This window comes from Gobio gobio (genome assembly GCF_949357685.1).
Source record: "Gobio gobio genome assembly, chromosome: 12".
Classification (NCBI taxonomy): domain Eukaryota; kingdom Metazoa; phylum Chordata; class Actinopteri; order Cypriniformes; family Gobionidae; genus Gobio; species Gobio gobio.
In genome coordinates, this window is record NC_137105.1 from 30,133,353 (window position 1) to 30,277,531 (window position 144,179).

The window sequence follows — 144,179 nt, forward strand, 5'->3', positions numbered from 1 at the left end:
ACAAATTAAACTTTCAGCATATTAACATGAACAAAACTGGTCATTATAACAAAAATAATTATGAATTTATTATTATTATTATTATTATTTAATCATTTAAACAGCAATTCTATTCCTAATAAATACAATTTAAAAATCAGCCCGTTTAAGTGTTTCTTTGCAGAGTGGTTGGGAATGTAGGCTCTGTCTCTTTAAGAGGGCAGATCCTGCTTTTTGCCTCTCATCTCTGAACCTGCTCAGATCCGCTCGGATCATTTCACACCAGTTCATACGAAGAGCAGAACCCGAGACCCTCAACAACGACACACGTGAGGAGCTAAATGGCAAACCCCTTCTGATCTGATCTTTGAAGCTTCCGATTAATTTTAACGTGGTTTTTTAAATTTTTCTTATGAAGGCTGTGTTTATGAGTTTTATATTTTTTAAAGATTGCTCTTGAAACCTCTTAGATCATTCGTTTCTAAAGGAATATTTCATGAGGAAAACCGTTTTTCATTTACAACGATGCTCGTGGATTTATATATCGTGCACATTTCAGGATTTTTAAAAACATGCATGATTGCAAAGTTAGAAGTGAGGCGTTAATAAAGGTGATAGTTTAAAAAATAAAATTGTCCGGAATACAAATCAGTTTATGCACAGTTTTGGGGTAGCCTATACCTGTGAATATTCAAATAATTTAATACATTAATATTTTGTTTTTTAATTCGTTTTAATACTGCGCTTTTCTGGTGGGATTGAAACACAGCATGTTAGACCTATGTTGAATATTTTACCCGGAGATTCCTCTGTAAGAGTCATGATGGCAAAACATTGTCCTAATGATGACCTGAGTAAGATACCTGATGATGAACTGATTAGATGGAGTAAAGAGGACTTGATTAAGAGACTGAGAAGGGTTGACGGTGAGAAGATGAACCTGATGCTGGAACATGGGAACATGATGAAGGACATCAACCGCAGACTGCAGGTGCACCTCCACGAGATCCGTAATCTAAAAGATATCAACCAGAAACTGCAAGACGATAACCAGGAGCTCAGGGAACTCTGTTGCTTTCTCGATGACGATCGGCAGAAAGGTAAGAAGCTGTCTCGGGAATGGCAGAGGTTTGGCAGGTATACAGCGAGCTCCGTGTGGAAGGAGGTGAGCACCTATCAGCAGAAACTCAAGGAGCTGGAGGTTAACCAGGAAAACATTCTTCAGGAGAATGCAGAACTAAAGGAAATCATTCTCATGTTGGATGAAGATCGGAATGGAGCTGGATCAAGGAGTTCTATTGACAGCCAGTCCAGTCTGAGCAACCTAAATGGAGGCTCGGGCACTGTCAGAGATGTTGGGGACGGGAGCAGTACCTCCAGCGGTGGAAGTGCTGGCAGCCCAGACCATCATCATAATCATATACACAAGACTGTAGAAACCAAGATTGGCACCATAAGACGATCGATGGATGATCTCTCCGCTCCACATCATCACAGGAGCATCCCCAATGGACTCAATGGTGAGTAAACATCTTTGCCAACGAAGAGTTTTGTGGCTTTTAGTGCATGTCTTTTAGACTTGAGACCATTCTCTTATTAGTAGGCCTACTCTCTTTAAAAAGTACACATTTAAGTCGTTATCTTCCAAAAAAAAAACGAACCAAAAATACTGATGACTCATCTTGCACTAGTGGGTGTTTCCAATTTTTTCTTCAATAAAATTCTGTCTAGAACAAGAAAGTCCCACTTATTTAATAAAGAGCTGGAACGCTCACAATGTCACTGCACCACCATATTGGATTCCCACATATCCTACTATCTTAATAAGCAATCATCTGTGGCATAAAGGAAAGTTTATTAGCTATTAAAAACAGTACTTAATGTTTCAATTGGAAATAAGTAAACCCAGGAGAGAAAACTTGTCACCTGTCAAGCCATTTCATGGGGGTTTAAACAGTTTTGCTCACAAATCTTTGGTTGGAGGTTTAAGAAGTTTTAAGATGCTCAGAAAAGTGGAATGGAAGGCTTGATTTCAAAGAGCGATATAACTAATTATTGGCATCCATCACTTCCTGATGCTTTAGTTTTAAGTTCTGTAAGTAAAATGAAACTAGGAGCAAACTTGCAAAATAGCTTGGGTGAACTAATGTAAATGATTATATTAAACGTATGTACTTAACAGTAAACAAGCGTTTAGATCTCACAATATTACTGAAGATGTAGCTAATTACCCCTGTGGTAATTACTTAAATCACCTCTGATCAATAAAACAACAGTATCGCATGTGACTGTGGCCTTGAGTGAAGGTCTTGTGTTAATTACTTTTACAGTAGATCGGATGTATGGATTTTGGATTTGCTGATGGTCTTCGTTTTCTCATGCTGTAGAAGGGCTTACAAAAAGAAATCAATGCAATCGCCCTATTCAAGCCCTAAACACCCACATGAGCTGACTGTTTGATAGCTGTAATTAAATGATGCCATGATTTCAGATGAAAGTATTGTGCTTTTGAAGTGACATCTGAAAATGCTTCCTGTTTTGTTGGCTAGCTTTTGACTTTGAGTCATTTAACATAAATGCCAATTTACAATGGTAAATGGACTGCATTTATATAGCGCTTTTAACAGACCTACGGCCATCTAAAGCGCTTTACATTTGCCTCACATTCACCCATTCACACACTCATTCACACACTCATTCACACACCGACGGCGGTGTCAGCCATGCAAGGCGCCATCCAGCTCGTCGGGAGCAGCAGGGGTTAGGTGTCTTGCTCATGGACACCTCGGCACTTGGTCAGGTGGAACCGGGGATCGAACCACCAACCTTCCATTTTGTAGACAACCTACATGAACCACTGAGCCACTGCCGCCCCTAAATGATCCTCCTAAAAATTTAAACATTTTTTTTTAAAGGAACGTTTAAAAAAGCTACTTAAAGGTCCTAATTTAAAGGTGCACTGTTTAAATTTTAGCAGCATCTAGCAGTGATGTTGTGAATTGCAACCGCCCACCACTCACCCTTCCCTTTCAAAGCATATTGAGAAGCTATGGTGGCTGACACAGGACAAAGATGTTGTCTGAGACATCAGAGAGTAGCTAGTGCTCTGTAGAGCAGTTTGTCCGTTGTTAGATTTAATGCCAACTTCACTGTAAGGGGACCCGCGGTGTATGTTGAGAGAAATGGCTCATTCTAAGGTAATAAAAACATAATGGTTCATTATGTAAGGTCACCACTGAAAACATAGTTATGTATATTATATTGCATTTCTGTCAATAGATCCTCATAAATACTATACACTGCACCTTTATCTAAGACCTAAACCTGGCTTAATCTAAGGCCGGTTTCACACTGCACGCGTTAGCAGAGCGTAAGCAGCGCATATTTTTTTTGGCGCCCACGTTAACAGATTGGAGCATTCACAGATGCTCTAACCTGCTATGGTGCGGCAGCGCGTAGCAGGAGCAGAGCAGAAGCAGCAGTGCCGCAATGGTTTCAGCGCAGAGTCTATTTTTGCCGCGCTGCTCACACTGAATTAAAGCCACAGTGGATTGTTCTTGATCAAAACTGACCTGATTAACATGGAAAATAACTAATTTCACCATGAAATCATGTAATGAAGTGTCCCGTGTGTTTCACGATCACCATATGACATCCAGTGCTGTGAAAAAATTAAATAAAATACACGAAAACACAACACTGCCAGAAGTTTTTGCCCTAACTTCAAAAGCCTCTTTAAATGATTAAAACTAGAAGCATATCTTCACTTTAATGTTACATTTATCATGTGAACTACTTATATACAACATGTTATATGCATGTATGTATGAGACCGAGGGGAACACGGTCGCATTTGCAGCAGATATATGCTGCCCATCATAAATCAAAGCACGAGACAGACAGGGGTCGGAGGAGAAGACTGGAAAATGTGACATAATGGACAATATTCGTCTGTATTTGCAATACACGAGCCGCGGTTCAGCTGCGCAAGACAAACGCTGCCAGTGTGAATGCACAACGGGCGCGCGCGCACATGGCTCCCGCTCTCCATACGCACTGCTCCTGCCCTGCCAATGCACTGCTTGTGTGTGCGGTGTGAAGCCGGCGTAAGACCTGTCTGTGAAACTGGGCCTAAGCCTATTTTTAGGACCATTGAGATTTTTGTATTGTGACAATTAAGCACATTTCCCCCAATTTTCAGAATGTGTAGCTAATAATAATCTTATTAGCTACACCAGTGGCCATTAAGTGAACTGCAGCCAGCAACTTATTGCTTATTGTTTGGTATTATCCTGAACATTGTATAAGCAGTTGTTGCATGTGTCATTGAACGGAAGAGAGGCTCTCTGGAGCACGTGTAAACGTCACATCCTTTTGATTTTCACAGGAAAAACGAGTCCTTGACTTAAAAATCGGTCTACAGGCTTTCATAAGCTCTATTCGGACGGGGTTATTTTTACAAGGGTAGATGGAGTAAAGTAAGCAGAAGTGGGAGGGCTAACTCGATTTATGCTCTGCCATCACCTCCCTTTCATCACCTTTTAAACAGGAAATTACGGAATATTTACGTACATATTTACAGTGGTCTATTTGGACGGGATTAGTATTATCTGAGGTAATTTTACCGGGCCTTTTTACAGAAGGTAAAAGTCGCCGTAATCTTTGTTGACATTGTCCGTAATGTTTACAGAGATGGCACATTCGGACAGGACTAAAATCACTGAGGAGCTCTGGTAATAATTACTTTACCCCACCTCTCCATGTAAAACTAATCCCGTCTGAATAGGGCTATAGACAACATAGGAAGTTGGGGAAGGTATTGTTTTTATAGTTTTGTTCACACATTGCTCACACATTTTGTCTTTAAAATGTCACAGTGCAAAAATCTTTTGTCATTTGAGGTCAAGAATTTTTTTGACCGGTTTCATCAGATTCACCCATTTCCACCCTGATAAACGCCATGACTTGAGCACAAAATGGTGGTCTACTTTGATCGTAAAGAGTCCTGTCACTATGCCATCTTGTCCGATCAATGAATAAATTTGATCATGGTTAAGCCCCTGGGGTCAGTGTGTGTGGCCTGGATTCAATGTGTGGTGCAGTGTCATTTAATATGATGGTCCAGTAGAGTGCATATATGTTTGGAGTGTGTATCTTGGTAAATGAGTCTTGATAAATGAGTGAAATGGGACCTGTGGAGGTATTTGCCAGAGATATTGGCTAGTGTAAGGCAAATAGAGAGTGGATGGTTTGGAGAGTGTGCGTATGAGGTCCCCTGCTCTCTTTCCTCCTTAAGGGGTCTCATCAATCAGTTGAGCCGTTGGCTGTCCCAATGCACAGATGGTGCTGCGGTAATCTTCAGAGACAGGTTCATATTTCATCGCAGTGTTCGATCCCAAGCTGTGTTGCACAACTGCTCACAACTCTATGGTTTCAAAAGTTGACGCCTTCACACACAGGAAGTAGTGCTACATTTCTAGCATATTCTAACACTGTGGGCAACATTTTTGAAATGATTTTGATTGCAAATCAGATTTCGAAAGTAAATCATGGTCCTGTGAATCACTGACCAACAAGTGCCCCTGCATGATTGTCATGCATGTAAAGCATGTTAATGGATTTAGTCATCATCAAATTCTCACTCAGATCTCATACAACAATGTGACACCTGTGTCAGTCAACTTGGAGACCTGGATTTTTTTTAATTAATAGAGTGCTCAGGTTTTAAAGGTTTTTTCATTGTTCACCCAAAATGGAAAATTCTGTCAATAATTACTCACCCTCATATCATTCCAAACCCGTAAGAAATTTGTTCATCTTCGGAACACAAATGAAAATATTTTGGATTGAAACCGAGAACCCTCAGAATAATTACTTTATTCAACAATTTCTTTCTGGCCTGTGCCAGTCTCCTACGCTGTTTACGTTGTAAATACAGTGCAGCTCCCGCGCATGCGTCGTGGTGCTCACGCTCAAATTAAATATCTTAATTTGTGTTACGAAGATGAACAAAGGTCTTACGGGTTTGGAATGACATGAGGTTGAGTAATATATGACAGAATTTAAATTTTTGGGTGAACTATACCTTTAATTCTAAAATCCAATGTAAGATTTCAAGTCATGGGTTCCCATTGGAATTTCAACCCATTTTTTTTTTCAATGGCAGTTTTTCAATTATTAATAAACCAAGCGTTCTCCAGCTGTAAAACAGTGCCCGGTTGGTCTCTCAACATCGTCCCTACTCACCATATCCACCCACCACACCCGAGATCCAGTTTCCATTGGTTCAACTTTCAAATGACGTTGGTAAACACTGTGTTATGATCGTGATGTGATCGGATCCTTGAAGTCCTACAGATTTAGCCAAGCAGCATGTCACGTCACTCCATGACCTACACATTGTCTTATTTTTTTTATTTTTTTTGGCTCGTTGTTCAAGACAACCTGCAACAAATAAAGATATACAATGTACTATTGTTTAACAATATTTCGCGAAGTTACAAAAGTGGAGCAAAAGCATCATGTGTACTGTTTACACATGCGTCGGCTGCACTTTTTCATTTTTACACATATACATATCCCTACATTCATTGAATAGCCAAGCTTCTAAGCTTTAAAATCACACATTTTTTGTTGGTTAAGCAAGTGGTTGTTAAGGGGTCATGAAACCCCCTGTTTCAGCAGCAGTCAGTTCTCACCACAGTTTAGAAAAATGCTACAGAAAGTGAGAGTGGTTAAGCTGGTGAGCGGGGAGACACAGCAACGGTTTCTGATTCAGACAGTTTTATGTCGTTCTCATTAAAAGCATCAAATCATCCCACAATTGCACAAAGCAAATTACTATTACACGCAACACAATATACACATGGTTTCGTAAGCTCACCGTAAATTACATAAATACATACATCCTTTGACAGCTATAAACACAAATTAATGCACAGCCATTTGCATTTGTTCTCTGCATCAAAAATATATGAACAAGCTCTTGCAACTTTGATAATTTTTGAGTCTTATTTTGCGTCATTTTTATAGGCTGTTTAATTGTTTAAAGTTCCATAAAGACCGGTTACACTCACAGTGTGGATGAATCACGTTTTGGTCGAAGACTCACGATCTATTGAAGTTAACTTGCGCAACGCAGAAACTCTTACAAAGCAAAAACAAACTCTCATTTTTATATCCATAAATGCATCTCTCACTTACTCTATGCAATCTCACTGTTTGAAGCGCCTGCCATAGGAAATCAACGCGTGCTGAATAATTATGCAAGGTGTCTTCTCATAGGATACGGTCACGCAGTCTCATGAAAACGTCACATCCTGTGACGCTGACACAAAGATGGTGTCTAGTTAAAAAGGTTTAACATTAACTCGTTTTCTCCTACATTCAAAACTAACGGATGGTAGCATTGACTTCTATGATGTTCAAAACGCATAACTCTCTTATAATCTTTCTAATCAAAAAATTTCAGCCAAACACAATTGAAAAATTTTAACAATTTAAAAAATATCCTGGCTCTTCCAAGCTTTATAATGGGAGTGAATGGTATCATTTTTTTTTTAAGCACAAAAAAGCGCATCCATCCATCATAAAATTAATCCATCCAGCTCCAGGGGGTTAATAAAGGCCTTCTAAATCGAAGCGATGCGTTTTTGTAAGAAAAATATCCATATTTATAACTTTATAAACTATATCCATATTTTTTACTTTATAATCGCTGGCTTCCAGTAAAGGCCGTACGTGAGTCTAGTTCAGGTGGAAGAGTGATCTCTGACCTCAGGCATTTATTAACTCGCTGGGGCCATATGGATTACTTTTATGATGGATAGATGTGCTCTTTTGAGCATTAAAAAAATGGTACCGTTCACTCCCATTATAAAACTTGGAAGATAATATAAATCAGATTAGATTTGGCTGAAAGAAGAAAGTCATACACCTAGGATGGCTTGTGGGTGTGTAAATGATGGGAGAAATTTCATTTTGGGGGATGAACTAACCCTTTAAGTTTGCCATTTTTTAACATGTTTGATATGGCATATGCCATTAATGGCTGAGCTTGTTAAGCCTGTACAATCTTTTTCACTTATGTTGCCTATGTTATATTGTTGCCTTGCAATAGCTCATGAGGGATGTTTCGCCTTGTGTCAGTGGGCAGTAAAATCACTGAACCCAGTTTAAGAATGAGGGCAGTGACCCAATGAGGGTTAAAGTGAATCTATGGAACTAGCTCAGCCAGTTCTTCACAACTCAATCATTTGCTAAGCTCGCAGATTGCATCTTAGTGTGGTGACGCCATATAACATTCATGGAATTTCAGTCTGTAAACTTTAGAGGGGTCATGAATTGAGAAATCAACTTTTCATTCAGCCTTTGATATATACAAGTTAAGAGCTGAAACTTCCTTGTTAGTCAAAGAAAAGCTTTCATTCACACCAGCCCCAACAAACGCTCGATCTCAGAATATGCCAAGCCTTGAGGTCAGCGTGTGGTGAAACGCCGCCTCAACAGAAGAATAAGTACGCCGGATTCTGTAGCCCCGCCCACCAACTCGTTTGAGCTTAACGGATCGCGCTATCCGAGCAATAAACACGCCGAAGATAGCAAGATAGGCTGTGCCTTGTTGTGGAAGAACACGGTCCTGCATAAGCTTCCTTCGGATTCTAATATTAGGAATTTTTGTTTTGCTGATGTGTGTGTGTGTGTGTGTGTGTGTGATGCGCGGTTCACGGATATATCCACTGATCGGGCAGGCCAAGTAATAAAAAATAACATTCATATTAATTGCGGGTGGATGAGAGATAAATCATTGTGTTTGTTTGATAAAGACATTTTGCGAGTCCTGTGGGCAGATTCCGGTTGCCGTTTTTCCACATTTGAAAGTTTTCAAAACAATTCCCCACATGTACTTACGGGGGAGCTGAAACATCCAATCATAGCAGTGGGCATTTGCTTCCAAGTCTTCAGTGTGGCACGCCCATAAAAACCGAGTGTTCCAGGAGAGAGGCTCAAAACCAGGGTAGAAAATAGCCTATTACTTATTCATTATGATGTTTTTGAAAAAAAAACACGCAATCGTAAATCCTGTTTATGGCGTGCCACATTCTTGCAGAATGTAGCTTTAGAGGGATATTTCACCCCAAAATTTAAATTATCCCATGATTTACTCACCCTGAAGTCATCCTAGGTGTATATGACATTCTTCTTTCAAACGAATACAATCAGAGTTATATTAAAACATGTCCTGGCTCTTCCAAGCATTATAATGACAGTGAATGGCTGTTTCTGTTTTGAAATCCATAAAAGTGCATCTATCCATCCACACGGCTCCAGGGGGTTAATAAAGTCCTATCCATATAATCCATCCAAATGTCCATATTTAAAACTTTACAAACTGTAATTTCTAATTTCCACTAACTGTCGTACGCACGTTCATGCTGTTCAAGAGTATGACATAGGACGCTCCGGTGAGAATATGCTAGTTTGCGAGAACCAAGTTTTGTTTTGCTCTATCCTCTGCGCTTCCGCATTCGTCACCAGAACTTACACCCAACCCTTACTTACTTTTATGATGGATAGGTGCACTTTTATGGACTTCAAAACAGAAACAGCCATTCACGCCATTATAAAGCTTGGAAGAGTCAGGACATCCGATTGATTTGTCTGAAAGAAGAATGTCATATACACCTAGGATGACTTGAGGGTGAGTAAATCATAGTTCACCCAAAAATTAAAATTAGCCTATCTCTTTAATCCTAATTAACATTTGAACCAGCTAATCAAAGTCTTCTGGATCACTAGAAACTTCCAGACAGGTGTGTTCAAGCTAAACCCTGCTGGAAGGTGGACCTGCAGGAGCAGGGTTGGACACTCAAAAGTATTAAAAATTCAAATATTACGTTTGCCCTATAACTTGGCAGAGTGTTTTAGCCAGGCTTGTTTCTTTTCTTAAATATACAAGTTTAAAGGGTGTGCCAGTGAGCTGACCAGCGTCAGAAGTGTTGCGCTTTTAAAACTTGCTTTTCCAGTATGCACAAGACTGATGAATCACAACATGGTATTCTTAAACACAACTTTCTATCTGTGCTGTCAGAGCATGTAGGACATTAATTAATCCATGGGAGAATTAAAGGGAAAACCAATGAAGCAAAAGATTATTTTTGACTTTGTTTGTGGCTCTGCAATAGTGGAAGGTTTTTCTTTGTCGTTTGGCCCAGGAGTACAGGCATGAGATGGCGCAAGCAGGCTCTTTCAGCTGGCTTTAGTCAGACGGAAAGGCCGCCTGTCATGAATTCCCACATTCCTTATTAAACAATAGTGAGTCCTTTCTTAACAACCTAAATAAAGCGACGTAGTGACACTCATACAGTGTACCCCACATAAGACGACAAGAATTGAGATGGAGAATTTCCACTTCTACAGTGTATAGTTTAAATAACCTTTGGTCTGCTCTCTTAGTAAATGGTTAAGTAAAATGTCTGTATATATTCTGTGTGAAACTCTTGAGCTGGACAGCTGTCTTTGAGTGGGCAACTCTCAAGTGGGTTTTATTTGTGGGTTTACATAGTGGTAGCACTGACAGTATGCTCTGCTTTAGTTGGTAGACATTAGTAAAGGTGTCTCTGAAAAGTGTCTTTAAATTAATCCCACAGCTATTGTACAGCCGTAAACATACATATCGAAATGTTGCATCACAACTTGTGCTGTATTTGGAGCATTTTGTGCCATTAACATTGTGTTTTTTTAAGGGATACTCCTTGATTTATCAACTGGGGTCATATGGATTCCTGTCATATTTACTTTGCGTGGTTTTAGGTCTTATATGGACTCATAGAGATGGATTGTTTTTCTAAAAATCTTTCTTTGTGTGAAGAAAGAAAACATATAAATCTGGGACAGCATAAGGTGAATAAATTATTAAATAATTTGTATGTTTGTGTGGAGTATCCCAACCCAATCTCATGCAATTCGTACTATTTCGTATGATTTTTGGTAAATCGTACATATTTTACTAGTTCTTATGAATTCGTACAAATTACCTACCCCTAACCCCGTCACTGGGGTTTAGACAAATCGTACAAATTTTTATGAGTGAGGTCGTACGAATTCATACAAATTCGCCACCTCGTAAAATAGGAATTGGTCGAGAGATAGCGTTGAGTATCTTGAAGATGTCAAGCAACTTTTTCAAAACTCATCTTGAGACCCTTGTGTTTTGTTCCATTCTGTTCCCTACTTGTTTTTGAACACAAGAACATGTCCTAAGCAACTGTCCCTAAATAAATGTGTCCGATCGTGGGCCACTTGAACCCAAAATCAGCCTTCTTCTTCTTCTTCAGGGCTTCCTGAAGACCAGTTAATCGACTGCCGTTTGAGCTACTTGTCGATTAAAAGTTTTGCACATCTCTATTTTTTGTATCACCTCGACAGGCAGTGTTTATAACTAGTGCTTGTTGAGCAATTTCATGGACTTGTAGCATTAATCTAGGCTTTGTCCAGGTGGGAATGCATCGATTGTCTGTTTATTTATTGCTGCCTGTTGAAATGCAGTGTAATGAGGTTGTTAATGAAGCGACCAGGTGGCACATTGGCAGGGCACTAGCTGCTCCAAAGCACACATTCAGCAATCCGATTCTGTTGACGCAAACGGTGACCTTAATTTTGTGTCAAGCAAAAGTTAACCAAAGTGTCCCCAATGTCATCAGAGGCCAATTTGGATAGAGCTCTTCCTGTGAGCGTCAGCCGTTTCTGCAATCTGCCAGGAGAATAGGGTATTCTCTAAACAAATTCACAGAGCATGTCTGTCTTTCACCTTTGACATTTTGTCCCAGTGTCCCAGATGTTATTCTGATGACTTTGTCCAATTTGTGGCATGCAATTGCTGGACCTTCTTTATTAACATCTGTATTAGTTTGTTGATAGATTTTTGTCTTCATTCATCCTCATTAAGTGTTCTTTTTGGGATTCATGAAATCGGTCATACAAGTGTCCTGCTTTCAACTTCATTCATTCCTCCCATGCTATGCATCACCTAAATATGAAGCACCTAAAGCAGGGGTGTCCAAAAGTCGGTGCTGGAGGGCCACTGTCCTGCAGTGTTTAGCGCCAACTTGCCTCAACACCTGTCTGGAAGTTTCTAGTATGCCTAATAAGACCTTGATTAGCTGGTACAGGTGTGTTAATTTGGGGTTGGAGCTAAACTTTGCAGGACAGTGGCCCTCCAGGAGCAGGATTGGACACCCCTGACCTAAAGGGACACAGGGAAAAAATTTGATGGGGTTGGGGGTTCTCTCAATTCTTTTGTAATAAGAGAGGCACCGATGTATCGGCCAATGATCAGTATCAGCTGATAAAAGCAATTATTTTCACTATCGGCCATCAGCTGATGATCAGAGCCGTTTATAGTAGGGATGTTAACCGATGACCGTTTGACCGATGGTTGACCGTATCAACGTTAACCGATCAAAGTTGTCGGTTGTCGGTTAAAAAAAAAAAAGTGATCTCTAAATTAGGCTATTATAGACAGTGGACTAAACGCTACTACAGTTAGCCATCTCATTCCAAAATCTTTTTGTGTGAAGTGAACAAATCCCTCACACTCAATTTTTCATAACTCGCCTGTTTGTACTTAATAAACCAATAAAAACATTTGGCGCGAGGTCACAGCGTTTGGGTTTGCACGCTCACAAGGTTTGCGGTTAGAGCCAGGGCAGACGACAGTATGATGCGTGCAAAGAAAAGTAGTGTGTGGGACCATTTCACCAAAAAGAACGACACAGATGTAAGTTGCAACTTGTGTGATACAGTGCTTAATTAGAAGGCACACAGTGAGTTAGACCTGCCTTGGCCGGTGCGTCTTTTACGCATTCTGAAGGTGCCTGTTTTATCCATTGGTTTTATCGTGTTGCAGTCTATTAGACAACATTCCGCATAAGATGGGCTTACATTTGGAAATATATTACATCTACATTTCAGTGGTAACACATAAGGTGTCGATCATCATCTTTCTTTATTATTGTTAGCACTACCTCGAACTAAAGCGGCGTCTCTTCGGAGCTGTCATTTTCTTAAATGAGCCGCAGCAATGTTTCAAATGAGCTTCTAACGCTAGACAAATGCCTTTATTTTCAACGCGATCACCTTGTACCCAAACCATTTCGAAACTAAGGAGCCATTTGTCCTCCGATTACAAACAAGGTCCTCGGCGCCGCGTTTGCGGGACTCATGTTTTGCGCTGTAGGGGATTTTAAAAAAGTGACGTGAGTGGAAGGCAGGCGGCGACGCTGGTACAGTGTGGGTGTGAGAGCGGGAGGCAGAGCGGCAGAGAGATGCGACAGAGTTGCGAAATTGCAGGCGCTGTTCGCGGCTGTTATTTCAAATAGCGCAGCATATTTTAAACTAATTGGTTAACCGGTTTCAACCGGCTAATAAGGCTCGGTGGTCGGTCAAGAAAATGTTTAGTTTTCGCCTGTCAATCAAAAGAGGGCAAAAAAATGTCTGACAAAAACTTGTCAACTCCTACTGTGTGTGAAGAAAAAGTCTTATTGTTAACGAGACAATAGCACATTAACAGTTTAAAAAAATTGTGCCGTTAAAGCAAGCTCTATTTGATCCTATGAATCATCTCTAGTTCCATCCAGGGTTGCCAGGTTTGTGGTTTTCCCTACACCAAACATGATATGTAGCGCTCCTCCCATTCAATAATCACGAGCTTTGTGCATTGTTACTTGTAATAAGATACAAAGTCTCAGCTTTCAAATATCTATCTATTTTATCACAAAGTTCAAACATTAAATGGTGTTTGATACAAGTTACAGCACAAAAAAAACATACATGGACATCAGAAGGTATGTTAAAAGATACAGTACAACTTACTGAATTGCATCATGTCATGTCATGTCGCTCAATCTGTGTTTCAACTGCAGGAACACGTCAATAAAACAACTTGTGATTATGAAAACTACCTTGTGTGCAACCGAGTTGCATACAAACATTTCAGTTTTTATTTGAGTGTAATTATTAAATCTGAAAAATAATAGTTTGGTCTGTGTTGTTAATTTAACCTAATATTACAGTAATGTATCAAATGAGATGTTTCCCTGTATAAATTACAGCATTAGTTGGGAGTGATTTTTGTTCTTTAAGAAAATAAAACTATCGGTATCAGTATCGGCTGATCTCATTATCATATTATTATTGGTATTGGCAGAGGAACTTAGTATCGATGCATCTCTAGAAATAATGAGGTAAGTGCTTTTACGAGTGAACGCAAGGCTTCTCAGGGGAATGCAATAATTTTGCGAGAGACTGCAAATGTTTTGTGAGACAAAGCAAAGTTTGGGAAAAAGGGAAACGCAACACTTTTGCAAAAGAACACAAAAGCATTGAATTTTATAATTTTTTATCATTTCAAATTTCTCATTATCATGTCCCCTTATAGGTGCTCCGTACCAATAATCCCAAAACGTGATCTTTATATTTCTTCTTGAATACAGGGTCTGCCTCTCCATGTTCTGAGCTTATGTTTTCTACCTAGAAAGAAGTGGGCCATCTGTCCATTGCTTTTGTCTAAAAAAAAAAAGACAAAGCTGAGGCCTTCAAAAACTGTTGAATGGTCCTCTGTAAGCATGAATGCACTAGACATGTCTGCAGGCAAAATGGAAACTTGCTGAGCTGGGGAGAAATGCACGTCCTGTTAACCTTTAGTTCTGGGAGGGGTGTTATACCTTTTCTATCACACCATTTGAGCAAGACTGTCTACCACCTGTTGGCATCTCAGTTCTCATGTTAGGACAGGATTGGAGGGTTGTGTGACCTCACCGGTACAACTGTGGTTTTATTTGACTAAATCATGGTAGGATGGACTTTTGAATACAAATGGAAATTTGCAGAGCTTTCTGCAGAATTGTTCAACCACTGAATTATTGGAAATTAATGCCAACCTTGTGGTGGCAAACTGGCTATGATGCAAACCATTTTTTAGGTTTTCATCCCTAAAATGTTCTTACATCATTGTTAAGCTTAGAAACAGTCCAAGCCACTATTAGTAGTTTTGGAAATCTCTGAATAGCTTGTCATAATTTTCTTGACCACTGTCTTGTCTTTTTCTGGTTCTTTTGCTCTGCTGTTCGCTGTATTCAGTCTAAAGAACTAAGCTAAAAGCCAGGTGATTTTACAAAGTGCAGGATTCATGAAAGGACAGCATCTCTGAATGATTATGCCCTTAAACTAGCTTGCACTGTTTGCTTCCGCTCTTAGGTGAGCTATTTTCTCTAGAGACTGAAGTGATCTGTATGCATTAAAGCTATGAGACTGAGCGGTGAGACAGACATACCTTTATAAACCAGTCAATAAAGAGCTAGTGAATGAATCCATCCTCTTTCATCTTGCAGGGAATATCCATATCAGATTAGGTGAGGCTGTTTATTGTCAACTATTAACTCAAGAATTTGATTCTGTCCAGTTTGCAAAAAGGTTCTATCCACAAGTCGTCTGCAGTTCACATGAAGTGAAGTGAACCGACCAGACTCATCCCTAGTTTTGTTTTTTTTTAATTCCGTTTTGATGATAGAGGTCAAACTGAGACAACATTTACATTTTTTAACCCTCTATTGTTTAATGTTGCCTCCCATTTTGTTTCACTTTGCGAGCACATGATGCAAATGCAACTGTTTTTTTCTTTTTTTTTCTTGTGATAACCCTTTTACTTAATTGATTCACTTAACTGAGGCACAAAATAGAATATTTGTTCTAAAATGTGTATGCATTACTGCTAGGTAGGTTACCACGATAAATTAGCGTCTCCTGTTCACCTATACTGCATGTTTTTGGATTGTGGGGTAAACCTATACAGTCACAGGGAGAACATGCAAACTCCACACAGCTCGAACTAGGGACCTTCTTGCTGTGAGGCAAGTGCTGCCCATCAGTGGATATACACTTTATTTAAACATATATTTATATATACATTTTTACCTAAAATATTGGTGTTAATAAAAAAAAGTATTGTGCCAGATATATATTTAAATAACATTTTAAGTAAAATGTAAATAAAAAATTAACTAAGCAAATAATGTTATTTATTTCTGTCAACAAACAATCCTCCCAATTGGAAATTATTTTATTATTAGGTAACAATTTATTTCTGTTGTCCACTTTAAAGCAGCACTAGGTAACTTTTGCTCTCGGGCTCCCCCTACAGTTGTGAAACAGTATTGTCCTCTACTACTGTCGTAAACTGTCATTCTACATCAGCGGATGCATCGCACGTGCATTTGTTGACATGACAACCATGATAGCCCTGAACACTGCAGGAGTTCACATGCAGGTGTTCTGCTTGCGTCGCGTGTGAAATGTCTTCATCTCAGGTACAGCGGCATATGTTTCAGCATGTCGTATGAATATAATTTCATGGGTTTTATTTTTTTCAAACGCCAAATGATCGCGATGCTCACGTTTACAAGCCAGCGTCATTATAGTAGCCTAGTCTATTGGTTCCCGTTTTACAGAATCTATATGATACTTCAATTCAGTGTTTGAGTGGTAGGTAATGACCATATATCGTCAATATTATAATATCAAGCTACCCTAGATGAATCTGCAAATTTAAAAAATCGATTTGCATTATAGCTTGAGGAAAGACAAATAAACCAATATCACAGACATGTTAGGTATCCTAAAATATGATTTTGTATGTATTACGTATTTTCTTGCAAGAATGTAGCCCCTCCTCCTCCAGCTCACGCCAACGAGCAAACGCTGGCCCAATGTTGAGCCTCTTCCTGCCTTTAATCCGATCACTTTCTCGTTTCCTCTTTTTGCTTTCCTCCGACAAAACCTTTGCTTTCTTATTTTTCTGTGCTGCTTCGGCCATGACTATAACATTTGGCAAACAAATGATAGTTTGGCTCACACGTACGAATTTAAGGAAGTGGGGGTGGTGGTGGAAGTGACGTATATGCTGTAAAGCAGTCGAATTTTGTAGTTCTTTTTTTTCTCGGGTTACTACCCGAAACCCGAAGTTTAAAAGTACGATTAAAAACGATACAGACCCCGTCAGGCTATGGCAGACGTGTCATTCAACCTATTGTAAGTCGATGTATCATCACAAGAGTTTTGAAAATATATTATGAAGGTTGAAAAGTTACCTAGTGCTGCTTTAAACATTCTACCAACTATAAGTGACTCTGCAACTACATTTCAACTAATTCAAATTAGAGTATTAGACTGTTAGGTTAAGGTTCTGGTTAGTAGAATAAATTGTCATACAGTCGTGGTAAATATTACCCTTAGTAAATATGATCAATGGCTGTGAAAATTTGATCTTTCATTTCAAAAATCTAACCTTTCATTGAAGTAAAACGAATTATTTCACATTATGAAATAAATGTTTTTCTCTAATACACTTTGACTATAATTATTGGCTCCCCTAGACATTCTATTTACATTCTCATATTTACAATTTTTTGCACACCGGGGTGACTAGGAACATGACATTATCCAGCCATGACTTCCTGTTTCATAGGAGTATAAATATGAGGAAACGCAAAGGCCAAATTCCCTTAATCATCCATTAAACCAAAAAATATAATTATAAAAATATAATATAATTCTGATGTGCAGCAAAAGATTGTTGAGCTTCACAAAATAGAAAGTGTCTGTAAGAAAAAAAGCATTCTCAATTCCACCATCAGGGCAATAATTAAGAAGTTCCAATCAACAGGAAACATTACAAATGTGCCTGGAAGAGGACGTGTGTCTATAATAACATTTGTCAAAAGTATTAACAATGCAGGTTTATTTTTTACAGGCTTCTTTGTTCATATTTACCAAGGGTGCCAATAATTCTGACCAGGATTTACTTATAGCAGTGGTTCTCAATCTCGGTCCTGACACCCTTTGTTCCCTTGTTCCCAATGTTGTAAGCAGTGCCCTTTGGACTTGGAAAATTTGCAATAAAGCTCTATATGCATTTGTGGAATGAAGTGAAACACTCCTGCATCAGTTAAGGACATACCCCTCATTCAGCTCATAATTTTATATCAGCAATCTAACCTCTCCTCCATCACAAACGGTTTTCTACTCAAAATTTAAGTAAGAGTGAAGGGAATGTTTTCTTATGAGTAGAGGGATTCACAAGGGGGTAAAAGATGAAAGTTGCTCTTCAAGGGGGTTGGGGTGCTTTTTGTGGCGAGCTCAAGATTAAGTCTCAGAATCCGTCAATTTTGCAGTGCAAGCAAGACTGTTAAGTCTCTTGTTGCTAGGATACAATTTTTTGTGTTTTTGGAGTGTGCACTATCCTCTCCCACGGTATTGTCACTTTGCTATTTTTTTAACTTCAAAGGAGGTCAAGGCTTGTTTCAGACCCTCGTTTATGAACATCTCGAGCAATGAATAGAACAACAGTTGCCTCTTAAATGAAAGTAGATTTCTTGCTAGAAACAAGCCTGAAATGGATATAAAACTACACACTCAACAGATTTGTCTGTTCACAGAAAATGTCCTTATGCCAGGGACACTGTCCCTGCTGTTCTAAATTCTAGGAATGAAGGTGTTACATAACCCACACTAATTGGGAAACTCGTGAATTCGGTGGAAGATATCACCACTGGTTGAGCTCAGTTTTTCTTCACCACAGATGTGTCAGTCAGGGCTTTGCAAAAACCGCACTGAAGCCGTTTCCATCAGATGAAGTCAGAGCTTGCCTGAGGTCTCCGCATTGCGGTTTCATCTCTGGCTCCACCAGTGCGTCTCATAGCTGTCCAATGGGACCAGTGAACGCTTGGTGGTCAGAGATTAAAAAGGACAACGGCTCAGGGGTAGGTACTAAGACAATTAAGTACTAAGATACTTAATATGACCTTTTTGTGTTAACTACCAGAACCTGGCATCCTGGATCTGGTGTAGGGATAAGCCATCTTTTAGAATTCACACCTTCAATATCTCACAAGGCCCCAGAGAAATGGAGACCGCAGAAACAGAAGTCATGCTACTGCATGCACATGCACTTTTATGTTCTGATAGATCTTCGGCCTTCATGGAAAGACATGGCTTGGAGAGGGATGCTGACATGGCTGTGGTTCATTAGCATGTTGAAGTAATGTTTTTCCAGGGTCAGTTGCATAATATGTGGGAAGGAAACCTGACCATAAAGCATAAACATAGGCTCCGTTAAAAGTGCCCAAGCTAAGGCCATAGATTTATGATTGTTTTGAACTATAGACTTAAATCCAGCAATAGTTTATGACTTCTAGCTCTTTGAGAATATTGTGATTTGTGTCAAATTCAGACAAATCCTCTAAATTAAACTGAATTGACATAGGTAAGCAAAAGAATCGACACTTGCAGAATTCTAAACGGATCTGCAGTTTACTTTGAGTGGAAGGTAGTCTACACATGATTAAAACATAAATGTAATGGCTAATTTCTTGAATGTAGAGTTTTCATAATTTCAAAAAGTGTGTTCACACTTTGTGTTATGTTATGCTTACATTTTTTGGATCATTCTAGGATTATCAGCATTGGCCAGTAACCAATGCTAAACATTTGAAAGGTAGTGTGTACATTTTAATCATTAAATTATTGTAACACTGGTTTTCCAACCTCAGAGGAACATGTCCATATTTAAAGGGTAACTAAACCCCTGCTCAGAGCTTAACTCCACCCACTGGCAATTTTCAAAAAATGCTGGAAAAGTATGGGGCGCCGTTTGTAAAGCGACTCACGCTGAAAATAACAGCAACATTTTGACACATTTAGCTTCAAACAATGTTTAAAAAACTGGTATGAATTTTTGGGGGTCACTTTTTTAGCACATTTACAACAATATTTATCAACTTAGGGAAATTTTAAATAGTTAAATCTAAATGTTATATCTAAATCTAAATGTTAAATCTAAATCTAAATGTTAAATGTAAATGTTAAATCTAAATCTAAATGCTAAATCTAAATCTAAATGTTAAATCTAAATCTAAATGTTAAATCTAAATCTAAATGTTAAATCTAAATGTTAAATCTAAATCTAAATGCTAAATCTAAATCTAAATGTTAAATCTAAATCTAAATGTTAAATCTAAATATAAATGTTGAATCTAAATCTAAATGCTAAATCTAAATGTTAAATCTAAACGTTAAATCTAAATGTTACATCTAAATCTAAATGTAAAATCTAAATGTTAAATCTAAATACAAAATCTAAATCTAAATATTAAATCTAAATGTTAAATCTAAATATAAATGTTGAATCTAAATGTTTCGGGTGAAACTAAATATTTAACTAATATGCAAATTCAGAATGCAGATAACCGGTTTTAAAATTTAGATTTAACATTTAGATTTTACATTTAGATTTAGATGTAACATTTAGATTTAACGTTTAGATTTAACATTTAGATTTAGCATTTAGATTTAGATTTAACATTTAGATTTAGATTTAACATTTAGATTTAGATTTAACATTTAGATTTAGATTTAGCATTTAGATTTAGATTTAACATTTAGATTTAGATTTAGATTTAGATTTAGATTTAACATTTAGATTTAGATTTAACATTTAGATATAACATTTAGATTTAGATTTAACATTTAGATTTAACAATTAACATTTAGATTTAACATTTAACATTTAGATTTAACTATTTAAAATATCTCTAAGTTGACAAATATTGTTGTAAATGTGCTAAAAAAGTGACCGCCAAAAATTCATACCAGTTTTTTAAACATTGTTTGAAGCTAAATTTGTCAAAATGTTGCTGTTATTTTCAGCGTGAGCCGCTTTACAAACGGCGCCCCATAGAAAAGTGGGCAGAGCCCGGCGGACACAGAGGGGACGAACCGAGGGCGGGGCTGAGCGGAGGGCGTGCACCTGAGACCCGCAGTGACGGGTTGATTGACAGCTGTCAGACTCGCGAGTCGCAAAGATGGAGAATGACTGGAGTGACGCCAGCTTTGCAACAGAGCGGTCATTTCTCCTACCTTCACCTGAAGTGGAGGAGGGTGGATTGTCTGTAGACATAAACCCGGAGCCTTATCAATGCGAGCCGCTGCTCAAACTGCGTTAACTCCCGATGCCGACGATGCTAGTGAAGCAGCCGCGCAAGAGAACTGACCTAATCTATCTGCGTCCGTGGCAACCACTTGCGTGTCAGGGTTTGAAAGCGCGTCTCATGTATGAAAATTATCTGTACACATGACGGGCGGCAATAAAATCGCAAGAAAAGCCTGACGTGTACTGACAACTTCTTTATTTAACCGTATTTTCTTCAATACAATGTTAAAGCAAGTGTCAAGTGAGTTTCATTCATAATGTTTCCACTTCATGTAATATGACAGTTCATACTGGAGTAAAGCCGTTCTCATCATGTGATTGGGGGAAACATTTCTGAGGGCGTGGTGAGCTCGTGCTAGGGGCGCGGATAGTGAGCCGTTGGAGGTACCATCCTACGTCACAATGTACCACAACGTCCAATAGGAAAATTCAACTGCAGTAGCCACCGTTCAACCTTAAGAGGGCAGCACTTTGGCGGTTTTACACCATATTTTATAGAATTAAAACACTTTATACTCAAATGTCAAAACATTTACTCGAATCAATGAACAGCATTAATAAAGCCCCAGTATTACAGATCATTAACTAAAAAAAGTTGGTTTAGTGTTTAGTTACCCTTTAATGGGATGAACAACACTTGTGGTTAGAACACCTGTGTGAACTTGAGGGGAACTGAATTTATACATCCACTAAAAATCATTTTGATACCAATGGGTTGAAAGTCTTTGCAGAAATCGCTCAGAAGTGAAGATTGTTTCAGATTGTTCTGAAAAAAGGACTGACATCATTTGTTTGACACTTGCTGTGATAATTAGTTATCTAGAAGTGTGAGTAGTACAAAATTATTCATTGGACACCTTCCCGCGCCGCTTTATGATCTTCTAATGAGCTGCTAGTCTTCTAAAAAAAAACTTCAGATTGTATCAATTAAACACAATCAGAAAAATTGAGTTCTACTCTCAGTAGTAAGGTTGGTCTAGAGAATGTAAATTATTCTCATCAACTTCTGTCTACTTTTACTATTAAGGGATATGTGGAAGGTTTTTTTTCAAGTGGTGTGAGAACAGCAGTAGAACTTGAATAATTTCCAGTTGCCTTGTTAATTGTTTTTTGTGGAACAGGCCACTGCAAGTACCGAGATTGTTGTAGAAAAATAGGCACTTATAACTGTTATATAAACCTACAGTAGACACCAAAATGTCCTGAAATGTATTTAAAAACAAGAATTTAAAGGACATATTTGGACAAGCTGACACATGTTATTCTTACACCTTCAGGTCAAATCCCTGGGAGCCGTTGAGAAGTCAATTAAGTCTTTTTTTGCAAATTTTTTGTCTCATGTTCCTTGTTATTGGCATCTGTTTAGGCTAAGCAAGGGACTCGAAAGGAATAAAGAAACCTTGTCTAAAACTGGATGATGTCAATCAATTCCCATAAAATGAATTCTTTTGGATTTTCATGTATAGAAAAGGAATGCATCTTTATATAATGAAGACTACAGAGAACTTAAAATTTGCCATGTTGGATTTGGAAAGAAAATGTAATTAGTGCGTTTATTCACACTTGAGTTAGGTGGACATGATCTCAATGATTCACACGTTTTAACGGTCATCAATATCGTAAATCCTGCAACGTTTTTTGTATTTTCATTTAAAAAATATTTATATGTACATTTATAACACTAAAACTTTGTATTTTATTACTTTTGCATCAAATTACAATAAAAAAGTTACCGCTGCTGTGAGGGTGTTTAGTAATAGCGTCTATGGGAGTGATGGTAAAAATGTACATATTTCTCTCTTTTCACTGCCGTTATCAATCTCACTCTATTTTTTCCCTCTTTTTGAAAGTTGTGAAATCACTACTGTGATGTTTTTCTTTTGCTATGTGAGCAAATGGGCACACACAAAAAAATATTTAATGTATTCTCTCATTCACAGCTATAATATTTAACCCAACTATGACGACTTCCGCTCTGAGAAACCCGGAAATGTGAAAAGGGTCTATTGTCCTGCAGCACTTCACAGACGATGAGTGGAATAAGAGTTTTAGAAAGTCTTTTTTTAGTCCAATTGCAAATGGATTATCGGGTCCATGTAAACCAAGTGGCAACCTCCCCCAGTTTCTCTCGAAGCCAATAGGGAAGTGACGTAAACTGCAATTCATTGACTGGCTGCTAGAGAATCTCATTGAGCTCCATGTTAAAATGCCCAACTTTACAGCAGAAAAAAAAACATGTTTACAGCCTGTTAAAAATTGTGGTTTTGTTCTATATGGCTAATTTTGCTCTTCATGACAACTGTGAGGGGGGTGAATTTTTTTATAACTCATTCGTTTACATTATATAAAGCCTTAAATTTCTGCATAGTTAAGGGCATGGCCACTTTGAGTGACAGGTGGCTTGCCATTTGTCTGCTGTCTGGTAGTCATCACGTCACCCGGTTGTGCCCATTTTCAGTTATCCAGGAGGGGGTGACGCGCTGCCAAGATGGCCACGGTCGAGTTTACGCTTCAAAACTGCTCTTCAGAAACGTATGGGTGCCGTCACGGACACTACGTCCATATTTTTTTACAGTTTATGATTTTACGCAGCTATTGACTCAAACTGTGCTAATCTACCAAATACAATCGCACAACTTCCAGTAAATATCTCATGACCGCTGTCACCCTGAACTCGGAGATCATGGTTCACAGCTCGTATGGAGTCTGTGGGTCTTTTTGACTTGCTAGATCGCATCCACATTGTAAAATACTTTATTTTTATACTTTTTTTCCAGCAACCTCTGCAATGTTAGTGGTCCATGGTGAAGGAGGAGAAATTTGTACTTTCCCAGAAACAACACAGATAATTAAAGTTCATGTCTTCCTAGATAAACACATTGGCGTCTTGGGTTACATAACGGTTCCACTTGCCAGTGTTGAGATCACACCCTTTACCCGGTTTGGAGGATGCATTGAAATTCTGAGGCTTGTGGTGTCAGCGTTAGTTAAAACTGTGTGGAATTCGCTAGAATTGTACCGCAGCCACCCACCAGCAAACAAACAGCTTAAATACTCCAGTCTGCCCTGTGTCTGTTTGTCTGCACTTAAGAGAATTAAAAGTGGAAGGCAAGTCTTCACCTGATTTACATGTGAACGTAGTGGATAAGCAGGTTTTTTTTTTTTTTTAATGTACAGGTTTCTTAATTACCATGTTCAACGAAAGACAATGTCTGGTTGCTCACACCTCATGTGGTGCGTTAGAACTAGTGATGGACCGACATGTCATCCAGGTTGAATCATCAACAGGTTTTTTTTTTTATTATCAATCACATCACATTCTGAAATTCATGTGAATTCTTCAATTAAATATCAGAATAAACTCAACGTATTATGATGATGATCAATTTGTAATAAAAATGTTGTGTTAAATGGGAGAACTGCACTATACACACATTTTTACTCGAAACCAAAATGCCAAAATGATCATGGTTACTACAGATATGTTACTACTTAAATAAAATAGTCACCACTGTCTTTAAAAAAGGAATTAAACCAAATGACTGATTGACTATGTGATATGGATTGTATGCAGTGTTTCCCATTAATTACCTAGACTGTGGAAGCCCGCCATAGCCCGCCCGCCCGCCAATCTGTGCTGCCACAGTTTCATAATGAACTGAAAATATTTAAAAAAAATAATTGCATAAAAGGTCTCTAACGTTGTTTTACGCCATTGCTTTGGCAAAATATCTGTCAAATAAACCAAAATCGAAAGTACGATATGGCTTTGTGCCCTTGCCAAATGTTCGGCTGTACGATGTCATAGTCATACACTTGTTTCATGTAAACTGAATGGAGAGGAATCTCTTTGCCATTGTTGATCGTGGCATCTGGTAGTAAATAAAATATTTATTGGACATTTGTAGTAGCTGTGATGTGCTCAGCTGTGCCTCTGAAGGCCATCTGATGCTGTGATGTGTCTTCTGTCCCCCAAGGAAATGTTGTTGATCCTACTGTGGTCTCATGCGGCCAGCACTTACATGGTCATGGAGCTAGTAGGCCTGAGGGATTATGGGATACTTTTTCTAACCACTATGTTGTTGGAAGACAATTTGATTGTGGAAGTTCAGGAAACAATGGAAGTATGTGGAATTTTATCAAACATATCTGATATAGCTTGTCGGCTCCAGTGGCCTGCATTGGATATGTTTGATGTGGAGACATCCTAAATCCAAACTGTTTGGTGTCCATCAGAAACAGTGTTAAAGGAACACGCCACTATTTTGTCATTTTTTGAGCGAGATGCTAGCGGTCTAATCCGATTCAATGATCTATGCTAAACTATACTAAAAGTGCTACCGCAAGACCCGGAGATCGGGTGTATGGATTCTAAAACAGTAAAACTCAACTGTTTAAAATGAGTTGGAGTTGGAAAATGTGCCTATTTTCAAAAATAGTGGCGTGTTCCTTTAAGAAGCACTGTTGCTTTTCAATCCCAATTCGTGTCCAGCTGCAGTTTGGTGGGCTGGCCTGATCTTGGTAGTTTCTTCTTGGTTGCACCATGTTTTTCACAGTTGACTTCACATTGTTTCAAGGACAGATCAAAGCTTTACCAATCTTTGTATAACCTTCTCCAGCTTTGGTCCTCCGAACAACAGGTAGTTCCTTCAACACATGAAAAATCTGTATAATTTCAAAGGTCTGTGAGCTCAAGCTTATATTAGTGTAAGAGTTAGAAGACTTGACCTCACCCATCTTAAAGGTGAAGTGGTAAGGGTATTATTTCTGCATCATTAGTGGCATTCAATGGAATGACTAAAATAACGACTTTTCAAACTCCACCCATCTGTCACTGGCCTCACAAACAGACGCTGGTCTGGACAATTAACAGTTAAAAAAAAAAGACAATAAACATTCTTAAATATTCTTCTGTAGAGCTGCTTTACAGCAGAAATTAAAGTCATTTCTTAATTGATGAATTTTGCAACAGTTCCTGTTTATTTCCGTAAAGCTGAAAACAATTGAAACAATCTGTATTGTATGAAGTGCTATACAAATAAATATGACGAAAAATCAAATATGATTTGAAAATCAACCTACAAATGACATATTTCTTACTTAGTTGCCTCTGAATATTAGACTTGAAAAAGAAAAAGTATTTCAACTTCCAAAATATTACAAACACCTTTAAACACAAGACATAAGTAATGCCCTGCCTAGTTTTTAACAGTGTAAATAAACAGCACTTTTGTCTCCCTGAGGAGGCGACTCAGCTCTGAGCAAATGGCTCCATTTGTAGTTGTGTGCTCAAGTAAGGATCAAGGTCACTGTTGCAGTCAATGATTAAACTAAAGACAACGCTCCTAACTGAGGTAATGATTGAAGGTGTACTGTAACATTGTAACTTGTTATTCAGTCACTTTACTTTGATTCAAATGGATAGTTCACCCAAAAATCTAAATCCTGTCATCATTTACACTCATGTCATTCTTAATCTGCATGACTGACTTACTTTTATGTGGAACACAAAATACGTAAACAGTTTTTGTCCGTACAATGAGTTAGTGGGGTCCAGTGTTTTTTGGACCCCAAAGACTTTCACTGTATCACTATGATGGCAGTCAAGTTTTCTACGTTTACGTGACCAGTTCTCTTCCTTACGACTCTCTACACCGGTGAGACTTTGTCGTCTCTCATTTGTCGCTACATTTGCTGCATCCCAATTTGCATACTATCCGTCCTAAATAGTATTTGAAATTAGAATTAGTTAGTCCCAAATTGTATTATGTTGAAATAAGTATTCCAAAGATACCGGATGGTCTACTTTTTCCGATTAGAATCTGAAGTACAGATCCGTGCACACTCTAACGGCTAATATTCTCCACAACCCATTGCGCGTTGGATGAGGATTCAATTAGAACTAAAAACTACAAACTTGCCGGATGTCTAAAATGTTAAGTATTGAGGTAAAGGGGTTTGAGTGATTTAATAATCAGTATCTTACCTGACGAAAATATATTTATTCGATGTTATCCTTATTCTTCTGCGACAGCATTGCAAACTTTTGTAATGTTACGTTTGGTTATTAACTTTTAAATGCATTATTATGCAAATTGAACATATGAGGAGAGTTCTCTGCATGAAAGTGCAGACCACTGGCAGATTAACGTGCTACTGCATTTCTCTCCTAAACGGTAGGATTAAATTGATTGTGGAGGATTTTAACTGTGACAAGATGATTGACAGGGCAGTTTTAACGGTGACAGGATGCATGCACTTAACTAAGCAACAGAGCTTTCCGTTAAAGGCGCAATTATGACGAAGTAGTATGTCCCAAAGCTTCCCTACTCTTCTGCTGCACACTTTTTTTTCACAAAAAGAGTACATACTTTTAGGGCATAGTGTAAGTAGGCGAATTGGGACATAGCAATTTTTTGCGTTGCACTGTCAACCTGGATAAATTGAATTTACTTACAAAATTTGAGGAAACTGGTTGCCCTAAAAAATTAAAGGTAGGGTAGGTAAGAATGATCTAAAACACTTTTGTCCAAATTTGTTTAAACTTTCTTTATATGTCAAATACATAATTCAAATTTAAGTTCTCTGAAAAAGAGAGTATAAAAATCGAGTGACTCTAGACTTTTTAATCTGCAATAAACACCGCTCATTATTTTCGTTCGGGACGAAACAAGTGATTGGCTTGGGCGACTGTCACTCTCTCTCGCTACCATGGCTACCACCCCTTTTGCTACAGGATCTGCCCACATGCGCGCACCCCAGTGTTGCCAAGTCGGGCTACTTCAAACACTGTTGCCGCGGGCTGTTTTTCATGTCCGCGGGTTAAAGCGACCCCAATTATGTGATATTTTGCCCCGGGATTTGCGAATTTTAGCAGGCAGCCCTACCAAAAAGACACATATTTTACCCCCCAAATGCGGAGAAAATTTTTTACCGGAGAAACACGATTGGGCTTGTTTTGGGCTAGTTTTGAGTAGCAATTGGGCGGATTTTGTTGTGAAAACCTGGCAACCCTGGCGCACCCGTTTGATTTGAGGAGTTCAAGAGGCTGTATTTCTGCTGGACAGGTAATCTTTCATTTTGATTATACATTTTTGTGGTTTATGTTTTCATGAAGCATGTATCACTAGCACACGTAGCTGCCTAATATAGCTAACATAACATTACTTAGCATAAAGTTACAATGTTATACAATTAGCGAACCATTAGTAGAGATGATAAATACTCAACATGCTTAGCTCAAGTTGATCGCTGTCGTGTTGAATTTCGCAAAATGTAACTTTAGATAACAAAATGCATGTGTAAAAGCTAGTACACCGCATCCAGGAACTTTTTTTAGAACTAAGTTAGCTTTAGCTACTACCCTCTGTCTAAACTCTTTTACCATGTTCACCGGGAACTTTACCTGCACGTTTATTTCCGCCTTTGGTTTGTTTTTATATTCTCTACCAATTTTTACTGATGTTTACATCTTGTATCTGTGTGTGTCGTAGACACTGTGTTGTGTGTGTATTTTAAACTTTACCAGTATCGTTATTCTAGCTTGATAGTGAGTACTAAAAGACATCTTATTTGTTTATATTCATAATGATAAAGTTATAGCTGTCTTGGTTTTTAACAAATTTGGAAAAAACGTTTTTTAACCAAATCTTACCTACCCTACCTTTAAGTAATGTGAACTTAAAAATTTGACTTTATTTAACTTAAAATGTTTTGTTATATCAATTAATTTTGTAGTTATTACACATAGTATATTTAAGTTCAATGTACTAAAAGGAAAAAAGCAAATAAAAGGTAAATTCATACAATTTTCTGTTTTATTTCAATTAAACTCTAAAACATATACAACAAAACATGAATTTTTCATGTCCTGAAAACATTATCCTTATATATGAAAAAAACTAGTTTTATCAAATCAGCTTATTGTTAATCACATGGATAGTCTATCAGAATCACAACAAATTGCATCAAAACTATATGGTTTGTTTACACTGTCAACATTATGTTGTTTCAATTGTGCTTTATAAATAATTAAACAAACAAATACACTCCTGAGTTCACAATATTGGCAGTATTCAATTTTAGGTGTCAGCTCACCTTTTTCTAGGTTGAGCATTATCTGCTGAATAAAATATGAAGTATTTTTCATATAAATATTCCAGTTAGTCCAGGTGCAGGGCGTAAATCAATCCAGAAAATCCTTCAAAGACGATCCTCACTCTAGATGGGTTTAGCAATGGCTTTCTTGATCAAAAAAAGAGGATTCTCACTGGAGTTTGCCTGTATGAGTCCTTGTCAGCTGCAACCTAACAGGAAGAAAAAGATTGACAAAGACATTGTCATATAATAGCGTCAGATAGTGCTGTTGTCAAATACTCGAATTCAGATGCTGTGTTCACACCATGTCGTGATTAACGTAATTCCAAGATGACGACATTTGACATTCTACTCCAAGCTGTTCATGTCCTTGGACTGGGAATAACGCATTAGGGAAACACTATCAATGACTAAATGAATTCCCTGAAGTCAGGCGGTACAGTTATCCAAGTAGGAGCTCCCAGAAAATTCCCAGTTTACAGGTCATTTATGGAAGACCGTAAACGTTTTTTACAAGCTGGAATCTCATAATTATGGTAATTGCAACATGGCGTCAATGCACCAATACATACCTGGTTTACTATAGAAAGCGCTGTCCATTTAAGTACCTCCTGGCTGATGTCAGGCTTGTCGTTGACAACTGTTCTGTAATTAGAAAACATTAAAGTTATAGTTATAGTCAAAAACTCGCTGTAAATAGATGCATGTGACACTTTCCAGAGCTCGGACACAAATTTGCAAATCTGCCAAATCTGTTTCGCCAAGATTATTACAGTATCAACTGAGGGTGCTTTTGCTTGCGTTTGAGGGTATTTAGCACCCCCGTAGAACCGGGCCTGAATTAACTTTAACTTGCTCTTTCAATTAATAGACGTGTCAAAATAAAACGTTAAATTATTGCACTCACCATATATTCGTGCCGCCATCCTCACTCCTCAGCTGGAAGTGCGGCCGCTGTGTTCGGTGCTGACCAGAGGTACAAACAAAGTTAACACTCCCAACAACAGCTCCTTGAGTGAAAAAGAAACAATAGAAGGGAAAAGACGAAAAAAACGTCCGTCAAACTCGCCGGTCAGGGCTTCAAGCGGGGTTATGTCCGCCGTATGCGAGTGAGAAAACTAGCTTGCTCACCAGAGAAAAATGTCCCGTCATTTAACATTTTCACTGCTCACAGTCTCTCTGGGGGCAAAGAAACAACAAAAAGTAAAATGTTGGGGAACATGTCCGTAGAACTTGTTCTACAAATGTTCCAACTTCTCATCAACAGCTCCTTGAATTCACACACACCACGATAAAATGGCGTCATTACCTGACTCGCAGGAGGCGTGGTCAGGAGTAAAACTTCATAATTTGAGTCCATTTAAATTAAATTTGTTCACACATTCAAATTATGTCCACAAATGAGTAGAATCTACTAATATTTTATACGTAATGCAATCACACTTAAATATTTTAAGTAGGCTATATTGTAATGAAATGTTTTATTAGATATCAAATCCGGGTTAACAGTGTATGTTGTGTAGCCCTAGCTCCTCTGGTTTCTCTTTTTTTAATTGGCGACTACAGAGTACTGCCGCCTGCTGGTATGGAGAGTTATTTCCTCTCAAGCAGGCAGAGGACGTACATGCCAGTTGGCCATTGGCTCTAGTGTGGTGGTGAGTGATTTTATCAGGTGAAAATTATGAAATGTGAATAGGAATACCACACCTCTCCTCAACAAGTCAATGCAATTTGAAGTATTATACATGTTCCAGTTTTTTTTTTTTCAAATCCCCAACAGAGCAATACTAACAGTAAAGCATGCCTTAGCAAACACCACTAATAAGCCCAATGGATCCTAGTCTAGAACCTGAACATGAACTCACTATCCAAACATGACTTCTCTCTCTATCCATTTCTGTCTTTCTCTAACATTCTTTGTTTTCCCTTACCTCTGTTCGTATTTCCCATATCTTGCTGTGAGACAAGAAAGCTTGTGCAGGCTATTTGAACAAGATTTGTTCTCACTTTCTTTTTAGCCAAGTTTGAATTCTAAACCCAGACAAACAGACAGTCTATAGCTTTTTTCTCCTCTCTTTAATTCAAGTTTCATTGTCTGCCGTGCTGTAGTTTTCTAACAGAATGAGGTCAGACAGTATGGAATGAATTATTTTAGGGACTGTTGTTTCTGCTTGGACTGCCACATCTTGCAGCAATTGATCCAGCAACTTCTTGCACACACCCATTTAAAGATTTCGCTTGGAGTTTTTTCCTCCTAGTTTTTCCCTTTCTGTTTCTCTGTTTCAAGACTCAGAGTCAATCACAAACACACACACACAGTTTTTGATTTGTATTTAAAACACATGTTCGCATGCAGTAGGCACAGTGTGTTGCAACAGATGTTCAAAGGAAACTGATCGACAGCGTTACTGTAGTCTCATCAGCGTGCTTCCAAGAAGTCGGAATTCATTTGATTCATCAGTTCTCTCGGAACAAACCTTGAAACATTTGTGGGATTCTGCTGATGGAATGGGCTGCTTCTGATGTCATGAAGACAGCTTAACATTTGCTGCCCATGCGGCCTATCCTGAAGATTCCCCCATGAGCCTTGTGCCGCAGTGGCGTCAATGGAAGTGGGTCATGGCATTGCTGATGCGATTGGAAGCGACAAAGCGAGAGGGACAGAGTAGCTACCCCACCCCCACACACTCATCCACGTCGTGCCGCCACACATAAACACATCCATGTCAGTTCACTGAGCTAACATGGACAAATAGCTGATCAGCATGTTAGATTTATTTGATTATAATGTGCAGTGTTGTCTCAATACATTTGGAGCTGAATATCTGGAGTCTGTGATGTAGTAAACTACAAGGTATGGCCTTCATCATGTGCAATTTTTTTAAACTGCAACAATAAACACAAAACAGACATACACACCCAACAATACAAACACAAAAATAAAACAACTATTTTGGAGATTTGGAAGCAGCAGAATAGTTTAAATAGTTTAAATCTTCAGAAATTCAAAATAGTCAAATCATATTAATGAAATATAAATATGAAAATACTCGCATAACTTTGGATTTGTAACGTTTACAGACAGGTATCCACCTTAATTTGCAACACAGAAGTAAGGTATTTAATGTGAATGTGCGAGACTTTTAATTTGCCTCTAGGTAAATAACTAGAAGAATAGCCTATCAAAGTTCAGTTAATGGTAAAACATTTTGCGCTACAAACCAGTGTGTGATTCTGATTATGATGATTAAATAATATGATAACAAATTATATGTGCAATATCAAGCAGCATAACGGACTGTTTTTGTACCTAACTGGAAGCCTTGCATATTCAAGCTACATATGGCTGTGCTTCTCTTACGTTAAAACAGGTGGCTATACAGTAAGTAAAATTTAAGTTACTCACTGACATATGACCTATTCTACACTGCAATAAATCCTAAAATTCATTGTTTATTTAAAATTAGCTTTCAATAAAAGAAAATCTAAAAATAATGATCAAGTTCTGAGATGAAACTGGCAGACTGACCTGGACTTTAACTCTGATCTCTCTCACAAATGTGATGTTTGATAGATTATAGCAATTAGTTGTTGCAGCCCTATTATACATTGCATTATATAATATAATAAACAATACTGCACTGTGAGTAATTTATAATAGTTTTAAATAAGGAATACTGAATAATACAAGCACTGGATGTTGTATTGAGTCAGGCCCAGTGGGATTTGGGAAGACATAATAAGAGTTGTTTCAATGTTCGTTGTCTTTTGAGCTGAATCTTATAGCAAAAGTTCAGTTATGTTGTCCTCACACCAACAGCTCTGATGACAATATTTAAGGCTGAGAGTGTTTAGCTCCCCTTATTGATGAAAACTGAATGTTTATTAACTGCTTTAGGCTTGTTGAGTCATATTTAGTTAATTCTTTAGTTCAGGTTCAATTCTGACTATTAAGTACTTGCTTATTAGCATGCATTTACCAGGTTGTTGGCTGTTTATTAGTACTTATAATCCATATATTAAAGCCTTATTCACGACCATATTCTACATCCCTTAATCCTACCCTATACCTAAACTAAACACCTACCTTACTAACTATTAATAAGCAGGAATTGGGAGTTTATTAAGGCATAAATCGTAGTTAATAGTTATTAATGGTGAGAGTTGGACCCTAATCTAAAGTGTGACCCATATTTCTAATAGCTGGTTCTGGTTGGAATGGTTTTTGGTAGTGGGTGGATCTTTTCACTCGGACGCTGGTCCAAGGGTTTTGTGGATCGGAGTTGATTCTTAATCGGCTTGGCCCGTGCTCATAGTTCAGTCAGCCAGATGAAGTTAGATTAGAGTGTCACTAGGGATTTGCAGCCGCCCAGCCCTGCCTCACTGTCCACTGCTGAGGGTTTTACTCAGACACAGCAGTGGATTTAACTTTTAGGCTAATAACTTTTAAGGCACACACCCTGGCATATAAAATGACACTTTGATTAGAGGAAATATGACCAACATTATTTTCACAAAAACTGAACATAAATGAATTAATTAAATGATTAAAATCAGCAAAAAAAAAATATTTTCTTCCTCAATAAGGAACTTTTGGCTGTGACAGTTTCCCAGCTAACTGTCAACACATTTTTTTTACTTCGTGGATAGCCAAATGAAACAAACTGCATGCCTTGAAAAGTTTTTAAAACGTTAGTGAAAGTATGTGCTTTATTCCTGATCACAATAGTAATTGGTAAGAAAGGTCTATGCTCAGTTGGTCAATAAGACCAAATGTTAAATTGCAGCGTAATATATTTTACAAACATGAAATACTGTATGTTATTGGAGTGTAGAGTCACATTCAGTTAGTGGGCCAGCTGTTTCCATTAATTAGTTCAAATGGGTGAATTTCAATTAATCTATTCAAAACTATAATTCTGTCAGGACCACTATCGTCAAAGATGATTTATTGACTATTAGCATACAGTTTGGATTGGCGGTATGGCTCTATTCTGGGCAAGAACAGAGCAGCAATAACCCCCCTTAGGGTAAACAGAACAGAACCAACATAATGGATTGCAGATATCATTAATGTCGATATTAAATGTACAAAATAATTCGGGAATTTAGTCTGATTCAAGGGGAATCCGAATACCAAATCCTTACTGGATGACAGGAGGAGCTGGGGATGGAGTAGGGTAAATGAGCTCTGGAGAATGCAATAGCTGCTGATAGTACTGAAGGAGCTTATACATGTATGCTGTGATAGACGTCATATTCCTATAGGTAGACGTGATCAGCTGACAGTCAGCTGATGCGAGCTTGACTAACGTGACCTGCCAGAACTGACGCTACACTTGATTTTATTGATTTGTTTGTTTCATGACTCAAAAATGTTTCCCAAAGTTTCTGTTTTCCACTTAAATGTTTTTGTTAAAATATTTAAATATCAATGTGTATTACTGTTTTTTTATATGTATATATATATATATATATATATATATATATATATATATATATATATATATATATATATATATATATATATATATATATATATATATAATATGAGGGCATATAAATACAAATATTAAGATTTTAAAATGTTATCTTTATTATTTTATTGTGATTTAGTTTTTGCTTTAACATTTTGAATGTTCTTGGGTACATTACCTTTTTCTTTTTTTATTTGTTATGTTTGCCAGTCCTAATTAGGTTTACTGCATCCCAAAAGGGGCCCTGTTTATACATGGTATTCAGATGCATTTTGGTCGATCGGATCACAAGTAGATGAGGGAGACACATTCCTGTTTACATCTGGTATTTAATCTGTCTCTTTGTCCACTTTCAACTACATCCCTGATTTCTTCAAGGGGAGGGTCTATTAGTGGGTATATTAGCTTTTTTAGATCTTTCGATCTAATGGATGAAATAAGCTTATTTACATATGAACACATCCGGAGACGATGGAAAAACATACAGGGAGCATCAGCTTTTGTTTCTGCTCACCACGCTGAATGGTGAGAGAACATTGTGCTTGGTATGTTTTTCATCTTCAAACCAAACTTGGGTCTCCAGCCTACAAAGTTTAAATCCCACCTGGCTAGCGCACTTCCCATAATGTTTATGCATTAGGCCAGAAGGCAGAGAGTAGGCTGTCTTTTGTGGCTGTCCGAACACATTCGACCACATGAGTGTTTACACTATGAAATCAATCCAGTCAAATGCGTTTTCGACTACCTATGGTAGTGGTCAAAAGTGGACAAGCTCAAAACTTTTTAGAACCCTTTTACACCTGTATTTAAAGGTAACATAGCTGTTAAGAGTAGCTAAACATGACAACTCTTGGAGTGTTTGGCATGGTAATGAATATGACTGTTGACAGGCCCGGTTCTACGGGGGTGCTAGAGCACCCTCAAACGCAAGCAAAAGCACCCTCAGTTGATACTGTAATAATATTGGCGAAAAAGATTTGGCAGATTTGCACATTTGTGTCCGAGTTCTGGAGAGCATCAATTGCATCTATTTACAGCGTGTTTTTGCAGCGGTGAGTAATGCAGCCAATCACAGTCGTTGATCTCTCGAACGCGATCAGAGTGCTGAGTTAATGCAGGCTCGCGAAACCTCTCTAACAAACAAAGTCAAGATACGATGTAAGTAAGATATTTATTGTTGACGAGACGACTTCATTTCTATAAAGGAACTTTGTGAGATCACGATGAACCTGCAACAACAGCATTTTAGTGATTGTATCGATCTTGGCTCACTTTCGAGGCTACAGTAATTTACTTAATAAACTATTATTGCTAAGAGGACCGACGGCCAATTGCATGCTACAAAGTTTCGGAAGTGACATAAATGCCACTCTGCTCGAGAAATATCCTCCTGAGACCCAGAATAGAGGTTTTGCCTCTGTAGAGGACATTATTTAACAAATTTCTCTGACAACATACACAGTTTTAAGTCTGGATATTCTTATGAAATACAAGACATTCTTATGAAAATATTATTACATGTCTTTTTACATTACAACACATTAATATGCAAATTAGATATAGATGCATTGCCTATAGAATGGGAATGGCATTTATGGCCATGTTAACACACATATTGCATAAAGAAAAATGGTATATGAAATGATTCTGTATCTTTCATAACATTGAGAATCATCTTTATACAAAGTTTGGATAAAAAAAAAAAACTTGAAGCATAACAATTGTTTGGTGATTGACAAAAAAATCCCATTGTTTGTCTATTCATGTCTTTTAATTTTCTCAGTAAAGGGGTCTGGTGTCCTCTACAGAGCAGAGGATATAGCATAGCCTATAACATAGGAATAAAAAATCAAAAAAGTTTTTCTTTTATGCTCCAAACAATAAAAAAAAAATTCTAAATTCACAAAACCTTTTTTTCTGGTTCTCAGGAAGATGACATGTTAAAATACTAGCAACGCATTAAAGCAATGTAAAGGCAGACTAATAGATTAATAGACAATGTGTAGCTAAATATTTTTGAAATTCCAATTATTGGTAAATGACTTGTAAATAAATAATCATAAATTTCTCACTGTACACTGCTATGGTGGAGCCGTTGCTTGGCTTATCTGCATTTTACTAGAGCACCCTCAGCAATTTCAGAAGCACCCTCAGTGATTTGATTCTGGAACCGGGCCTGACTGTTGATATGTTTGGTCTTGGCGGAATAGATCTGCTATGCTGCTGGTGCTGTTATTTCTGTTGGTGCAGAGTAAGTAAGGGACTTGCTACTGCCAATACACACATGAGACACTGCTGTGAGCAAGTAAGACATGGTGCTGTTGTACAAAATAGCATACATGAATTACCCGTATCAGATCTATACAGGTGGAGCTGTGTAAAGTGGAGGGTTTCTGAAAGCATGCTGCACAGCTACAGCAAATGCTGACCAGGGCTCTAGACTGCGACCAAATGGTTGCATTTTGCTAAAATTTTTCCTGCCTGTGCAACTAGATTTGGTTAGAGGTCGCACTCATGCCACGAGCATGTTGCCCAACTGATAAGAGCTGCCTTTTATGTTGCATATGAGAAACATCAAACAAAACAAAAGTGAAACGAAACCGCGCTACTCCTTAGAGTTTATCAGTTCGGAGAAAAAGACAACGCAGTGCGAGCTCAGAACAGGTACTCGTGGGCCGATCTCGAGCACGCTGCACCGTTAACGCTGGAAGATCCAGTGAGGAAGCAGTTGAATTTGCATCAGAATTGACGCAAGATCAAATGAGAAGCATTTATTCAGTGCAGAATCAGATCAAACAGCGCTTCAGCAATTCAAACTCTAAATATAATGTGATGATTTGTAAAAAAAAAAAAAAAAAGTTTAAAGATGTAGAAACTAAAACTTTGAGGCAAACACGTTATTTAAAAAAAAAAAACATTAAATTACCACCATAACCAATAGATGGCGGCAGATGAGCACTTACTGGCTTATTGGCCATTCCCACTCCCTAATAAATGGGAAAAAGTAGGAAGTCACAAAGTCTCATGAAAAACAAAAACTTTTCTTCAAATTGTGACTGAATAACTACTTTTATAATCACTGAAGCTGTCGGTCAGTTCAGTATGATACTATAAGAGAACAATTTAATAAAAGTAGAATATTTACATTTTTCCTATAAAAATTTGCTTTTTGCACATTACTGTTAAAAGTTAATTTCATCTACAACTCAATTCAAGCTCAGTCCTTTACTGTCAAATTTCCAATAAACAAACATAACTAACTAACTGCACTTATTAATTGAAAACAACAGCCATTTTATGGTTAAATAACTTTATGATTAAAAGTACTCCCAGTGCTTCCAAATCACATGCTGGCGCCACCATCTGTGCAGCCAAACGCCGCGAGTTACGCGTTCGTTTTCATTTATACTTCTGCGTTGTTGTCCGCGATAATGTACAATTAGATATGCAAGGCCACGGGCATGTTGATGGTGTTACCCACAGTATCAAGAAAAGCAGAAGAAGAAGCGGCTTGTGTACATTGACGGAGTAGGAGCAGCAGCGACCATTCTTGCAGCTTGAGTCATTGTATCTAATACAAATCAAGTATCTCTAGTTGATTAGTAGAGTTAAATAAGAGGCGATATGGCGCTGGAATGCGTTTTTGAAATCATGCAGAGTGCTTGTGGCCCCTGTTTTCAGTATCAGTGGCTCGTGCACAACAGACAAGCGCTTCAATCGACACACACTCACTCCCATCGCAGATTTTTTTTAAATGTATTGACCTGAGAGAGCTGTTCTGGCAGACCAATCACAGCGCTTGCAGTCCGCGTAGAATTGACACGTTGTTACATTTTTGGAGAGCTGCGCGTCAGGGTACGTCGTTGGCTACGCGTGCAACACACAGCCTACGATGTAGCTACGGCGTACACTCAACACAGAAGTATAAATTGGCCTTTAGTCTGGAGCCTTGCGAACCAAGTATTTGAAGGTTGAGCAGCGAGCTCATTGGCTACTGATACAGCAGGAACCAATCAGCTGTGTCCCATAGAGAATGCTGTGATTTGCAAGCACATTGAGTTAAGGACCTTTTAGCCTGCACCATCTAGAGTTTCATGACATAAATTTATATTTATTATTTACTTAATCTAAACCCTGTAACCTGAGATCTTATAATTCAGTATCGCATTGCATTATTCCTTTTTGTTTGTTGGTTTTTTGTAACTTTTTATACAGCCTTGAATGTTAGGTCTGTGATGAGGTGTATAATTTTCCATGCGGCTTTGCCAGAACCATGATGCCAGTGCAGAAATTAAAAGAGTAGTATAACTCATTTATTGCAATGTTACTGGCTCTGTACAGACCACATCAAACCATAAATAATACTTTTGGTCATTTGAATTCTTTGACACTGGGCACAGAGAAAACAGAAATAATCTCAACTGTGTTACCAGAAGGGAGGCTAATTTTAGGCTTAAAGCAATGTGGGATTAAATAAAAAACACATATGTATGAGAAATTAAGTAGGCTGAATCAAATTAAAAACAACCCCAAAATCGATCGCAAGATGTATTCTCAAGTCTTTAATTAAACTGAAATTTTACCTTGTGATAGTTAGTGTTTTAAGCTGTTTGAAAAATATCAAAGGTATGTGTTTTTTGGGCAGGAGTGACTTAAAAAATACTTCACCTGATGTGCTAATTAGTCTTCATGGCTTTGATTGCACAACTCTTTTGAATATACAGTACTCAAAAAGATTTGATCAGATTTGTTAATTGATTCATTTAGCGATGCTTTCTTTCATTGTTGAATTCGATTGACACTTATGCAGAACTGAAATGCCCCCATTTGTTGAGCAATTAGTGGTCAGTAGATTCTCCAACCAATGAAATGTTTCTTTACAGTTAGTTCACAGCAAAAATGGGTTCACATAAATAATTATTTCACAACAGAAAAGCCACTAGCTACACTACTAACACTGTATTTTGTTTGTTTGTTTGTTTTACATTACGATTTTAATTGCTCTCCCCCTTTTTTTGTCTTACAGATGCATCCTCAAGCTACATTCGCCAGCTGGAAACCAAGGTCCGGATTCTAGAGGACAATAACAACAAACTGCTGTCACAAGTAAGGACTGAGTTAACAACATGCTTTCTTTCTATAACACTTGAAAATACGATTAACTAGACCTTTGCCGACGGGTGCCAACCCTTAGTGGTGGCAGTTTGAGGTTACGAAAGAGGCAGCCAATCTTTAATTCATGGTGGGTCGAACTGTTAAATTGGCACACAGCATCCCCTCCGGCAGGAAGAAGGAGCAGCTTACCGTCATGCTGGGATTGTGTGGGCATCTCTGAGCGTCTGTGGCCTCAATTTAACCTCTTTCGTGGAGAATGAGTGGGTTTTACCAACCGAAAGAGCATTTAAAGTTCACCTATTTATCCTGAGGGTACCAAAATCAACCTGCTTATCACCAAATGTCACAAATGTATTCCTCCACTATAGTACAGACATCTACAACAAAACACTTGCCGTGAACCCATCCAGCAGAAGAGCATTACAGCCCACTCGCCTCAGCACTTGAATAGGATTTCGCTAGTTCTTTCACCTCAAGCTTGTGTAGGTAGGAATAAGATGTGCATATTTAGAGAAGTGAGGGGCAATTACATTTTCATAGCTTCACAGAGGTACTGTTGAAAAGTGATAGTTCACCCAAAAATCACAAAATTAACTGTACATTACAGGGCTGCTACCACTGTAACATTTGTTTTGATTATCAACGAATCTGTTGATTTATTTCTTCAATTAATCAATTATTCAGATACAAGGATTGCTGTATTTTATTGTTGTAAATTCTGCCTAATGTACCCCTCTTGAGCAATGAGCAAAATAGATGTATTGATGTATGGTATGTAATATATTATGTCCTCCAAAAAGCTGTCAAATATAAACATTACATTATAAATCAAAAAGCAACAGTTTGTTTACAGATACAAAAAGAAAGAACACCCTATTGAATTCTATGGTTTTATGTATCAGGACATAATACAAAATCATCTGATCCTTGGCAGGTCTTAAAATGAGGTAAATAAAACCTCAGATGAACAACAACACATGACATATTACACTGTCATTTATTTATTTAACAAAAACTAGGCCAAAATGGAAACGCCATGTGTGACAAACTAAGTAGATATATCCTTACTGCTTCCATGGGAATGAAGAGGGTAAGTAGCAGTCAGACGCTGCTAATCAAATGTCTTTGATTAATTGATCATCAGCAAGTGTGATCACCTCAATGAAAGCAGAAATTTTGGCAGTTTGCACCTTAAAGAAGCAATTTCCAAATTGAAGTCCATTATTCTACAGTAGGGAAGATTATTCACAAGTGGAAAACATTCAAGACAGTTGCCGATCTTCCCAAGAGTGGACGTCCCAGCAAATTCACCCCAAGGTCAGACCATGTAAATCTCAGAGAAATCGCAATACACCCAAGAACTACACCGCAGACTCTACAGGCCTCAGTTAACATGTTAAATGTTAAAGTTCATGATAGTACAATTAGAAAAAGACGGGACAAATATGGCATTTTTTGAAGGGTAGCCAGGAAAAAGCTTCTTCTCTCTTAAAAGAACATGGCAGCACAGCTTAGGTTTGCAAAGTTGCATCTATACAAACCTCAAGACTTGGTCCTTTGGACAGATGAGACCAAAGTGGAGATGTTTGGCTATAATGCACAGAAAACTAAACACAGCATATCAACACAAACACCTTATACCAACTGTCCATCACGCTGATGGAGGGTTGATGACTTTTGGCTTGTTTTGCAGCCACAGGACTTGGGCACCTTGTAGTCACTGAGTCGACCATGAACCCTTCTGTATACCAAAGTATTCTAGAGTCAAATTTGGGGCCATATGTCTGACAGCTAAAGCTTGGCCGCTATTGGGTCATGCAACAGGACAATGATCCCAAGCACACCAGCAAATCTACAACAGAATAGCTGAAAAAGAAAAGAATGGCCCAGTCAAAGTCCAGACCTCACCCCGTCTGAAATGTTGTGGCAGGACCTTAAGAGAGCTGTGTATAAACAAATGCTTGGAAACCTCAATGAACTGAAGCAACGTTATAAAGAAGAGTGGGCCAAATTTCCTCCAGAATGGTACGTGAGACTGATATGGTCATACAAAAAACGATTCCTTCAACTTATTGCTTGCTAAAAGTGGCTCTACAAGCAGTTGAATCATAGGGTGTACTTAGTTTGTCACCCATGGCTTTTTAATTTTGGCTTTATTTTTGTTAATTTAATTAATGATGGTGTAATATGTAATTTGTTGTTGTTCATCTGAGCTTGTATTTACCCCATTTTAAGACCTGTTAATGACCAGATGATTACTATTTTACTGTAATTTATTTAATTTATTTTGAATATAAGGATTCTAATTATGATTATAATGCCATTACAGTAGGATTAAATTAAATGATTAACATTTTTTAAACTTTTTCCTTTGTCTAAAGAATGTTATTATATTCTATTTATCTTATGCGCTCCGTCCACATCCACTCAATGCTTATGGCCTATGTTGCTAGATATCAGGTTTGCATCAATGATGTCTCAATGTGGCCTGTTTCACGACTTCAGAAAGCTTGGAATATGTCATACTTTTGAATTTCCGGGTCGGTTCTTTCACTTTAATATGTACAGTAAAAGAGCAGCCAGTCCTTTCTTTAGCATTTCTCCTTTTGTGTTACATGGATGAAAGAAAGTCATATATTCGCATTGGCACTGTGGTGCATAAGTGATGACAGAATTTTAATTTCTGGGTGAATTATTCCTTCAGTCTCCTGTGAGAATAAAAACACTGTGTGGGCACTAGAAATACTGACTACAAAGCAGTTCTTATGAAGGCCTTTGTTGGTAGCATTCATCACAGTATTCATAGAAACAAAGCAGAGAGTGTTGGCATGGCCAAGGGCTTGAAAGAGTCCTTGGATCTGCAATAATTCTCTCTTTTAATCATATATCCTCATTACATTTTCATTGCTAGCCCCCCTCTGTCTCGCAGTGGATGTGGGTGTATCAGACGGTGGTATGCTTAAATTGTTGTGTCTTTTCGAGTCACAGCTATTTGAGTCCCTTTCTCTGAACATGTGGAACATAGTGCTTTGTATGTCTGAAAGCATTTTATCCCCAGGATGGAAAGCACTTTGTAAGACTGTGATTAAAATGCAAGAGAGTTGCTTTCCCCCTCTGGTCAAATGAGAGAAAACGGTTTGCGTCTCATCACTGTAGTCCTCTGAGAATGAGTGAATTCACTTCAAGCATGATTAATTCAGAGGAGAGCTCAATCCTTCAGAGAACGCTGTCCTGAGCGCACATGAACTGAGCTGAACTCTTGATTTCCCAGGATACCTACACTAAGCTTTTCCTAAAAGCTATTTCAGCTGTTGTGATAGATGACACTTTGGTTTGTAACTTACTTGTGACCCTGAGATTGAAAAGTTTGTTGTCATGTAAAGGCACAATAAGCCTTTTGCTGACAAATGTCACATTCACGTCCTGGTCACCAGTGTTGGGGAAAGTTACTTTTAAAAATAATTCATTACAACATTGCATAACTCCCTAAAGAAGTAACTAATTGCGTTACTTGGTTACTTTTTATGGAAAGTAATGTGTTATGTTACTTTTGTGTTACTTTGTGTCACCTGGGCTGGGCTTGCTTGTTTGGTTTCTTATTAAATTAAATAAACAAATAAATATGTTTTTTTTTTTTTTTTATAGCAAATTTAAAGGCCCTTTCACAATAAAAGTGAAATGAATAGGAAATGGCAAATGCAAATTCCCTCCTGTACTGTAGAGGTCACAGCTCAAACAAACCTTTCAGCTGTGCTGCCATTCTGGATTGCAGAAGAATATAACGAGGGAAAAGTTTAAGGGCCTGTCATTTCGGTCTTGTGGACTTACAATGGCAGCTGCGTGCGTGTGTCTGTTAAGTAAACGACACCGCAGTGTGTCCCATTTGTCATTTTAGGTCTCAGAGGCCGATATGCGCCCTCAATGCGCACTTCTGCCGAGCCCGCACTGGTGCGGGTTACGCAGCGGACTTCTTCCCGGCAGTCAAAGCGGCATTACGTCGTGAAAGTGCGGACTTGGAAGAAGACCGTGAGGGTTTAGGGTCCCATTTGGGACAGGGTCTAACACTCTTACTTCTGTAATAAAAACCAAAAAATGAAACACAAATGTGATGTTTATCTAAAGTCATTTTTGCTTATTAGTATGGTTAAATTGGATCATCAAAGGTCAGCAGCAAAGACATTGGTTATTAAAGGGAGATTAAATACATAAAGTATATTTTTGTGATTTTAACATGTTTAATTATTCCAGGTTTGCATTTCAGTGTTTTTATATATTTTTTAGGAATTATGAATCTGTTTTTGTGTGAGATGAGTAAATGCATGCTCACATTTAGTCTAGATTAGAACTACAATGACCATCATGTTTACACAGCACACATAACGACTCGTACTTACTCCCGATTTCTCTCAACATGAGGACAGGAGAGTATTATTGTTTTGTTTTCAAACTTATTTGAAAAAGTAACTCAGATATTGTGTAGTAAATTTAAAAGTAATTAGTTCATTTACTAGTTACTTGATAAAAAGTAATCTGATTGCGTAACTCGCGTTACTTGTAATGCTTACACTGCTGGTCACGCACCTGATCATGTAATTTACGCTTGATTGCAAGTTTTTGGAAATGCTTCAACTATTACAGTGTGAACTGCAGGTGCAGCAGTGTGTTTGAAATGAAATTGTTTTGTAATATTTGTATTCATTCAGCATTTCCTTTGCCTTAATTATCTTTCCAGTTGCTGTCATTTTGATTTGCAGTCTTTGAAATTAACAACATTAAATTGAATGCTAGCTGCAAAACAGAACACAAAAAAACGTGTAATTGTGTGGACAATTTGGTTTTAACTCGGAGCCCAATAATGGGCTAATCTAAAGTTTTGGAATAGAAGCTACATTTTGGTGAAAGACAAAATCAATATTTATATGATATATATGACAATAATGTCTTATGAATTAATATCAAACTGAATGGCATTGAAGAAATAAAACACAAACACTTCAAGCTGAGAAGTTCATTGGACTTCAGATTCTAAAACAATAGATATAGTGTTCAACATATTCATAGTTATTGTGGTGAACAACTGTGGTTACTGTGGACCTTTGTGAACTTGAGGATAACTTAATTCACCCACTAACACTAGTTAGTTAAAATTCTATTTTCTTAATGAAGTGTGAAGTTAGTTCTGAGAAAAAAAAACTTTGGCATCATTTGTGTGGAGTGTCAGTTTGATATTTTGCCATCTAATTTTGTGTGACAAAAGTGTTGAAATACTTTTCGGGGCCACTGTATATGTTTGTGTACTCCTAAAAAATGTCCAAGCAATCTTTATAGCTACATTATGCATTTAAAAGTAAAGTACAAAGCAGAACCAAGGTCTTTAAAGCCAGAACATCCATGAATTACAGAATTGTTTTGCTTTGTTTCTCCTGTGTAAAATCTGTTAAGTTCTTAGCTTCTAGGGGGGAAAAGACCACTAGCTTTATTTTCCTTCAGAAATTTCAACAGGTGACTAATAATTGGGCCTGATAGTCAGATCTAAATGGATTATGCATTTCATTCATTAGGTTAAATTTGAATGTGGTGACACATCAGATGCAAATTTTTTATGTCCTGCATAAACACAGATAGAGGTCCAAACATTGGCACTGCAGCTGGACATATATAAATTGCTTTAACCCTCTGGTACTGTTCATACATTTTTGACAGAAATGTTTTAGTTTTTTTTAGAATTTTTTACTTCATCGGAATAGTATGAAACTTGGTAAAGATTTTCGCACTTGATATGTGAACACGCACAAAATCATGGACATGATTCGAAAAAGTTAAATAGTCCTAAAACAAATTGTCACACTTGCACTGTTCGCAGTTAAAAATTACCGCATTGGAAATAAATGTCATCTTGTAGAAACATTTGGTACTGCGTGCATTCAAACAAATTCTAACTGAAAGCTCATTTTTTGAGATATCTACTTCAAATTCGGACCGGTCATTGATTTTGCCAAGTAAGATATGTTCCTGGATCAACATATTTTGTTTTTAATAAAATCAGCATATTTTGTTGATCCTGGAACAGCATTCTTGTCCAAAAATGTAGTCCAAACCCTATCCCTATGCACTAAACCTAATCCTACCCATAACTTATCCCTAATATCAGAGGGAAATGATAGGTGAATAACACTAATGTAGAAGCACCTAGCCCTGGTTGTAAGCCAAAACTTGGCATAAACTGTAAACCTGTCCTTCAAATCTGATTGGTTGATGTTGTTCCAGGATCAACAAAGATGTTGATGCATTCAAGTTTACAATAGTTTAAGTTGGAAATTTCATTTTGAAATGTGAAAAAAATGTGAAAAAAGTGATTAACAGGTTATAAATGGATCATAACTATTCCATCAATATAATGTAGTAAGTTAAAATAAAAATAAAAACGGCTAATATACAAAATATTAAATAAAAAAAACATTATCAAACTAAAATATAGTACATTGATTTCAATGGGGTGCTCATCAGTCAAATCGCCACGTGAGCAGCAACAGAGGGTTAACACAAACGTGTTAAGTCCAAAGCCTAACTATTTGAATAGACAATCTGTTGATTATGATGGATTTGTTTAATTGGTTTGTGAAATGTCTCTTGTGTTCTCCAGCCCTGTAGCCGTTATAGCTTATCAAAGCTATCCATGAAGGTAACTTTACCACACTTTTGCTCGGTGGTGGTGGATCTCTATGTTCTCCTAGCTCTCTTCTTGCTTGTTTCTTATCTCTTTATTCACTTTCTCTAACTTTAAAAGCTGGTGTGTAAAATGGCATGCTAGTTTAAGTGCTTGTGCTAACATGCTGGGATGTGCTCGGGGCTTCTGGCGCATGAGCTCATATGCTTGTCCCTCTTTCCGATCTTATCATTTATTCAAGCAACACAGGTAGTGCAGCGTAAATTTTTCATGTCTGACAAACTGATGGATGTAAAGATGAGTATGAACATATTTGAATTTTTAATAAATGCCCCCTTATCTGTCTTGGCCATCGTCCTGTATCTTCTCTAAGGAAATGCACCACACTTTGTTTTAGCACTGTCTGTTAAGCTTGAATCCTGTTGAATTGTATGTCTGACTAGTTTTTGGGTTGTCTGACTGAATGAAGAAACTATATAATTATAGTCCATCAGACCTCAATCCGACATGTGTTAAAAAAAAGAATAGAACAGAATTTAGCACATTTGTTCAAACAAATATACATTAATTGACAATAATTTGTTGTTGAATGTGGTGAAGTTGTTACACAAAGCAGTGTTTTGATGGGAATGAACTGTCCCTGAAGCACTACTGCTTAAATATTAAAGCTAAATAAAAAAAGAACTGAGTCTAGACAGTAATTGACTAGTCGTTTGTTGAGTGACAGGATGATCCTACTCATCTCTAGCATAATGGTAATTAAATGTACAAAAAGTCTTGTCAAATAAGAAACAATGCAAAGTGTATATTTCTAGTCAGGAATAACTGCCTTACCATTTTGATTTGTTACTGTATTGTAGTCAGATGTTTCACTAATTACTTTATTTTTATGATGTTGTCAGAGCAACAATACAGTCAGGTGAGGAATTTTGACCTTTCAAACAGGTTGCATTCTGGCAGTGCAGGTATTTCAAAGGGTGAACCTATTTCTGTTGCCATGGTGACGAGAAATAACGTCAGTCTACAGGAATTCTGACACTCCCTCAGTGCATTCAGGCTCATTTAAAAAATAAACAAGATTATAGACAAAACATGACAAAGGTGTTCATATAATGCATAATACAACATTTGAAGAATTTTGAACACCATTGCATATCATTCCATTATATAAATCAAAGTTTGTACAAGAAGCTTACATTTGCCCCATTCTTACCTTCTTCAGTAGGTAATTAAGCACAAACACATCCTGGTTTTATGCCCTCTGTAAGTTGAATAGTTTCCCTTAACTTTCTAAAAAAAAAATATCTCTCTCACCAATTTTAGAAGAAATTGTATTATAGACTGGGTCCTTTCTCAACAAACAGTCAAAACTGTAGAATGAATATCCTGAAGAAGGATAGAAAACTCTCCAAGGATAATGATCATTTAAAGGGGCTCTATGTAAAATTCAGAAACCCTTGTTATTAGCGACACTGGTGGCCATTAAGTGAACTGCAGCCAGCACTCGTGCACACATAACATACAAGAGACTGAACGTGATTCAGGGCTACGATATACTCAAGGCAAAGTTATTTTTCGTTCTTTGCTTTGAAGTAAAAAATAAGTTCTTACTTGTATACACTTGTATGCTGTATGTGCTTAATAACACAATAAACACACCACAAAAATGCACAAAAAAACAGCAGTTAAGAAACCATCTGATCATTGCGATGTGGATATATTTGCACCAGCTCTGCAATTCACCAGCATCATGTCGACAGATGAGGTAATTTAAATTACACGATTATGAGTTATGAGTTTGTTTATAAATTATATGAAATATAATTAAATATAATTTATATATATATATATTAGGGCTGGGCAAATTAACGCGTTAACGCAGGCGATTCATTTTTTCAGCTTAAAAATATTTAACGCAAATAACGCAGCGTCCGTTTTTATATCCATTTTTGCCTAGCGTTACATGATCACGCTCCTATTCATGTAAATGCTTCCAAGCGCGACCAGACACAAGAGAATGCGCTGTATGCCAATGTCCCGTCTGTGTGGCTGCATCTCATGTCAGCTAATCGAGGGACACTCTGACACACACACACTCGACGCACAGACAGACTCGCGTCAGTCTCCTGCTCACATCGAGTTCTCTTTTGCTCTTGAACAAACAACAACACAGAGAATTTTGAGTATTGTCATATTAGGAGTCTTAAATCAGTTAAATAACGTCTTAAATTAACTTAAAGAGTTGTGAGGAAATGAGATGCGTAGGACAGCGTGTCAGATCCGCGTCATGTTCGTCAGCGGCCGTTCTTAAAGTGACAGGAGCACTGATGATGCCTGTCATTAATGTTCATCAAAGATCAACGGGAACAGAGAAAATTGTAACTTTAATGATGATTAATCTATATTTAATTTCTTATCTATGCAGTTAAGAAAGGTGTTTGATAACTTACATTTCTGTATTCTGTATATGTCTAACAGGGAAGGCCATGGGTAAATATAGCATTTATTATTTTGGGTTTATGTAAAGAGTGTTTTAAATTAAAAGTAGTTTTTTTAAAGCCTAATAAATGTTGAAATTGGGAGCTTTCAGTTATACTGTAATGTAACGTCATTAATGTTTCATAGATACATTAGTATCAGTGATACTGGCCTTCATTCATAAAAAGATGCCATTACAACACATATTTAAAATATGCTGTCTTTAAATTGTTTATACATTAATTTGGAGAGTAACTCAAATTATTACAATATCAAAATATTAAAAACTTAAAATATTAAAAACTTATGATTAATCGCGATTAATTACAGCAAAAAATGCGATTAATTATTTTATTGTATTTTTCGATTCCCAGCACTAATATATATATATATATATATATATATATATATATATATATATATATATATATATATATATATATATATATATATATATATATATATATATATATATATATATATATATATATATATATATATATATATATATATATATATATATATATATATATATATATATATATATATATATATATATATATATATATATATTAAATATTATATAGATCTGGCTCTGTGAGACTATAGTTTAAATCAATCCCTTTTCTTTGCATGACACATTGACATTACAGTACATAATGGCTCTTTCTGCATTATCCTGAACATTGTATAAGAATTTGTTTCATATGTAAATGGAAAGGAGGCTCTCGGGAGCGCGTGTAAATATCACATCCTTCGGATTTTGCTGGCTTAAATGGCCCGAGCCTACATGCTTTCATAGACAACCTGCGAAGTCTGGGAAGCTTTAATTTTTTAAGTTTTGTTACAAGCTGTTCACACATTGGCAATAAAAAAAGAAATTAATACCTGTAAATTCTATAGCCCCTTTAAGTGGATCTGTAATGTAAGCATCATAGCAATTACTGTAATAAGTTATTATTAGGCCAGATAAAAAGAAAAAAAGAGTGTCACCTGAAAACCACCCTGTGTCATTCAGTATTTTCTGCCAAGTTTGATCAGCATTCTTCATCAAATTCTACAGAAACTGCATACAAACAAAATTGTACTTGTCTATACAAGACAAGTACATCAGTGCTGCGTCAAGGTGTCCTAAATACCATGAATGGTTTAGGTTAGGTTGTTAGGTTGCAGGCAAATGTGAAGTTTACATCTTCCTTGCAGACACCAAAAACACAGTTTCTCTTCTAAAAAGAGTGACAGATTTATTTATAGGTCTTTTTTACAGTGATCACATGCATTCAGAGGACATGAAAGCAAGACATTGAAAATGTCATAAGGATCACTGGTGATTAGAGATGATGCCAGCTGGAGCCTGTGGGTGTCTCTATTATAGCAGCATGAAGAGATACGAGCTTACTTTCTATGGACGAGAATACCTACAGGAATGAGAGCAGGAAGCTGTGTGGGAGTTTGTTCTGGTCGGGGGTAGTAATGCTAAGTTCCATTCAGCTCAGAAACTCAGAATTCATACTTGGAAAAGTGCAAAAGAACGCAACTTTGAAGTCAGCCCTATTTCGAATCTGATTTTGTTGAGATGCAGAAATATGATTTCACACAAACATGGCGGCAACAGTGAGCATGTGCACAATGAAAAATATTCACTTTTAAAATGCATTAGTGAACTAAGTTCCTACATTATATCACAATAAACACATAAAATTATCTTCTCTGTGGTTAACACAAGCTAAACAAAGAGCTTACTAAAGATGGCTTTGTTGACATTCAAACACTTGCAACACTAAAGATAGCATAAATGTTTTGTATCTAAATACATCTCCTGAGCATTGAGCATTGAACACTGGATGAAAGTTGAAGACATCAAATATAACACATTTGACTTTGAATAGAATTTAGCATAACAAGTGGATATAGCCAAACCAGACCTTTTAAGGCTAGTCAGTTCACTCTGCTGCCATCTTGGAAACACCTTGGGTAGCTATTTTTGTTTGCATGTAAAAGATGTAGGGGAGAGCGGGGCACAACCTAATCCGGGGTTAGTTGTAACACGCATGGTTTAAAACTTTCCACACATGCAATGATGACAAAACTTATTGTATTTACTAGTTGCCATATCAACATTATTTAGAGAAAAAATTGCGCCAAAATTAAAAAATCTTTTTAAGATATCACTGAACATTTATTTAACCATAGCAAAAGTAAATTTCTTACTTAAATTTATTTTTCATCTCTCTTTTTTGTGTTTATTTAATATAAGACAAATCTGATATTATTTTAATCTTATATCTGTTATTTAACAGTTGAGATAGTTCTTTAATGCTGATCTAACCAGCAGAAGACTAGAGTCGGGTTTAAATCAGTTGCGCAGGTGGGGTTTATTTGTTTATTTATTCGGATCCCCATTAGCTATGCCCAAGAGCACAGCTAGTGAGTTGTAACACTGCGTTACAATGAGCCCCTATTAGAAATATGATATTATATTGTATACTTTTATGAATTCTTTTGAGAAACCATGAGAAAAAGGTGAATAATGAATGAGAGTCAATGTTCAGAAATTATTCATTATTATTATTATGTTTTTAACTATGCTGTATAACTGTATTTAGTGATGTGTTTGTTGTCAAACTCAAAAATGTATATATTTTTAATTATTAATTATTTTATTTATAAAAGTTAATAACTGTATTTTATTGACAAAATATATTAGTTTGTCTTGGATTTTTTTATATATATATATATCAGGTAACATTTTAAGCTGTCATATGCTCATGTTACAAAAATGTGTGAAATGAATGTGGGGAGAAACAAATACTCTGAACCCCAAGTGGATTTAAACAAACTGAGACCCTGCTCTCCCCTACAGCTATTTGTTTGAATGGGGAAAAAAGACCAACATCTCTAAATCTTTTTTTCAAGGATACGTTTCAATAACATTTTCAAGCTGGTCAAAATCTAGTCAAGAGTGAATAAACAGCTGATTTTTAACAATTATATTTAATTGAAGCAAAGATTCCCAGTTTCTCTTAATAATTTTTCTACAAGTGGCCTGTCTCCTCTTTCCTCACAGGCTGTGACTTACAAAACTTTCTCTCACTTTTCATCTTGCCACTATTAGTTTAATTGAGAACAGTGAAGTATGTTTTGTTTGATGGAATGTTTAATATGCTCTGAATTGTCTCTCTTTTGCTCTTGTGTCATTTGACAGTGTAATCCAGGAGATTTGCGTGCCCTCCGGAAGGGCATGAACCTCTACCACTCGGAGTCACAGCTGTCCTCCCTCCCCCAGAGGCAGGAGGCCCTGCTAAATGTGAGTGATCCTCTCCAAGCCACTGTACAGATAGATAAATCAATCTAATCATAAGTAACAATAGTAACGTCTCGGTTACGGATGTAACCCTCGTTCCCTGAGGAGGGAACGGAGACGTAACGTTAGTGACTAACAAATGGGGGTTTCGCTTAGAAGCCTATCAACTTCGAGTTTTGAGAAAACGCCCAATGGCGTGCCAATGCCATGGGGCATGCGGAATTTGCATACGTAGCTCCGCCTCACTGCGTGAGTATCTAAGGAAGTACGAGGCAATATCGCATTATGTTACCTGCTTGAGGAGCCAAGACTGAACTCCTGCGTTCCAGGCAACACAGCTCGATGTGGCAAGGGGACGTTACGTCTCCGTTCCCTCCTCAGGGAACGAGGGTTACATCCGTAACCGAGACGTTCCCTTTCGTTCAGTCACTACGACGTAACGTTAGTGACTAACGAATGGGGGTCCCAATATAATCCCGCCACTCAGCTGTCTTCCAGCGCCCTGCGCAAGTGTGAGTACCCTGTCGTAAGACTAGTACGGACGAAGGACTCCCACTTAACACAGGATTACCAAGGTACACTGGGAAGCATATCCCAGTGAGGGAATGCCAAGATGCCTACCCGTGGGGAGGACTTAAGAGACACATATGACCCGGAGAGGGTTGCATATGGAAGATCTCTAGGGTACCAGCCGAAGGTGGATTTTTAACCCTAGGGGTGGCGGGGACACGCCAAGGGAAGAAACCCGCTCACTGCGGAGACTTACGGTGAAATACACATGTGGGGGTCGCCAGAGGGAACCATGCACATGGGGCACCTGGCCGGACATGAGGGTCTGGGCTCGAAAGGGCAGACTGAACTGATGTCGGCGTCGACAGTGCTGGAGGAGCTCAGGGCTCTCGGGGAACTCACCTGAGGAAATATCGCACGTATCCAGTCCGTGGAGTGGAGTGGCGAGCAAGCGAAGACACCTGAACCTGGTCCTTCACCGGCCCCTCGGGGGAGCGAGTACATAGTCGGACACTGGCTCCACTCGGAGATTATAGAATCTGGCGAATGTGTTGGGTGTCGCCCAGCCTGCAGCTCTGCAGATGTCTGCTAGCGAGGCGCCATGCGCTAGAGCCCAAGAGGAAGCCACACTCCGGGTGGAGTGTGCCCTCACACCAAGGGGACATGGTCGGCCTTGCTGCTGGTAAGCCAAAGCAATGGTGTCCACTATCCAGTGAGACAGCCTTTGCTTTGAGAGAGCACTTCCCTTCCGCTCTCCACCATAACAGACAAAGAGCTGGTCTGAGGTCCTGAAACACTGCGTCATGTCTACGTAGGCGCGGAGAGCGCGTACTGGACAGAGCAATGCCAAGGCTGGGTCTGCCTCCTCCAAAGGCAGCGCTTGCAGGTTCACCACCTGGTCCTTGAACGGAGTGGTGGGAACCTTGGGCACATATCCAGGCCGGGGTCTCAGGATCACGTGAGAGTTAGCCGGCCCGAACTCCAGGCACGCTTCGTCAACCGAAAATGCCTGCAGGTCCCCGACCCTCTTGACTGAGGCCAATGCGGTCAGCAGAGCCGTCTTCATAGACAGAAACTTAATATCAACCGACCGCAAAGGCTCAAAGGGAGGTCTCTGCAGAGCAGTTAGCACTACTGCGAGGTCCCAAGAGGGTACGAGAGGAGAGCGAGGAGGATTCAGTCTCCTAGCTCCCCTCAGGAACCTGATGACCAGGTCGTGCTGACTTACCTTTTTGTTCTCCAAGAGATCGTGGTGGGCAGATATTGCGGCCACATATACCTTGAGGGTGGAGGGAGACAGCCTTCGCTCCAGCCCCTCTTGGAGAAACTCAAGCACGGACCCGATCGGACATTTCCAGGGGTCTTCTTGGCGGGAAGAGCACCAGGTGACGAAGAGGTTCCACTTCAACGCATAGGCATGCCGAGTGGACTCTGCCCTAGCGGAAGTGATGGTGGCGACCACCGTAGGTGGTAGGCCACTCAAACCTGCCGGGTCCCGTCTAGGAGCCACACGTGGAGGTTCCAAAGGTCGGGACGTGGGTGCCAATGGGTGCCCCGTCTCTGAGTAAGGAGGTCCGGTCTCAGAGGAATAGGCCAGGGAGGGGCTGTCGCAAGGAGTATGAGTTCGGGGAACCAGGTCCGGCCGTGCCAGTACGGGGCGACCAAAAGGACCTGCTCCTTGCCCTCCCTGATCTGCACAGGAGCTGTGCGAGTAGGCTCACTGGGGGGAACGCATATTTGCGTAGGCCCCGCGGCCAGCTGTGCGCCAGTGCATCCGTGCCGAGCGTGCCCTCGGTCAGGGAATAATACAGGCTGCAGTGGGAAGAGTCGTGGGAGGCAAACAGATCTACCTGTGCGTCGCCGAACTGTTCCCAAATCAGCTGAACCGTCCGGGGATGGAGTCTCCATTCTCCCGGGAGAGGCTGAAACCGCAAGAGCTCGTCGGCTGCGTGGTTCAGGACTCCCGGAATATGGACAGCACGAAGGGACCTCAGGCGCTTCTGACTCCATAGGATGAGATGGCGGGCGAGTTGAGACATACGGCGGGAGCGTAGACCGCCCTGGTGGTTGATGTACGCTACTACGGCCGTGTTGTCTGTCCGGACAAGCACATGTTGACCCTTCAGCAGCGCTCGGAAGCGGTGCAGGGCGAACCGTACTGCCAGCAACTCGAGGCAATAGACATGCAGGAGGCGCTGGGGTCCTGTCACGGAGCCCGCGGCTGCTTGTCCATTGCACATGGCACCCCAGCCCGTGGCAGAGGCATCCGTCGATACGACAACATGCCTGGAAACTCGTTCTAAGGGCACACCGGCCCGTAGAAAACTGAGGTTCGACCACGGGGTGAGCGTCTGTAAGCAGGCCCGAGTCACTTGGACCCGGAGCGTGCCAGACTGCCATGCCCATCTCGGGACTCGATCGCGAAGCCAGTGCTGAAGCGGTCTCATATGAAGCAATCCGAGCGGCGTTACCGCGGCTGCAGATGCCATATGCCCCAGGAGCCTCTGAAATAGTTTCAGTGGAACCGCACTCTTGCTCTCGATTTGTCGGAGGCAAGTCAGCAGAGACTGCACGCGTTCGCTCGAAAGCTGCGCGTACATGGCGACCGAGTCGATCTCCATACCGAGAAAAGAGATCCTCTGCACGGGGCAAAGTTTGCTCTTCTCCCAGTTGACCCGAAGGCCCAGATGGGTTAAGTGGTGGAGAACCAGATCTCTGTGTCCGCAAACCTGCTCTCGAGAGTGGCCTAGTATGAGCCAGTCGTCGAGGTAGTTCAGGATGCGGACCCCGTGCTGCCAAAGGGGCGCAAGGGCTGCCTCGGCGATCTTCGTGAAGACGCGAGGGGACAGAGATAACCCGAATGGGAGAACTGCGTACTGGTATGCCCGCCCCTCGAAAGCAAACCGTAGGAACGGTCTGTGTCGAGGAAGGATGGAGACATGGAAGTAGGCGTCCTTCAGGTCAATCGCTGCAAACCAATCATACGGACGAACGCATTCGAAAAGGCGTTTCGCAGTCAACATCTCGAACGGAAGCCGGTGAAGGGATCGGTTCAAGATGCGAAGGTCCAGGATTGGCCGTAACCCACCGGTTTTCTTGGGTACAATGAAGTAGGGGCTGTAGAACCCCGACCTCATTTCGGCTGGAGGGACAGGCTCGATCGCACCCTTCGCCAGTAGAGTGGCAATCTCCGCACGCATGACGGGGGCATGGGCCCCGGTCATGGTATAGCGGACTCCCCTGTAACGGGGAGGAGCCTGCGCGAACTGAATCGCGTAGCCGAGCCTGATGGTCCGGGCAGCCCAGCGGGACAGCCCCGGAAGCTGAAGCCAGGCTTCCAGAGACTGCACCAACGGGGTCATCCGGACGACAGACGTACCCTGGGTGGGGCAGCGAGGCAGCGTTACCGGCGCGGACAGGGGAGGCTGTTGGGCGTCCCCGGGTCGGAGCACGGTTAACGGCTGCGCCCTGACAGAGGAGACAAGGGAAGGACTCGCGTTCCACTGGGGTCTGCTCTGCCAGGGGGCTGGCGACAGAGAGGGATGCGAGTGGCGAGACCCGAGGGTGGCGCGCACTGTCATCACCGGTCTCTGGGTGCTCAGAGACAGGAACATGAGTTCTTCCCAAGCGCTGCTAGCCCGGGGGCCAGCAGCGGAAGGATTTTCCCCCGGCCCTCCACCGGGGGAAGGAGAGGCCCTGCTACCATCCCCTGGGAAGAACTGGAACCCATCTCTGAGTTGTCCACCTCCATCCTGGCGTTTAACCAGTCTGGGGAGCGGACTGGGCGACATCCTCAACCACCTCCACGGCGCGGCCCAGGTGAAGGCTGCTGCTGGGGCCGGGCGGGAAGAGGGAGGGCGCCCTCGGCGGCGAGCGGACTGAGGCGACTGGGCCGGCGGCTGGTGCAGCAGCTGGCCGCCGGGGCAGTACGTGTTACAGCCTCAGTCTGCTCTGGGGCGGCCGAGAACTGTTGGGCGCAGTTCACAGCCGCGCCGCCGAAGAGGCCAGCCTGGGATATGGGTGAGTTGAGGAGGCGGGCCCGCTCAACGTCCTCCACATCACCAGGTAAGGCCTGGTGTTCTCCCGGACCACAGCTGTGGACATCGCCCGACCCAGGGAGCGTGTGGCCACCTTCACCGCCCGGGGGCGGGGTCAGTTGAGGCACGCAGCTCAATGAAGAGCCCTGGGTCGGCTCCACCCTTGTGCATGTGCAAAGGGGCGGCGGCCTGCCCGTAGCACTGCGGGACCACGCCACCGAAGTAGACGAGCCCACAGGCTTTGGGGGGGGTGCTTAGGACAGCCACACCACGCCACGTCAAAGCCCTCTGTGGACACCGTAGTGCGCAACAGAGAGTTCAACAGTGGGGGGGGGGGGGCCCCAGTGTACCCTAGGCCGCGGCCCCATCAAGGGCAGAGAAGGCGGAGGAGGCCACCAAACGGTCGCGAGAAGCACGGGGACTTCCGGGACCGCGTGATCTCCTCATGCACCCCGGGAGCGAAAGGCATTGGGGGCGGGGCCCAACAGCTGTCGGGTGCCGCCCCCAAAAACCAATCGCGCAACCACGAGCACCCGCGACTGGGCGGAGTTCCACACCAGCGCGAGACTCGCGGCTGCCCGAGATAACATGGCTGTCAACTTTAGGTCAGATCAGGCAGTGCTGACACACCCGGAGGCGGAGCACAACCTAATCGTCATCCCCAAAGGACTCCAGCCCACCTTGGGATGCGGCGATCGACATCTCACTGCTATCCGGAGCGTGAACTGAACGAACGGGGCGTCAGAGACGGGCCGTAGATTCAATCCAACACTCGCGGAAGCGATGTATAAGAGGGGGGTGTGGCCCGAGGAATGAACGTCGGGGTTCTTAATACCACAGCACCGCCCTCAGGTCACCCTGGCCACCAGCCAAAGTACCATCTCACTCGGGGACGGTAGATTGGGGTGTGGCAGAGGGGACTCTCTCTCCTCACGGAGATCATTGAGTCTCGACCGTGACATCGCGATGGTCACGCCCCCGCAATGGAAACGTGACACATCCGCAAACACTGCCCGTGCGTGCTGAAGCCCAAACACGCTCGAGCAGTGAATGCGTCCACAGACAGCAGCGGAAAATCGATCGCACCCGGAAGTGCACGGGCGAGCCGTCTTGAAAAAGACGTGCCACGCGCAAGCTCTTTTTGTGAGAGGAAAACCTTGCAGTCGATGCCGAAGCGCCCAGGGAAACACACACCAGCTGTCAGGCGGACCACTGCACAGATCAGCAGGCAGGAAGTATGCGATCACTGGAACGCGCCGTCACACCAACACCGACTGGAAAGCTGCTCGTCTCGAAGAAGCTGACAGAGTCTCAGAAGGCTGTAGGAGTGAAGAGGTAGGTACTCTTGGCTCCGAAAGCAGAACATAATGCGATATTGCCTCGTACTTCCTTATATACTCACGCAGTGAGGCGGAGCTACGTATGCAAATTCCGCATGCCCCATGGCATTGGCACGCCATTGGGCGTTTTCTCAAAACTCGAAGTTGATAGGCTTCTAAGCGAAACCCCCATTCGTTAGTCACTAACGTTACGTCGTAGTGACTGAACGAAAGGGAACTGCTGTTACAGTATTTTCCAGAATGTCACATTTTTTTATCAAAATCTCTAAATCTAAACCTATGTGCAGTGGCTTATATTCCAAAGCATATATACACAGCGATCAGGCATAACATTATGACAGGTGACAGGTGAAGTGAATAACACTGATTATCTCTTCATCAGCTCTGTTCTTGGGCCACTGCTGTTTACACTCTATATTAATGATCTCCCTTCAGTGTGTGGTGAGGTGGATGTTCAAATGTATGCGGATGATACAATTATTTATGCACATGGAAATGATGCCACTAGTGTGGCTAACAAATTAACTGAGGTCATGAATAACATTGCAGATTGGCTCACCTCTGCTTCTCTTACACTTAACGTAAATAAAACGGTGTCAATGTATTTTACTAAAATTAGAAAACCAATGACTTTCCATGTGTTTTTGTAAAAGGAAAAAAGATTAAAGTAGTAGATGAATTCAAATACTTAGGGGTCATTTTAGAACCAACATTCGGTTTTAAAAAACATATAAAAAAATTGTCTAATATTTTAAAATACAATATCTCAGTTTTTAAACATATTCGAAATATGCTCACTTATGATGCAGCAAAAATATATCTGGATGCAATGATTATTTCTCATGTTAACTATTGTATCTCCTGTTGGTCTCAAACAAGTCAAAAAACATTTAAACCATTAAAATCACTTTATAACCAGGCTGTAAAAGTATTAGATAAAAAAACATTAAGACATCACCATTGCCAAATTTTTAGGTGGATAAATATATTAAATTTTGAAAATCTAATTGTATACTCAAATGTAAGGTTCATTTTTAAGATTCTTAATAATAGCGCACCTCCACCACTGAGGCACTTTGTACAGCTCTGCTCAGAACAGACTACCAGGACATCTAGGTTCACAAGTCGAAATGACTGCAGATTACCTAAAAGCTGCTCTGCCTTTGCACAGACATCCTTCTCATTCAAAGTTGTTAAAGAATGGAACAATCTTCCAGATAGTCTAAAATTAACCTCTGACCTGAGGGACTTCTCTCAAAATGTTAGAAAGGTATTATTAGAAAACCAACTATGTCAGCACTGATTATGTTAAAGTTTAGTAAGAATTGACTGTAGCTATTTTAAATTGAACAACAGAGGAAAGTTGATTGTAAACAGTATGTACAGGGTTAGCTTAGGCTGAAGTGTAAATGTAAATGAGGTTGTAAATAGATAGTGAGTTATATATATTGATGTTTAGATGTATATATTTTATTGTTTTATCTGCCCAGGGACTGCGGATGGAAATTAGCTGTAGCTAAATCTGGTGTAAAGCATATTTTCTTTTGTAAGATTAATGTTACTTGCACATGGTCCCTGTCAAATAAATAATAAACTTAAACTTATCACGGCACCTGTTAGTGGGTGGGATATATTAGGTAGCAAGAGAACATTTTGTTCTCAAAGTTGATGTGTTAGAAGCAGGAAAAAATGGGCAAGCGTAAGGATTTGAGCGAGTTTGACAAGTGCCAAATTGTGAAGGGTCAGAGCATCTCCAAAACTGCAGCTCTTGTGGGGTGTTCCCAGTCTGCAGTGGACAGTATCTATCAAAACTGAGTTTATTTATAGTATACAAGTATATGAGTTTATTTATAGTTCAATTTCCACATGCCGGTAGTTTCTGTTTCACTCTAAATAAATTAATTTAGTGTTGTTTATTTTATAACAAGTGTTGTTTATAATGAATGCCACTATAATTTATGTTTGTTTTATACTTATATTTTTCATTCCTGTTCTATTTTCATTCCTTTGAATTTAAGTGAAGTTTTAGTAACTAATTTCGGGAGGAGCACGTCCAGATAATTAAACCTATCTTAACAATGGAGCACGCCAGATAATGTAACCTAATCAAACCCAAGTGGAGCACCCTCAGATAATTAAACCTAATTAAACACATGTGGAGCACATCAAGCCAATTGATTTAATCAACGATAAGAGGTGTATATATACAGCATATTTACCTTCTTTCGTTGACCGTTTTTATTTTTAGCATCCCTCCACCACCCCATCTCCTCACTTTGATTCATAATAAAATACAGTCTAGTTCTAGACTATCTGTATCACGGGGGGATACTCTGGGTTCGGACCAAAATTCCGAGCCCGGAGCCCTTCCCCGGACAGCACGCCAAATACGCATAATCTTTACTCCATTTAATTTGATGTAAGTGTGAACTTGTGAAAGGATTTGTTGTGGCATGAAGGAAACTAAAATAAAAGTTGTTGTTTTTTACTGGTATTTTACATGATTTATGAATGTGTGACTAATACACAGATGCAACTTATCTATGCGTTTTCAGGTGCGACTTGTATTCTGTTAAATTTAATATTGTGATTAAAAACGGATTAAAAAAAATTCATTTTAATTAGTAATCAGTAATTAAAGGGTTAGTTCACCCAAAAATGAAAATTAGCCCATGATTTACTCAACCTCAAGTCATCCTAGGTGTATATGACATTCTTCTTTCAGACAAATAAAATCAGATTTATATTAAAAAAGTCCTGGCTAATCCAAGCTTTATAATGGCAGTAATTGTTGCTCTGTTTTTGAAGTCCATAAAAATGCATCTGTCCGTCAAATAATGTGCTCCACATGGCTCTGGGGGGGGTTAATAAATGATTTCTGAAATGAATCGATGCGTTTGTGTAAGAAACATATCCATATTTAAAACTTAATAAAGTAAAGTTTCGGCCGATCGCCTTCTGTATTCAATTTATGGAAAAAGTGTTGAAAGTGCCTCTCGCAGTTCAAAATGCTTACGCTACGTCTGACGAGCGTAATTGGTAGCATAAGCATTTTGAACTGCAGAGGCACTTTCAACACTTTTTCCATAAATTGAATACGGAAGGCGATCGGCCGAAACTTTAATTTATAAAGTTTTAAATATGGATATATACAGATGGCTATAGATTTAACACGTAATACACATGCTTATGACCGTTTTCACAAATTAGAGTTTTTGTAGCTTTTGAGACGATAAAGATATTGTTTTCAAAAACGTGCATTTTGTAACCATTTTCAGGCCCCCTAAACGCTGTTGTTTTGTAAATGAACAGCCAAAATACATACGTTTTTTTGTTGAAAATTGTTTAGTCTAAATGCTGCCTAACTTGAACAGATTTGATTCTGAACAAACAATAGGCTACTGTATATATTTAATTACTGAATAAAACAAACTTTTTGTCATTTCTGTTTAAAGATGTTCTGGTCTACAGCAAAAATGTCTCAGAATAACCTTCTTTTGGGGTCTTTTCTCCATAAATATTGAAGTGTTTAATTCAGGTAATACATTAAATGTATTTAGGGCCCGAGCACCGATGGTGTGAGGACCCTATTGTATTTGCTCAGCCTATTATTATTATTCTCCCAAATGAATCACATTTTTGAGGGCCTAAACATGCTCGAAAATTCATGAAACTTTGCACATGCGTCAGAAGTGGCGAAAATTTACGTCTGATATGGGTTTCAGAATTAGGCGTGGCAAAATGGCTCGATAGCGCCACCTACAAAATTTCAATTAAGCGCCATTCGAGCTATGTTTCACCAGTGTTGGGCAAGTTACTGAAAATTTTTAATTAGTTACAGTTACTAGTTACTTCTTTTAAAAGTAATTGAATTACTTTACCAATTACTGTATATCAAAAGTAATTAGTTTTACTAGGGAAAGTAACTTTTAAAGGGTTAGTTCACCCAAAAATGAAAATTCTGTCATTAATTACTTACCCTCATGTCGTTCGACACCCGTAAGACCTCCGTTGATCTTCAGAACACAAATGAAGATATTTTAGTTGAAATCTGATGGCACTGAAAGGCCTCCATTGGCACAATGCACGGTTCACTCTCAAGACCCTTAAAAGGTACTAAAGACGTCGTTACAAAGTCCATCTCACTACAGTGGTTCTACAATAACTTTATGAATCGGCGAGAATAGTTTTTGTGCGCAAATAAAACCTAAATAACGACTTATATAGTGATGAGTGAAGCTTCGAAGTGTTATGAATCAGTGAGTCGAATCATGATTCGGATCGCGTGTCAAACTGCTGAAATTTGGCGATCCAAACAGCTGAATCGACTCACTGATTCATAACGCTTCGAAGCTTCATGATTCCGTGTTTTGAAATCGTCATCACTATATAAGTCGTTATTTTGGGTTTTTTTGCGCACAAAAACTATTCTCGCCGATTCATAAAGTTATTGTAGAACCACTGTAGTGAGATGGACTTTGTAACGACGTCTTTAGTACCTTTTAAGGGTCTTGAGAGTGAACCGTGCATTGTGCCAATGGAGGCCTTTCAGAGCCATCAGATTTCAACAAAAATATCTTCAATTGTGTTCCGAAGATCAACGGAGGTCTTACGGGTGTCGAACGACATGAGGGTAAGTAATTAATGACATAATTTTCATTTTTGGGTGAACTAACCCTTTAAGTTACTTTTATGTGTGCTTTTTAAATGTAAATATGAACAGTACTGACCAGTCAAACACAATAAACATAATTTTTAGACCTATTTATTGTAATCAACAGGGCAAAAGGGCTTCAAATCAAGCAGTAGTACAGTGTTTAGCGTCCACCAGCGGCAGCGAGCTTTCCTTCTGCGCAGCTGGGAGAGTATAGCCTGGGAGAGTTATGGCCTTTTAACACCTGGTCCCTTCATTAGTTTTCTCTGACCAGTTATCTATCCGATTGTGAAAAGACTAGTAAATGCCTTCCGAGATTTTTTCGAGACTGATTTAAATCCGATTAGTCAAACAAACCAATTCGGAAGGTGCAACGCGTCGCTGCAAATTAGTAAAGCAAGCCAACACGCAAACTGCCGCCAGTGAAACTGAAAGTAGGCGAAGTCTTAGATGCTCAAAAACACGATAATCTTCATTCAAACGAATGAGACTAAATTATCTTAGCAGTGCATAGTTCGCTCTCTCATATTGCGGTCTTTGATCTTTTAACTGATAAATGAAACGCAGCTCATATCTTTGGCTTTCGTTGACGTGACCTCCATTAAATGTGCATATAGCACGGAAATTGAAGATCGGATTTATATTCATTTTGCAGAAAGGTGTATGGTAAGACAACCTGCATGTTTTTTTTTATTGTTTTTTTTTTTAGATTGTGTATTACGTTTCATTTGCGAGCGCCTAAGCCTATCTCAACTTATACAAAAATGCCTTTTTACTGTGGTGGTGGTGGTGATAGTAGTTTAAACTAACATTGTGATGCTTGAAGTGTTTGATATCTATGGATTTTATTATAGGCAAGACAAGTCAAGTGTTGATTTGAAAGGCTAAAGCGTTGGGTTAACTCGCTGTCAGCCGACGGGCTGGTTGTCACTTTAAAAAAATAACTTTAACAAACAAAAAAATGCTCCAAACATTTTTCTAAATTAACTTAAAGGTCCCATGGCATGAAATTTTCATTTTATGAGGTATTTCAACATTAATATGAGTTCCCCTAGCCTGAATATTGTCCCCAAGTGGATAGAAATGTTGAGCGGTGTAAACCCGAGTTCTGGCTGTCTCTCTCTGCCTTTGAGAAAATGACAGGCCAGACTAGCCAATCCTGAAGCCTCCTGGTTTGACGTCCAAGCAGGAACGGTTACCTCCCTTTCCTCCGCCCAGAGAATCTGGCACGCCCATGCAAACGCGAGAGAGATCGTTAACGTTACTTGTGAACGAGTGAACTGGCAGTTTCTCAGTGTTTGGATGTACAAATGAAAATAGAAGTCTTTCTTCAGTTCCTTCTGATCTGTGATCATTGATTTCTGATGTGTAGCTAATTATTTATTATTCGTGCACACGCTGTGGCTTCTCTCTCTCCCGACAGAACGGTGTTTTCGTGTTTTCTATCTTGTGAGTCAGTGTTTTGTACGTCCTCGTCGCGTCTATCTGTTCTAAAATGTGCATACAGTCTTTTCTGTTTAACATCAGCAGTAACATCTTTAGAGATAAACCTCACACACGCCGAAGCTCGGCCTTCAACATCCCCGACCCCCAGTACTGCATCTGGCCCACAGCGGAGGCACCAAACGCGGCGTGAGATTAAGCAGAAGGGGGGTAAGCGTGAGGGTATCTGGGCTAGGCTAGCCAGCTTTCCCCACAATAAACTGGATTACATTCGATTACTGCTGTTGTGTCTTTGTTTGCGCTGTGTAAGTTACTCAATGCGCATCACTGACGCTATTCATATGATTGGAACATATCTAGAAATAATGCTTTAATCAAACTTACTAACTCGTTCATCTCGCTGTAATGGTACATTGCATGTGTTACAAAGTTGGTAGAATAATGATGAAGAGGACTCGGTGTGACTGGGACTCGTGTTTATTCAGAACTCTCAGATACAAACACAATAAACTCGCGCTGACTGACAGCGCTCTCATAAGTCAGTAGTTACTATAAATAACTTTGTTAGCAATCGCTCCGTCTCCGTGATGTCCTGTTCGCGAACGAATCATTCTTTTGAATCGGTTCTTTTTAGTGAACCGAACCAGTTCACCAAATCGGACTGAATCGTTCTAAACGGTTCGCGTCTCGAGTCAGCGCTGATCCATAATTTACTAACTTTCTGACATGAGTGACAGCCCCTCTGACTAGAAATAAACTAATAACCTGAAGTATATTCTAGTAACTACAACAGTTCACCCTGAACTGAGACATGCTGAGAGAACTGATGAGAAGTGAACACAGGTCCATCTGTCTCTGGCAGACTCGTGCCTGCTCGTGCCTCGTTAAACCACGCCCCCTCCGCTCATTTAAAATGCAAAGATGTCAGCCAATCACAACAGTGGGCGTTTTTCCTGAAGTCTCACAGCAGACACGCCTCTTGAAGCAGGGCAGTCAGCCACAGGGCAAACAGCAGTATAGAAAAAATGCCTTTTATTTCTAAATTATGATATTTTATGATGTAAAAATCATACTAACAATATAAGTACACCTCAGGAAACACTATAAAATAATAGAAAAATGCCATGCCATGGGACCTTTAATAAAGAAACTAAACGAAATATAACTACTTTGACATTAAAAACAAAAATGAACTATTTAAATGGCTGCAACACTGTGTAATTTGGAGGATAAAAAAGCACGGGCCAGGCTACGGACTAGATCTGAGCTTCTTGTCTGCAAGCATTCATTTTTCACAAAAGAGAGTAACGCGAGTAACAAACTCCTTTAAATTTCAGTAATTGTAATTGCGTTACTTGATTAAAGAAAATATTTAGTTACTTGCGCGTTACCACTAAAAGTAGTGGTACTTTGTAGCGCGTTACTCCCAACACTGTGTTTCACGTACGAGTATGAAATTCGGTGGACACATGTAACAGCCAAATACCTACAAAAAAGACCCTGGGTGCAAAATCTAAAAATCCAACAGGAAGTGAGATATTTTGAATTTTCTCTGCAAAATTTTTGCAGTTTTTGCCATTTCCAGACGTCGTACTTTAACAAACTCCTCCTAGAGGTTTAATCAGATCAACATCATATTTGCACAGACTAATCTAAAGGCCCTGGAGGGCGTGTCCGTGGCGGCCTGACAAAGTCTGATGTTTCGCCATGACACAGGAAGCTGTTGTAAGTCAGGCATAAAATGTCCGATCTGCCCCAAACTTTACATGTTTGATAAGAGTCCTGCCCTGAAGACATCTACATATGAGTTTCAGAATTAGGCGTGGCAAAATGGCTCCATAGCGCCACCTACAACATTTCAACTAAGTGACCCTCCCGCTACGTTTCACGTACAGGTATGAAATTCGGTTGACACATGTAACAGCCCAATACCTACAAAAAAGTCTCCTGGTACAAAATCTGCAAACCAACAGGAAGTGAGATATTTAGAATTTTCTTTGCAAAATTGTTGCACATTTTCCCATTTCCAGACAATGTACTTTAACAAACTCCGCCTAGAGATTTAATTAGATTGACATCATATTTGCACAGTCTAATCTAAAGGCCTTAGCAATGTTAAATTGCGAAGATCTTGAGTTTTTTTTTATTTTTTATTAGAGTCCTGACCTAAACTCATCTACATGCCAATATTCATTTACAGTCATAGCGCCACCTGTGGGCAACAGGAAATGGCATGTTTGACGCTATGATTAACTCCTCATTGAGATTTAACCAGATCAACATCATATTTGGCCCGTCTAATCTAAAGGCCATGGTGATGTTATATTGTGAAGATCTTGAGTTTTCCCTGAAGGGCGTGTCTGTGGCGGCCTCACAAAGTCTGATGTTTCGCCATGACACAGGAAGCTGTTGTAAGTCAGGCATACAATGTCCGATCTGCCCCAAACTTCACATGTTTGATAAGAGTCCTGACCTAAACACATCTACATGCCAATATTCAGTTAGTCATAGCGCCACCTGCTGGCAACAGGAAATGGCATGCTTTATACTATCATTCACTCCCAGAAACCCTTTTAAATATGCCATGAAATCCCAAACATGCTAGAAACACAATAAATCTTGCAACACGTGGCTACGTGCTAATGTATGTGATTTACGCCATTAAACAGGAAGTTATTGTAACTCAGGCATACAATGTCCGATCTGCCTCAAACTTTGATAATAGTCCTGACCTGAAGACATCTACATGGCAATATTCAGTTATAGTCAAAAACGCCTCCTGCTGGCAGAAGGAAGTGTGGCACATTGAAGTGAGTTTGCCATATTTCTCCTATATTGACCCGCTTAAATGCATGTCGCCCACTATTCACTGTTTTCCTGAGGCCACCTGGTGGCGGTGCATGTGCGAGGGCACTTTCATCGCTGCTCGCAGCTTTAATTAATTATGCAATTCATTAGATTTAAATTTGTAATCATTTGGTACTGGCAGCATCAAAAAATAGATCAAACCCGACATCATAGAACACACAGGGAGAATATTCCAAAATGAAAGTTCAGCTTAATCAGTTTGGCACTATTTTTTGGAGAAAAAAAGGAGATCCTTGGTGCGTCAACTTTCATCTGTTGTACTTTGCTTTAGGCTTTTCCTGTACAGAACCAGGGGCACTTTTCATATCTTTGAAAACTGTTTGCCTTTAATTGTCGCCTGGAAAATTAGCTGAACCATATGCTGAAAAATCTGATGAATAAAAGGAAATGCAAATGCGCCTTTAGCCAGTGCACAGGGGGTCTCGCCGCTGTGTTTTATGTTGTATGCTTGAAAACATTGCCATTGTCAGCTGAAATTCTTCATAACGTTAATGCAGAGCTTGAATTGAATTTCTTTAAATTGTTTTGACTCAGCATCTCCTCTGAGAAAACAGGTCAAGCTCCCGTTTTATTCCATTTGACCTTCCATGTTTTATCGATTTTTGGTGTCACTTCCAATCAGTGTGTGGTTTGAACAAAAGCATTATACATTACCATCACACAGCATTGTTTTGTGTGTAGCGCTAAATTATCTGATGGTTAATCAGGTACATAAGGCAGCTAATCTCATCTGATTTAGTTTACTAATGGTTTAATTACTTTGCATCACAGAATTAAGGATTGTGTTCACCTTTTATTTGAAAATAATATCATGAAATATCCTGTAATGAGCTTACTTGAAGTATTAGCTGAATTTTAACAGAGTTGTGAGTTCCTTCAAAGACATATTTCTGTGTTTTAGGTTTCTGTGTTTGAGAGACTGTTAGAAATATTGCATAATGTGCATTGTAACATGTTGATGTTGTGAATATTGTTGATTAATTTAATGCAAATAGGATGTGGCTGATGTCACGGGTGTGTGCAGGCAGGAAGACAGGCATATACAATTCCAAACGTGATTTAATCTCAAATAAAGGCAAGACAGGCAGACGGGCAACAGCACAACACACTATTAGACTCCCCCTGAAATTGCCACGTCGACACGGCATCCTCAATAAACCCGTCTCCGGCGTGTTGCCTCCGATCCTTCGAATATTGCACTTTAATAATTATTTAATCAACACATCATCCTCAATAAACCCGTCTCCGACTTGCTGCCTCTGATCTTTCGAATATTCCGATCTATTATGACCTCTGACCTGTAAAGTTGCCCGAATAATAATCATACGCTGTTTGTTAATTGGCCAAAGGAGAACTGGCACCCTGACTGAGCCTGGTTTCTCCCAAGGTTTATTTTTCTCCATTAGGTCACCTAATGGGGTTTTGGTTTCCTTGCCATTGTTGCCTCTGGCTTGGCTTGCTCAGTTGGGGACACTAAATTTCACAAAATTTTTCTTAATTTTTTCAACTAAATATCCAAATAAATCTAATTATTAAACTAAATTAACCATATAAACTTAATTACTGATCTAAAGCCCACACTGTCACTGTATGATAATTGAAATGAACTAATGACATCACCGTTTTCTCTGGAATGGCTATACAGCTGAATAGAATTCTGTAGCATTATTTTGCTGTTTAACACTGTAAAGCTGCTTTGAAACAATCAGCATTGTTAAAAGCGTTATATAAATAAAGTTGACTTGACTTGACTTGACACTAAAACATAACTGAGATCGGACAAAGACAGAGTGAACAGGAGGAACTTAAATAGCAAATACAAACGAGGATAATTAACCGATCACAGCTGACACAAATGTACTAATGATGATGGTAAGCAGGGAGACAGACGAGTGGTGGGAAACAGAACAAATGAACATGTGACAGATACAAACAAACTGAAAGTCCAATCAAACTGAATTTAAATGTGACTGTGACAGCGGAGTGAGCTAGTTAACCTGTTAGCAGCTTCTGGGAGGGAATTCAACCAAATCAATTCTGATGACAGACATTGGCGCAGGCATTTCAGAATGACCAAACCAACATTTGAGGTGATGTGATTGGTCTGCTGGTTAGTCCATTTATCCAATCACATCCACTGTTGAGGCAAGTTACACATTTTTGGTTGCTCATCAAGGAACTTTGAGCACAATTGAGCACATACGGTTTAGAATGTATGCTCATCTTGGCATTTCCACCCAACGTTTTTTTATACGATATCCCAAAATGCGCTTAAAAATTTGCGGATGGAAACGTAGCTACCGAAAATTTTTATTTCTGTATATAGTAGAAGCATGCAAATCAAATTCAACCACAGTTTCACTGTCCAAGGGACAATACCAGAGTTTGTCCTCTTTAGTGAGCTTTTATTAGTCTAAATAGAGTGAGAATGACTATTCAACCATTTAAAAATAGTTTTCTGGTGTTTCCATGGGAACCATCTTATAATATGGAGAGTTCCTTTCAGAAGCTTTTGATTGATAAGCTCTCTCATGAAACAGTGTATTAGATACTTATTAGATCATTATTAACATGATCGCACACAGCACAACACATAAGCGCTTGTCCCCCATCATTCTCAGCTTAAAAACGTTTTTAAATGAGCTGTTTTGTGGTCATCATCAGTATGAATGTATGCAGATCATGTCCGGCTCTCCTCATGCGGTATGAATGATTAAACACAACCAGGGGCTTTCTGTCCTCCACAGCTGTCTGGGCTGCTGTGTGCAATTTTGAGCTAAGATGAATGTTTTAGATGGAATGTCGTTTTAATTATGAATGATCCTCATATCTCTGAGTTGAGACAGATAATTACCAATGATGTATTAGTCAAAATATCACCAATGAGAACAGGACTATGATGCATATGTGCATGGTAGTTGGTTTGTTTTCTGGTACAAAATGATCTACCAGTTTAGCCAGATATCCAACAGCTGGTTGTCTACTCAGTAGTCATCTTCACTCCTATGTACTTGAATGGCGAATCATCAGAAAATCATCCACAAAACTGTTGGTCACGCTGCTTCCACTTTATATTAGGCTTAAAGGGTTAGTTCACCGAAAAAGAAAATTAGCCCTTGATTTACTCACCCTCAAGTCATCCTAGGTGTATATGACATTCTTCTTTCAGACAAATAAAATCGGAGTTATATTTACTTATATTTATATTTACTTTATATATATACTTTTATAAAAAAAAGTCCTGGCTAATCAAGTTTGTGTAAGAAAAATATCCATATTTAAAACTTTATAGACTGAAATTTCTAACTTCCGGCGGATTGCTGTACGCATCGATTTACGGCGAAAGAGTAACCCTTGACCCTTGATGCATGCGTATTATCGAACGCAGAAGTGCAGAGGATAGAGCAAAACAAAACACCGGTCATAAATTAGAGTCTACAACAAAATTTTATTTAAGTGAAATGGTGGAGGATTTCGATATATGAGAAGAGGGGCTTGAGTTTGTTGCCCAGCACTATCCGCGAGAGGCGGCAAAGCTTGCGATGCTTCTATACATCGCGTCAGGCCGTAAGTTGAATTGCGGATGGCTTTCCGCTGGAAGTTAGTTATTTTAGTCTATAAAGTTTTAAATATGGATATTTTTCTTACACAGATGCGCCACTTCACTTCAGATGGTCTTAATTAACCCCCCTGGAGCCGTGTGGAGCAGTTATATGATGGATAGATGCACTTTTATGGACTTCATAAACAATGCAACAATTCACTGCCATTATAATGCTTGGATTAGCCAGGACTTTTTAAATATAACTCCAATTTTATTCATCTGAAAGAAGAATGTCATATACACCTAGAATGAGTTTCAAATTTTCATTTTTGGGTGAACTAACCCTTTAACTACTATGTACTTACATCAAAAAATAAGTACAATATACTTATTGTGTTCATATTGTATTGCAAAACACTTTTGCTGATATCAAGGTGGGATACGGCTAAAGTTAGGGACAGGTGCGGTGGTATGGGTAAGTTTAAGGGTACGGTTAGGTGTAAGGGAAGTGTCAACAGTGTAATTATAAATGTAACTACAGAAATTAATTACAGATGTAATTACATGCAGGTATTTTTAAAAATGTAAGTACAATGTAAAACATGTTTGTACACAATAAGTGCACAATAAGGCCACCTAATAAAAAGTGTGACCGTTACGCTTGCTTCTATATAGTTTTTTGGGTTAACCACTTAAACCAAACTTGACCCACTAATGATCAGCTATAAACCATGTACCATCTTTCAATGGTTTTAGCTGATTTTTCCAGCAGAATGTTTTTATATGTTTAATGTTGTGCCCTTATCTTTTACAACAAGGGCATAGGGCAAGGGCAAAGGCATTTTTTTAAAGGTAGCTACAAAAAGGCAGGAGTCAGCCCTGAAATTATCATTTTAGTCATGCTGTTCTCAAGAAATATAATACTGATATGATTTTTTTGTAACAATGTAGAAGTGTTTACTGTCAATTTGGAGCAATTTTATTCATGCTTGATGAATAAAAGTATGTGTGTGAGTAACTGACCACAAACTTTTGAACAATAGTGTACACCATTATACCGTATCCCAAAAAAATATGGTGTACCATGGGAATACCATGGTCCTTTAACCAGAATGTTGGCCAGGAGCAAACTGACCACCCCATGCGTTCTCTCATCCAGGGAACTGGAAGACTACAGACCAGTGAATCTTCTCCCTCCACTGGGTTTACCTCATCTGTACAGAAACCTGAAGCCGTGGTTCATGCAATGAAGGTACACACATTACCACACTCACACACGTTAATTGTCACGGTATGAGGCTGATAGCAGAGAGCACGACGAAGGAGATACTCAAAATAGTCTTCAATAGTAGATTCCACTAAGGAAACACACAGGAGATCACTTGAAGCACAAGAATAGCACACTCTATCACTGACAAGACAGGACAATGAACTGAACAAAACAGAGAGTACTTATATTAGAACTAAAGGAGGGAACTAATGAGTTAATTAACAAGAGCAGGTAAATGAGATGAATTAAAGAAACACTTGGGAAAACTGGGTCAACTGAAAACAAGCAAAAAGAAGGTGAACACAATGAAAACAAAGAACAGAATCTGACAGCCATCAAATAGTGAGTGTATATATATATATATATATATATATATATACACACCGATCAGGCAGTACATTATGACAGGTTAAGTGAATAACACTGATTATCTCTTCCTCGCGACATCTATTAGTGAGTGGGATATATTAAGCAGCAAGTAAAAAAAAAATGTTGTTGTGTTAGAAGCAGGAAAAATGGCCACGCGTAAGGATTTGAGCGAGTTTGAGAAGGGCCAAATTGTGATGGCTAGACGACTGGGTCAGAGCATCTCCAAAACTGCAGCTCTTGTGGGGTGTTCCCGGTCTGCAGTGGTCAGAATCTCTTGGACCAAAAGTGGTCCAAGGAAGGAACAGTGGAGAACCGGCCACAGGGTCATGGCCGGCTAAGGCTCATTGATGCACGTGGGGAGTGAAGGCTGGCCCGAGTGGGCTGATCAAACAGACGAACTTCTGTAGCTCAAATTGCTCAAGAAGTTAATGCTGGTTCTGATAGAAAGTGTCAGAATACACAGTGCAGCGCAGTTTGTTGCTTATGGGGCTGCATAACCGCAGACCAGTCAGGGTGCCCATGCTGACCCCTGTCCACCACCAAAAGAGCCAACAGTTGGCATGTGAGCATCAGAACTGGACCACAGAGCAATGGAAGAAGGTGGCCTGGTCTGATGAATCACATTTTCTTTTAAAATGGATGGCCAGGTGCATGTGCGTCACTTACCTGGGAAACACAAGGCTGGTGCACTATGGGAAGAAGGCAAGCCAGCGGAGGCAGTGTGATGCTTTGGGCAATGTTCTGCTGGGAAACCTTGGGTCTTGCCATCCATGTGGATGTTACTTTAACACGTACCACCTACCTAAGCATTGTTGCAGACCATGTACACCCTTTCATGGAAAAATATTCCCTGGTGGCTGTGGCCTCTTTCAGCATGATAATGCGTCCTGCCACAAAGCAAAAATGGTTCAGGAAGGGTTTAAGAAGAACAGCAACGAGTTTGAGGGTTCAAATTCCCCAGAAATGAATCCAATTGAGCATCTGTGGGATGTGCTGAACAAACAAGTCCGATCTATCACTTCGCAACTTACAGGACTTAAAGGATCTGCTGCTAACATCTTGGTGCCAGATACCACAGCACACCTTCAGGGGTCTAGTGGAGTCCATGCCTCGACAGGTCAGGGCTGTTTTGGCAGCAAAAGGGGGACCAACACAATATGTGATAATGTTATGCCTGATCTGTGCACTATTTTATTTATATATATATAATCAGTCAGTCATATGGCAGCAACTCAGTGCATTTAGGCATGTAGACATGGTCAAGACGATCTGCGGAAGTTCATACTGAGCATCAGAATGGGGAAGAAAGTGACTTTGAACGCGGTATGGATGTTGATGCCATATGGGCTGGTCTGAGTATTTCAGAAACTGCTGATCTACTGGAATTTTTACTCAAAATCTTCTCTAGGGTTTACAGAAAATGGTCGAAAATATCTATATAGATCCGCGGCAGTTCTGTGGGTGAAAATGCATTTTCGATGCCAGAGGTCAGAGAAGAATGACCAGACTGGTTCAAGCTGATACAACAGTAACTCAAATAACCATTCGTTACAAACAAGGTCTGCAGAAGAGCATCTCTGAACGCACAACGCATTGAAGCAGATGGTCTACAGCAGCAGAAGATGCCACTCCTGTCAGCCGAGAACAGGAAACTGAGGCTACAATTCACACTGCCTTACCAAAACTGGACAAAAGAAGATTGAAAAACTCAACGATGAGTCTCGATTTCTGCTGTGGCATTCAGATAGTAGGGTCAGAATTTAGCTTAAACAACATGAAAGCATGGATCCATCCTGTCTTGTATCAACGGTTCAAGCTGCTGCTGGTGGTGTAATGGTGTGAGGGATATTTTCTTGGCATACTTGGTCAGCAACAATACTGTGGCATTTAAACGATGCTCAGTCGGTACTATGTCCATCCCTTTATGACCACAGAGTATCATCTTCTAAAGGTTACTTTCAGCAGGATAACATGCAGGTCACAGAGCTCAAATCATCTCAAACTGGTTTCTTAAACACACCGATGAGTTCACTATACTCAAATGACCTCCACAGTCACCAGATCTCTGTCAAATAGAGCACCTTTGGGATGTGGAGGAATGGGAGATTCACATCATGACAAATATGCAGCAGCTGCGTGATGTCTTCATGTCAAAATCTGTGAGGAATGTTTCCAGCAGCTTGTTGAATCCATGCCATGAGGAATTAAGGCAGTTCTGAAGGCAATATAAACATTAATGAAACAGACATCAAATATTTTAAACAGGAGCTCAAACGCATGAGAACCAATGAGGTTTGTGTTCTAAAAAAAAGAACAAAAGTCTTCAGGGTTTGGAATGAGTAAATGATTAAAGAATCTTTATTTTTAGGTAAAATGTCCCTTTTAATAATGTATTTTTTTTTTTCAATCATAAAATGTATTATCAGCATAATAGTTGTAATAGCATAATAGAAATGTTAAAATAAAATGTTTGCTTTAGTATTTGTCCTTCGTTTGTAAGAAACAACATCAGCAGTTGTACAGAATGTAGAGTAACCATATTACCCCTTTTCCACCAGCATGAACCGGGTGCTAGTTCAGAGCTAGTGCTAGTGCCGGTTCGGAGTTCGACTGACGAGCCTTCTAAGAACCGGTTTGCCTTTCCACATGCTAGAGAGCCACCACAGAGCCAGGTCTTGCGTCACTCTATACGTCTCATCTTTCTCAGCAACACTAGCAAGGCAGCGGGAAACACAAACACATCAGGCTTGTTCGAGATGCATCAGCGCTGCACAGACCGATCAGCGTATGATATCAAAGTACCGCAAGAGCGATTCAAAAGCATAAGGAGTCGTATGCTCTCATTGTACTTTGATGTCATACAGCGATCGGTCTGCACAGCACAGATGCATCTCGAACAAGCCTTCCATCAACAATGGTGAACGTTGCGTTACTATTGATGCTCATGGCTTTGCGATCCTGCATCAGCATCAAAACACCGCGAATCCAACGCATTCGTGCAGCACGCCGTAATTTGTATAGACAGAGATTACAATCGAGCAGCTATTAGCTCCATTAGCTGCTATTTCAAAAATGGTGGTCACAAGTTTGTGTTCGTCTTGTTGGTCACGGTAACCCTGCCCCCAGCCCCTGACGCAAGCGGTTCTTACTTCTAGACCAGCAATGTTTTGCTGCTACTTAAGAACCACTTTTCCTGGTTCAGAGCTGGTGCTTTGGGTGTCGAAAGACAAAGAACCGATTTGAAACTAGCCTCTGGCTCCGAACCAGCACTCAAACTGCCTTGGTGGAAAAGGGGTATATGAGCTTGTTTAAAAAATACTCTTGACCATGTATTAACAGGTTCTGGAGGTCCATGATAATCTGGACAAGCAGCTTCCAGAAGAAAGTGAGGAAGACCTGAGTGAGAAAGAGAAAGCCATAGTGCGAGAGATGTGCAACGTGAGTGTTTATCTTGATTTTTGTCAGTGATAAGGCCCGTTCTCATTAAGGACGATAACTAAAACGATAATGATAAAGATGTAGTTCTAAAAATCATTCTAAATATAAAAGAAAGACAGAGTCCACACCACAATTATAATGATAACATTACAGAGAAACAATATCGTTGGAATCACTTTCAGAATTATTTTTTCCAGCTGATGAACGATAAAAACAACAAGCCAATCAGAATCCATCCTGCTTTAAGGAGCTCGAGCATTTAAAGCAGCAGATAAAAAAAACACTGCAGCGTAAACGGAACGCTATCGGCCGCTGGTGTGTGTCCACTAATATAGTTATTGTTATGGTTGTGAACAGGCCTTTAGGTCTCTCAGGCGCGCTAAAAATGACTTCATTCATTCAGATGACCCTTTGTTAAGTCTGCTTGATTATTGCATAATTTAAATGTTTAAAGAAAAATGGAAGAGAAAAATTATTTGCAAAATCACACCAATCCAGCCCATCGATTTTTTTTTTTACTTTTTAAGCAGATTTTACATAAAATCATGCTGTCCACAGAAATGTCCAGTTCATTTCTATTGAATCTTCTGCAAAGCTTCCCTTCACAAGGAAGTGTTACCAAGTGGGTGGAGCTTTTGGAAGGGTCAGTTAATGGGCAGGTTGGTACACAGAGCTCTGAGCTCATGATAGCATGAGCCAATAGTTTGATCTGTTTGTCGGGCCCCTTAGTGGAATGTGGGAATGAAGGAATCCAGCTCAGATATCTAGCTCACAATAACACCTCTGTGCTTCTCACCTGCAGACTGTTCATAGTTTTGGATGGATTGACTTTTGTGCTTGTTTTTGCTTGCTTTCTGTGGGTGGTAATAGTGTTATGTATTTGTTAGACAAATAGCAGTGACTTTTGTGAATAAGGTGCAATTTATATAAATTATAATTGAGATGCACAATATATCTGTATCATATGGGTTATGGGCAGATATTGCTATTTTAAAAAATAATTCAACGGTCAATGTTAGTTATTCAAACCTTTCACACGCAAGTTTAAAATATTCTAGCTGACCCGCCAGCGTGAGTATTTAAGGTGACCGTTATTTTAGAACTTATCACCTTATTATTATAAACCTGTATAATGATCATGTTAGCTGATTTATAATGTGCCATATTAGTTTGCACCGCAATTCAGAGAATCGTATCTGTCGGATTTACAACACATCAATTTATCCACTTCTCCCTAAATACATAAAAGTATGTGGCCAGTGAAGTGAGAGAACAATACAGTACATTTTATACCTTGTACCTACACTGTGAATAAAACATGTTGTCCATTTATATAGTCTGTATGATGCACTGAAAGTTCGAATCACACCGACGTGATCTAAACATCAAAGGGTTAATTGTGCATGCTCATTTCCCCTTAGTTTTACTTTACGTAACAGGACAACTATGTACTATAAATTGAAAAGTTTTTCCTAAAAATGCTGTTGTCGTGTAAATGAACGGCCAAAGCGCATTTCCAGTTTTAGTTCAAAATGTCCTCTTAGATTATCTTTTCCGTCATCTAACACTCACTTTAAATCACAAATAACACTGTTCAATATAATCTTTGATCATAAAAATGAGTGAAGACGGCTTTTAAGATGCAGGTTTTTGACTTGCATACAGCAACTTTTTTGTGATTCCCTCGTTTGTGTTCAGGTGGTGTGGCGAAAGCTGGGTGACGCAGCAGGATCAAAGCCATCCATCCGACAGCAGCTCTCTGGGAATCAGTTCAAAGGTCCTTTATAGCAGCTCTAGCACATGAGGAACATTCCTCCTTCAGTTCATCCACCATGAAACTCCAGCAGGGCCAAACTGAGAAACTGCTCAAAGCAACAACAGGCAACACGAACACTCCCGTCCACAACCATCTTCCATGTCAAGTCATTTGGAGTCGAACTTGCCATTGACGTTGGATCACTCCACACCAGTTTTCAGATAGTAGACATGTTTTATATTCAGTGAATCAGTGAACATTCAAAGCAATAATCAGCATTGAAATAACATTGTTTGACTATTAATTCTATATTTTCTTTTTTGCCATGATAGATCTTGTTTGAATTTATGGCCTTGGCCCAAATGGCACATATTCTATGAGCCAACAGTCAATGCGGTCAAATGTAGACTCCACAAAGGACGGTGTCATTTGGGACAAGGCCCATGAAGTATTTACGACTGGCAGCTAGTCATGTTCAGTCAGTTTGCCTCATCTGCGTTTTTCTTTTTTTTTACATAACAGTGATGTCAGAACTTGTTCTTGTGTCCTTACGATCTTCTAGACAAAGTTGGGTCCATCAAACTTTCAGAGTAAAAATGGGCGATACCAGATAAGGCTCACTCACTCCACTTTGCTCTGGTACCCTTTCTGTGCACCAATAATGTACAGAAATGACTCTGAAAGACAATGTAAGATATGTACAAAAGCTTTACACCACTTTATTATTATGTTGTCTTTTTAAGTCTTTTTACTTTTTCTAGTGGCTGTTTTTAACTCAACAGCGTATGGGGTTTCTTAACAGCGCAACACTTTTTAGACAATGCCACTGAGACACAATAGCAGCACAATACATGCTAAATATTACTTTTTTCCCCCTGTTCCTCTATTAAAAAAAAAAATCTGGCGGTTACAACTGAAATCCATTGTTTTTGTATGTTTAAGATGTCAAAACTTAAAATGGTGTGCTGTGTATTCTTGACAATCACGTCTCTCAGGTCTGTGGAAATTACAAGTATACATCATTATCTTGAGTCTGAAACAAAAGATTTGTCCTTTGTCCAGCCTTTTTTTTATGTCCATGATTACAGTTGGTTGAGAATGACACTGAATCCGTTTTAACTGACCCATTTACAGTCAAGACTAATATATTAACAGAAATCATTGTGCTAACCTAATGTTTAAAGATCTAAGCTGTCTGGTAGGGGTGACCTTCCAATCTCCTGAAGGCCCTTTCAAGTGATGCAGGTCAAGGCATAACACACCACCAGTGTTAGGGGTAACAACGTGAGTTATGTAATCAGATTGCTTTTTGCAAGTAACTAGTATTTTACTTTTAAAAAAACTTCAACTTTTTCAAATAAGTAATGCAAGTTACTTTGTTTTCCAATTTATAGACTGACGCCTCTCCTGTCCTTATGTTGAGAGAAATGTGAACACGATGGTTATTGTGGCTCTAAATGTGAGCATGCATTTACTCATCTCAGGCCTTGTTTACACCTGGTATTAATATGCATTTTGGTTGATCGGATCACAAGTAGATGAGGGAGACACACCCATTTACCTGTCTCTTGTCCACTTTCAACCACTTCTGTCCTGATTTTTTCAAGGGGAGGGTCTGTGGGTAGTTAAATGTGTGGGGTTTTTTGCCAGATCTTTCAATCTAATGGGCAAAATAAGTTTGTGTGATTAACATATGAATGTGCCCAGAGATGACGGAAAGCAGCAGCTTTAGTTTCTGCTCTGATAGATGCAAAACCATGCCGAACACTGTGAGTGTTAGAAATCAGGAATGGTGAGAGAACATTGTTCTTGGTAAGTTTTTCTTCTTTAAACCAAAATTTGGTCTTCAGCCGACAGTTTAAATCCTGCCTGGCTAGCATGCTTCCCATAATGTTTACGCATTAGGTCAGTAGGCGGTCTTTTGTGGCTGTTCACACGCATTCGACCACATGAACATTTACAATATGAAAGCAATCTGGTCGAATGCATATTCGACTACCTCTGGAAGTGGAAGTGAAAGTGAACAAGCTCAAAACATTTTAGATCCGATTTACACCTGTATTTAGAGTCATCCACTTGTCTTAATACCAGGTGTAAACAGGTCCTCACTGGCACAAAAACAGATTCAGTATTCATCAAAATGAATAAAAACTGTGAAATCAAAACTCAGAATATTACACACAAACCTGCAATAATTAAACATGTTAAATTACTCAAATATACTTTATGTATTTACTCACTTTATTAACCAATTATTTGCTGCTGACCCTTGATGATCCAATTCAACCAACCTTCTAATAAGCAAAACTGACTTTAGATAAACATCACATTTGTGTTTCTTTCTTTTATTGCGGAAATAAGATTTTCTTTTAACTTTCTTCTGCTTCCTCAAATGGCAGCACAGCTGAAAGGTTTGTTTGAGCTGCGCCCTCTACTGTACAGAAGTGAATTTGCATTTCCTTCAGCCTGATGCTTATTCATTTAACTTTTGGTATGCAAGGGCCTTTACATTTGCCAGAACATTTGGTTTTTTGTTATTAAAAAACAAACAAGTTTTCTTTTGTTTTCATTACTTTCAATTCGTTTTCCTAAAAAGTAACTAATTTTAAATTATTTAGTTTTAGGAAGTAATGCAATATTGTAGCACATACTTTTAAAAGTAACCACTTTGACCTCCACATGAATGCATAGCACATAATGGCAGCGGTAAACAGGGTCAAAGTTTAAACTGGTTTATGTCTTAAAAAAGTGGACAAGTCCATCAATATGTCCTGCCCCAACTTAATACTTCACCCCAGGAAAGAAAACTACACTCATCAAGCAATTTCCTTTCAAGGTATTTAGATAGTTGTTGCAAGGAGACTATCTGTCCCTGTCAGTATTATCAAAAGTATTGGATCAAAAATGATCGCAAGCCCTCATGGAATCTAACTCATCATGGTGTTAGAACGCCCACCATTCGCAAAGTTATTCATGTTCCCCACCCTTTGCTCGTTGATTTATTCAATATTATGGCTAATTTGATCATGTTTTCAGTTATCAATGTGTAGTGTAGCACTTTCAGCATTATATAACACATTTTTAAGTTTAAATTCCACACATTTTCCCCTCAAAAGTCTGCAGGACCTGCTATTCGGCAGAGAACAAGCATCCATCCTAAGTAGTGATCAAGGTCTGGAGATAGCAAGTGATATTCAGCTAATTTAAATGCATGTCAGTAACAGTTTAATGTATGTGTGTCTCTTTTTCCTGCTATTTCTTTTTCAATGTCAGATAAACTACTGAGTTAACCAAGTTCTAAAACAGGCATGCTTATAAATGAAATACTAAGGCTGTGTTCAGAATTCAGTACTAGCATACTGGTTATTGTGCAATATGTGCTGAAAACTAATATTTTACGAAAGCAATTAGTAGGCCTCTGTAAAACAATACACATTATACAACCATAAACAGGAGCACTGTATTTATTCATATTCAAATAAATTGCAGATAATTCCAGTTTGATCTTCAAACTGGCAATAGAAGGTTGAACGCACTGCGTTGTGGGATACAATGTTGTGAAATGTGTTCTTTCCTGTATACTGCATTGGTAAAAATATACAGCAGAAATGATGAGTAATATGTTAGTAAACTATTCTGAACATAGCCAAAAAAATGGAATTTGAAGAGTTTTAACAACTTAATCAGAGTTGTTTTCTCTTTAGGGAAGAGTGCATTTGATTGGCTGGCATTAGTTTTGACCCACCTGCCACAAACATGAGAAGTTGCTATTGTTAGTGAAGGGAGTCGCAAACAGATCCTATTCAGATTCTCTTGGGAAACGGTCTGAACACAAAGCCATTATTTTTTGGGATGATTGTATTTGGCTCCTGTGCTGCCTCTGTTGTGCATGAGGTTTTGCTTGAAACCTATGCACCTATACCCTGTGTTTTATTGTGTAAAACCTCTGAAGTTTATCCTGAATTCAGTGTTAATAGATGCAAGCATGACTGCAGGAGACATCGGGGTGATATTTTATGGCGGAGATGTAGCCTAAAGAAAACAGTTGTACAAAGTGAACCGGGCCAAATTTGACAATAAACAAACTATTGCTTTTACTCGTCACATTTATTTATTTTTACAGTAGGGCCTATATACTGTTTCAAAGCAGCTTCACAGTAACAATCCATTTTAGCAGTGTTAATGTTGAAAAAAAAATCAATTATGAACTTCAATTTCAGCTGTAAAGCAGCTTAACAGAAGACAACTGTGTCATTTCTGGCTCAAATTAGTTGTGTTGACTCAATTCAGTTTAATAACTGTCAGTGTTGTAAAACAGGTTTCCAAGTGTGCATCTGTTTTGAAATATTTGTTACACCATGATGTATCATGACCTAATGTTGCTGTTAGTGGTTATCTTCACAAATGTGAAAAGTCCAGTATTACAATGACTTTATACACTTTGTTTTAAGTGTCTAGAACCTAATACAATAAATCAACTATATCAGCAACAGATCAACTATACTAAACATGTACTTTATGAGGCATATTTAGTTCAATGGTTCTCAAATGGTGGGCTGTGTCTCAAATGGGTCAATGCTGATCTGATATGGGTTGCCAAAAGCAGTGGCAAAATTCTGATAAATGTAATTGTGCATAATGATCAACTCTTACATGTTTTGTTGATGTCAAGTGAGGTGCAAATTCATGTCACTTGCTAAATTAGGATTTTTTTTAAAAAAACATTAAACACTGGTTTGTGACATGGTTGGTGCAATTATTTGCTGCAGAGAGCAAAAAAGAGTGGGTTGCCACTTTATGTCCAATGTGAAACCTGGTTCCAGTTCACATTCCAATGCAAAATAATACACTTTTTTTGAGAATTGTGCCCCCTAATGGTTATAAGGGTAAATTACTTTTTTTTATTTTCCCACTGGATTAATCTCATTGACATCCTCATAAAATTCAAACCAAACCAACATTTGAACGTTGGTAGCTTTTGGTAATCTCTGTATTATGACCACAATTTTTTTTAATATGTTAATGCTTTGCAAATGATACTAAAGTAAAGTAAATTAAACACCTACTACAGAAGATTGAAATTTTGTATCTTTGTTAAAGCAGTTACATTAATTCTTTGGTTCAAAAAGGTCAAATTTGCTTAAGTCTTCTAAATTATTATTTTAGCACAGGGGTCTACAGCTTATACTAAACCTCTGTTTAGTTAGTTAAACATATGATAGTTGCAATACCTTAGCTGCTAAATGAGTGTCCGGGGGAAGTCTTGATGATTCAGTAGTTTGATGGTGGTGAAATTGCAGTCAATTTCTTCTGTGTTGGACACAGAAATGAGTATGAACTTGCTGTGTTAGCTTGTTAGCCTATAAAAGACACAATACTCCAAGAGAGTAATAATAATACACACAATGTCCTGGAGATATGCATGTTCATTCATAGAACGTTTGCCTATGAATGAAAGAAAAGTTATTTTTTATGAGCCTTATGTGTCTTTCCTATGGCCTGTCCTGTTGCATGCCACCTTCCCCCACCTGGAATGTCTCTGAGGTCCACTAGACTAGTTGATGGGCTAGTGTCAGCCGGGGGGAGTAAAAACTGATAATGATCAGTGGGAAAGCAGAAATCCTGGTGCCTGCATGGACCTTTGCTTGTTATGGTCTTGAGGCATCTGTTGGATTATTAATTAAATATAATATATAATTCAATGTCTGATTGGTCCAGCTGCTACAACAGCTCTGATATGCATTGATGTATGGACTTCACAAGCCCTATGATGTGTCCTGTGGTATCTAGCAACAAAGCATTAGCAGCAGATCCTTCAAGTCCTGCAAGTTGTGAGGTGGGTCCTCTGTGGATTGGATTTGTTGGTCCAGCGCATCCCACAGATGCTCAATCATATTGAGATTTGGAGGCCAAGGCAACACTTCTTTGTCTTGTTCCTCAAGCCTGAACAATTGTACTGCAGGGTGTTTTATCCTAGTGGTTCCCCCAACCCTGCACATTTTTGATGCCTGGAGTGCTGGGGGTACTCCATAACCAGGGATGTGATCCACTGCATTATCCTGCTGAATTACAACAAGAAACACCATTGCCATGAAGAGCTGTACTTTACTGTACTGTAAAGCGGTCTCCAACCATATTTAGGTTGGTGGTAGGTGTCTAAGTAACATCCACATGAACATCATAGGCACCTTCAACAGCGGACAGGGGTAATCTTGGGCATTGGGCACTTTGACTAATCGGACTAGACGGGCTAGCCTTCGCTCCCCAAGAACATCCAAGGTTGTCCTCTTCCTTGCACCACTTTTGGTAAGTACTAACCACTGCATACTGTGAACACCGTACAATACATAACGTTTTGGAGATGCTCTGACCAATTATCTAACAATCAATGTTATGTACTTGTGAATGTTACACACCTGTCAGTGGTTTTAATGTTGTGATAGATCAGTGTATACTGACAGTGGTGCAGACAATAATTTCTTTAACACAAGACAATTCAATAAATGCACAAGGGGGAAAAAGACTTTTATTATCTGCCTAAAAAAAAACTACGCAAACACAAGGTGGTTGAGCATAGCAAGTCTTTTGCCGATCACCTAATATCCAAACTAAGGCACATGAGGGAAACTAACCTCAGGTCAGTCAAAGATGCTAGAAACGCATCTGAATAAAAGGACTGCTAAGGATTATTGGGATATTTTCCCCATGTTGCTAAGAAAATATGAATTCTGCAACACCAAATAAAAAGCAAAGCCAGAGGAAAGTGAAGACATAACACTGAATAAAAAGAATTCCCTAAAGATTACAGAATAAATCATATGTACAACCAAGAATTCATAATTCAGAAAGGTGTTTGGAATGTAAGTGGTGATGTGAATGAATTGAAAGGGATAGTTCCTCCAAACTGAAAAATTGTCATTATTCACTCAAGTTGTTCCGAACCTGTATGATTTTTGTTTCCAAGGAACACAGAAAGAAATTGATGAATCTTTAGCTCTCGTCAAATCTTTTCATACAAAAAAAAACCAACAATTATATTGACTAGAAGCTATACAAATTTTTTCATGTACATAGAACTATTTCATGTCTTCTGAAACCAAAATATTGCTTAGTGTGAGGAGCTTTAAAGCTCTAAATTCTGTCTGTAATATTAAATGACTTAGAAATGTCACAAGTCCACTTTTATAGTGTTTTTCTCCTTTTTGGTGAATGAACACCCATGGTCACTGTAAGCCAATATATGGAAAATATCCATGGAGATTTTACAAAATTCTTTTTCACACAGATTTAGAACAACATGAGGGTGGTTTTGAAGTTAACTATTCCTTTAATTCGAAGAAGTGGAGAAAAAGTCTACCAAATGGTGAACCAAAGCAGAAGTCTGTGGTAGTTCATGCCCTCCCTGACACTCAAAAAATTCCACCAGTGTTCAACTTCGTAGTTGAAATGTCTGTACCTTCCTGTGAAACCTGCATCAGAATGCATATAAACCTGGTACAGACAGTGTGTAATGTATACAGGCACATGTATCATGGGCCTAAACCATTTTTCTAAACCAAGATTTCATCACCTCTCATCTCATCCAAGCCCCTCTGTTCATTCCTGCAACAGGCGGCATGGCATGGGGCGGCAACGGCACCTGAGGTTGGCCGGGTGGAGGAGGGTACCCAGCGGGTGGTAAGCCCATGACTGGAGGGGGCACACTGTGCCCTGGTGGCATGCGTGGGGGTGGAGGGGGGTAGCTGGGGTTGTAGCCTGGAGGGGGGAAAGATGGGGTGGGCGGGGGCAGATTGGGAGGAGGGTAACTGGATGGGGGAGGGCCTGGAGGCGGGGGATTTGGATGTGGATAGACGTGCGGGTGTCCGTAAGGTAGTCCGTATGAAGGGGGCATGGGCGCGTAAGAGGGCCCTTCGGTCTTCATCATGGACTGCAGACTCTGAAATCCCTCCCCAGACATGTACGAACTGGATGTGGACATTCCCATGATATAGCTTGAGGGAGGAGGGGGTGGAGGGCGGTGAGGTAGAGGGGGTGGGGCCCCGTGAGGAAGAGGAGGAGCCGGCCCTTGTGCTGGGTCCATTTCAGCTGATATGGCTGGTTCTGCTTCAGCAGGAGGCGCTGGGATGGCAGATGGAGCCTTGCGATCTATGTGTGGACAGATGTCAGAGCAGTTTTTGGAATCATTGATACACTATCTAATAAACAGATAATCATTGATACAAAAAATACAATAAAAAAAATATAGCAAATTTTAATAAATTACAATTGTAATTTAAAATGTGATTTAAAACAACAATAACTGTAACAATAATAATAATAATAACAACAATTTATTTGACATTACACAACCATAAAAATGCAATGCAACCCTAACAGCTCTTGATTTCTTCATCTTTAAATGTTAAACCAATTAATTTTTATTTTGACGGAAAACATGAGGGAGCCCTTAAAGATTCTATTGTTGATAAGTGATTATAATTAAAGTATGGGAAGATGGTTAGTCCATGTTGCATTCCCAACACACATTAAAGCAACCCAAACTCAGAGCAGATGACAAGATGGAGTTTTTGTTTAGCAGCATTTACTGCAAAACGAGATTCAAACACTGGCGGATAATGAACTGTTTGCGTAAGAACACAGTGCCATGCTTCCCTCTGAAACACGCAGTACATATATTTATTTAATTAAAATCGCAGCCTTTCTGGTTTGATAATCGATTAATCATGCAGCCCTACTTTATACTAGAACTGCATAAAGATAAAGCATATGTACTCGCCTAACACTGAAATGAAATCTTTGTAAAACAAAAAAATGTCTTACTGTCACTTCTGATCAATTAAATGCATCCTTGCTGAATAAAGGTTTTTCAATCATGACAAATCTCTGAATAGTTTTACCATGTTATTGAACATCTTGGAGGACTAGATCTGCTATGCTGCTGCTGCAGAGCAAGTGTGGGTTTGCTACTGCTTACATGCTCACAGCAGCATGTCTGTGTATCTATAAGTTATGCTACTCCTGCTGCATAAATGGTCATAAATCCCGTAGCAGATCTAGGCAGGTGGAGCTGGAGTATTTCAGAGGCTGCAGGACTAGCCTACAGCAAACAATGAACCGGACAATTTAGTCTATTGGGGACACTTAATATTCAACAATATTATTGATCTCATTGGCTACAGGATCAGCAGAGGCCAATCAGCTTAAGCCATGTGGTAATGATGTGATTGCATGTAAAGGGCCTATCAGCCTGTGCCCTCTAGAGTTATGACTGAAATAGATATGTCACAAAAAATAGCAGACCCCAACCTTTTGAACTGTAGTGTATATGCATTACTAAAAGCAGTTTGTCTGAAGTACGAGGATGCAGAGTAATCTATCATATAATATAAATAATTTTAAATTTTTCATATAACCCCACTGGGCAATCCTCTAAAGATTGTGTAAACAATAAAATCAGATTACTTTATATTTTGGTTTATGATGAGCAATGAACATGTATTCAAAGATTTATTCTGCTGCCTATATCAAACTACAGAAAGCCTCACCTGGGGGTTGGGGCACAGGAAGAGGCGGCATAGGACTCTCTAGGCGCGGTATCTTAGACCCAACTTGCTCTGAAACAAAGACAAATGAACACTTAATACAACAGGTAATTCATCATTTCACAATAGACATTCATTATCATGTCCTTATAAAATATCCTCTGCATGCAGAGTAATTTACCTGCTGGAGCTTTAGGTTCATCTTTAGGAGAGACCTACAAAAGAAAAGAAAACATTTTATAGTCTTAAAAGACCTAACAATTAGAGGTCGACTGATTCATCGGTTTTGCAGATTAATCGGCACTGATAACTGATTGTTCCACCATCAGCTATCGGCAAAAATCCACACCGATAGTTTTTCCGTGTAGCGTCCGTTGCTGGAGCGGCTGAGAAGGGTGCGCTGTCAATACAGAGTACAAGAGCTCTGAGAAGGGTCTGCTGCCATTATAAAGCACGAGAGCGGCCTCTAGAGGCCAAATAAAAACTATCACTGATGCCTTGTGTTTACATTCACACGTGAGGCTGCACGGAGAGTGCTGACACATCAGATTCGCGTTTAAAACACGACAGCGAAACGGTATGAATACAGAACACTACAGTACTTGTTGCCAAATCATTATAAAGTAATTAATTTCTTGACTAGATGCTGCATTAACAGGTACACAGCAGTGTGTATGTTTGTCAACGAGGCTGAGAGAACGCTAACATTAGCAGTACCTAAAGCAGTTAAAACAATGTGATAAAAACACACGCAAGTCAGACCTAAATGTTGCATCGCATATATAAAATTTGTGATGTGAGAACGCCAACTGCATCGTCATGCTGCAGACAGAAACATAAAGCAGAAACGCTTTGGTTTTTTTATTAGATAGTCGCCTTCTAAAAAAGCAGACTGTTTGTCTTTGTATGAAATGGTAACACTACAATAAGATTCCATTTGTAACATTAACTACGGTTAATAAATGTTGTGGAAGTATTGTTCATTGTTAGTATGTTAATTTCAACATTAAATTGAGTTTGAATTTTTATTTTTATCTGTTAACCTTGGTTAATGCACTATGAACTAACATGAATGATCAAGACACAATTGTATTGCTCATATTAATACAGGCTGTAAAAATGTATCATAATGCTTGTAGTTCATAGTAAGCTAATACATCCTTGATGCATAGGGACTTGCATAGTGTTACCTATGACAGGGGTTTTCAAACTTTTTGTGTGTGTGGACCACTATTTGTAATCAAAAAATGTTGCGGACCACCTCATAACACACATAATAAAATATGTCTACACACAGTCCTACCTGAATTATTCCGCACCTCTAAATAGGCTTACTAGCACCAAAACTATAACTAGTCATCACATCAGTACAACAGGCTTGTTAAAAGAAAGTTTACTGCAGACAACGGCTGCTACATATTTAATGTATTTATTCTGGCTCATAGATGCATCCGACTCACTGTCAATCTCTTAATTTTTTGTAACTTCTGCCTCTGTCTCTTTTCTCTTCAAAGAACCTGTTGCTATCCACCGATCCATACACTGAACTTGAACGTCACGGCCGAGCGCCACTAGCCTATTTTTGTAATCGCACAATAACTTGACAATTAAATACAAATGTTATATCAATATAGGCCTACATATTCTTTTTACTTTTAATTTTTTATGGGAATTTCCTGGTAAAATGAAGGTAAAAACATATTATTTTATTTTATTTTGCCTTTCCACGGACCACCTGCAGTACCCTCACGGACCACTAGTGGTCCGCGGACCACAGTTTGGGAATGACTGACCTATGAAATGTACATGCATGTTTCTAGGTTATAGGTAAAGAAACAAATATGACCTGTAATATTTTAATGTTTAAATTATTTTCTGAAGAATTTGTTCCGTTAGAATTTATTATTTTAATATTCATATTTATATGTTTTTAATTTAACTTTTTTTTTTTTCTTGTTATAACGTTCAGCACTGTTTTACTTATGTTTTTTAATCCAGTATCCATTTTAAAAACTATCGGTCGATTAATCGGTTATCGGCAAGTGCTGTCCAACCTAGTTATCGGTAAAATCCACTATCGGTCAACCTCTACTAACAATTACCATTAAAAAAAAAAGAAAAAAGACGGAACTGGACTTCTGACTTGTAATGTTTGCCTGAATCGTAATCATACACTGTTTGTTCGTTGGCCAGAGGAGGAGAACTGGCACCCCGACACCTGTCAACTGATGGAGTTTCGGTTCCTTGCCACGGTCACCTCTTTTGCATTTGGCTTGCTTAGTTGGGGACACTAAATATTCACCTATAATTCTGATCCGGCCGCATTGACACTATATGATAATTGAACTGAGCTGGATGACATTTCTCCAGAGCGGCTGTACAGCCGAATCAAATTCTGTTGCATTTTTTTTCCTGTTAACACTGTGAAGCTGCTTTGAAACAATCTGCATTGTAAAAAGCGAAATATAAATAAAGGTGACTTGACAAATCCAATTAATTTTCTTCTTAAAGAAACTGATAAAGGTAGTGACGCACCGAAAAACATTTTTCTACAGAAACATCGGAATTAAAGATTTCATTCAGCTTTAAACCAAAACTAAAATAAATTTGATTTAATAATAAAAATGTATTTAATAATCAACACACAAATAAAAACATTTACATTGCTGAGAAAATAATTATTGATTTTCAAATACAAATTGACTGTCAATACAGAACTAAATATTATGTAGCCTATTTTGCCGTCAATACTGCAGACATTGTCTTTGCTGTATCAGTAGGCTATATATTTATGTTTAACATGAAGTATAGGCCTTCCCTGTACGTCACCTAGCAGCAGTGCCGCGTCAGACACGTTTCCGCGTCAGGCACACCGCCAGTTTTCAAAATCGTGATAAATCACACGCGGTTTTAATGATAATTAAATTTTAAACGATAATACTAACCGTCACTAAATTTTATTGTGGTTTATCGTGAAACCAGTAGTCGTTTCATCCCTAGCCGCCACACAGCTGACACGCAACAGAAACGCCACGCTCATGCCACGCAGCCAGTGTGTAGCCGACCTGACACTTCGTCTTTTTTAAAACAAGCTTTTTGCCAAAATATATTTTAAACGACAGTAAAAACTGAGCACCCACAAAACTATAATAACCTTTGTAACCTGTAAGTTGATAACTTGCAAATGCGCTGCACTTACTGCCTCAGATGCAACCATATGTTAAGGACTGACAAAACACAAATCTCCCGACATTTGTTGGTGAAAAACCTCAACTTTAATTAAAAAATTAATTGTTAATAATATAACGACACACACAAGTGTCTGACTATAGATAAAGCCACAATACTAACTTTGACAACAAGGTGTTTAATCATTTTTAAAAAAACTCAAAAAATTCCTGAATATTAGTACTACACTAACTTGCAATTTTGGCTGGTTTCATGGTAACATATCCTCGGATAAACTCCTGCGATCCAACAGCTAATGCCAGCACATTGCCTTGCAACTTACATGGGATGACTTGACAACTGAGCGCAGTAGGGGTGTAACGGTACACGTATTCGTATTGAACCGTTTCGGTACAGGGCTTTCAGTACGGTGCGTGCGTGTACCGAACGGTTATGAATGCAATCTTTAACAGTTAACAGTCGGCTTGTTTAAAGCGCGGAACACACTTCAATCCGAGTTCCCACACGAACATATTGAGTATTCAGAACTAAATATTATGTAGCCTATTTTGCCGTCAATACTGCAGACATTGTCTTTGCTGTATCAGTAGGCTATATATTTATGTTTAACATGAAGTATAGGCCTTCCCTGTACGTCACCTAGCAGCAGTGCCGCGTCAGACACGTTTCTGGTGTGCAAAGAATAGAAAATGTCACGTAGCCGCCACTAGGGATGAAACGGTATGGAAATTTCGCATCACGATTATAGTGACCCAAATTATCACAGTTATCAATATTATCACGGTTTTGTTCAAATGAGATGAAAGTGTTCAAAAAGAACAGATGCACACACTTAAAACATTTCAAGTTAAGTTAAGTTAACAACAAATAACTAAAGCAGCTCTATGCACTTTTTTAGGCTAGATTCTATTCTGTGGGATTTCTTTCCTTATAATGGCCGTCGTCAATAGCAACGCATAACGCATAAATAATAACATTTTGGTCTAAATATAATCTCTAATGTCATCTCTGTAAATATATTCTCATCAGTGTTCAGCAATGATGCATTTAAATCAGCATATTTTGTGTAAGAGCCCAAACAGTATCCTAGTGAAATAATGCATATCCATATTTTCATATGATTTGACAGTTTATTTTATTAAATATCAAAAGGTGTGCATCATACCTGACACCTAGATGAACACTTTACAGTCAGTTTTATGTCATTCTCTTCAAATGCTATTGGAGTTTGAAACGTGTATAACGTTACCAATGTTGTGTGTAACTTTAGAGACGGTCCCTAAATTCGCCAGCGTTATGCCAGTCATATCAGATGCGCTGTGGTTCTGCTGTGTTTGTTTGAAACTATTTTCGCTGCTGAAATAGAACAAAAACAGTCAAACACTGTATGATGAGTGAATCTCCTGCATACATTGCACGTTTATCTCTGCTTTGAGTGTAATGTTAGATTTCAGTGAGTGAGAGCGCGCTCTGAACAAAACTCCAGCTAATCTGAACGCCTCTGATTATGAGACATTGCATTCATAAACTCAATAGAAACACGTGTGAGTGGTTATAATGCGCAACGCGATTATAACAGATGGCTTTTGAGAAGACTATAATAAGTCAAAGTGGCTAGTGTGCAGCCGAAATAACGTTACACCCGCAAATGGCGGTTGTTAATGTCAAGCCCTGATTATTATCCCTTAAATGTCACCCTAGTCTTGACTGAATTTGTTCGTTCGCTTCACGTTATTATCTCTCAGATGTAGTTTTGGTATTGAGGTCAAAGTCCACTTTCCTTGCGTCCGTAGTTTTGAAGTGTTTCCCCTATTACTTTGACTTTCTTCTGGCATGTTCTGCAGACAGGGTGACCATCTTCGATTAAGTTTCCCTCAGGACTTTTGTAAAAGCCAAAATATGACCACACCTCAGATTTGGTCCTTTTAGAGGCTGAACAATCCCCCGAGTGCTGTCACTGCCTTCTGCCATTTATTCTCATTCAGAAAACAGCGGTGCGCTGAGCAAGATTTACCGCCAGTTTTCAAAATCGTGATAAATCACACGCGGTTTTAATGATAATTACATTTTAAACGATAATACTAACCGTCACTAAATTTTATTGTGGTTTATCGTGAAACCAGTAGTCGTTTCATCCCTAGCCGCCACACAGCTGACACGCAACAGAAACGCCACGCTCATGCCACGCAGCCAGTGTGTAGCCGACCTGACACTTTGTCTTTTTTAAAACAAGCTTTTTGCCAAAATATATTTTAAACGACAGTAAAAACTGAGCACCCACAAAACTATAATAACCTTTGTAACCTGTAAGTTGATAACTTGCAAATGCGCTGCACTTACTGCCTCAGATGCAACCATATGTTAAGGACTGACAAAACACAAATCTCCCGACATTTGTTGGTGAAAAACCTCAACTTTAATTAAAAAATTAATTGTTAATAATATAACGACACACACAAGTGTCTGACCATAGATAAAGCCACAATACTAACTTTGACAACAAGGTGTTTAATCATTTTTAAAAAAACTCAAAAAATTCCTGAATATTAGTACTACACTAACTTGCAATTTTGGCTGGTTTCATGGTAACATATCCTCGGATAAACTCCTGCGATCCAACAGCTAATGCCAGCACATTGCCTTGCAACTTACATGGGATGACTTGACAACTGAGCGCAGTAGGGGTGTAACGGTACACGTATTCGTATTGAACCGTTTCGGTACAGGGCTTTCGGTACGGTGCGTGCGTGTACCGAACGGTTATGAATGCAATCTTTAACAGTTAACAGTCGGCTTGTTTAAAGCGCGGAACACACTTCAATCCGAGTTCCCACACGATCATATTGAGTATTCAGTCCATTTTATCACGAAATTCAAACGATAAATGCCGTTTTAACGCTCTATAATGTGACGTGACTGATAGAAGCGTATCATTTCAACATCAAGTGGCAGCGCGCATCGCGCGAGTGAACAAGATCATCTCTTCTAAAGAATAAACATAAATTAATATCTTAAGGTATGTTGAGGATACATTACAACTTACTGAAACGTATCATATGTTGTGTAATCGCTCCATCTGTGTTTCAACCACGGAAAGACAATAAAACAATATATATTCGTTATATTAGCCTATATATATTCATTATATTCTACTTAGCCTGTTAGTGATGTCTTGTTTATTTAATGTATGTTTAAATAAACCTGTCATGAAAATTACAGCCACTAAATGATTATATTTCAACAACGAATTGGAGAAAAAATTATAATAATTAGATTTAGAAGTTAATGCAAAAACTGCGTTATGTGAAGCTTATGAGTGTTGATTATCATATCTAAAAATAAATAGCAAATGAATTTAGGCTAATAGTTTGGGCTCTGTTGTTAATCTTTAATAGCAATATGTAAGTATGGGCTCCCTTTATAGTTTACAGCATTATCTTTAAGAAACTTCAAGTTATAACTGAATTAATTTAAGAACAGACACAATTTTTTTTTTCCATTAAATCACTGTTGAATAAAAAGTAATTCTGTAAAACTGCTGTACCGAATCCGTACCAAACCGTGACTTCAAAACCGAGGTTCAGAACCGTCAGTTTTGTGTACCGTTACACACCTAGAGCGCAGGCATTTCTCTCATGTTGGATGTGTCAATGTAACATTTGCATAGGCCGTACAATTTGAATTCATGATTGGTTAACTGCCAAATTAAATCTTAAACATAACGATAAAATAATGTTATTAACCGGTTAATGGTAGTATAAAATAAGTGTTTCTGTTCAGAATGTTTAAACTTTGATTTAGTTTTTTTTTTCATTCCTTGAACCGGTTTAATTTAATTCAATTGAATGTGATTCCCATTTATAAAAAATTATATCAGTTTTAGCCAAATTCCCAGTAAAGAAAAACACTGCACATAATCCTGAAGGAGATAGCACCCTAGACCCAACAAGGAAAGTCAGGATTGTATGGATGTGTGCCAAGGAATTGACTGGAAAGAATTTGGGACACCAATTTGTGTTTTCCAAAATATATCTGCTGACTGTAAATGCTTTACTTACATGTTGCCGTTTAATCTTGGCAGGTGGGCTGGCCTGGGGGGAGTTTTTCTTGGAGGGAGGTTGAGCAGGAGGGTTCTGCCCTCCTGACTGGCCGGGCTGAGTAGCAGGAGGGGGCGGCGGTTTCTCTTTGTCCTGCATCGGAGGCTGCTGGGGTATCGGCTGCTTACCCTGTGAGTACAAATCCAGAATCTGGTGGCAGATGTCTATAGAAAAAAAGAAAATGGTATTCAGATTAAGAAAAGCTGGAAGTGAACAGTGCATCATGATGACAAACTAGACTGCTAGGGTTAATGATCCTATATCTAATTGATTATTATGACAGAGAGAAGTAGACTGAAACACATTCATGTGCCCATGTGTCTGTAGTCTCTTACCCTCCAGCAGCTCCACCGGCACATCCTGTACAAACTGCTCCCACCAGCGGCGAGATGACTGCTTAGACGTCCACTCCTGAATGTCAAACTTACACAGCCGGCCAGCAAGGTACATGACTGCCACTGCTATGATCTCTGGCTCCCACTGAAGGGACAACATTGTGCAGAGACTGGAACATGTGACAAACAAACATATTTTGTTAACATATTAACATATAGTTAATACTGGACAAGAGTCAAAGATGATGCATTCAATATTTTGCTTGTAAAAAGAGGCCTTTCACATTATTTTGTTGCTTTTTTGGTGCAAAAGAACAAATGTCCAAAAACAATCACTAGGTTTAAATGTCATTGTTAAAGGCCCCGATATACTTCAAGCGAAATCGAAGAACGAACCGATGTGATGTCATTTAGAACAAAATCAAGCCAAAACAAACTTCGTTTGGAGTTCGTTTTGGGAGTTCGAAACAGCTTGCCAAAGCGAACTTTCCAGAAAAGTTAGCTACAGCTGGTCACTTCACTTTTCACTTTCACTTAAACACCTTTGTACTACCACTGGTCCATGGTGATTACGTAATAGGTAGGTGTGTGCCGAGGCTCTGCCTTCTTTCACGTGGAAATCTTTTCAGCTTCAGTTATCCTGTTGAGTCCATCAAGGTCAGACATCCGCGAGTGAAAACAAACACACTGGAGAACTGCTTTATAGTAGAAAATGACATTGTTCTTCGGATGACATGAAACACTGACACTGTTTTTCGTATTTAATAAAGTAAAGCTGCTTGATTTTAAGCTATCTATTGTATAAAGTGTTGTTATATAAATAAACGTGATGGGACTCTACTGGAGTGCCAAATTGCAGAGCTTGTGCAAACATATCCACATTGCTTTGATCAGATGCTTTTCTTATGCTTTATTAAAATGCTCGCTGTTTTCTCAATTATGTTATTGAGAGGAGCGCGCACACTCATCACATTTACATATTCATCTAAACGTGAATATATATGTTCAGTGTGGGCAGTGTGTCAACCCTCTAAAATGTGAGTAAAACACACACGGGCGTGCGAGCAAGAGCGAGAGCGAGAGCGAGAGAGAGATAGCGAGAGGTCTTATATACCACACACAATCAACGCGCTACAGGTTAACAATATTCTTTGTTGTATTTTCCTGTCAAAATAACGGAGTTAATTTGGAATTATTCAGCTTTTAAGAACAAGCAGAAGATATGCCGTTTTTTCCAGGTAGTGGGCGGAACTAATGCGCAAACGGCAATCTCATTGGCTGGTGCTCATCTATTACTGTCCCTGTTTTGATTTCAGCAAATCAGCTAATGCTGTCAACGTGATTAATATTAATTAACCCAGCAGTACATCAATCCTTAGTGCATTGTATATTGTTATTAGTAGAATTAGTATTATTATTATTATCTTTTAATAATATAATATAATTACTACTATCTATTTTTTTACAGAAACACCAACAATATCTTAAGCACCACCAGCAGTCCAAAGTTCAATTAAATGACAAATATGCAGTCATACATGCTTTCCAACAGTTTTAGTTCTAATTACTAAAGTTATATCATTAAATAGTGCTTGGTTATCATAATTTCATAACATAGTCTAATGCTTGATTGACTGATGTTCAGCATGTACGTTCAGATATTTAAAAAGCTGTGCCATTTTACAAAGATATTGATAAATTTGGTGGCATTTATATATATTATACCTGTGTGTGTGTGTGTGTGTGTGTGTGTGTGTGTGTGTGTGTGTGTGTGTGTGTGTGTGTGTGTGTGTGTGTGTGTGTGTGTGTGTGTGTGTGTGTGTGTGTGTGTGTGTGTATATATATATATATATATATATGTATATATATATATATATATATATATATATATGTATATATATATATGTATGTATGTATGTATGTATGTATGTATGTATGTATGTATGTATGTATATATATATATATAAATTATATCAGTCTGGCGACTAAACAAAAAAATGTACTAGCCAATGGCGATTCTAGTGCAAAGGTGTGCGTAGAGGGTTGTGTCCATCACTTCATTCACGAGTGCAGGTACAGTAAGAGCAGCTGTACCTTGAGTGAGAGCGAGATAACTTGTGATGACAAAATGATTGAGAGACATATGCTTCCTTTAAGTTTCGTCGAGGGTTTAAGAACAGAAAACACAAAGTGCTGTAAGAAACTGTTATTGATAGGTTCTTTTGAAAGAGGCTGGATGAATATGGATCAGTGTTATTTTAGTATCATTGACATTCTATTATAGTTTTTATATATTGTATTTTCTTTTTCATTTGAATTAGGGATGCTCATATTGACTGTTTAACCGTTAACGAAAGTAAGAATTTTGACCAATTAATACTATCAGTTAAACGGTTTAAACGTTTTTTTTTTAAAGCTTTTTTTTGTTGTTGTTTGCTGCATGGTTACAGAAAAATATGCTATATTTGTTAACTCACGGGGCGTGACACCACATGCAACCACAAGTGCCTACACAATCACAAAATGAAGCAATGTAAAAGAAGTAGGCCTAATGTGTGGGTCCATTTTGACAAAAAAAGGGTGAAAAAGTTACTTTAAGCAAAATATGCTACGCAGTATTAAAATAAAGCAGTAGTACAAGCTCCTGACTGGTGGAAAGCAAATGAAAGGGGCTTCCCGAGGCTGGGAACTCTAGCGAGGCATTATCTCTGTATTCCCGGGGCATCAGTGCCAGCTGAAAGGGTGTTTTCTGCCACGGGTCTAACTGTCAACAGGCTGAGCTCCAGACTAACCCCACATCAGGTAGACATGTTACTTAAAAAACACACAAAAAAAAACACAGACAAGCTGTGGATTGAGGTAGGCCTGCTATTTTTATTTAACGAAAAAAACTATTCCGGTACTTCAGCTTCAAACGGATTCAGTGTATTTTTGTTTTGTCATCTTAAATTATTTAAGTGAAAAATATTTAGTGTAGGCCTATTTATTTTATGATTTTTATTTATATTATTTTATTATGTTTTTCTCTGTTGTCAAAAACGCTGCAGGTGCGTGAAAATTTGATAATGTGTGAAACCAGGTTCTGTTGTAGTTGAGCTGTTCTGTATGCTGCTGTTTGCACGGTAAAATAAACCCGTTCATTTTTTTTTTTTTGTCTTGTGTTTTTTTCATTTATTTTTATTTTTTAACAGGTCACAGACACTTGTCAATTGTATTTTTATTTAATGGCAATTCAATATTGTAATCTTAATATTTGGATAATGAGCGGCGGCTGTCAGTCGGGAAAATTAAACAAAATGAGCATCCCTAATTTGAATTTTAGTTAGAGATTTAAAAATTTTAAAAATCAGTTTTAGTTATTTTAGTTTAAACTGAATGAAAATGAGAATTGTTGCTTTGGCAACTAGCTGAAATAATAAAGTTTATTTTATTTCAGTTAATTTTTATTTTATTTCAGGTAAAAAAAAAAAAAAAAAATGTATGGTTTAAGTGATAATGGCAATAGCTGAATGATAACAGGATCATGAAGACAAAAAATATACTTAATGGTATGAATAATGAAAATACAGTTTCATTGCTGGTAATAAATAAAGAAAATCCAACCTGTCATTGACAAAGGTCCACGCCATCTGCACAAGCTTCTGAACTTTATTCTTGTCACCTGAAAATCAAACCATCCGATGAGCAACATCACAAAGCAGCATTATACAAAAAAATAACTTAAATTGACTTAAATTCAAAAGTCTCAAACATAGTAATACCTTTCAGCTGTTTAGCGTAACGCAGGAGAAACTGGTAGGGGTGTTCAACTTGTAAATCAAACTTGATTGTCTGGAGTAAAATTCTTTCCAAGACCATGACCTCTTCCTGTGGAAACATCCCACAATAAAAAGTGATATTTAAAACAGTACTGAGATCACAGGACTGAGAGTTTGGGTGTTGAATGGGTTGCAAACCTTTGGATCATCTCCAAACTGTGCAAACTGCACGTCGTTGAGCAGACTGCGAGCTGTTTTGATGATATCTTTACATTTCTTGGGCGTTTCTTCCACTTTACCAGCCAAGAAGAGACAACAAGCCCCGGTCACCTGTAGAAGGAAACGTAAATTAATAAACGTTATTCAATTTAGAGTGTGCTACAGGCTACTGCTAACCTTTTAACATACACTGTTTACTCAGTCCCTATCCCTACCGAGATCCTTTTAGCTCCCTCCTAGCACAACAGAAATGCTTCATCAGCTGTTTCCTTAAAGACCCCCTGTGGTGAAAATCAGGTTTTGAATGTAGTTTATATGTCTATATGGTGTTTTAAATATGCTTTGAGACAAAACATGCAAATTCATGTCAACATCATTGCTGAGTATTTTCCTCTTAAAACTGCTAAGTACCAAATGCCCCTGTTTCCTACCAACACAAACATGTAACCAATCCCATCACATGTGAGTGGGGCTTTCTCCACTGACTTTCTATGATGTTCAAAGCGTTTAAGCCAGAGGCTAATAATATCAATCATTGTTATGTGTCCGACGCTGCAGAGAGAGATACATAAAACGCATTATCATTCTGACACATTGACTTGTAGACGAGCCTGTATAATTCACTCTTCCTCTTCTGAATCAATTTCTGGTTCAAACATACACGGCTGAATTAAACTGACTTGAGTCGAGCTGAGTGAGTGAGTAGAGACGGGGACTAATTTGCATATTCATGTATATTAAATAAAGCAAGGGTTTAAAGTTACATTCAAGCTATTTCAAGAAGAAATTATTTGACAAAAAAAGGTTTAAATATGTAATTTTGTCATTATCAAAGATGAGTTTTGAGGGATAAAAATATTAACTGCAGGGGGGCTTTAAAGCACACAGTTAAAAAACACACAGTTCTGACTCCAAATAACTCTACATAACCATAAATTGTACCAAATAGTAATTGTATGGTCTTGTAGATTAAAAGAAAAAATCTACTTAAAATAAAAGAGCTCATTGAAGAATATCAACAAACAGTGATATGTACCCACATACATATGGTAAAACAAAAGCAATTAATGTAAAATTTTTGCACAAATAAAGTGAATGGCTTTTCAATGTAAGAACAGCAAATTTCACAGAAAGGCGATCATTTGCAGGTTTGCTCTCTACGGAGCCCCTAAAGGGACATGGTGGTGAGAAAAAATATGAGATGGAGGAAAAATAACAAAATATTTTGTGTTCTTTGCGTTCGCCAGCAAAACCTTTTGAGCTCTTTGCGAGCGGACACAAAGTTTCTCGGTAGAACACAAAAACATTTGCAAGAGATCTAATATTTTTTTCCTTCACCATGTCCCTTTAGGGGCTCCGTAGCTCTCTGTATTTTTGACCATATGGTCAGTATATAAATATAAATGTAGTCTATAGCCTAATGAATGGGTGTATATACAACCTTTTAAAATCAAAAAGTGCCTTTTTGCTTTATTGCAAAAAAAAAAGTCAAATGTAAACAAATAGCAATGACCAGATTTTCAAGAGCATGTTGTACTTACATATCTGGGGAACTGTTTGAAAGAATGAAACATGTAAAAACGATGAAAGTATGTAATTCCAGTCGCCAGAGTGTCATAATGTCTTAAAAATTGGTTAAGGACAATATCAAAATCCTCTCTGTATGTAAATTTCAATCCTACACAGATGTCAACAGAACAAGATATACTTGCACTAAACAGGTAGAAATGGCAGCAACAAAAGGATACAGTCCCAGACGTGTCCCGACGTCAAATATGAACCTGGCCCCCTCTCGTCTGTACCGGGCTTCTGTGGCTGGGTCCAGGCCATCGGACTGGGACGGGGTGTGGGCCAGATCCTTCTTGTCCCAGTACCAGCATGGCTTTGTGTGGTCCAGATTTGTGGCAAAAATTCCAGAAGTGGCGTTAGAGTTCTCCTTGCCGTCCTTCATTTGGAAGGAATTGAAGGCTGATGCCAAACTGGACTGTCAGCCCACCGTTGGACAGCAATAGCGGTGCAGGTCTGTACGGCAAAAGACTGAACATATTAGTTAGTTAATTAGTTATTTGATAACCTCAAATATTCTTAAAAGACAAATAATATATATTGAGAAAATATTATCAATTTGACTGTACTGACATTATCAAATAAGAACACAAAACATTTAACTGAACTGAGCTGAATAATAACAATACTGTCTTCGGTAAAACTGCTTTTGAAGTAGTTTCATAATTGATAAACACTATTATTGTCTTGTTTATTACTGTGAAGCTGCTTTGAAACAACCTGTTTTGTATTAAAGCGCTTTATAATAAATATATATGACGACATTTCATAAAGATTTTGGATTTCAATATCGATCACAAAAGTACCATGTTTTACTTTTTTTTTTTAATGGTTCTCATTTGCCTTTTCTCTTTTTGACAATTAAGCACATTTCACAGCCAAATTGTCATTACAGTAAAGCATCTAGACATTAAACTAATTTTGTTGCAATTCTCATTATAGGCCTACTCAAAGATTCTGATTAGATTCATAAATATTCAGTAGGATATTAATATTTGATTCAACATTTTTAACTATTACAGTAAACAGATTCAGTACAGTAATAATTTCATACAGGAATAATGTAGTAAAACAGAATTATTATTAATGTAGCCCAATACTAGAACACACAATTCAAAAAGCACTTTTTTCTTTCTTTTTTTACCCGTAAGTATTAATAGAAAAATGTGTTTCTTGAAAAAAAAAAAAAAATTATTTTAAACAAAACAATTTATTTACTAAAAAAAATTACATTTGGGGATGAATTATGACCTGGACATATTCTTGACAGGGTTCATGAAATCCACCAATATCATTGTATTACCACCAGATATCATTACTCTTCCGTGGTTATTAAAAGGAGATTCACAATAAATAAGATCACCTTAAAGTCTGTGTAACATACTTAAAGTTTAAAACAATTTTGTTTCGTAAACTCAAGTGATCACGTACAGAGCACACTAAATCCATTAAATACCAAATCGTTCAGATATCGCTGATCAAATATAATATTATGTTACTAACGTTACTTAGCCGAATTAACCATGTAAATGTGATGTGTATGTGAACATAGCTGTTTGATCTTTTATCCCTCGATTAAATTTGACATTAATAGACAGTACGTTAGGAGATAGTACAGCGCTTCTAAAAACGCTCGAGCAAGATCAGATCAATTATTCCTCCTTTGTTTTATAAATTACATATAGCATACAAAATTCATTAATCTTACCGTTGTAATATATGACACGATTGTGATCTCGATGAGGTGGGCAAAAAACTAAAGATTATAATCTTTGTCAGTCTCACATTCACGACAAGGAGGCAGCCATTTACAGCCCGTCTTCTTCTGACACTTCTCAGCGGCACTAGTGCGTCATTTACCCAACTGAAGCTAAATTAGCGCCTTCTGCAGGCCTGGAGGACAACGTGCTTCAGACACAACGAAACAAATAAAATCACCCAAAGCCAAAGCTCATTACGTTGCTCATAGAATTCTTAAAACTGGCATTTGAGCAGTAAAATATGTAATTATATATATATATATATATAGGCTATATTGTATAGTGCATAGCATAAATGAGTACACCCCCTCTGAAACATAACAAATTCAGCAATTACTCTACAGAGAATACATGTTAGAGTTCTTTAGAGATATACCCCCGGTTTCACAGACAATGCTTAAGCTAGTCCTAGACTAAAATGCATGTTTGAGCTGTTTTAACTGAAAGAATCTTGCACTGACAAATCTTAAAATATGTCAGTGGCATTGTTTTGTCTCAAGATGCACACCAGTAATGTTTTTTTCTTGGGCATGTTTATAAAAGTTACTTAAATGTCCTAATTGAACTAAGGCCTAATCCTGGCTTAGTCTAAGCCCTGTCTGTGAAACACGGCCATAATGTTCCAGGAAGTCTGCTTGACCAATTACAAAAGAAGCATGTTAAAATTATTCAGGAAAATAACATTTTCTTATCAAAGTGTTAAAATTTTGTGTTACAAAAATGAGTAGCTACACCCTGCTGAAAGTTACTAAAACTAAATTTTTTATTTCTGGTGTAAGTTAAAGGCAATTTTTGATCAACAGGTAAGTATGTTGAAACTAAGCATTTAAAGAGAAGTAATTTCTTGACCATTAAAAGTGTTATATAGCCCACTGAATCGTTCTCAGACTTAATGCTGACAACAATTGAACCACTTGGGAGAGAACTGTCAGGAGACTTATTTCTTAGCACAAAAGAGGACAGTGGTACAAGAGGATTACCAAATCATTGTTTTAGGTGTGAAAATATAGCAAAAATAACAGTAATTCAAAAACAATGGACTTGTGACAAGGCCACTGAAAAAGAAGTAGGCAAACCACGCGTGTTGGCCTATGATGACCGTTCCGAATGCTAGAGAGTCGAGTAAACCAGAATCTTCCACTCCTACCAATGCTGGTTGTGACAATGTTACACAGCACCTACGCAACCTCATTGGTGAGCTTGGAAGCCAGATAGGTGACTCCATTGACACACGGTTGACGAACCAGACTTCAGCATTACCTGGTTCAGCTTTATCGTATGAGCGGCAGCAGCCCTTTAGAGCAATGCCTTTGTCCCCAAGCCTCGATCTGTCCAAACTAAATCTCATAGTCAAGGCTGACATTAAAGGTGGCATGAAATCAAATTTTACAATTCGTATTTTTATATTAATATTAGTGTTTACTATAACTGATTTATCTGTGCACTTCATTATTTTTTAAAAATTCATTTACCCTTATAATCTTTGATCAAATATGTTAACTTTCCCTCCCCCATCGAAACGACTTCTCTTCTCTCCTGGTCATGTGCTCTGGCACGAGGGCGGGGTTATCACCCCCTGTCTCGTTTCTGCACCGCCTCTCAAAAACCTGTCACTGATCGTAGCAATATTGTGGTTAGGTGCATTTTTCTCTGTGTACACAATACCTTCTTCAGGAAGGACTTGAGGCAAAAAGAGAGAAATATATGAGAAATAAAAGCTTTTTTAAGTAAAAATTACTCAATATAGTCGGACGAACAGCTTGTGGTGACGACTCGCACTTAGGAATGCAGCGTGTGTGAACGCGCTTACGGCGCGCCCCCCTTATAAGGAAGAGCTGAGAAAAAAGTTTTACAGAAATAAAGCCATAAAAGGCTTAAAATAAGTAAAATCTGTAGCATAAACCAGCGAAAAGTGAGGAAATATGCTCAGTAACATGTGTAGAAAATATTTAGAGAGAAAATACATTTATTTAAGACTGAGACAGATCGAGTTTTTCTCCACAACTGAGTGCAAACTTCAAATCTGCCTCCATTTTGTTAGCAACGCCCAACTTCCAACGATCCAATCAATTCCCGAAGAATGAAATCAAGCCTCGCCCAACATTTTTTTCTAATTTCAGAAGCCGTTTCACTCGGATATACGTCACAATAAGGAGAAAAAGACGATCTCAACTTCCGTTTCATGACGACTTTAAGGAACCGCAAATGTTCAGAGGGGATGGTAGTGATAAGTGTACCCTCCTGGAGTGGATTGAACAGATGGAGGTGAATTTGTCCAAAAAGGGTTGCAGCAAAGCCGACAGCGTAGAAGAGATACTGAATAATCTCTGTAGCCGGGCAAAGAGCATTGTTAAAGTCAAGCTGAAAAGCAGCCCAGCTGCGGTATTCTGTTCTGAAGTTGTGGACGAGGTACTGTGGCACTATTTTAGTGAGAGCCCTGGCTCGTGCCAGCCGTTAGCTGACTTTTATGCTACACAGCCAAAGCCTAACGAGCACCCTGTTGACTCAGGTTGAATGAGGCAGCCGAGTTAGCAGATGCTCACCTGCAAAGATATGGTGGCAAGATGGAAAATATGAGCTCAGAGATCGCAATGATGTTTATCAGGAACTGTCCCAATACTGATCTTTCCAATGTCTTTAGGTGCAAGCCGATAAGTAAATGGTCAGCTGAGGAGGTCCAAGAGGCCATTGATGTGCATGAGAGAGACTTCAAGTCTCGGAAGCCGGTCCCGTTTGCACCTTAAGTTGCTGTGAATCAGCCTGTTGTTGCTGAAAAACCTGTCAGCACTCAGGTAGCAGTAGGAATTGAAAGTATGGGCGTAACCTCTGCATTGTGTACTAGAGTCCCGCACCCTAAAACAAGCTGGATGGACTGGGAGGTTCGGGCAGAGGCATCCGCAGTCCCGAGCCAGTCCACCCACCTGGCTCTAAAAAAGATGGGGCCGATAGATGAACCAGAGGCATTCCTGGATCTCTTCGAAAGAACGGCCGAAGCAGGTGGGTGGGCACGAGAGCAATGGCTGCTGCGGCTGATTCCCCTGCTGTCGGGGGAGGCTCAGATTGCAGCACAACAGCTCCCTGTCCAGAACCTCCTGGTGTTTGACGACTTGAAGAGGGCCATATTACAGCCGGTCGGCCGAAGCCCCGAACAACACCGTCAACGATTCCGTTCGTTAGAACTGGGGGAAAATGGCCGGCCCTTCGTTATGGCCCAACAGCTCCGGGACTCCTGCCGCAAATGACTGACGTCTGAGGGAAGCGACGTCGAGAAAATCATCGACCTGGTGGCGCTGGAACAATTCATCACCCGTCTGCCCAGGAAGATGGCAGAGTGGGTCCAGTGCCACCGTCCGACGTCGATGGACTCGGCCATCAAACTGGCGGAGGACCTTGATTCACCAAAGCCTGATTCAACCTGAGACATTGGATACAAACCGCATGGTTCAGGTACGGAGTGAGCACGGGGATTAGGGGTAGAAGAAAAGATTGATGCATCGATGCATCGCGATTCGTTATCCAACAATTCTCAAAAATTCAGAATCGATTCTGCGTTCAATTCAAACGACCACCACTGTGCGCGCACACGCGTGGTCACCGGCCAAAAAGAAAAAAAACGTTGATAGGCGAACGTTCGTATGCTGGTGAATTGGCTTTGTTTAAGATAAAATGGACAAACTGTGACCTGCTCAGGGGCGTCGCACCCGTGGGGACACTTTTCCCGGTGAGAAGGTTCAACACCCCCACGTTTTATGCAGTTTTTCCGCAGTTTTTCACAAACGCCTTAAAGCACCCAGTCAACAATTTGATCTCACAATGATGTCACTATGAGCTCACAATATTCTCATGGTGCGGTCATAATGTGAGTGTCACAGTGAACTAAAAGTGTAACCACACAGAGCTCTCACTGTGTGCTCATTCTTTGTTCACAACATGAGGTCACTGCACAATCACAGTGCACTCATACTGTGGTGGAAATATGAGGTCACATCACACTCACTGTGTGCTCATACTGTGGTCACTGTGTGCTCATACTGTGGTCACTGTGTGCTCATACTGTGATCACTGTGTGCTCATACTGTGGTCACTGTGTGCTCATACTGTGGTCACTGTGTGCTCATACTGTGATCACTGTGTGCTCATACTGTGGTCACTGTGTGCTCATACTGTGGTCACTGTGTGCTCATACTGTGATCACTGTGTGCTCATACTGTGGTCACTGTGTGCTCATACTGTGATCACTGTGTGCTCATACTGTGGTCACTGTGTGCTCATACTGTGGTCACTGTGTGCTCATACTGTGATCACTGTGTGCTCATACTGTGATCACTGTGTGCTCATACTGTGGTCACTGTGTGCTCATACTGTGATCACTGTGTGCTCATACTGTGGTCACTGTGTGCTCATACTGTGGTCACTGTGTGCTCATACTGTGATCACTGTGTGCTCATACTGTGGTCACTGTGTGCTCATACTGTGGTCACTGTGTGCTCATACTGTGATCACTGTGTGCTCATACTCTGGTCACTGTGATGTCACTGGGCACTCACTGTGTGCTCATACTGTGATCGCTGTGTGCTCATACTGTGGTCACTGTGTGCTCATACTGTGGTCACTGTGTGCTCATACTGTGATCACTGTGTGCTCATACTCTGGTCACTGTGTGCTCATACTGTGGTCACTGTGTGCTCATACTGTGATCACTGTGTGCTCATACTCTGGTCACTGTGTGCTCATACTCTGGTCACTGTGTGCTCATACTGTGGTCACTGTGTGCTCATACTCTGGTCACTGTGTGCTCATACTGTGGTCACTGTGATGTCACTGGGCACTCACTGTGTGCTCATACTGTGGTCACTGTGTGCTCATACTCTGGTCACTGTGATGTCACTGGGCACTCACTGTGTGCTCATACTGTGGTCACTGTGTGCTCATACTCTGGTCACTGTGATGTCACTGGGCACTCACTGTGTGCTCATACTGTGGTCACTGTGATGTCACTGGGCACTCACTGTGTGCTCATACTGTGGTCACTGTGTGCTCATACTCTGGTCACTGTGATGTCACTGGGCACTCACTGTGTGCTCATACTGTGGTCACTGTGTGCTCATACTCTGGTCACTGTGATGTCACTGGGCACTCACTGTGTGCTCATACTGTGGTCACTGTGATGTCACTGGGCACTCACTGTGTGCTCATACTGTGGTCACTGTGTGCTCATACTCTGGTCACTGTGATGTCACTGGGCACTCACTGTGTGCTCATACTGTGGTCACTGTGTGCTCATACTCTGGTCACTGTGATGTCACTGGGCACTCACTGTGTGCTCATACTCTGGTCACTGTGTGCTCATACTGTGAGATCACCATATAACACCACTATGCAATAATTGTGTTAGTTCACTGTTATCTAAAATGATTCAGTTAACTCAAACTTTTACACCCACATTCTTTATTTCCATCAACAAAAACAATCAAACAAAAATTCAGCTTTTTCCTTTATTTGGTTTCCTTTTCAGCCTGGTGTTGGCGGTGGACAAAAAAATTTCTACTTGGCGAATACATTCCGCGTCTGGTGTTGTTCTGGTGGTTACTTTTAGCTTCTTCACCTCTATTTCATTTTGTTTGTGAAAACACCTGACACATTCTAAAAACACAAAGAGCAAGGTGTTAACATTACAATTTCTATAGCAGCATCCAGATGCACAAACCAAAACTTAAACACTTACTTTTCAAACATGTCAGGAGCACAGGTGGCAACACCTTCTTCCCATCTTTCCCCGTTCTGTTATACAGACAGAGAACATTGTCTGACGCTATGCTTTTTAAAGCCTGTCTCACCATCTCACCTATATTGGAGCTGCCGTGAGTATGGATGAGATGGTGTACCTGACAAAAACATACATAATATTGTCATGATTAAAATATACCAGGCTTCAACATTTCTTTTACATGGTATCTGCTGCAAAAAAATAAAAAAATAAAACTGTGGCTTTGTTGTAAAAATAAACGCTAAATTTATATAGTAGTACTAACATAAAGCTCTCGATAATTTTTGTCTTCTTCAAGCCTCTGACAGAAGGCTTCAAACGTTTCAAAGCTGGAGCACTGTTGTTGTTTAAAAAGTTCCTCATGGGCATCTTCTTCTGCCCGCTTCATGAGAACAGACTTAACTTTTGCCAAGTCATTCATGATGAAAGCTTGTCTCTGTTCCAGCATTTGAATTTGTTGGAGTATCTTAGTATTCAGATCTGAAAAATTGTAAAGTTAGATTGTTATATAGCAAAGGATGTTTTATGTCTGTATAAATAAATAATGTCTAATTGATATATCACATACCAAACAATTTCTCCATGGTGACTTTGCATTTTGTTTCCTTTGGTTCCTTCCCTGTTGTCAAAATTACATACATAAGGTCAGTGAAATTGCATTTATCTAAATCAGTTATATTGTTTCTATATTTATTTTTCTACATCAATTAAACCGTTTTTTCTCTGATCGTTTTATCCACAATGCACATGTAGGTGGTTCACTTTAATTGTGGGGACATTTGGTACAATGTAAAAAAAAAAAAAAAACACACACACCAACGCACGCACGCACACACACACACACACCTTAATTTTTGTTTCCAAATCCTAACAGGCCAAAAAGAACTTCTGTATTAGTAAAACATTATATGAAACACATAAATCTTTTACAAATTTTTTTTTGTTTGAGAGGACAACCTTAGCCACTCTCACTGATTACTGTATTTGATAATTGTTTAAGAAGTCTTCTTTGGAGAATTGTTGTGCATCCTAAAGAAAGTGTGTATCATAAAGTACTTTAAACTTCACTTTTGTAGATCTACACTTTACATTCTTAATGATGTAGTGTTGCATCTGATGTCTGGGTAAAGTTGCTTGTTATGTTAATAAGAGGATGAATGTCAGTCACTGAGTTTTGGTAAATGGGAAGTGACGTTGAAGCTTTTAACATAAAACAGCTACAGTTCCACAGATAGAAGTTTTTGTTAAAAAACTAGTCATATAGCGTGGTGAAATAAGGCTTTTTATCTTTAATATGAGTGTCTAAGAGTAGGCCTACTTCATCTTTTATCCAAAGAGCAATGATAGTTTACGCTATTCCACCAGTGCAGCATTCTTGCTTACTGTTGTTTTACAGCGCTTGTTAATTATTGAAATATAAGTATAAATAAAAAAAAATTATATATTGAAATATAAAGTTAGTAATGTTGTAATGATCTGACATAACAGGCCTAACAATTCACAAATACTGATATGCAAACTAGCTGCAGCTAGCAATTTTGGTGTGATTACTGAAGGTAAAATGGCTGGTGCATATGTAGCATGTGTGAGCAGTACTCTGCAAAAAAAAAAAAGACCAGACCACATTGCACATCTAAAAGTATGTAAATAGGCCACTCACCATTTCTGCGGTGTAACAATACCATGCACAACTTTTTCTTCTTCTTTACATGTTTTATGGTGGTTGGAAGACCAGCTTAGATGGTGCATTTACCACCGCCAACTGGACCGGAGTGTGAAGCATTCACAATGAGCTCATGCTTTACACACATGCTGAGGTTCACAGTATGAGGATCAGATGAACTCACCTTGAGCTCACGCTTTACACACATGCTGAGGTTCACAATATGAGGATCAGATGAACTCACCTTGAGCTCACGCTTTACACACATGCTGAGGTTCACAATATGAGGATCAGATGAACTCACCTTGAGCTCACGCTTTACACACATGCTGAGGTTCACAGTATGAGGATCAGATGAACTCACCTTGAGCTCACGCTTTACACACATGCTGAGGTTCACAGTATGAGGATCAGATGAACTCACCTTGAGCTCACCCTTTACACACATGCTGAGGATCACAGTATGAGGATCAGATGAACTCACCTTGAGCTCACGCTTTACACACATGCTGAGGTTCACAGTATGACGATCAGATGAACTCACCTTGAGCTCACCCTTTACACACATGCTGAGGATCACAGTATGAGGATCAGATGAACTCACGTTGAGCTCACGCTTTACACACATGCTGAGGTTCACAATATGAGGATCAGATAAACTCACCTTGAGCTCACGCTTTACACACATGCTGAGGTTCACAGTATGACGATCAGATGAACTCACGTTGAGCTCACCCTTTACACACATGCTGAGGATCACAGTATGAGGATCAGATGAACTCACGTTGAGCTCACGCTTTACACACATGCTGAGGATCACAGTATGAGGATCAGATGAACTCACGTTGAGCTCACCCTTTACACACATGCTGAGGATCACAGTATGAGGATCAGATGAACTCACGTTGAGCTCACCCTTTACACACATGCTGAGGATCACAGTATGAGGATCAGATGAACTCACCTTGAGCTCACGCTTTACACACATGCTGAGGATCACAGTATGAGGATCAGATGAACTCACGTTGAGCTCACGCTTTACACACATGCTGAGGATCACAGTATGAGGATCAGATGAACTCACCTTGAGCTCACGCTTTACACACATGCTGAGGATCACAGTATGAGGATCAGATGAACTCACCTTGAGCTCACGCTTTACACACATGCTGAGGTTCACAGTATGAGGATTGTGTGATGTCACTGTGATCATCGCATGATCTCACGTGTTGACTGGGCAGTCACTCCTCCGTTTCTCTGGCCGCTCTGTGTCTGGGCTCGCTGCGGCTGCCTCCCTATTTCAAAAATGTATTTTGCTTATTAAATGCAAAGTTTTTCATTTAAAAAGCATTTCTAAATTGAGTTAATATTTCCAACAAATGAAATTCTGAGCCAAAATAACGAAGTGGTGCTCAAGTAGGCAATAAGGCGCTTTCCTTGCCATTAAAGCAGCACCAGGTAGGTTTTGCTCTCGGGGTCCCCCTACAGTTGGGAAACAGTATTGTCCTCTCCTACTGTCGTAAACTCTGTCATCCTACATCAGGGGATGTGCACGTGCATTTGTTGACATGACAACCATGATAGCCCTGAACACTGCAGGATGAGTTCACATGCAGGTGTTCTGCTTGCGTCGCGTGTGAAATGTCTTCATCCCAGGTACAGTGGCATATGTTTCAGCATGTCATATGAATATAATTTCATGGGTTTTATTTTTTTCAAACGCCAAATGATCGCTTTGCTCATGTTTATAAGCCAGCGTCATTATAGTAGCCTAGTCTACTGGTTACCGTTTTACAGAATCTATATGATACTTCAATTCAATGTTTGAGTGGTAGGTAATAACTAGTCCAAAAGCATGACAGCCAAGTCCGCATCGGTCGGGCACCTCTCCTCCTCCTTCAGCTCACGCCAACGAGCAAACGCTGGCCCAATATTGATCCTCGTCCTGCCTTTAATCCGATCACTTTCTCATTTCCTCTTTTTGCTTTCCTCCGACAAAACAAAACCTTTGCTTTCTTATTTTTCTGTGCTGCTTCGGCCATGACTATAACATCCGGCAAACAAACGATAGTTGGGCTCGCACGTCCGAATTTAAGGAAGTGGGGGTGGTGGTGGAATATATGCCGTAAAGCAGTCGAATTTTGTAGTTCTTTTTGTTCTCGGGTTACTACCCGAAACCCGAAGTTTAAAAGTACGATTAAAAATGATACAGACCCCGTCAGGCTATGGCAGACGTGTCATGCAACCTATTGTAAGTCGATTTATCATCACAAGAGTCTTGAAAATATATTATGAAGGTTGAAAAGTCTCCAATGCGGTGGCCGGGACATAAACCTACCAACATCCGTAGCATAATTTTGGAATGACTTATCGAATATTGCTGAACTACTGTACAATGTTTCAAACGAATGGAAAATTCTTAACAAAGACTTCATTTGGTGAGTGATTCGTTAAATGTCTCTAACATGACTGTTGCAACTCGGCAAGTTCTCTCATGTGAGATGTTATGCGCACACACTGAATTTGGCTTCTCAGTGAGTGCTAAAGTATGTTTTTAAGATTTTTTTGTGGCTCTAACCAAAGTACACTTTTTTTGTTATAAAGAAACTGAAAAATTGTCACACTTAGTTGGAAATTGAGAACTGTTTATTCTTAATGATTGTTCTTTGCAATTGTATGGCTTACTATGTTTCATTAGAGCTTGTTAATCTTGAATATAACTTTGTTAATAAAATAAAAGTATTGAAAGAAATCTTCATAATAATTTTTAATATGGCAATACTGTCAAATAGATATTCTAAAAACAAAATACATATTAGCTCCAATTTTGGTTAAAATGTAAAGTTCATGTATTTGCACAGCAGGATAATTAGTTACCAAACATGTATGTTAAGAATCGTTTTGGGAATCGGATCGTTACTCCCAGAATCGGAATCGGATCGAATCGTTAAGTGCCTTAAGATTCCCACCCCTAACGGGGATGTGGTGAAATATCCGCTAAGGTCGGTTTGGATTAAATTTAGGGGGAAAAAAGCATAATGTAGAGGTGGCCGTTAATCCGCACCTCCGACATCCACTGATTTTGGGAACAAATTAGGCCGGCTTTCAGAGATTTATTGAGGTTTTTGTGTTCGGATGTCTCTTGTGGAAAGAAAAAGCAGGAAAAGGCAGCGGTGGTGCAGGTAGGAGAGGCTGAGCCGGGGCCACTGAGTTCTGAACCAGGGGAACCGAGCACAATTGAGAGGCTGATCCTCTGAGAGCGCGATGACTTTCCCATGGAGCAGTCTCAGGATGAGTCATTAAAACATGCGTTTGAACAGGTCCGTTACATCGACGGCCAGTCTGTCCAGCCTGACCGTGCGCTTTCATTTCCATATTTTGCTATTATAAACAATCGGTTGTATAGAGTGACCCAAGACACTCAGACAAAGCAAAATACAACCCAATTATTTGTACCAAAGAGCCGCCGTGAAATGCTTTTTTTATGCTCTATGGGCATGAGAGATGGGAAGGTGGTAGAATCCCAACTGTTGTCGGTACCGTTAAGCTCACTCAAGCCGGCATGCTTTTACCTCAGCAAGAGCACCTTGTGTGGGGCAGACTTCTGATGAGTTCCCCTATTTCTGTGTACAGTGTTAGTTGAGCAGTCTAAGGCACAAACTCATCAGAAAGGCGTTCTTGTTGGGTGTGTTATAGCGACATTACCTGGTGACAGATGGGTTCTGGTTAAAGTGATTGTGGCGAGCAGCGAGGCAGAGGGACCGTGAGGGCGGGACGAGGCGGCGCTCATCAGAGAGGATGAGCGCCAGCTGCGAGCCGCAGCGATCTCGGCCCTCGCGGAGGAGTGAGGGACTATAAAGGAGGAGCGACGACAGTGAGGGACGAGAGAGGACCAGGCCTGGAATTTGCGTTATGTTTTATTTTAGTTGTGTTATCCGCTTCAGTCGTCCGTGAGGGGCTGCAGCCTTTATTTTCACTTTGGGTTTATTTGTGTTTGTGTGTAGGCGGCAGTCGGCCGTGAGGGGCTGCCGCCGCCATATTTATTTTGTCTTTATTTTTGATTAAATACTTTGATTGTTCGCCGGTTCCCGCCTCCTTCTTCCCGTACAAACATACATTTACTTCAGTGGTGCCGCAACCCGGGAGGAAGGAGGGACATGCTGTCGAGGAGCCCTCGCAGCTGAGGGGGATCGCGGTGCCGCGGAGTTCGGGCAGCGCGGAGGAGAGAAGTCCGCGAGCGGCTGCCCGAAGTGGTGGTGCTGGAGCGGATGAAGATCGGTGGGACGGAGAGCTCGCTGCCGGGCCCCTGGGTCGAGGTGGGGTGGCTGCCGTCCACGAGGGGGCGAAGGAGTCCCCAGCGCTTGCCTGGAGCCGGAGCCTGCTGTCGTCCGCCGCATAGGGGAGGAGCAGGGAGCGCGGGATGGGGACTCGCTTCCGGCCGCCCTCAGAAGGAGGAGCCACCGCCGGCCGCCAGGGGGCGGAGGAGTCTCGGGCCGTCCACCGAGCGTCCAGTGCCACCGCATGGCACCGCGAAGAAGAGCCTCTCGGCTGGCTGAGGACCGAGTGGCAGTGTGTCTGGGAACCGGACCAGAATTTTTTTTTTTTTTTTTCCTCTCTCCACTCTCTCGTCTCTGTCGCTCCTCATGCTCCCCGCTCCGTTCACTCACCTCGCTGTTCTTACCCCCAGGTCCCGCGGCCGCCGTGATCGGCCCCCCCGGGGAGGGGGGGGGGGGGGAGTAGAGCGCAAACTCGGGAGTGCCCCCCGGCCTGCGAAGGGCGTTGGGGGTATGTGGCGAGCAGCGAGGCCGAGGGACCGTGAGGGCGGGACGAGGCGGCGCTCATCAGAGAGGATGAGCGCCAGCTGCGAGCCGCAGCGATCTCGGCCCTCGCGGAGGAGTGAGGGACTATAAAGGAGGAGCGACGACAGTGAGGGACGAGAGAGGACCAGGCCTGGAATTTGCGTTATGTTTTATTTTAGTTGTGTTATCCGCTGCAGTCGTCCGTGAGGGGCTGCAGCCTTTATTTTCACTTTGTGTTTATTTGTGTTTGTGTGTAGGCGGCAGTCGGCCGTGAGGGGCTGCCGCCGCCATATTTATTTTGTCTTTATTTTTGATTAAATACTTTGATTGTTCGCCGGTTCCCGCCTCCTTCTTCCCGTACAAACATACATTTACTACAGTGATCAATCCATCCAGTAAGCCAGTCACTTTGAGACGGAATGATAAAATAGCTGATGTGTCTCCTGTTTTGGCGTGTCTCCTGATGTGTCTCCTGATGTGTCTCCTGTTTTTCGACCTGGATGTGCAACTCGTGCAGGGTCATGGAAAGACTGTGAACATGCAGAGCCAGTCCGTTTCCTCTAGTACTGACACGGGTAGTTCTCCCTCTGATTTTCGCAGCGTGCTGCAGAAGCTTGGTCTTAGTGACCTTGATATCGAGTCCTGCGAAGTGACCTCGTACTGAAAAGACCAGCTTTTGCAGTTGATTCAGAGATATCAAGATGTGTTTTCTAAACATAAGCTAGATTGTGGTAGTGCCAAAGAGTTTGTCCACAGGATTCACCTGTCTGATAACCGACCGTTTAGACTTCCGTATCGGCGCGTTCCTCCAGCTCAGTATCAGATGTCAGTATCAGTATCAGTGTTTGCGTTGATTACCGCTGGCTAAATGCCCGGACCATCAAGGAAGCTCACCCCTTACCTCACCAAGCAGACTGCTTGGCGGCCTTGGGCGGAATCGCAATCTTTAGTGCGATGGATCTCACCTCCGGCTTTTATAACATCGCAATGGCGGAGGAAGACAAAAAGCTTAAGGCCTTCACAACAACGATGGGTCTTTACGAGTTTAACCGCTTACCACAAGCGTTGTACAATAGTCTCGCAAGTTTTATGCGCCTAATGACAAACATTTTCGGCAATAAAAATTTCCTTACATTGCTTTGCTATCTGGATGACCTACTCGTGTACGCCCTAGACGAGAGCGAAGCCATTAAGGGGCTCAAGTTAGTGTTCAGTAGGCTCAGAGAGCACGGTTTGAAGTTAGTACCTAAAAAGTGTAATTTCCTTCGGAAGAGCATGCGGTTTTTAGGGCATGTCATTGACAGTTCAGGAGTAGCGACTGACCCAGGTAAGGTTGTGGCAGAGGGGGCGTGGTTTCGCGAAGTCCGTAGCGGGAGAGAGAGAGAGTGGAGACGAGCAGTGAGTAAGTAGGTCAAGTGCAGATCATTAACACCTGTGTCTCATTGCAGTAATTGGCTTGGAGAGACCGCATTTAAGCCGCTGTCGGGAGAGAGAGAGCATAGAGAGACCTGGACTGGGACTACCTGTTGCTGACACAGAGAAGAGAGTTGCAAAGCTGAAACCGAGTGAAATATTGAAAATTTAGTTTTGAGTGATTGATCTGAGCTGAACGCCCTCGTGCTTTATGTTTGAACCCATTCTGAGTAATAAAATAACTGCAGTCCCAGTCACGCCGACCCCATCTTCTTCCTTCCTACACCAACGCAGACGAACCAACATTACACTGGTGCCAAAACCCGGGAAGGGAGAAGCTTGCCGCCGCTATGCAGACCCCGCCAAAGACGCCGCTTGCGGACATCATTCAATCACTTGCCGGTCTTCACCAGGAGACCCATCTGCTGGCCGTGAGGGAGGAGCAACACAAATGTTTCGAAGCCCTCCTTCGGGCCCAGCATGAAGACCGGGAGCTGTTCCGGAGCTGGATGGACCGGGAGATTCGGGCCGTCCCCCAGACCACCACCGACTCGGCCGCCGCCATCCACCTCTCGAAGATGGGCCCAGAGGATGATCCGGAGGCATTCATTGACCTCTTCGAGAGGTCCACCGAGTCCCGGGGATGGCCCCAGTTGGACTGGCCAATGCGGCTCCTGCCACTGTTATCCGGAGAGGCGCAGGTAGCCGCCCACCAACTGCCAGTCCAGAATCTCCTGGTCTACGACGACCTGAAGCGTGCCATTCTGCAGCGGCCGACCCTTCGTCTTCGCGCACCAGCTCCGGGACTCATGCCGCAGGTGGCTGATGGCCGACGGAGGCGACGTCGAGGATGTCATCGATCATGTGGTGCTGGAACAGTTCATCGCGCGGCTCCCCCGGAAGACCGCGCAGTGGGTCCAGTGCCACCGCCCGACGTCGCTGAACAAGGCCATCCAGTTGGCGGAGGATCACATGGAGGCGTGCCAAAGGGTCGGCGACCCTTTACCATCTGCTTCTCTCTCTCTCTCTCTCTCTCCCGCCTTCTGTTCCTTCCCCCTCTCTCCCCAAACCTGTTCCCCTTCCCAGGTCGCGCGGTGGATTGCCGCCCAGACCGGCCCTGAGGTGGAGGACGGGCGGACCCAGCGACCCACCAGCACCTCCCCGTCTGGCCCCGAGGGGAGGGCCGACCGCGGCTGATCCCTACCCCTCTTCCTCTGTCCCAGTGCTCTCTCCTCGCCAATCGGCTGACCTACTTCCGGCCACTAGGGTGGAGGGGAAGTCTGGGCCGGCTTGTTGGCGCTGCGGGGATCCAGGACATTTCATTGACCGCTGTCCCGTCATGGAAGTCGGGACGCTGGTCCGGGTCCCCGACGCTCCACAAGCCGCCCCCGATCAAGCTGGAATGTACCTAATTCCTGTGAGTATCAAGGGGGGTACTTTTCAGGCCTTGGTGGATTCTGGTTGTAACCAGACCTCCATCCACCAAAGCCTGATTCACCCTAGGGCATTGGGTACGACGGCCACATCCTCCACCCTGACCAGCCGCTCTCTTATCCCTATTTTTGTATTTTAAAAGATGGGTTGTATCGGGTGACCCAAGACACTCAGACAAAACAAGATACAACCCAGTTGTTGGTACCTAAAAGCCGCCGGGAAATGCTTTTCCAGGCGGCTCATTCGAATCCAATGGCCGGGCATTTAGGACAAATGGCTACACTTAACCGTCTAATAGCCCGGTTCTTCTGGCCGGGCATTCACGAGAATGTACGCAGGTGGTGCTTGCGACGGTGGTGAGTGGAGAGGATGATCTCGGGCCAGAAGCGGTTCAAAAACCTCAATCCCTCGCTCTGGTCCCGGGCGGGGATCATCTCTCACCGTCGCAGCTCACTGACGTTAAAGCATTACAAGCAGAGTTTGCTGACGTGTTCTGACGCCCCTGCCTGGTCGCACAGACCTCATTCCCATGTTGAGACAGAGCCGGGCGTGGTTGTTCACAGCCGGCCGTACCGTTTACCTGAACACAAGAAAAAGGTAGTTCAGGCTATGTTAGAGGCTATACTGGATATGGGAGTAATAGAAGAGTCCAGCAGCGATTGGGCGAGCCCGATAGTTTTGGTCCCAAAACCTGATGGCTCGGTTCGCTTCTGCGTGGACTATAGAAAAGTAAACGAGGTGTCGAAATTTGATGCGTACCCAATGCCAAGGGTGTACGAATTGCTTGATCGGCTAGGGACCGCTCGCTTTTATTCGACACTGGACTTAACCAAGGGATATTGGCAGATCCCCTTGTCTCCAATGTCCAAAGAAAAAAATGCTTTCACCACGCAGTTTGGGTTACACCGGTGGGGGTATGTGGCGGAGGGGTGAAATCAATCCAGTAAAACCCTGCGTGGTTTTGCGAAGTCCGTAGCGGGAGAGAGAAAGTGCGCGGAGACGAGCGGTGAATAAGTAAGCAAAGCCCTTACGTGCGCTCAGACAAGAAAGAAACGGTTTCAGTATGTTGTCCCATCTTCTTTGATCACGCAGGTGATGACAGGCATCCATGACGAAGCAGGGCAGCAGGGCCAAGGTAGAACTATGCACCTGACAAGACAAAGGTTCTTTTGGGTCGGGTTGGAAAGTGACGTTCGCAGATACGTTAAGAGTTGCAAGCGCTGCATTGTCAGTAAAGCGCTCGAACCCGAAGGCAAGGCCCCACTAGAGAGTGTGAAAACGTTAAGTCCAATGGAGCTAGTATGCATTGATTTTTGGACCACAGAAAGCTCAAAAGGTCGTATTGTGGACGTGCTGGCCGTGACTGACCATTTTCCTCAGATGTCTCACGGCAAAGCAGGTAGCACGACAGTTGTGGGATCGATATTTTTGTGTGTACGGCTTCCCTGACAAAATCCACTCGGATCAGGGAGCAAACTTTGAGTAAAAAAGTTGTGAACAACTGCTTATCATCCCATGGGAAATGGGAGTGTTGAACGGTTCAACAGAACCTTAGGCAACATGATCAGAGCACTGCCACGAGGTCTAAAGAAAAGTGGTCAGAATTGTTTCAGAGACTGACTTTTGCGTATAATTGCACTGCGCACGAGTCCACCGGCTACGCTCCATTCTATCTAATGTTTGGTAGGATCCTAAAGCTACCCGTGGATGTGATGTTTGGCAATGTTGAAAGAGACTGTGACATCGTTGATTATGACAAATACGTGAAAAGGTTGAAGGATGACCTGAGAGAGGCTCTGACTGTCGCTCAGAGGAACATTGACGCCAGTCAAAAACGTCAGACTGAGTTGTACAACCAAAAGACAAAGGGCTGTAACATTGAGTTGGGTGATCAAATTCTGCTGGCCAACAAAGGTGAACGTGGGAAGAGAAAACTGGCAGGCAGGTGGGAGTCTACGTCCTTTATGATAGTTGCGTTGGATCCCCAGTGCCATATTTACCGCATTCGTAACACCAAAACGGGTCAGGAGAAAACCGTTCACTGCAATTTGTTGTTACAAGTGAATTTCCTGCCACTGGAGTTGGGAGAACCTGAGTTATCTGAGGTTAGTGGTGGATCTGCCCTCAGCAGTAGGAGTGTGTCCATGGATGATGTTGTTAGTCCTGCATCTGAGTTGTTCTGTGTCTGAACGAGTTGCCAGTTGGGTGGAAAAGACTGCCACTTCTGAGGATCCTCAGCAGAGGTTGTCATGCAAATCCGATAGTGTTGGTTCATTGGACGTAGTCCCTGAGTCGTTGGGATCAGAGCAGTTGGCAACAAAGGATGATTGTACCAAGGAAAACAGCAATGAAGATGAAATACTGAGTTGTGATTCTCACAGTTCACCTTCTGATGCAATTCTCCATGATGACTGTTGTGTTTCACCTGCTGAAGTTGTTGAGCCACCTCCTGGTCAAGGTGAAAGGGGTGTTCGGACCAGAGTGGGTAGGATTGTGAAACCCATCAAGAGATTGATAGAGAACATGACGCAATCTATCAGAACATTGAATCCGGTTGGTGGGGTTGTAAGATCTATAGTGAAATAGAATGTATTGCTTTAGAACATTTGCATTGTATTAGAATATTGTTTTTATTTAAAGTTGTAAAGTTGTTATCTGTGAGTCAATGTGTTTGAGCACATTTGTTGTTCCAGATCCGAGATGAATGGTGTTTAAGGCACCTTTTGCGGGTGATTGCACTAGGCCTAATCAACCTGATGTACTCACCTTCCCTGTGAGTGGTAAAACATACTCTGTTGCACAATATTCTGGAACAGTGGGTCTAATAGCTCCAGTTTATACTATCCCTGTAATAGTCAAAATTTGTGAAGTTCAGGCGGGAGAATGTAACTGGTGTGAAATTATTCATTGATTTGTTTTGACTTGTGTATTTTCTTTTCTTCTATATTGTATTTTCTTTATTTATGGTTTATACTAATGTTAAACATTTTTTCTATGTTTGGTAAACAGAAGGGTTTAGTGTACTTCACAACATTTTGTTCCTATATTATCGTTCTCAAGTTATGTAAAAAATAATGTTAGAATAACGGAACTTTTCTTTGGGAATTTGTTGGGGGTGGGAACGTTATCAGTGGAACACATCTGTGGGGTTTCCTCATAGACAGTAAAAGAAATGGACACAGCGACCCCATAGACTTCACAGAAAAAAAGTGAAGTCAAGTAGAAGCACTCACTTCCTGATGGCTGAGCATGCTGCGCAGCCTCAGACTGAGCTTGAAGACTTAGATGTGATGTGAGCAGCCTGTCTGACAGTGGCAAGTCTTCTAGTAGTTGTGCAAAACGAAATCTGAATCACGTTGTTGAAATATTTTGTCCCGTTGCTTTTGGCTCTCTATATGGGCTTCTTCACATGCTTCTCCCTTAACTTTATCGGACTTTATGCCTCCACGTCCCCCCGATTGCCTCATAGACAGTAAAAGATTGCCTGCGAGCTTCTCCTTGGGTCTATACAGTAATTTCTCTACTGCGCGCCGAGAGTCGCATGGTTATGACGCAATCGTTAGCCTATTTTTTACAAAAACGGCTTCTACAGGGCGATAGTGTAAGATACAAGGTAATGGAGCCTTTTATACATTGTCATGTTTCTTTAGAAATAAACAATGGACAAATGGAGTCTCAGATGCAAAGTTATTCGCTGTCAAAGTGACACCAAAATGAATGGGACTCAATGGGATACTAACAGCAGGTGATGTCTACTTGTGTACGAGGCCGATGGTGCTTGTCTTTATCGATTGTCCCCGCAAAATATTCTGTGTGTACCAGAGAGGGAGAATATGTCGCCCCGTTGCTTCACTGATTATTTCCCCTGATTACAGTTACAGATGGAGTAAAGTGCTGAACGTGAGTGAGTGAGTGAGTGAGTGAGTGAGTGAGTGAGTGAGTGAGTGAGTACGGACGGACGGACGGACAGACAGGGTTGTCCATTGTGCCCCACTCTATTCAACATTTATATAAATGAATTAGCCAAAGAGTTAAATAACTCGACTGCCCCCGGCCCAATCCTGACTGAATCAGAAATCAAATGACTCCTCTTTGCAGGTGATTTAGTCATTCTGTCTAAAACAAAAGAAGGACTACAACAGCTCCTTGACATCCTAGAGACATTCAGTCAGACTTGGGCTCTTAAAATTAACCTTGCAAAAACTAAAATAATGATTTTTCAAAATAGATCCAGGTGTAGGGAAAATAAATACACCTTCAGAGCAGGAAACCAGTTGCTCCAGCACACCCATGAATACACCTATCTGGGACGAAAACTGAGTTCAACAGGGAACTTCAATCTGGCTGTGAATCAGCTGAAAGCAAAAGCAATGAGGGTCTTCTACATGATTAAAAATACAATTCGACATGAAATTCCAATCCAAACCTGGCTAAAAATCCTAAAAGCAATAATTGAACTGATTGCACTATATGGCAGCGAGATATGGGGACCCCTAAAAACACAAGATTTTTCAAAATGGGAAAAAGAAGAAATCGAAACTCTGCATACCCAAATTTGTAAAAGCATCCTAAAAGTAAACAGAGCGACACCAAACAACTCATGCAGAGCTGAATTAGGACAATACCCCTTATTAATAAGCATACAAAAGAGAGCTCTGAAATTCTACCAGCACCTGAAGCGCAGTGACCCGAGCTCATACCAGGCTGAAGCCCTGCGGTGTCAGGAGCAGAACCGGCTCCGCATCGCTCTCTCACAGTTGGTGCTGAAGCTACACCCACACCAGCACAGCACAATCTGGCCCAACCAAATTATACAACTTCAAAAACAACATTACATTACCTATTGGAAAGAAGCCACTAAATTACAAAAGAAGATGGAACTCTATTTACACCTGAAAAGAGACTATAAACCAGCAGAATACCTGAGCTGTGTGAAAGAGCATAAAGTGAGAAAGACCCTAACCAAATACAGGCTGAGTGACCACAGTCTGGCCATAGAGAGAGGACGGCACAGACAGAGATGGCAGCCGCGAGAACAGAGACTGTGTTCCCTGTGCTCTCAGAGAGAGGTGGAGACAGAGGAACACTTCCTGCTGCACTGCCATTACTATAACAACATCAGATCAGACTATTTTAATAAATTCCAACAACTAGAACCAAATTGTATGGCATTACCAAATTCAGAAAAATGTATTCATATTCTGGGAGAAAAATCTAGCTCGACTACAACAGCAGCTAAATATGTGACAGCCTGCCACAAACTAAGAGAGTCAGCCAGTGGACAAAACTAAAGGCAGAAATATTCCCATCTCATCTGAATGTGTACAAATGTATAAAGCTTTTTATTATTTAAGTATTTTTATTGTCGTAATAATTTTCTTGATTACAAAATGTATTCATGTATTTGTTTACTGATTGATTTATTGATTTTATTTTTCTTTTCATTGCTTATGTGATGGCCAATGCTTTGGCAATACTGTACAAGTCATGCCAATAAAGCTTATTTGAATTGAAATTTAATTGAATTGAGTGAGAGAGTGAGTGACATGCTACAATGGTCTGCACCAATGCTTAGGTGGTACATGGCAAAGTAACGTCCACATGGATGGCAGGACGCAAGCTTTCCCAGCAAAACATTGCCCAAAGCATCACACTGCCTCCCCCAGCTTGCCTTCTTTCCCATGTGTTCCCCAGGTAAGTGACACACACGCACCCGTCCATCCATGTGATGTCAAAGAAAATGTGATTCATCAGACCAGGCCACCTTCATCCATTGTTCCGTGGTCCAGTTCTGATGCTCACATGCCCACTGTTGGCGCTGGGTGGACAGGGGTCAGCATGGGCACCCTGACTGGTCTGCGTCTATCCAGCCCCATATACGCAACAAACTGTGATGCACTGTGTATTTTGACACCTTTCTATCAGAACCAGCTTTAACTTCTTGAGCAATTTGAGTTACAGTAGTTTGTCTGTTTGACCGGACCACACAGGCCAGCCTTCACTCCCCATGTGCATCAATGAGCCTGACCCTGATATACCACTCATCTCCACTACAAATAGGAAAAAGAGGCTACAATTTGCACGAGCGCACCAAAATTGGACAGTTGAAGACTGGAAAAATGTTGCCTGGTCTTATGAGTCTCGATTTCTGTTGAGACATTCAGATAGTAGAGTCAGAATTTGGCGTAAACAGAATGAGAACATGAATCCATCATGCCTTGTCACCACTGTGCAGGCTGGTGGTGGTGGTATAATGGTGTGGGGGATGTTTTCTTGGCACACTTTAGGCCCCTTAGTGCCAATTGGGCATCATTTAAATGCCACGGCCTACCTGAGCATTGTTTCTGACCATGTCCATCCCTTTATGACCCCCATGTACCCATTCTCTGATGGCTACTTCCAGCAGGATAATGCACCATGTCCAAAGCTCGAATCATTTCAAATTGGTTTCTTGAACATGACAATGAGTTCACTGTACTAAAATGGCCCCCACAGTCACCAAATCTCAACCCAATAGAGCATCTTTGGGATGTGGTGGAACGGGAGCTTCGTGCCCTGGATGTGCATCCCACAAATCTCCATCAACTGCAAGATGCTATCCTATCAATATGGGCCAACATTTCTAAAGAATGCTTTCAGCACCTTGTTGAATCAATGTCACGTAGAATTAAGGCAGTTCTGAAGGCGAAAGAGGGTCAAACACAGTTTTAGTATGGTGTTCCTAATAATCCTTTAAGTGAGTGTGTGTATATATATATATATACTGTATATATACACACACATATATATATATACATATATATATATATATATATATATATATATATATATATATATATATATATATATATATATATATATATATATATATATATATATATATATATATATATATATATATATATATATATATATATATATATATATATATATATACAAATATTTATTTATTTCAGCATTTCAGCATTTAATTATTTATTTGTTTATTTATACATTTATTTATTTATTTCAGCATTTAATTATTTATTTATTCATTTATTTATTCATTCATTTATGTATTTCTATATTTATTTATTCATATATTTATTTATTAATTCATTTATTTATGTATTTCTACATTTATTTATTTATTTAATTCTGCATTTACGTATTTATTCATTTATTTATTTATTTAAACTTAAGTCATTTCTCGTCCTCCATACTTAAACTCACCATGGCTGCATTTATTTGATATAAAAATACAAATATTAAAAATAACTTTTTTCAAAATGCAATTTATTTCTGTGATTCAAAGCTGAATTTTCAGCATCATTATTCCAGTCTTTAGAGTCACATGATCCTTCAGAAATCATTCTAATATGCCGATTTGCTGCTCAAGAAACATCTATTATATTATTATCAATGTTGAAAACAGTTGTGTACAATTTTTTTTCAGGATTATTTAATTAATAGAAATGTCAAAAGAACCGCATTTATCTGAAATATAAAGCTTTTGCAACATTATAAATGTCTATACTGTCACTTTATCAATTTAATGCATCCTTGCTGAATAAATGTATTAAGTCCCCCCCCCCCAAAAAAATCTCTTACAGACCCCAAATTTTGAGCTGTAGTACAATGTTACAAAAGCTTTCTATTTCAGATAAATACTGTTCTTTTGAACTTTCTATTCATCAAAGAATCCTAAAAAAAATGCTTTCAACATTGATAATAATCATAAATGTTTCTTGAGCAGCAAATCGGCATATTAGAATGATTTCTGAAGGAGCATGTGACACAGAAGACTGGAGTAATGATGCTGAAAATTCAGCTTTGAATCACAGAAATAAATTGCATTTTAAAATATTTTCAGATAGGAAAAAGTTATTTAAATTTTTAAAAATATTCTACAACAATACTAATGCTGTATTTTTTATCAAACAAATGCAGCCTTAGTGAGATTAAGCAAGATTAATTAAAAAACCTTTTATGTTTCCAAACTTTTGACTGGTAGTGTATACAGTATACAGTGTGTACAGTTTTTTTTTTAGCTGAACGCGTGTATTTTTGTGATAGAATGCAAAGTTCACAAGGTATTGCCTCATGTCAATACAAGTTATCTTTATATTTATGATATATATAAAATATGTTATTATTATGCAACAATATAATACAAAAATGTTTTGTTTCATTTATTCTAGGGTGCACTGCAGTTATATTTGGTCCAATTATTTATTCACTTCATGCTGTTTGAGGTCAGTCGTGCCACCCAGACCAGTCAAAACAGAACCCATCTGTGGAAGTATGACCAGTCTATTAATCAGCAACGAGACTTTAATGAAACCGATCTCTTTAATCTGATTAACTGGTGTTGTAACTTACACAGTGTCTCATTAAAAAAAAAAATAGAAAACAAACCTTAAGACGTGTACGCTATATGATTTTTTTTATTCTTCTGTGTCTTGCAACCATATTCTCTTATCCTCGGCTAGTCCTTGATTTGAAAACTCTTCTTTTGACAAGAGGTGAAATGAGATGTCAATCAGCATCAGCAACTGCCAGTAGCGAATAAAATGTTGGGGTGGCATGGCACCGCACTGTGTGACATTCTATTCTGAGCTTGGAATTATGCGTTTCTATGGCAACACCATCAACGCCTTAATGAATCTATAGCAGCCATGTGGTACATCTGTCACGTGGTACAGAGCTCTCAGAATCTTACAAGCTGTAATTATGAGCTCTACGAGGACGTGAATGCTTTTTACAAGTTGAAATATCGTAATCACGGTAATTACAACATGCGTGAACTCTCATTTCAACCTTAATTAAACACACCTGGTCCAGCTAATCAACTCTTCAGGCTTATTTGAAAACTATACAGGTAACTTATGTGTGTTGGAGCAGGGTTGGACTTGGAACTAAACTTTGTAGAACTGTGGCCCTCCAGGAACTGAGTTTGACATCCCTTTTCTAACCTGTTAACATGGGTGCTGAAAACAATACATGCTCATGCTTGTGATGTAAAACAGGCCTTAAGATTCTGGACTAAACTTGCCACCACCATTTTAAAATTCATGTAGGTCCAGAGAAGAACACAAATAAGAGAATTGTAACTATTTTATTATAAACAGAAACCAATACAGACAGTCAATTCAGTTTTATGTCCAATTCATAGACACGCCACACTCAATTAATAAATTACAAATGATAGTTATACTCCAAAGAATTGACATAAATAAAACATAATTTATCACACCAATGTATATCTCTCACGTCATACAAGACAAAAAACATTACACAAAGCCATTGTATATTAAAACAACAGTGTTTTTAGTTTATTTTATTAAAATTTAAGAATTATATCACATTCTGCTTGTACCACATGACAGCTTCAGACTCCAGCAGTCAGACATCAAAATGCATAAATCTCATTATATCAGTCAAAAGTATATGCCAATGCTAGTCAATATCTCTTCTCTTGTTTGATCTAACAGTTGGTGATTGGAGTAACTTGTCAGTTTCTCATTGGGCAAAAAGAGGAAAATATGGACTCACCAGCAGTGCATCTCCTCCTCGAACCAGAGCTCTGCTGGAATATTTGGGGTGTATGTTGCTGAACAGCGGTTCCCCTCGAACCATCCGCAAGGCAGAGGAGAATTCCATCAGCCCTGCGTACACTACGAAGCCATGGACAGCCACACAGTCCATCCCAGAGCCAGGAGCGGACCACTGACTGATAGATCTGTGGTCCCCACCCTCAAATCTTTATCTTCTTCGCTGGTCCCGTCCGGAAATCTGCTTTCTCTGACATTCCCGGTCCCATCTCCTCTGCTGCTTACAGCCAGTCCCCTGAATCTGTCAGCCCTGCTGGTGTTGTCCAGTTCCTTGGCTCTGCCCCTCTGCTAGCTCTGTGCATCTCTTCAGTTCCGCCTTGGGCTTCCCCTCCACCAGCTCGGAGAGACGCCGAGTCTATGGCTGCACCTCGGGCCCATGTCTCCACCTCAGCCTGTCAGCCCGTCGGCTCTGCCCCGGTGCTGCATTCCCTCATCTCCACCGTGGCCCTTCTATCCTGGGACTCCTCCGGGCTCCTTCATCCCTCTGGATCAACCTCGGATGGTCATCATTCAGCTTCCGCAACAGACTCTCGGATCTCAGGCTGCACCTCGACCTTCCACCTTTAACGCCACCGGGCTCCTCCCTTCCTCCGGTTTTCCCAACGTCCTCAATCCCTCCGTCGTCTTCCTGGTCTCCGCCTTGGTCCCGTGAGCCAGCAGCTCCGCCTTCCAGGCTATGGATGTCAGGATTGTTCGCCGCCCTTACTGCCTCCATCAGTCAGTCCCTGGGTTTCGCCCAGACCTTCAGCCAAAGCTCCACCCTGTCTCCTCCCACCGTCAGCTCTACCACAACATTACCATCACCAGCACTGCGCCCTCCACCAAAGCCCCCTCCCTCCACACTTGAATGTTCAGTTATGGCAGGCTGCGCCTTCCAGGAGGGGGGACTACTGTCACGCAAGAAGTTCCAATCAACTAAATATGTTACGAATCTGCCTGGAAGAGGACATGTGTCTATATTGTCCTAGTGCACAGTGAGGAGGACAGAAGACTCTCCAAGGATCACAGCTGGAGAATTGCAGAAATTAGTTGAGTCTTGGGGTCAGAAAGCCTAAAAAAAATCAAACTCTCTCTACATTTAAAAAAAAAAATTGGGCTTTTCGTTGTGGGCCTATTTTTTTTTTTTTTTTTTTTTCTGGAGGTCCTGGACATCTTGTTCAGATACATGGCATCATGGATTATATCAAATTCCAACAGATTCAAAATAAATAAAAAAAATCGAAAACTAACCGTCTCTGCTAGAAATCTTACCTTATAATGGTCTTCCATAAGGACAATGATCCAAAACAAGCATCAAAATCAACACAAAAATGGGTCACTGAGCACAAAATGAAGCTTCTTTCAAGACCATCTCAGTCCCCTGACCTGAATCCTATAGAAAATTAGTTGGGTGAACTGAAGATGAGATGCACCAAAATAGAGCTTATCTGGAGAGATTCTGTAGGTGTCTGATCTCTTGTCAGGTTCACCAAGATTTTGGGTTTCATTTGTTTTTTAATGTCACTAAAAATATCATTTTTACACATATACACACGTTTCTTTAAGAGATTCACCATACACATAATTTTTATACTATACATTTATACTGGAATTTATACTTGAATACCTGTACCACACATGCAAACATAATATACATTTTTTATGTATTGATAAGGTGGCATTATTGAGCAGGTGGCAGAGAGTGGCAGGTGACAACGAGACGACAGAATCCTGCAGTGAATTCAAACAGATCTCTTGAGCCACCACCGCCCTGTCTTGCGAGTTCCCAAATGGTTAAAGACAAAGGTAAAACACTGATGAATTTTAGAGGATGAACCGGTAAGGAGTCAGGTAAATTGAACGTGTTTTATAGACAAGACCAGACACTTGTGAGGTGGAAGGTGACTGCTTAAATAGAGGGTGTGATGACGAGGGTGATTGCTGGCATTTGAGGGTGATGGTGGAGTGTGTGCAGGTAGTGAGCAAGGAGGATTCTGGGAGTTGTAGTGCTGAGGGTGACTGAGCTGGTGACTGTGACAATTATAGGTTAATAGAACATTTAAGAGTTAAATGGAACACAACAGTAGTGTTTTATAGCCTCCAGACCACAACTGAGATACAAATATTAGAGATTTTACAACTGTAATGTGTCATATGGGCTATTGATCTTCTAATTTAAATGCATGCAACAAAATCCCATTTAAGGACTATGTACCGTATGCATGCCCTCATAGCTGTCAGCAGAGGGCAGTACTGTTTAACAGTTTGCATTTTACCATGGGCTGCCTCACACTGAGCACAAAATGCTGACTGATATTCACCATTACAGCACTGATAACATTTGATCAGCAAAAGAACAAATAGTTTATTATGAACGCCACGATGCACACCTCCAAGATGTTGAGAATATTGTACTACCAGATTATTATTATTATTATTATTTTAACAATAAAACAATTTTTATTCCCTACAATTTCCTAGTGCCTTGGTTTGTCTATTAGGCAGAAAATTTGAAGTAATCAATTATTTAATCTATTAAACCTGACTCTATGTCTTCTGTGGAATACACAATAAGATATCCTGAAGAATGTTTAAACTTGGACATTATAAACAAAAATACTAAGTTAAGAATAATTTATTTTGTGTTCCACAGAAGAAAGTCATACATGTTTGACAAATATTGGCACAATTTTCATATTTAAGAGAACTATCCTTTTAAGTAATTTTAAAAATTATATATATATATATATATATATATATATATATATATATATATATATATATATATATATATATATATATATATATATATATATATATATATATATATATATGTTAACATATTTTGCTGAGATTGGAAGATCATATCTGATTAATGAAATGGCACATCCAACAATATTTTACGTGATTGTGTTGGTGCTCAGCAAATGCTAACTAAATCAACTGCCTGTATGTTACATTTAAAGACATGTAATTAATATAAAGGCACAGTTTTCTTCTGTGTTGATGACGTACAGTCAAACCAAAAATTATTGAGACACCAGATATAGTTTTTTACTAGTGGGTGCAGGACACCGTTAATTTATGTAAGTAAGCAAAATAAAGTAAACTGTGACATACCATACAGTGGACTACCAGTAAAATTTATACAAATTTGGGACCAAAATTATTCAGACACTTTGACCCGACCATGTTTTGCTTAAGTGTTTTTACTTTAATTGCTAATCGCCACCTTGAAATTCTAAGGTTCTATCTACATTCTGACTGGTTTGGAGATATTGGACTTTAAAGTTTTTTGCATTCCATTTGACTGTGTAGAAAGAACCTTTTTTATTTTCTAAATAAAAAGTTCCAAAAAACATAACTTAAAAAACAACATCACATAATGTAAAGAAGTTGTCACAGAATAAGAATATGTGAATAACTCAATTTTGACAAAAATGTCAGATAGAACCTAATAATTCCAAGGGGACGAAATGCGACCTTTTACACCACAGACTGAACTAAATTAAGCATTGCTTGGTAATTGGTTGACCTATGGATATATCTAATTACTTAAATTTAACAGCTGACAGCTGATTGGTTGATTATTGTGATCCATTACCTTTCTATCAAAGTTATCTGACATTATCAAGATGAATTTGTTCCGACACAGTTTAACTCTGAGTTCTTGACATATTTTATTTCCATTTTCTAAACTATAGCGAATAAACTGTGATAATGTGAGAAAATGTTGAAGGTGTCTGAATAAATTTTGGTTTCACTGCATTTCCTGAAATCGGAAGTTTGGGCGGGGCTTGTAGGCCTAATTTTTCAGTTGCCAATAGGCCATAGCAGAGTGGTGGGTGATATTAGGGAGAGGGACAGCCTGTTTTCTGCTAATTCTGGGATACTGCATAAAAATGCTAAATGGAAACTTAATGAAATTTAAAAAATGTACAGTAAAAATGCGTACAGATGGATATATTTTTATTCACTATTAAACCACACATAATCTTAGGGTGCATCTCAATCAGCTCCCTAGTTCAGTAGGGCACTGATCAGGGAGTCGGCCATTTTAAGGATTGTCTCAATTGCAAAATCCTTCCAGTGCACTGAAATGTTCACTCCCTAAAAAGTTTCACAATGCACCGTGAAAACCAGGGAGCATCGATGTTCACTATGTTCCCTTAACGGAAGCGCAACACAAACATGAATCACGTGAGCCAACTAAATACACAATACGCTGTTGTACAATGAGGACAGTGTCATGTCGCCGGAAATAGTGTCCAAGTGTCCCAATGTGTAGAGAGCCAGGGACCTTACTGTCCTTACCAGTGCCGAATTCATGAACACGATATACTGATCCATAAACTAGGAAGCTGGGGAGTTAATTGAGACACACCCATTCGCTGCGTCCGAAATCGCATACTTCACGACCGCTAAAAAAGTAGGTTCTATATAGTGTGAATTTGCGTAGTATGAATGTAATCTGTATGTACAACATTATCTGACCTACCAGCATCAGTTGCGTCCCTTCACTGTCATTCACAAATCCTCTCCCGTGGCCTCATGGGATAGTAAAGAGTCCATCTTATGCACACTTCAGAATCTCGGTGGAAGTATAGGTCACCTGGCTCCGCTGGCTGTGAATTCGGACGTACTTCTTTTGTCACATAAGGTGCGTCTCAATCAGCTTCCTAGTTCAGTGAACACGATATACTGGGTGCTTCTCATTTCTTAGTTGTTCATCCTCATTTATTTTCCTCACGTATCAGCTCCACCCCCGTAGGATGCGAGGGAATACTGTTTTTCATCTACTATATAGTAGGGAAGTATGCAATTTTCTAGGCTGCGTCCAAAAACCTAGGCAGCTGACTCGTTGCCTTGCTGCCTTATCAGACAATGGCTTGTAAGGCAGAGTTTGTGCATGAAGTTTAATGACCGTTAATAACCGTTTAATGATCTACAGCAGAATAGATAGAGCTTTGGTGATAACTAAACAAATATTGAATTATTACATTAGTAATTTCTCCTTAGAAATTACATCAAAAGTGGAAAATGCATTTACACACAAACTGACCAGCAAATGCAACTTTCGGACACCATCTTTTTTTTCCAGCTCAACTGTTACAGAATGGAAAGCACAGGATTGTGGGATATCAAAGGCAGCAAAGGATACATATATGCAGCCTTCAAAAATCGATCAGATGAAGGCATCTCAGGAGACAGGTAGTGAAGCTACCAGATTCGGACGTGCCTTGATGCCATCCTACCTTGAAATAAATCCTCCGAAGTCAAGTTTCGGAAGCAATCCTGGAGTACCACCAGCCCTGCACATTTTGCATGTCTCCCTCATCTATCACACCTGATTCAACTCATGAGCTCCTTAATAAAGACTGCAAGACCTGAAATGGGTGTGTCAGATAAAGGGAGACATACAAATTGTGCAGGGCTGGTGGTACTCCAGGACAGGTTTGAGAACCAATGCCCTAGTGTAGCCTATTTATTCCTTGTCACCTGCTCAGTTTGGGTTCTAGTGTTATTCTTCTATGTTTCGTGTGTATTGTCGTCAGTTCTGTTCCATGTCTGGATTTTCTGTTTTTGCCTATGCTTGCAAGTGTTTGAATTTACTTTTGTTATTTTTATTATTAAAAGTTTTATGTTCAGTTCTACTCATACTCTTCTCTGAGTCAACCAGCGTTACAGAATGATGGAAGCATATTTACCAAATAAATTCCTATAAAGTCATGTAACTAAATATCATAATTTGATGGCTTGCAAACATCAAATTCTTCAGCACTCTAAACCTCAAGTAAAGTATTTTATTATATTTAATAAAAGAACCCCAGTGGCTTCCCCTGTAACTAACTTCCATTACTATTGTGTGACAATTTCCGTGGAAGTAACTATTTTGTTTACATGAACAAATTAGATGGAAATCCGCCTTAAATCGTGTTTTGTTTGTGATATTCAGAATTTTTGCATAAATTCACACCATGGATTGTAACATTGTAGAAAATGTTATTTGACAAAAATGCACCTGTAAATGACATTAATATTTTGGTCTGTTTTTCTGGAGGACAAAAACTACATTTGTGAACGTATATTCGCTAAAAAGTTGTCGACTTAAATAAGCAAGCATGTTGAACTGAAAAACCAACAAACTCCATTTGTGATTTAATGGAGTTGCAGACTAGATATGTTTACATGCAGATTAAAATATAACTTTGTTTCTTTAAATTATTAGAGCGGACAATTGTAATTAAAGTTTTTCTATTTATTTTTAACTGTCAAAATTTCAATTTTAGTGCCACAAAAATCTCTTCAGTTTCTCTGTTCGTATACTTGCAAAAGGGAAAAACACTTTTCTTTTGTTCAGAAAGATTTTCATTTTGCATTTCAATTAAGATTAAAATAGACCTTGAATAGTGACTTGAATGTGTAAGATTGGCTGCTAGGCAACCATTCATTAGCACAACCAAAGCAAGTTCTTACTTAAGTAATTAATAATGATCAGGTAATTTAGTGATTACGTTATCATTATGCGCTGTCCTCTGAAGCAACCGAACAAAAACAGCCAAAATATACCTCTGTAATGTTGGTTAAAATGTGCGCTTACATCAAACACTTATGAAAACATAAGTAGCTTTTATACATTTCTGTTCTTCAAACATACACTGTGGGCCTAAATTAGGGAGTCATTTATGTCATCATATCCGCCAACACAATTACTTACGCTCGCTATAAAGTTGGGTCCTCTTGTAAACAAGAAAATTAAGAAGAGCTTAAAGACTGCTCCAGTGCCGTCAGAGACCCAGTGGAATATAACCGCTGCGGTGTGATTATTAAAATGAGAATCTAATGATTTGCCTCTGCCAAGGTCAGGCGAGGCTTAATTAGGAAAAATGCAATCAGCGACACCGTGCCTTGTTCTAAATGCAGTTTGGGCCTGTGCCAGCTTCAGCTCAAGACACGTTCAGTAATAAAGGATGCTTGCCATCTTGTGCTGCTGGCCGAAACGAAGCCACATCTCAAAACATTACAGTAAATACATCAACCTCTAACATTACTAAATACAAAAAATTGTCTTTTCAAACCTGTATGACTTTCTTATATGGTCATACACAATAGTATAGAGTTAACAAAACCAACCCAGTTTAGAGCAGGTTCACAATGCTTGATGCACTGTATAAAATAAAATATATGTATTTATTATTTTCCATTATATAATCAATACATATTTTCAACGTATATATTTTTTTCAATAACTGATATAATGTTAATATACCAAACTACAAGTAGCCTACTAAAAATCTGTTTTGTACCTGACAACCACCAAAAAACACAGGTGGTAATAAGAAAGCCACAGGTATCAAAGTTCATCACACATAGCTTTTACAAAAGCTGAGGTAAATACTAGAAGAAGCACACAGTGTCATTCACACTAATACAAAACACACAAAAAAGAAAGAAAATACAAAACAAACACGTGTGACATCTGCGGCGAACAAAGGCAGGAAAAAACACTGCGGCTGCCATGAAAGTTTGAGAAGGCAGCTGAAAAAAAAGTGATTACATTAATGAAGTGAATTAATTGTATTTATTTAAGTAATTATATAGATTCACAAAGAGCTTAAAAGAAAACATGTACGTTTAAAATGTATATATTGTAAATGCTTATGTATTTATATTCATTTAAATTAAAGGTTGAATATTAATTGTCAAAAAACACAGCCCAATCCCCCAAATAGTCCCTGCTTGGATTTAAACAGGCAAATGCTTAAGAGTAAATTATTGGATCATTATTGCAGTGATTATTATGTTTCTTTTTGATGCAAATAACATCACAACATTTATTTCCATCAAGAGGTGCATCAATTTTTGGTCATGATCTTGTACTGACAATGCAAGAGTAAAGCTCTCTGTAAAGTCTCCTTCTGTACATCCAAAAGACTTAATTCAAGGTCTGGACTCGGAGGTGCCAATTCATGTGTGAAAATTATTCTTCATGCTCCCTCCCAACCATTCTTGAATCTTGACATTGTCATCCTGGAATATGGCCATGATGTGTCTTAACATGGTTGTTTAAGAAATGAAAACTACACGCCATCAGGGTTAGAAGAACTGTTGCCAAACATATGCTAGAAACATAATAATCACTGCAATAATGATCCAGATTGAATCTTAAGCATTTGCCTATTTAAATCCAAACACTGGCTGGGCAGTGTATAATTGCTTATGTTTAATGCATTAAGGATGTAATATAATTCATGTGAAATAATAAATATAATAAATGATTAGCAATTCTGTCTCTAAAATACTTTTTCAGTGAAGTGCTTTAATTTGGGGCAAGACATGCTACAGCCGTTTTACATACTTTGTTCACAGTTGATCTATCATCAACATCTCCTACCCATAATAAAACAGCTCCGGAGCAGGTTAGCCATGTAACTTAACTTACTATGGAAATGAACTACTAAAAAATACTACTCCATGTTCTTGAACCCAAAAAAGAGAGTTTGCTCAAACTAAACTTAAAGGGTTAGTTCACACAAAAATGCCCATGATTTACCCTCAAGCCATCCTAGCCTAGGTGTATGACATTCTTCTTTCAGACGAGAACAATCAGAGTTATATTAAAACTGTCCTGGCTCTTCCAAGCTTTATGCCGCGCTCCAGGTAACCCGTGACCCATGTTTTTCCAACCTTCTACCCGTGAAAGTGCACTGGAATGGCAGTCAAACCCATGACTTCCCACCCGGGAACTCATACTAGATCGATGTAGTTCTGACGTCACATAGCCCGCGAAACAAAAATGGCAGCCCCTACAGATGCGGTATTTATGAAAGTCGTACATTAAAAACCAAATCGTTTATTAAAATAAGGTATTACTCTAACGTTATTTGTCCGCAGCTTTTATAGCGTTAGCTAGTTTTTAGTCCATTGGGGCAGCAGTGGCTCAGTGGTTCATGTAGGTTGGCTACAAACTGGAAGATTGGTGGTTCGATCCCCGGTTCCACCTGACCAAGTGTCAAGGTGTCCATGAGTAAGACACCTAACCCTAGCTGCTCCCGACGAGCTGGATGGCGCCTTGCATGGCTGACACAGCCGTCGGTGAGTGTGAATGGGTAAATGTGTGGCAATGTGTAAAGCGCTTTGGATGGCCTGTTCCATGGTCTGTTAAAAGCGCTAAATGCAGTCCATTTACCATTGAGTACAAGAATAAATGAATACCAAATACATTTCCAAATAACGTAAAATAAAAGGTATAACAGCTTCTCTTCCCTTATGTGCTGTTTTTCTCCTCCTTTTCCCTCAAATAAGCAAGGAGTAAGTACATTTGGCGATATAAATGATTATAAATGAGCATAAGCCCCGTAGGGTTCACCATTCTTTGTTTACATCTAGTTACCGCTCAGGCAGTTTGGCGTGACTTTGCCTGGAACGCAACAAAGTCGCGAGTCGTGGTTTGAAGTCGTAACTTACGGCCTCAAAAACCTGCCTGGAACGCAGCATTATAATGGCAGTGACTGCTGGGTCATTTTTGAAGTCCATAAAAGTGCATCTGTCCATCATAAAACTGCTCCACACGGCTCAGGCCGGGGGGTTAATAAAGGCTGAAGCAAAGCGATGCGTTTGTGTAAGAAAAATATCCATTTTTAAAACTTTATAAAGTAAATGATCTAGCTTCCAGCGAATCGCCTTACGTATTCAACTTACGGAAAAAGTGTAACGCCTCTCGCAGTTCAAAATGCTTAGCCTACACTACGCCTGACAACATTGCACACCAGTTACGCTCGTCAGTTCAGTTCAACTTGATTCAATATGTGGAAGGAAGAAGACAGTGTTGGCATTCTGAGGCTCGTGTACTTTTTATTATCTCTTTCTGGGTTTTCAACATTCGTGCACGCGCTGAAATAATCAATACTCAAAACTTCAAACTTCAAACACATAATAGCTCTCCAGAGCATGCAGCACATGAGTCCTCAGTCTGGTCTCTCTCGCACGATTCCCATTTCCTGGTGGCTTCATCCGGTCTCTCCACGCCAATTACTCCTATTACTAACCTGCAGAGACCTATACTTGGCCACAAGAGACACAGGTGTTTGACATTTTGCACTTGACCTACTTACCGCTTGTCTCCTGTCTCTCTCTCTCCCGCTGCAGACCTCGCTGAACCACGCCCCCTTTGCCACTTATATGCTAGAACTTTTCGGTTTCTAAGCTTTTATTTATAAATAACAGAACAGTGTTGACAATACATTTCTGCGCTACTGTATCGCACGATCTGCGAGCTACTGTCTGTATGTGTGTGTTACAACGCAGGTGCAGTGCATTAATTTAGAACGACATTTATCCGATCAATTTTGAACATCCAGATGACTTAACTGTTGAAAACGGAGTGTAAAAGTGGACTTCAAAGATTTCTTATCCTGTTGCGCCCTCTGTAGGCCATGAACAGTGACTACTCCATGTCATGCTTAAAGCGTCATGGCAGAGCTTTAGATGCCCTGCCCAAATAGCACACTTTGGCTGAATCCCAAATGGCACACTTCTATGCACTTTCGGTCTTGTGGACTTTCAACGGCTGCCACGCGCGTGCACGTGTCCGTTAAATCCACGAGACCGGGTGTCCCATTCATCATTTTAGGTTTCGCGAGCACCCCATTTTCACCCGTTATGCGCCCTCGATGCGCACTTCAGCTGAGCCTGCAAGTTCGCAAGCTACGCAGAGGACTTTACCCAGCAGTCAAAGCGGTGTTAGGTCACGAAATTGCAGACTGAGTGGAAGACCGTGAGGGTTTAGGGTGCCATTTGGTATCCAGCCTTCATATGCACTTTCGGCCTAGTGGACTTACAATGGCTGCCGCATACGGTAAGTCCACGAGACCGTAAGGTGCCCATTTGTCATTTTAAGTTTTAGAAGGGTGCTTGCGAACGACCCCCTTTGAGGTCGATATGTGCCCCCAATGCGCACTTTTGCCGCAGCAGACTTCTTCCCGACAGTCAAAGCAGCATTACATCATGAAAGTGCGGACTCGTAGGAAGACCTCGGGGGTTTAGGGAGCCATTTGGGACAGGGCCAAAGTTGACTAGTCTGTGTAACCCCTAAAAATGCTATATTATTCATGCCAGACCAGTAGTTGGCGATGTCACTTTGTTAAGAAACACTACGCGCCTATAGACTGAACACATAATGGTCATGCGCATGACGTCACCGTTTTCACAAATTCACGTTTTTGTAGTTTACACAGAGACGATAATGGTATCGTTTTCAAAAACTTGCACTTTGAAACTTGCACCTTTTCAGGCCCCCAAAACACAGTTGCTGTGTAAACAACGGCCAAAACGCATAAAAAGATTTCCGTTCGCATGTAGGCTAAGATAGGTCTAGAGTGTAAGATCGATCTGTGGAGTCATGGTCATTTAAATACGACTTTTTCAATCTAAACTGCCACGACAAGGTCTCATTTTGAAACCTGGCGTGTCTGTTTTTTTTCCATAAATAGTAATAGTAAAACGAATTGCTATAGCGTGGCTGTTTCCAGTCCATTCAAAGTAATTCAGTCCATCATTTGCTTGACCTTGAAAGCGTAAGACTTTATGTGTTAACTACTTTATATTAGAATGTGTTGCATTTCTATTGTGGAGAAAACGCTTGCAGTGTCAAAGCATCACTCTGACTGCCTGAGTGGGGTTTTTTTTGTCTGACCCAGTTTTTGTGCTTGAGCTGCTGCCACTGCTGCTGGGGGAGGTCCTTTCACATCCTGCTCATGCTGAACAGGCCGAGCCATCCCCAGAGAAGGCCTACCTCTCCACCATACACATATCACCCCATTAAGAGGTGTCATTTTAGAGATATAGCAGTTTAAGCGATATTCCAACAATTTGTTGCTTGAGAGAGAAGCCTCAAGTATGTATTGTTAATGGTGAGATACAAATATGCAAGTAACAGAAACAAGCCGCTGGTGCCATAAATAAATGACCATGAAATGTCATTAACAACTGTATATAATAGTGATAGGACAATATATATATATATATTTTCTGTGCATGGAATGCTATCCTGTGGCTCAGTCCATATCTGTGTGATGTGTTGGGCTGCAGAGAAATGGATCGAGACCAATTCCACTGTGCTTCACAAAATCTGGCATGGAATTGCTGCTATCTAGGGAGATTGTTGATTTAAATACTACCTTTTAGTATGCGATGTAGAAGAGCAGCAATGAATGTCAGAATCCAATGTCTGTGTCAAATATTTTGTGCTATGTGAAGGCAATGTTACCATATAATACCCAATAATATCCTTCAGCCCTGAGCATATGGATCAATGGTTGGTAGAAAGAATAATAATGGTGAAAGAAAATGTTTTTTTATTTTACGCTTCTTTTTTTATTAAGCATTGTGGTCATTATAAATCTTGTATTTGTTCTAGGGGCCATTTATATGACACAGTTTTCAACTAAAACAGAGACATTTTTGTGTTTTGCTTGTTTATTTACACAACAATAGTGTTTTGGGGGCCTTTTGAAAATGTTTTTTTAAAAGTGCAAGTTTTTAAAAAATGATTTACAAAAACATGATTTTGTGACATGAAATAGTAACGTCATGCGCATGTGTATAAAATGTATATCCTGAAAATACTGTAAGTCTCGTTGCAAAAAAATCTTTGCATTATTAATCATTGCAATTATTATGACATAAATGTAGCATATATTTTAAAATTACATAATTGTACTTTTTATTTTTGCATTCACAATTTCATGTTTCTGTATTCATAATTTGATATTTATGACATGAATTCCTCAACGTTATTTCTGTATTTGTGTTACCTTTATGACGCCTCTGCTCTGAAACTTTTTGTGGAATATAAGCAGTCAGATGCAGCTTCAGTGCTGCCTTTGGATTGTAGCAGACGTATATACTGGCTACAGTTTAATCTATTTCTTTAATCTATAATTATTTCAAAAAGAAGGATGGATTGAAACAAGTGTGAATATAGAAATCCTAAATTACTGAATCATCCAGTCCGTGTTTTCCAGCAGACTCTGCGCAGAGAAGTGGAGAGCTGGAGACGCTTGATAATGCCATGCTGGAGCGAAGGGGCTCCGGTAGGGGTCTTATGCACATTTGTGCACGTTCACATTAGCCTCTGTGGGAATTGGGACTTTGGAATTACAAATAAACGTTTAAATAAGTTGAAGTACATTTATGTCTCTGGTCTCCAAACATCACCAGTTAAAGACTATTTATCGTCATATTTCCCTCTTTCAATGCATCAGTAGGCTAATCGTTTTCACAGCTCGTGCCCACTGCCCAGCACACAGCCTTCCACTGACATTACAGGGCGGCGGTGGCAAGGGCTCCATCAACGAATCGCAAGCCCAAACCTAACCGTGTGAATGAGGAGGAATCGTTGTGATGTAGGGCAGTGGATGGGTACAGCGCTACCTCAATGAATAATGTAGATGGGCATCAGCATGCGTCTCTAGTCTCTGCGAAAACACGGACGCTGGAAATCAACCTACAACCTATTCTGCTCATTTAACCGCGACTCTGAGATGGAAACGGGTCTGGTCGCGAATCATCAAGTGAAAAATGTTGGAAGCGGAGATCCCCCTCCTTCGCCTCATCATCGCACACCTCCACAGCAACAGTCGCAAGCATTCCATCAGCAGCAGCCACAGCACCAGCAGCGAGCCGTCCACAACAACAACAGCATCAAACCGACACCCGTGCGCGGAGATTTGGGGAATCGACAGGATGGAGGGAAAGAAAACGCTCTGGAGACGCAGGTCGATCGCCATCCGCGTTTGCTGAATCTAAGTGACGAGGAGGATCGCTCGTCCAAAACCGGGGGGGATCGGATGGGCAGCAGGTACGAGCACTCCAACTTTGGACCAACGAGCAACAATAACAACAACAACAACAACAGCGGCGGCGGCGGCGGCAGCAACGCGTCCCAAAGCGGGACCAGCTCAGTTTCTGAGTTTAATCATTATTACGGGAATGGAAGAGGAGGGCCTTGCTTTGATCAACATGGCGGACAACAAAGCCCTAGGACGGCTTTAATGCATCAGGCACAGAGCAACATGGATCAAGTGCAAAACTCCCACGAAGGGTACCACAACAATCCATATAACCACTACCCCAACTACCGGCCGGGGTACGGTGGCGCTGGATACGGTATGATGAGCCCATCGCGGCAGGGGAACATGATGGGCCCAGGTACCAATTCACCCACCGCCGCTGCTGCTAGTCATGGCAAGGCTGCTATGGCCTCTACTACCCCAGCTCCCGGTGCCAATGTTGGGGGCTTCCAAAGGTTTCCCGGACAAAACCAACAGCACCCTTCTGGAGCTACACCAACTCTAAACCAGCTTCTGACATCTCCGAGTCCGATGATGCGGGGATATGGCAGCGGTTATCAAGATTACAGTAACTCGCCGCCGCAGCAGCAGCAGTCCGGTATGGGTCTGGGCAAAGACATGAGCTCCACGTACAGCCCCGCTGCCAGCCACAGCTGGGGAGCACAACAAAGAAACCACCCGGCCATGAGCCCTGGGAATAACGGGAACAGCAGAGCTCAGGTGAACGTTTTAGCGTGCGTATGTAAGTGTGTGTGTCAAGTTTTGCATCAGGTCTTACGTTAGCTGTGGCCTGATGCTACCCATAATATTAGCTTACAGTGTCCTGTTTTAATATTTATTGATTGCACTTGATCTATATGAATAGTGAAATAGCACAGTGGGATTGGGTTCTCCTGTTGTAGTTAAGATTATGCCGGGGTTTGGGCTTGTATGTGGATTGACAGGCAGCAGAACATGTCAAGTTCTGTCCAAGGTGACTGTGCTAACGGTGTTAGCATGAGTTAGCCTGCGCTAAGAATTCATTTCTGCTACAAGAGCTTCCTGATACAGCGATCAGATATGCTGGACTGCTTGTATTCTTACACACAGTATAATATTATAGAAGCATTACCGAGAAATGAATGTCATGTTGTTGGATAAACTATCTGCCGTGGTTTAGATAAAGAGCTCGTTCGGTGCCATTCAAATGACGGAACTGTCTAGCATTGCGCTGCTGCTAAATAAAAATTCGCTGCTAGCGCATTTTTCTTCTCGAGATCAAGTGAAATAAAGAGATTGTGTGATTTAATTGTTGTGCCCGGATTAAATGTAGTTTTCGTTTTTAACCTATGGATAACAGTAAGCTCTGTCTTAAATGAAGGGCTAGACGGTGTTTTCAGTGCAGAGCGCTACTGATTAGCATTGTTAGCTGGTGTTAGCGCCATTGCGCCCTTCTGTCTTCACTTCATTATGCAGGAATTAATTAATGTTTTTGAATTCACCTCACATTCACTAGCTATATTTTTTAAAATACATCTGTATTGGTTTTCCTAAACACAAACCATTTAACTTAAGTGTAAAGATATTATACTGTGGCATAGTGACTAAAGCTGTATCTCAAAACCTAGGTAACGTTAGCTCATTAGGTTTTGAGACTATAATGTCTAAGTATTTGTCTGGGTAGGTGGCTCACAAAGTTTTGGCATTATGATACCCAAAATGCTCTCTATCTAGGCTGCTTATTAGGTTTTGAGACCGTAATACCCGAAGTTGCTTTCTAAGTAGGAAGCTCACTACGTTTTGAGAATATGTAATGCTCGAAAATCCTGTTTTGGTTGGCAGCCCACTAAGTTTTGAGACTATAATATTGAAAAATGTTGTCTAGGTAGGCAACTATCTTGGTTTTGAAATACAACCTTGGATTTCACAGTCCAGCTGGCTGATTTTAGTGATAAATTGACTTTGCTGCTTAATATGTTTTTATGCATGTCTAGAGGGAAAGCTGATGAATCCATTGGAATAGTTTAACATAAATTAATATTCACCTTGCTAAATTCTGTCTTTGTTAAAAAAAACGCTGGTAATGTTTTGTTTGGTGTAAATGTATTAATTTGATGTTTATAGTTTATAGTTTATCATATGCCAAAGCATAAGCAAAAGCTGCCTGCTTTCGGTTATCCAGTTCTGCATCTTATGCGATCAGATGCTTTTTGGCCGCAGGGGCCCTTCTCTGTATGGATGAGCAGTCCTGACCTTCACCCATGCAGATTAGCCATGCTTTCATAGTGGCACATGAAGAACATTTGTGCTGGATTGCCCAGGGTAATCCTAAAGCCTGCCCAGGCAACATGACTGGAAGAGATGCCAAGACACCTGATAGCCCTCACGCCTTCCATTCATTCTTGACCAATTTTGAACAACACCCTGAGAGCATTTTGGATCTACCTTGGCAAATTATACAGTTTGGAATTAAGGTAATGCAATCTGTTAATAACCAGTGTTGGGGAGTAGCTAACTACACTAACTTAACAACATTTTTCAGTAGCTTGACAGAAGCTCAATTGCTCTTAAAACAGAGTTTGGCTTTTCCAGCAGCAGTGTAGCACCACCAAAAGCTACATTCTGTTTTGCGTTTTGACGAACATGCAATGTATTGAAGAGGCGCGGTGTCTTCTTACTTTAGGCTATCACAAATTAAAATTGTGCATTACCGCCGTATATTGTTATATCATGCCTTATATTGTTATATCATAGCTTTCCTGTTCACTGAGAAGAAATTGGCTATGATTTAAATAAATATGGTATATAGCTTAGTTTGTTGTGGCGGGTTTCAGAGCGAAGTGCACTGTGTTCACGCAAGCAGCTCATGATTCGCATCTCAGAGCAGCTCTGTTCACAGTAAATGTTGTGATCTCCATCACTGCATGTGCCTTGAATTTAACGTACATTTTTGACTACTCCTGTGTATCCAATTTATGTTGCATATATTTTGTACTTGCAGTGATGTTACATTTGTTGTAAGCCAAGACTTGGCTTTGACAAACAATCAGTTTGAGATATATATTTGTGTTAGTGTTCTTTGGGTAGTTTACAAAATAAAACAATACTATTTGAAATCACAATAGTATTGCATTACGTTGTTTTAAACCCCAGTTCTTACTTAAAGCATTATTCATTAACAATTATTCAGTTTCATTGTAACTACTAGCTACTTTTGATAGTAACTTGTAGTGTAGCTAACTACTTTTTCAAAAGGGTAGCTTCAGCTTGACTGTTGCTGCATCCAAAATCGCGTACTAAGTAGGTACTGCATTTTAATTTAAATAGTATGTTCTATATAGTATTAATATGGGTAGAATGAATGAAATTAGGGTGTACTACATCCGCCATGTTATTACTGTCACGTGACCCACCAGCGTTAGTTGCTTCAATTCCGTTCATAAATCCCCTCCCATGGCCTTATGGGATAGTAATGTCCCCTCATGGGACTTTTCGCCTACTGTTTTTCGAATACTACATATTCAAACATACTACACTTTTGGCATACTGTTTTTCTATTTCTATACTATTCTGGTGCAGCGTGTATCTTAACTACTTTAACTTATGAGTAGTTTGTAGTTTGTCAAACTACATCTTTAGAGTAGTTTCTCCAACGCGGTTATATTCGTTTAAATCCATATGCCTACACTCTGTGAATAAAAATGTGCCTCTCGTCACTTTTGTGTCAACCTCATCACATATACTCCAGCAATGCAGCCACATTCTTCAATTCCTATCCTTTTTATTAGTCAAACATTTTTTTGAATTAAATTGTTGCATGATTTTTAAGGAATTTACTGAAATT

The 144,179-nt window shown here is 39.8% G+C and overlaps 4 protein-coding genes across 18 annotated transcripts in view; 2 read left to right on the forward strand and 2 right to left on the reverse strand.

Moving 5' to 3' along the window:
* The first annotated feature begins 222 nt into the window (after positions 1–222).
* On the forward strand, positions 223–81,485 carry ccdc85cb (coiled-coil domain containing 85C, b). 4 transcript variants are annotated; one of them, XM_079832097.1, is made up of 7 exons: positions 223–1,499; positions 39,623–39,702; positions 46,355–46,393; positions 52,062–52,163; positions 71,716–71,808; positions 75,535–75,633; positions 77,332–78,486. In XM_079832097.1, exons 1-7 carry the CDS (start codon positions 761–763, stop codon positions 77,419–77,421), a joined length of 1,242 nt encoding a protein of 413 aa, XP_079688223.1. In that variant the 5' UTR covers positions 223–760; the 3' UTR covers positions 77,422–78,486. The 4 variants fall into 4 exon arrangements, with proteins under 4 accessions (XP_079688223.1, XP_079688224.1, XP_079688226.1 ...); XM_079832098.1 differs by lacking the exon at positions 46,355–46,393 and having other exon boundaries at positions 77,332–81,485; XM_079832099.1 differs by lacking the exon at positions 75,535–75,633 and having other exon boundaries at positions 254–1,499; positions 77,332–78,418.
* A 2,402-nt stretch (positions 81,486–83,887) lies between these two features.
* Positions 83,888–101,922, reverse strand: ccnk (cyclin K). 2 transcript variants are annotated; one of them, XM_079832102.1, is made up of 11 exons: positions 101,804–101,922; positions 100,278–100,551; positions 100,071–100,152; positions 98,509–98,640; positions 98,314–98,419; positions 98,156–98,213; positions 94,553–94,722; positions 94,179–94,381; positions 87,113–87,146; positions 86,935–87,003; positions 83,888–85,534 (listed from the first exon to the last, which is right to left on the reverse strand). In XM_079832102.1, the coding sequence occupies exons 2-11, from the start codon at positions 100,478–100,480 to the stop codon at positions 84,963–84,965; spliced, it is 1,629 nt and encodes a 542-aa protein (XP_079688228.1). In that variant the 5' UTR covers positions 100,481–100,551; positions 101,804–101,922; the 3' UTR covers positions 83,888–84,962. The 2 variants fall into 2 exon arrangements, with proteins under 2 accessions (XP_079688228.1, XP_079688229.1); XM_079832103.1 differs by having other exon boundaries at positions 100,278–100,566.
* Positions 101,923–107,337: 5,415 nt separating this feature from the next.
* LOC307134761 (uncharacterized protein) lies at positions 107,338–109,434 on the reverse strand (the record flags this gene model as incomplete). The annotated part of the gene is made up of 5 exons (XM_079830758.1): positions 109,283–109,434; positions 108,191–108,241; positions 107,888–108,102; positions 107,581–107,740; positions 107,338–107,498 (listed from the first exon to the last, which is right to left on the reverse strand). Exons 1-5 carry the CDS (start codon positions 109,305–109,307, stop codon positions 107,338–107,340), a joined length of 612 nt encoding a protein of 203 aa, XP_079686884.1. The 5' UTR covers positions 109,308–109,434.
* Positions 109,435–139,809: 30,375 nt separating this feature from the next.
* arid1b (AT-rich interactive domain 1B) overlaps positions 139,810–144,179 on the forward strand; it is a 127,415-nt gene continuing 123,045 nt past the window's right edge. For all 11 annotated transcript variants that reach the window (XM_079831550.1, XM_079831554.1, XM_079831558.1 and 8 more), the window contains exon 1: positions 139,810–141,076. In XM_079831550.1, coding sequence (XP_079687676.1) covers positions 140,048–141,076 — 1,029 coding nt within the window. In that variant the 5' untranslated portion in view covers positions 139,810–140,047. The remainder of the gene's footprint in view (positions 141,077–144,179) is intronic.

Bases quoted from the DNA above. Each gene is read 5' to 3' on its own strand.
- ccdc85cb (XM_079832097.1), top strand. From the start codon at position 761: ATGTTGAATATTTTACCCGGAGATTCCTCTGTAAGAGTCATGATGGCA. The intron at 46,394-52,061 runs GTAACTTTACCA...GTCATTTGACAG, and splicing joins TATCAAAGCTATCCATGAAG to TGTAATCCAGGAGATTTGCG. The intron at 75,634-77,331 runs GTGAGTGTTTAT...GTTTGTGTTCAG, and splicing joins TAGTGCGAGAGATGTGCAAC to GTGGTGTGGCGAAAGCTGGG.
- ccnk (XM_079832102.1), bottom strand. From the start codon at position 100,480: ATGAAGGACGGCAAGGAGAACTCTAACGCCACTTCTGGAATTTTTGCC. The intron at 87,147-94,178 runs GTAAGTAAAGCA...TTTCTTTTGTAG, and splicing joins CCAAGATTAAACGGCAACAT to GTCTCTCCTAAAGATGAACC. The intron at 87,004-87,112 runs GTAAATTACTCT...TCTTTGTTTCAG, and splicing joins TGAACCTAAAGCTCCAGCAG to AGCAAGTTGGGTCTAAGATA.